We start from the raw sequence: 144,179 nt of genomic DNA on the forward strand, positions 1-144,179 counted from the left end.
GTCTGGGTTTAGGGTCATGACAAAAACGCCCCCTCCCGTCTTAAAAATTATTGAGCTCTCATCTCTTTCTGAACAAAAGAAAAATGGCAGCACTTCCTAAGCTCCAAGAACCAGCCTCCAATTTCTTAAAAATCAAAGAAATCTAATTCCAAGACAAAAAGAGAAATATGCACACCCCCTAAAGAAAAACAGTAATTAGGACCTTGTTTGCTAAAATTAATACTCCAACTACAATAGTAAACTGAACGACGCCGGAGATTTCACAAAAAGCAGAGAACTTTCCATTATTGGCTCAAGCGATGCTACACTCACTGTCTGCTCAATCGGATCTGGTTTTTCATAACTGCTTCTTCTTCTGATTTTCAATTTTGAAACTATGGAATCTAATGAGGTTTGATTGAGGTCGTTTTGGTTTCGAGCTTTCCGGCGCCGATTCGAGCTCTGGTCGGCTATCTCGGTTGAAACGTTTTTTGTTGCTCTCCATTTTCGGAGCTGAAACTTGATCTTATTGTATGCAGCAAAAAGGTTAGAATCCAATAACAAAGGTCTATTTTCATTTACATATGCTTTTGGTTAGTTTTCTGGAACGAAAATGTGACTTTCTCCAGTCACATTAGTAAGTGACGTGATTTGTGAATGTGCAATGCTTCCTCTTTTAGTTTTCTTGAATCAGTTCCATTATTGAAGATCTTGATTAGGAGGAGGTAATAATGAAAATTCTTGGGTAATTTGGTTTTACTACCCTATGAGTTCCTTTATTTATTTCTGTTGGGGAAATCTTTTCCTAATTCATTTTTGTATCCTATTAGAAAATGATGCGAAGTTTTTCTTTATTCTTGGTTGAAAACGATTCTTATTAAAGAATCTATGAAGATAAAATTGATCTTGTATTGTCTTCATCTGGAAACATTTCATGTTGAACGAAAACAATAAATGTGGATAGAATTTTAAATACGAATATTGATATTAATTGTCTTCCCATGGTAGTTATAAATAGTTTTCATAAGTCAGTAATTTAATTGGCCTTGTAAATAATCTTTAAGTAGGAATCTTATACACTTTACACAATCCTTACTCCATAAATTCATGGCTTTATGATAATCTTAAATCTTAGGAAGAATAAACGAACTATAAATATCGTAGTTGCTTTAGGCGCGATTAATAAATTATCGTGGTCATGGGTACGGTTCCTGTGGCATGGTCACGATAATAAACCCCAGATTCGAGTGTGCGTTTCACGTGACTCGATCTCACAATTTCGAATATTAATAAAAATAATCATGTCGCAAATCCCATTCGGGTGTGCATTTCATGTGACCCGACCTTAACTTCTAATAATAACAAAAAAAATATGTTGTAAACCGCGGGTGCATTTCATGTGACGCGATTCGCAATGTGTACAAAAACAGACGAGCGCGCACCATCGCGACTCGTTCAAATAAATTTTTATAAAACCTAAAAGTGGTTAAATAAATAAATAAATAAAAGCGGTTATAAAGTTAAAAATGCACAATAGGTTTAAAACATGTAATAAATCAGGTAATTAGGCCAATTATTAATAGTTGAGCGACCGTGCTAAAACCACGGAATCGGGAATGCCTAACATCTTCTCCCGGGTTAACAGAATTCCTTACCCCGTCTTATGTGTTCGCGGACCATAAATAAGAGTCAAATTTTTCTTGATTTGGGATTAAAAATAAACCGGTGACTTGGAACACCATAAAATTATCCCAAGTGGCAACTCTGAAATAAATAAATAATCTCATTTCGATTTATGTCACTTTAATTAGAAAAAACTCCCTTATATCCCTCTCGGATAAAAGAAGGTATGACAATGTGTGATTGACTTTGAGGGACAGTGGGACCAGTTATTGCCTTAGACCGAGTTTGCTTACAACAACAGTTATTAGTCCAGCATCGAGATGGCTCCATTTGAGGCCTTATATGGTCAATGATGTCGTTCTCTCATCGGGTGGTTTGATCCTGGTGAAGTTAAGTTATATGGTACTAATTTGGTAAAGGATGCCTTGGAAAAGGTAAAGTTAATTCAGGAATGACTACGCACAACACAGTCCAGACATAAGAGTTACGCAGATCAGAAGGCGCGTGATGTGTCATTTATGGTAAGCGAGAAGGTTCTCTTGAAACTATCGCCGATGAAAGGTATTATTTGATTCGGGAAGAAGGTCAAGTTGAGCCCCGGGTTTATAGGCTCATTTGAGGTGTTGAGGCGAGTTAGGGAGGTTGCTTATGAGCTTGCTCTACCTCCCAACCTATCAGGGTTTCATCCAATTTTTCAGCACTATTCAGCTAGATGAGAGCTTGGGTTATGAGGAGGAGCCAGTTGCCATTGTTGCTAGACAGGATCACTAGTTGAGATCCAAGAGGAATTCCATGGTAAAGGTCCAGTGGAGGGGCCAAACAGTCGAGGAGGTGACCTGGGAGTCCTAGGAGTACATGCGGAGCAAATATCCACACTTATTCAGCACTTCAGGTATGAATTTAAACCCGTTCGAGGACGAACGTTTGTTTAGGAGGTGGAAAATGTAACGACCCGATCGGTCACTTTTTTTCTAGAAACTCATTCCCCTAAATAAGACTTCTCGTACATGCTTTTACTGTTTTATGACTTACGGGGATGGTTAGTTCGGGATTTGGAAGAGTTTGGGTTGAAATCGGAATACTTTGTTCCTTAAGGTTGGCTTAAAAGGCCAAGTTTGACTTCGGTCAATATTTTGAGCAAACAACCTTGTAATCGGGATTTTACGATTTTAATAGGTTCGTATGATGACTTTGGACTTGGGCGTATGTTCGGATCGAGTTTTGGATGACCGGGAGCGTTTTGGCGCCTAATAGTGAAAGTTGGTTCTTGAAATTTTTTGAAGTTCTAAATTTGGTTTGGAGCGGGTTTTGGTGATATCAAGGTCCAAACGGAATTTCGAGACGTGTAATAGTTATGTAATATCATTTAAGACTTGCACGCAAAATTTGGTGTCATTCCGAGTAGTTTAAGTCCGTTTTGGTGCATTAAAAGTGAATTGAAGAATTTGAAGTTCAAAGTTTGATTCAATTTAGTTTTGGGGTATGATTCTTGGTTTCGTTGTTGATTTTTGCGTTTTAAGAGTTCGAGCAGGTCCGTATCATGTTTACAGACTTGTTGGTGCCTTTGGATGGGGTCCCGAGTGGCTCGAGTGAGTTTCGGACCCCTCGGAGCAAAGTATAAGAAACCAGAAAAACCTAGTTCCGGTTTCCTTCTTCGCGAACGCGAAGGGACCATTGCGTTCGCGTAGGAGGAATTGGGACTGGGGGGAAAGTGTGCTACGTGTTCGCGATAGCTAGTTCGCGTTCTACCTAATGTGAGTTTATTACATAGTTTATGGGTAGATTATAACATGTAAATTAGTGAGAAATCATGAGTTTAGAGGAAAATCTAGGTTTTGATAAAAATGAGATTTTACCACGAAAATGGTTGTGGAACTCAGTGAATATCATATATTTATGTTCCTAAGGTTATGGGTAGCAATTCCCTTCGAAAATTTTCGAAATTCGGGCACGTGGGCCCGGGGATGAATTTTAGGAATCTTGCATTTAGAGTTGGGTAATCACTTTAATAATTGGGTTATGAACTTTTAAACATATATTGATTAGTTTTTACACTATTTGAATAGTTTTGGATTGTTTGACACCGAATTGAGAATTGGGCATAATCTTGGACTAGAAAGTAGTCATTAAGACGAGGATCTGAGGCATGTGCATCTGGTTACCAGTCTGGTGCGCATATTTGATCCCCATCTCGAGACTTCATGGTGAGCTGCCTTCTGAGCCGTTCTACAGCAGCTGGAGTCTCTCTTATGCTTTATTTTCTGTCTATTTTCTTTCAGACAGTAGGCTAGCATTCTTTTGTATATTCTACTAGATTGTCCACATATTTATTACACCAAGTCTTGGCCCACACACTAGTAGGCTTATGATTTTGGATTTGTTTAGATGATTTCGATTTGTACTCACTTGCTTCCGTTTAATTATGTTACGTTTGCAAATTTCTAAATCTTTAACAAGTGAGGACATGTTATCCACTTAGTAATTTATTTAAATGGGAAACCACTAGTTTGATCAGTGTTGGCTTGCATGACAATGGTGTTTGGCGCCATCACGGCCTGTAATAGAAATTGGATCGTGGCATGTCCAGTCTCCCAGCAAAAGAACAATACAATTGATGATTTTTAATAATATAAAGTTGTCAGCAATGGTGGGAAGAGAAAAGATGGTGATTTTTGGCTTAGATAAGGGATTTTTATTTATTTTTTTAAAGGAAAGAGAAGAGGAAAGGGAAAAAAGGAAACGGTGTAATTGAACCCCTTAATTGAAGACACTAATAATAGGGTGAGAGTTTTTTAAGGAGCAATGTATACAATTTGTAAGAAAAACCTAGATACTTATTAAAAACTACAAAACATAGAGAACATAGGTAAATAAGTTTCTAATATAATATAGGTAGGTATAAATCTCTTTTCTATTTTATAGCAAAATAGGTATTTATTTTATAACCTACCATTGAGGCGTCAAATACGCCAGTTATGTTCTCTCTCTCTCTCTCTCTCTCTCTCTCTCTCTCTCTCTCTCTCTCTCTCTCTCTCAGCAAGATTATCAATCCTCTCTCTTCTCCCTAAAATATCTCCCTTTTCCATCAAGACAGTCGTCGTAGCAACCATTTTTGGTGGCGGTGGTGGACTTTCTTAAGAGAAAAGAATAGATTTGAAGTGAAGAGGGAGTTGTAACGACCCGATCGGTCGTTTTGAGCTTTAGCGCGTTCTTTGGCGGTTTGAGGCCATGAACAGCTTCATTTCAGGTATTATTACTTGTACGCATCGTCGGAATTGAATTTTGGTAAGTTTGGAGTTGATTTGCAAAGAGAATTCTCATTTTGGAAGCTTTTAGTTGAAAGAATGGACTAAGATTGAATTTTTGAGTAAACAAACTCGGAATCGGGATTCGAAGGTTCTAGTAGGTTCGTATGATGATTTCGGACTCGGGCGTATGTCCGGAATGGGTTTTGGAAGACCTGGGAACATTTCGGCGCCTATTATGGAAGTTAGCATTTTGGAAGAATCTCATAAGTTTGGGTTGAAATATGCTCATTTGATTCCTTAAGATTTTCTTAAAAGGCTAAATTTGACTTTGGTCAACATTTTTAGCAAACGAACCTGGATTCGTGTTTCGACGGCCTCGGAGGGTCCGTAGGAAAATATGGGACCTGGGTGTATGCCCGGAATCGAATTCCGAGGTCCCTGGCCCGAGTAATGAATTTTTATTAAAAATTGTTAAACTGAAATTCTAAGGATTTAATGAAAAGGAATAATGCTTGATCATGTTGGTATCGGTCCCGTATGTTGGTTCCGGAGCCCGATACAGGTCCAATATAATATTTTAGTCTTGTCTATGAAATTTGGTGAGAAACAGGACTGAGTTGACGTGATTCGAACGTCCGGTTATAAGGATAGGAATTTGAATGTTCTTAAGGATTTCATGCATTTTGGTGTTGAATCCGTGGTTTTAGGTGTTATTTTGGTGATTTGATCACTTGAGCAAGTTCGTACAATATTGTTGGACTGGTGTGAGTGTTCGGAATGGAGCTCTGAGGGCTCGGGTGAGTTTCGGGCATGGGTTGGGAGTAGAAAAGCACACTAGCTTTCTGGTGTTTTTGCTGCTGCTGCAGATCTCGCAATTGCAAGGATAACATCGCATTTGTGATGAGGCCGGCTAGGGGGCAGTGGTCGCATTTGCGACTTTTGCTTCACATTTGCGAACCCAGCAGGGTCCGCATTTGCGGCCCCTCTATCGCAATTTCGATCAAGGCAGAGGGAGGCCCAGTTCGCATTTGCGAACATATTGTCGCAATTGCGACTTTGCATTTGCGGACTTGGTGTCGCAAATGCGACATCAGAGGCCTGGGCACAGCTTTTAAAAACGGGACTTAGGCCATTTATTTCATTTCACTTCTACACTTGGGCTATTTGGGAGCTTTCAAAGAGAGGATTTCAACCTAGCATTGTGAGGTAAGTTATTCCTACTTAATGTGAGTTTAATACTTGGGTTATGGATAGATTAACACACTAAAATTAGTGAAAATCATGGATTTGAGTGAAAACCTAGAGTTTTGATAAAAGTTAGATTTAACCACGAAATTTGTTATGAAATAAATTAGAAGTCATATATTATTGATCCTTGGGTTATAAAGAACAACTTTCTTCGAAAAATTTCGGAATCCGGGCACGTGGGCCCGGAGTCGGATTTTAGGAAACTTGTGTTAAGGGTTGGGAAATTGCTTAAATAGCTAGAATACGATCTTGTGAGCTTGTATTGACTAGTTCCCACCTCATTTAACTAGTTGTGGATCGTTCGGCTCCGAATTGAGGGTTTGGGCTCGTTCTTGGTATTGGAAGTACACTTTGGAGCGAGGTGAGTCTCTTTTCTAACCGTGTAAGAAGGAATTGTCCCCATAGGTGAAATAATTAGTTATGTGCTCCTATTTGTGGGGGCTATGTATGCACGAGGTGACGAGAGTCCGTGCGTAGCTACTAATATGTGTAAGTCCGGGTAGTCTAGGACCCAAAAATATGCTATACTTGGAATATCTGTAACCTTATTGACAGTTGATTGCTTAAATCTTATCGAATTGGTAAATAAATTTCTAAAAAGAATTAAACTTCATTTTTCTAAATTGTTAAAAGAGAATTGGTTTTCTTTGGATAATTGTTTCTTGATGACTTCTTGATTGATTGTCTGTGCGTGTTTAAATTCTGGAACGGGCCAAAAGTCTCGGTAGATTAAATAGATGCATCTATGGTTCGTGCCGTTCAACCCTCTGGTAGTGCACAGTTGGAATATTGTTGGATCGGGTCGTACGACCTCGGCATGATTTGCACATGCTTGTATTACTTGCCTTGAAACTTATTGAAGTTGTTATTGTCTCTTCCCAGTTTGAGAATATTTGTCTAAACGATGAAAAATAAATTTTGAAATTTTCTATAAAAGAAAGAATTTCTTACTTGTTTCATTCTATTGAATTACAATCATGTTTATAAAAATCACCGATTTACTATATTATTGAGATAAAATTATTGGACCACTAGTAAGTGTCGAAGTCGACCTCTCGTCTCTACTTCTTCGAGATTAGACGGGATACTCATTGGGTACACGTTGTTTTTGTACTCATACTACACTTGCTGTGCGTTTTTGTTGCACAGGTTTATGAGTGGCATAGCGGCATGGTTGATACGGAGACTTAGGTGAGTTGCATTTATTGAGACGTCCGTAGCTAGCAGAGTCTCCTTCAGAGTATTGTACTGTATTTTCATTTCTATTTACTTGTATTTCGGACAGTTACTGTATTTTATTTCATTCCTAGTAAATGCTCATGCAGTTGTGACACCGGGTTCTGGGATGATTATGGGGTATCTTGTATTAACTTCTTAACATTTATATTTGATTTGAAGCGATTATCTTTTATTGGTAAAATTGAAGGAAAATCATAGTTTTCAAAATTACTAAAACGAGAATTTAATTAAGTATTTTTGGTTGGCTTGCCTGACAGCGGTGTCCGGCGCCATCAAGACCCTTAGTGGATTTTAGGTCGTGACAGGAGTAGACGAACAAATCTGGCCATGGCTACAGATTGAGCTTTTGGAAATCTAAAAGAGTCGCCGGAAGATTTGAGGGCAGGGTTTTGTTCGTCTCCATTTTTTGTGTTTTATAAAATGTATGCAGTATTTTGCTTGGCCGAAAAACGCCACCTTCGGCGAACTTTCGTCTCTTCTTTGCTATTGAGTCACATACAATGATATAAATACATTATATTATGTATAAATATACTCAAATACATTATATTTTTGTATAAATACATTATATTTTCGCATGTATTTATGTATTTTGATGTTTGTATTTTTTTAGTACAACCAAATATCACTATTTTTGTGATTTTTTGTTGTTTGAATATAGTTGAATTGAATACGGTGAATTGAATGCAATATATAATAGTGAATAATGAATATCGCTGAATTGAATACAATGTGTACAGTCAAATTGAATAGAATGGTATACACCCTATTTCTTAATTTTGTTGTTTGAATACAACTCAATTCAATATAGTGAAATTGAATACAATTCGATATTGCACTTTTCGTTATTAAACATATGTAATCACTATTTTTTAGGCAGATTACCTTACTGTATTTATAAATACATTCGCGCGAATATATTGAATACGGAATTAAACTGTTGTAATCCCTATTTTAGGTGGTTTACCTCACTGTGTTTTATATAAATATAGTCGCACGAATACATGGAATACAGAATTAAATAATTGTAATCCTTATTTTTAGGCGGATTACCTTACTGTATTTATAAGAATGTAGTTGCGCGAATACATGGAATACAACACAGTAGCAACGAAATTTTGTAGAATTAATTTTGTTGAGTTAAATTAGGAGTGATAGACGTTAATTGATCTTCTTTTCATTCTTAAACAACTGGACTCCCTATTTCTTCGATGAATTCCGCGACTGTATTGAATACAGTAGCGCGAATACAACGAGTACAGTCCGGTAACAACGAAAGATTAGCTATAGGAAGTAAATATGTACATGGTAGCTATATGAAGTTAATAGTCACTAAACTATGATGGTTTCTAAAAATTTCTCTAAAAATATAAGGAACTAAAAATAACAAGAAGAGTAGTCCAATTTCAAACTAATAATATTTTTTATGTGAATATAAATATTTTTTGTTCTTAAAATTTTAGTTGTTTCTTAATGTTTAGCTAATTAATATTGCATATATAGATTTAGATAAAAATGAAGATGATGTCTTTGTTTCACAAGAGAATTCAAATGTGCTTGACGAAGATGATTTATTGGTATATGCAATGAGCACCTTGAAAATATTTTTGAGTAGTTTATTTTGAGTATTGACTCTTTTAATGAATAAAATATTTTCCAGTTTTTTTGTGTTACTAAATTTTGCAAATCTTGATTAGTCTATTCTCTGATACCACTTGATAACAACACGATAGGGGATTCAAGAATTACTAAAGAAAAACAAGAAAATCAAGAAACGTGCGGAAGCTAAAAGAAAATAAAGAAACGAAAAAAGACGAAAAATTAAAGATAGATTGAATTCAAGAAAAGGTTTCTTGAATTCAAGAAGTTTATTCTTGAAATTGAATCCTAACAACAACAATTAGCTAACAAAAGAACTAATCGCCTTTGGTAGAGAATTAAAAACAAGAGATTGATTGTGAAACCCGACCCTTTAGAATAACAAGAACAACAATGAGCCTAAACTTATCACCCTTCTTGAATACCTAGAAGTGATCTAAGATTTCGAAAGAGTTTAATCTTACCACCTTAAGTTGAGTCTTGAAGGTTGAAGAATAAATCCAAGAGTAGCCACACACAAAAATTCACACTTTTAGTTAAATTTAAGTTTTAAAAAATATGAAATAGTGGGCTCAACCATGCAGAGCTGGATTGGACTGAACATTTTAAGGCTCGTCGAAATAATGGACCAGCCCAACCTAGCTCATCAAATGCCAAAGCCTGTGTGGGTTGGGCCAACCCATATTGACAGCATTATATTTATATCAACATTGATATTTGACCATGTTTTTTTTTTTGGAAGCTTTCACTTTCATGCGAAGACAATTAGCAATTAAGGTGCTATAAATTATAATAAAGATATTTGGGTTTGAGGTTATTAATACCCTCAAAAACTATGATGTAAACATTAATTAACCCACCAGATTGTTATGTCCTAACAAAGTTTATCAATCAAATGAAAAAATGGCATATATGAGCTACTTAGGTTGGGTTTTGGTCATTGTAGTAGCTTTTAGTTTAGGAATGCATACATAATGCTTTAGGTACGCTGAATTTTGTCCAAATAGTGTCGAATGTCGATTTATTATTTCTTATAATTGGTAATTGAAAAATCATAGTGTCGATTTACTATTACAATTCGATTTGTAAATGTATTTTTAACTCCGAGGCTGTGAGGTTACTTACTTTGTATTACTTTGCCAAAAACACTGGCATATTATATATGCATATATTATTTGTTAGACAAACTGCTTGAGTTGTTAATCATCACCTGATCTTACACTAGAAATTCCTCGCTGAGTGATTAAAAAGGTAAATTTGGTGTATAAGGTATCCCGTATTTACACACGGTATGGCAAAAGGATTGTATCCCAAGAGGTATGATGTAGACAGTCTACCCTAATGCAAATATTACTGATTACACATTTTGATAATCTGCTTCTACGGCTCCAATATTTGATAATATGGTAAAATAATGTAGCTAACTAGTTATCGCATATCTATTGGAAACTTATCATACTCTCATGGTAGTAAAAAAAAAAAAAAAAAAAATCCCTATTTTAAAGGATATTAATTCAGAGTCCAGCAACATATCTAAAAAGGGATCTGTTTATTTCTTTCTTTTTTTTCTCGCAACTATCGTTTTATTTCCTTAAAAGTTGAGTGTCCTATTCGAAGAAACATATCAAAGACTTTAAACTTCTAGTAAAAATCAATTTCCTCCTCCTGATTTTGTTTAAAACTCAAACATATTCTCCAGCTTTTAAGTTCCAATAATAGACAAAAAAAAAAACCCAACTTTTTCATACTTCTTTATCAAGTCCCCTATTTTTTTCTTATTCTCTACCAAAGACAAATTTTTGACGAACATTAGTCCCTTACCATTATATACAAACATAATAACTTCCGGCATTTATAATCTTTTTAATTATGCCTAAATCCCTATACTCTACGGGGAGAAAAATATAGGATTAGCTATGAAATTTATTCTAGTCTGTCACTAAATAGTCCATAGCTATCGTAATTTTGTGATAATTCATCACTAATCCGTCATTAAATAAAATTATTGATGGACTTTTAATGTTTAGTGACAGAATATGTCCCTTGTTAACTTTTAAAAAAATAGACTTTGCTATGAAATTTATGTTGTCGCTAAATAGTCCATAGCTAACATAATTTTGTAATAATTCATCGCTAATCCACCGTTAAATAGGATTAGCAATGAAGTTTTGCTATTTAGCGATAAAATTTGTCCGTTGTTAATTTTTTTTCATGAAATTTACGCTATTAGTATATCTCTAAATAGTCCATAGCAAACATAATTTTGCAATAATTCATCCCTATTCCGTCGTTAAATATAATTAGCGATGAATTTTTGCTATTAGTATATCTCTAAATAGTCCATAGCAAACATAATTTTGCAATAATTCATCCCTATTCCGTCGTTAAATATAATTACCAATAAATTTTTGCTATTTGGCGATAGAATTTGTCCTTCACATTTTTTTTTTTTGGGGTAGTGATAACTTATCTGTGGCCTTCCTCCAAATAAATTAATTGCTCTATACTTTTCTGAATTAATCTCATACCTATTAGGAATTTCCTTTAAAAGTCAACTTATAGAGGAAATTGCTTTATACTTTTCTGAATTAATCTCATACCTATTAGGAATTTCCTTTAAAAGTCAACTTATAGAGGAAATTGCTTTATACTTTTCTGAATTAATCTCATACCTATTAGGAATTTCTTTTAAAAGTCAACTTATAGAGGAAAAGGAATTTTACTCAATGAATAACTAATGCTCCTGAGAAATCTAACGTACATATCGTGACCTCTTTTTTTATGCTTATCATAATTTACTGTATTTTATCCAAATTAAAATCTTATTTCAAGACTCCATAAACTCAAAAACTCCTTCAACTTTATCCTTTTATCCAACAAACAAATCATATATCAATTCAAAAACACTTCAAATTTATTCTCACAAGTCTAACCAACTTCCACTCATAATGCTTATAAGTTATCCTTAGTAGAACAAAACCCCATAAATCAGCCCTTTATATTTACTCAAAGCTCCATTCGTTTAATTTTATCACTAGAAAATTAAATATGGCTGATTCAATGGTAAAAAACCCTAGTTTTGGACTATGCAATTTCACTTTGCAATTCCTACGTGGACGTTGGTTTATGATGTTTGCTTCATTCTTGATTATGGCTGGAGCAGGCGCGACGTATTTGTTTGGTGTATATTCTAAAGTTATAAAATCGACTCTTGGATATGATCAATCCACCCTTAATCTTCTTGGTACGTGTAAAGATTTGGGTGCTAATGTTGGTGTTCTTTCTGGACTTTTAGCCGAGGTAACGCCAACTTGGTTCGTTCTTTTAGTTGGATCAGTGCTGAATTTTGCTGGCTATTTTCTTATTTGGCTAGCCGTGACCAAAAAAATTGCAACACCAAAAGTATGGCAAATGTGTATTTATATATGTATTGGTGCTAATTCTCAGAATTTTGCTAATACAGGTTCACTTGTTACATGTGTTAAAAATTTCCCAGAGAGTAGAGGAATGATGTTAGGTTTAATGAAAGGTTTTGTAGGGTTAAGTGGTGCAATTTTCACACAACTTTATCTTGCTATTTACGGCAATGATTCTAAGTCTTTAATTCTTCTTATTGGTTGGCTTCCTGCTTTACTTTCCATTCTTTTCATCTTTAACATTAGGGAGATGAAAAGTTCTAGACATCCCAATGAAGTTAGAGTCTTTTACCAAAATCTTGTTATCTCAATTTCTTTGGCTTTGTTATTGATGGGATTAACAATTTCACAAAAATATCTTAAATTCTCCCACAATGCTTATGTTGCATGTGCCACTATTGTTTGTGTGGTACTTTTCTTGCCATGTATTATTGCAATAAGGGAGGAGTTTTATACTTGGAAATTGAAGAAAAAAGAAATAATGCAAACCCCTTGTAGGATTATTGTTGAAAACCCTCCTTTGCCAATGTCAGAAATTGTGGAGTTGGATAAAAAACAAGAAAAGAATGAAGTTGGATGCTTTAGTAATATTTGCAATAAGCCAAAAAGGGGTGAGGATTATACTATACTACAAGCCCTTTTGAGTGTGGACATGTTAATTCTATTTGTGGCTACATTTTGTGGGCTAGGGTGCAGTTTAACAGCAGTGGATAATTTGGGACAAATTGGTGAGTCCTTAGGTTATCCATCTCATACAATTAGCACATTTGTGTCCTTAGTGAGCATATGGAATTATTTCGGTAGGGTTTTCTCTGGGTTCGTCTCTGAAAAGCTTCTCTTGAAATGGAAAGTTCCACGCACACTGATGATGACTTTCGCTCTAATCTTACCAAGCATTGGTGACCTCCTCATCGCCTTCCCTTTTCCCGCTTCAGTTTATGTGGCATCGTTGCTAATCGGCTTCTCTTTTGGTATTCAATTGACGCTTCTTTTCATTATAATATCGGAGCTGTTTGGATTGAAGTATTATTCAACGTTATTCAATTGTGGACAATTGGCTAGTCCTATTGGATCATATGTGTTGAATGTGAAAATTGTGGGCAAACTTTATGATAAGGAGGCATTGAAGCAATTAGCAAGTAAAGGTATGACAAGATCCATGGTGAAAGAATTGGTTTGCATTGGAAACCAATGTTATAGGAATTCTTTTATCATACTTGCTTGTGTGAATGCATTTGGAGCTCTTGTTTCTTTGATTTTGGTATGGAGGACTAAGGATTACTACAACACTGATATTTACAAAAGATTTAGGGATGAAATGGAAGCAAATGAAGATGGTTGCTCATAAATGAGTATTTTTTTCAAAGTTGAAGGGTCTGTCTTGTGAAATTCAAGAATTAGTTATAGTTTGAAATTTACTCGAGAGAAACGTATTTATCATTTTAGTTTTTTTTTTTTTTTTTTTTTGGTTCTTTTGAAATACATTGGTTTAACTTGTTTTTGTTTGATTTCTAATGGTAGAATTGTGAAGATGTTTAATTCTACAATATCCAAGTTCTTGAATCCCACTGCCAAGGTTCATTTATATTTAATTTAGCATTCTTTAAATTTGTTTTTCTTACGTTCTCCTTTGCAATTTTATTACTACTATTTTTACGGATTTAACTTCTTTTTTTTAAAGTTCTTCCTAGACTTTAATTTGTACAAGTCATTTTATATTCTTTTGAAAAACACTTTTTCAAAACTTTTACATGGAATCAATACACAACCACGAGAATGCTACAATATTTGATATCTGATGTACCATTTTCTTCAATTGAGGGCCTATTACTATGGCAAAAAGAGGATATTTCAAATTACATTATTAGCTAAAAAGTTGTGCACATCGTAATATTTCTTGGGATAAATTTATTTTGGAAAAAACTGGTTTTGGAATTTCTTTTGTTTTTTCGTTTCTGGAAATTTATCACAATAGATGCTGTCTCTTTCACTTTCACAACATGACTCGTCAATATATTACTTAATTTTGAATGGTTCAATATTGAATCGATATAAAGATTCATTTACCAATGAAAGAACTCTTTTTTGTTTTTCCTCTCAGATGTATACATTTTATGCCTTTTACCTATCATCATCATTGCTTTTATCCTAATATCAGTAATTTGTCTAATTATTATCGATCAATCTATGAAAGGAAACTATTCAATACTGACAAATTTGCCAATACATTTCTAGGTGCCCCACCTAGGGGTGTAAACGGATATTCGAAAACCGACTAAACCGACCGAACTGTACCGCACCAAACTGATTTTTAGGTTTTCTTTTAAGAAACCGTTGGTTTTTATATAAATCTATAACCGCACCGATAATTAGGGTAGGTTTTTTATTTTATAAAAATAAACCGAAAAAATACCGAATCGTACCAAATAAATTTTACATGTGAAAAATATATTTATTTGGTAAGTTTAAAAATAATAATGCACTAAATTTTCTTTCGGCCTTGGAATTATGAAAACTATTACGAGCCAACAAGTAATTAAACTCAAAATACTAATTCCTAAAACCTATTATGCTACTTCTACTTAAACTAAGTTATTTCAAGTATCTTTATTAGCAAGACACAAAGTATTTTATCGATTATGAGTAGCAAACTACAATGTATTGAATATGTTTCCTTTCATATAATTTAGATTTATCTTTTTGAATATTTTATCTTCTATAGACTTTATTCTTGAGTCCCATATTGGTATATCTTTCAACTCGTATGATTTATATTTTCTTTGCCTTTGTTTGATTTCTTTTACGTTGTTGTAGAATAGTTGATGGATCTATATTCTAGCCATCTTTTTTTTTAATTCATCACCCTTTAAACAGTAACAATGTCTAGAGAATTTTGCTAAATCCTATAAAAACGTATGTTATTGCATTCTACTTCTACTAGTGAATTTTACATGATATTTAAAAAAATACCGAAAATTAACCGAACCGTACCGATATCGAAGAGAAACCGACATAATTGAGACGGTTTCGAAAAGTCTAATTTTGGTTATACATAATAGAATAACCGAAAAAATGGTATAGTACAAATTTTATGAAATAACCGTCCGAACCGAACCATTGACACCCCTATCCCCACCTCTTCGTTTCGAAGTACTCAGAAAAATGGACAAATAAGGAAAATTAAACAAAAATTTAAAGAAGTTCGAAAAAAGAAGAAGCTACTATTATTAAAGGTGGCCTTTTAATTTAATTTTTTTTATTCGATATTTGATATTTACTCTGAGTACAATTAATTTTGGTTTGCGTTGGAAAGTTTTTCTCTTTAAAAATAAAATAGTCTTTATTAAAGACGTTTTCATTCCCATAACTAGACCTGAGACCAAAATAAAGTGTGCTACTCGATTTAATCACTTATAGAAATATTATCATCTACAAATGTGTAGAACAATTAATTACTAACTAGTAAATATGTCCGCACTTCGCGCAGTTAAATTAACGACATGACAATTTTTCTAATATCGAAATATTAAAAGAGTTGTCGGTAAAAGACACTTAATTTTGTATCTCCATCTCCATTATTTTCTTAAAATTTCTAGTTAAAATGTTTATGTTAAATACTTCTATTTTTAAAATTTAAGAATTTAATAGATCTATATGCAAGTATTATTTAATTTTACTTTTCTTTACCTTTATAAAAAAGAAAAAGAAATAGTTCTAATTTTCGAAATATAAAAAAAAAATAGTTTATCATTTAATACTTCTCATTACCTTGACATTTTGAACTTTTTTTTCCTCCAATGACATTTTTGAATTTTCGTTCTCCTTTTTTGTCATTTTTCTTGTTGATAATATATCCTTTATTTTTTTAATATTTTTTCTATCGCTTTTCATTTTGATAATTTCATCCTACCTCTTTCCTTATACTATTTATTTTAATTTATTCCAACATTCTTTTTCGTTCCCACCTTTCCTCAACTTCTATTCATTTTTTTCACCACCAAAGGATGTGGTGCAGTGGATGGAACTGCTCCTCCCTTAACCAGAGGTCGCGGCGCGAATCCGAATATAGTCGGGCTCCAATACGGATACCGGACACCGGGTGAAAACCAAAAAAAAAATTCTATTCAATTTTTCACCTTGGTTACATTTACTATTACTTTTTTATTTTTATTTTTCTTTTACTTTATACCACTCAATTCATCCAATAAAATAAACAATCGATATCCTTCCTTAAATAATCTAAGTCAATTCTCCTTTCTCCTCTTACTAATTAAGTCAATTTCTCTCTTGATTAATTTTTTCGTATATTATATTTTGTACTATATAAAAAAAGTCAATAATCAATTTTTATATAAACTTAATTTTACCTCCCTCTCATTCTATCTCCCACACATCTCTGTATAAAGTAAAATAATGTTAAAAATAAAAGTTACACATTTAAATGCTTAACAAAATATAATATAATAAGTTGTAACCAGAATATACATTTTTTTCTTTCTTTTATTTTTTTGTTTCATTTCCTTTCTAATATTTCACGCTCTTCAATTCCTCCATAAAATCAGAAATCATTATCCTTCCTTAAATAACCAAATCAACAATCCCCTCTTACCAAACTTATGAAAAATTCTAAAAAAACAATACTCTCTTGATTATTCCTCCTACCATTCAGATATGCCTATTATATGTATAAAAATATTTCACTTAATATAATCATTCCTAATATCCAAAAACAGGACATTCTTACACCAATAAAAAGTATCACATATGAATCCACTACAATTACAAGCCTGCATCAGATCAAGAGTAACAAAATATGTATACATCGTTGATGGTATCGCCTTCATCAAGCTTATATTTGACTCCCCAAATATTGTCACTTGTAGCGACATATGTTCTTCTCTTTCTCATTCCTTAATTAACAGTCAACAGATTTAAAATGAAAAAACCTTATAGAGAAAAAAATCATTTTAAAGAGATAGCTTCAAATAAAAAGGAGAGAGTGAAGATGAATGATTAAAAATGAAGAGAAGAGAGTTATGTGATGAAGAAGATATTGCTTATTATTTATAGTAACCAAAAACAGGTAATCAATACAATATTAAGTTGGGTAATAGCAATACATTCTAACCTACATTCACCCATTATTCTACTATAATAAGCATTATGAGTATTATGATTAATTGCATATGTTACAACTTTAATTACAACCGTTTCACTTTTTTTCTTGGAAAGAAGAAAATATATATTTAATAGAAAAGCAAGAGGAAAAAGGCAAAAAATTGAGAAATGTTATAAAATCTTTAGTAAATGTGGATGTGCACTACTCCCACTACTTTCACCCATAATGTAAATAACCTCCTACTACTCTTCACCATTATGATTGTAACTCTCACACCTCATAACCCCTCTCGATGATCTTCCCCCATGATCTCAATTATTAATATCATGTTTAAGACAATCATTTTGTAACGTTCATATGTAATAGTATAAATAGAGGCATGAAATGTGAGATGGAACATACTTGAATACTTGATGAAATAAGAAAGTTATCTCTTCTTCTCTTATTCTACTTATATTCGTGTTTTATATTGTTATGTCACGACCCGAATTTTCCACCATCGGGAGTCGTGATGGCGCCTACTAGTGAAAGCTAGGCAAGCCAACAGTTTGAACAATTTATCTTTTTCTCATTTTTAATCCTTAACCAATAACAATTTATAACGGCGAACTTTAAACAAGTGGAAGAAATAACTAAAACCATTTAAATATTTCCAATATAAATTCTTAAGCAAAGACTACCCAGAATTGGTGTCACAATTTTACAGACGGTTTAGGAATACTACAGACAAGGTCCGAAAAATAAATACAACATTGTGTCTGAATTACATAAATGAAACGGGATGAAAGGATAGAGGGAGACGACAGGGCCTGCAGACGCCTGCAGGACTACCTTGGATCTCCGAATGGACTGAAGGCAGCAACCCAAATCTACGGTCTGTATGCTCCAGTACCGTGATCTGCACACAGTGCAGAGTGTAGTATCAGCACAACCGATCCCATATGCTGGTAAGTGCGTAGCCTAACCTCGGCGAAGTAGTGATCAGGCTAAGACCAGACTACCAAATAAACATGTGCAGTTAAATCATATACAGCGGAAAATAAAAGCAGGAATGTACAGTTAAGAATGGGAGGGGGAAACATACTGCGGGGGAAACATAAAATGATAATAGAAGGACAACAGGTAAATACAAGGAACATCATAACTCAATTATCAACAAGAATCAGAAATCAAACAAGTGCACAACATCACCTTTCGTGCTTTTACTCTCGTCCTCACCATAAGAATCAATATAATCTGCATGATATCACCCTTCGTGCTTTTACTCTCGTCCTCACCATAAAATTAATATAATCAGCACGGAATTGTACATCGTGCGGCATGGCATCACCATTCGTGCTTTTACACTCTTCCTCACAAAATCATACATGATATCACCCTTCGTGCTTTAACACTCTCTCACCAAAACAATGCACGGCATCACCCTTCGTGCTTTAATACTCTTCCTCACCCAAACAACAATCACAAGCAATAAGGGAAAGGAAATAAATAAAATCACAATAAAATTCCGGCAATGGAACAATATCAAAAGTACCAACATCCCGGCAAGGGAGATAGCATTAAAAGCAACATCCCGGTAAGGGAGACAATATAATAATCCTCTTCTCTTTTTCACATGTACTTCACAACTTGATCAAATGCTCTATAAGGTTCAACTGCTAATTATACCTCCACAATTCATTATACAACTTGAGTCAACGCTCTTCAATATTCAAATACCACTATTACTTCCACAAGCTTTGCTCAATAATAGAAATCATCACATAAGGCATGAACAATACAAACGGAGTCACATTAATCATAGTATAAGACTCACAAGCATGTTTGACACCAATGTATAGATACTCGTCACCATGCTTATATGTCGTACTCCACAAATAAAATATAGCAAATAGGACACAACTTCTAATCCCTCAAGCTAAGGTTAGATCAAACACTTACCTCGATACCACGAACACAATTCAAGTCTCAATTATCGCTTTACACCACCAATTCGCTCGTATCTAGCCATAAGTTACTTAACTATATCAATAAATGCTAAATGAATCAATTACAATGCATGAAAATAGGTTTTTTAAAATTTTCCCAAAAAGTCAAAAATCGCCCCCGGACCCACATGGTCAAAACCCGAGGTTCGAACCAAAACCCGATTACCCATTCCCTCATGAACCCAAATATATAATTTGTTTTTAAATCAGACCTCAAATCGAGGTCCAAATCCCCAAAATTTAAAAAACCTAGGTTCTACCCAAAATACCCAATTTCCCCCATGAAAACCTTTGATTTGAGTGGAAATTATGAGAAAAGATGTTAAAGATTAATAAAAACAAGTTAGAAATGACTTACAATCGATTTGGAATAGTACTTATCTTTGAAAAATGGCCCAAGAGTGTTTTGGTTTTGAAAGGGTTTGAAAAATGGTTGAAATTCATCTAAGTTATGATTTGCAGGTTGCAGGTGTCGCAATTACGACCAGATTCGCAATTGCGAACCCCTCAAATTGCTAACTTCGCAAATGCGAAGCTTTTGTCGCATTTGAGACCCTTCTTATTTCCGGTCACTTTCGCATTTGCGATGGACCATTCGCAAATGCGATGCCGCATTTGCAATAAAGAAATCGCATTTGCCACCAAGGCAGCCCAGGTCGGATATCTCATTTGCGATGATTTCTCGCATTTGTGAGCTTGCATTTGTGAAGCCTGCAGACCTGTAACATACCAGCTGAAAACTTGCAACTTCCTAAGTTCAATTCCACTCCGAGGCCTATCCAAAACTCACCCGAGCCCTCGGGGATCCAAACCAAACATGTACACTAACCCAAAACATCATACGGACTTGCTCGTGTAATCAAATCATGAAAATAACATGTAAAACTATGAATTAAATCTCAAAACTCATCATTTTCATCAAGAACACTTAAAGTTCATAACTCTCCAACCGGAGGTCCAAATCACGTCAAATAAATTCCATTTTTCACCAAATTTCACAGTTATCATTTAAATACTTTAACAAGTTTGTACCGGGCTCTGGAACCAAAATACGGGCCCGATACCAATGGTTTCAAACATTAATTCTTTTCTTTATTTCATAAATAATTCAACAAAATAATTTCTTTCAAAAATTAATTTCTAAGGCTTGGGACTTCCGAATTCATTTCCGGGCATAGGCCTAAGTCTCATATTTTACTGCGGACCTCCCGGGATCATCGGAACACAGATCCGGGTCCGTGTGATCAAAATATTGACCAAAGTCAACCATAATCAAATTTTAACTCTAGAAATTTCTATTTTTCATATTTTCACATAAAAGCTTTTTGTATATACGTCCGGACCATGCACGCAAATCGAGGTGAGGTAAAAAGGAGGTTTTAAGGCCTCAAAACACTGAATTTGTTTCTAAAACAAGTGATGACCTTTCGGATCATCACATCCTCCCCTCTAAAACAATCATTCGTCCTCGAACGGATATAAGAAGGAAGTACCTGAGTCGGAAAAAAGATAGGGATAACGGCTCCGCATATCGAACTCGGACTCCCAGGTCGATGCCTCAGCAGGATGTCCTCTCCACTGAACACGAGCAGAAGGGAAATTCTTCGATCTCAACTGATGAGCCCGTGGTCTAGAATAGCTACCGGCTCCTCCTCATAGGACAAGTCCTTGTCCAACTAGACAGTGCTGAAATCTAACACGTGGGATGGATCGCAGTGATACTTTCGAAACATGGACACATGAAACACTGGATGCACGGCTGATAAGCTCGGTGGCAACGCAAGTCTGTATGCCACCTCTCTCGCTCGCTCACGAATCTCAAACAGGCCAACGAATCTAGGGTTAAGCTTGCCCCTCTTCCCAAATTTCATCACGCCCTTCATAGGCGACACCCCAAGCAACACTCGCTCACCGACCATGAATGCCAAATCACGAACCTTACGGTCGGCATAACTCTTTTGCCTGGACTAAGCTGTACGAAGCCTATCCTGAATAATCCTGACCTTGTCCAAGGCATCCTGTACTAGATCCATACCCAACAACCGAGCCTCTCCCGACTCAAACCATCCAACCAGCGACCGACACCGCCTACCTTATAAAGCATCATAAGGAGCCATCTAGATACTCGACTGGTAGCTGTTGTTGTATGCAAACTCTGCTAAAGGCAAAAACTGATCCCACGAGCCTCCAAAATCAATGACACAAGCTCGGAGCATATCTTCCAAAATTAGAATAGTCTGCTCGAACTGCCCGTCCGTCTGAGGATGAAACGCTGTGCTCAACTCAACCCGTGTGCCTAACTCCCGCTGAACTGCTCTCCAGAAATGTGAGGTAAACTGCATACCTCGGTCCGAAATGATAGACATGGGCATACCATAAAGACGAACAATCTCTCGGATATAGATCTCAGTTAACCTCTCAGAAGAATAAGAGACTGCCACCGGAATGAAATGTGCTGACTTGGTCAGCCTATCAACAATAACCCACACTGCATCGAACTTCCTCTGAGTCCGTGGGAGTCCAACAACGAAGTCCATAGTGATACGCTCCCACTTTCACTCAGGAATCTCAATCTTCTGGAACAAACCACCAGGCCTCTGATGCTCGTACTTAACTTGCTGACAATTCAAACACTGAGCCACATATGCAACAATGTCCTTATTCATTCTCCTCCACCAATAATGCTGCCGCAAATTCTGATACATCTTAGCGGCGCCCGGGTGAATAGAGTACCGAGAACTATGGGCCTCCTCTAAAATCAACTCCCGGACTCCATCCACATTAGGCACACAGACTTGACCCTGCAGCCTCGAAACTCCATCATCTCCTAATGTAACTTGCTTGGAAACTCCGTGCTGCACCGTGTCCCTAAGGACACACAAATGAGGATCGTCATACTGCCGATCTCGGATACGCTCCAATAACAAACGAGTGACTGTGCAAGCTAACACACGGCTAGGCTCAGAAACATCCAACCTTATGAACTGATTGGCCAAAGCCTAAACATCCAAAGCAAGTGATCTCTCACCGACCAGAATATATGCAAGACTGCCCATACTGGCTGACTTCCTACTCAAAGCATCGATCACCACATTGGCCTTTCTCGGATGATATAAGATGGTGATATCATAGTCTTTCAACAGCTCCAACCACCTTTTCTGCCTCAAATTTAGCTCCTTTTGTTTGAACAAGTATTGCAAACTCTTGTGATCCATGAACACCTCACATGATATGCCATATAGATAATACCTCCAAATTTTCAATGCGTGAACAATGGCTGCTAACTCCAAATCATGAACTGGATAGTTCTTCTCTTGAATCTTTAACTACCGCAAATCATAAGCAATGACCTTTCCATCCTACATCAACACCACACCAAGTCCAATACGAGATGCATCACAATAAACTGTATATGGCCCCGAACCTATGGGCAAAACCAACACTGGCGCCGTAGTCAAAGTTGTCTTGAGCTTCTGAAAGCTCACCTCACACTCGTCCGACCACCTGAACTGGGCACCCTTCTTGGTTAACCTGGTCATCGGGGATGGAATAGATGAAAACTCCTCCACAAACCGACGATAATAGCCTGCCAAACCCAAGAAACTCCGGATCTTTGTAGCTGATGCTGGTCTAGGCCAGTTCTTGACTGCCTCTATCTTCTTTGGATCTACCTGAATACCCTCTGATGATACAACATGACCTAAGAATGCAACTGAACTCAACCAGAACTCACACTTCAAAAACTTCGCATACAACTGACTATCCCTCAAAGTCTAGAGGACCACTCTCAGATGTTGCTCATTCTCCTCCCGGGAATAGATCAAAATATCATCAATAAAGACTATCACAAATGAATCCAAGTAAGGCCTGAACACTCGGTTTATCAATTCCATAAAAGTTATTGGGGCATTTGTCAACCCGAATGACATCACCAAGAACTCATAATGCCCGTACCGAGTATTAAAAGCTATCTTATGGACATCAGATGCCCTAATCCTTAACTTATGGTAGCCAGATCTCAAGTCAATCTTCGAAAATACCTTGGCACCCTGAAACTGATCAAACAAATCATCAATCCTCATCAATGGATGCTTATTCTTGACTGTAACCTTGTTCAACTGCTGGTAATCTATACACATTCTCATCGATCCATCCTTTTTCTTAACAACCAACACCGGCGCACTCCAAGGCGAGACACTAGGTCTAATGAGACCTTTTTCAAGCAAGTCTTGCAACTGCTCCTTCAACTTTCAACTCAGGCGGGGCCATACGATATGGCGGGATAGAAATAGGCTGAGTGCCCGAAGCCAAATCAATGCAGAAGTCAATATCCTTATCGGGTGGCATACCCGGCAGGTCTGAAGGAAATACCTCAGAAAACTCATGAACAACAGGAACTGAATCAATAGAAGGAAGCTCGGCACTAGAATCACGAACATATGCCAAATAGGCCAAACACCCCTTCTCGACTATACGTTGAGCCTTCATATATGAGATAACACTATGAGTAGAATGATCAGGAGTCCCTCTCCACTCTAAACGAGGTAAACTCGGTAAGGCTAAGGTCATAGTCTTGGCATGACAGTCCAAGATAGCGTGGTAAGGTGTGATAACCAGTCCATTCCCAATATGACATCAAAATCAACCATGTCCAGAAGTAACAAATCTATACGAGTCTCAAAACCCCCAATCACAACTATACATGAATGATGGACATGATCTACCACAATAGAATCACCCACCGGGGTAGACACATATATAGGAGCACTCAAAAAATCACGAGGCATGACCAAATACAGTGCAAAATAGGATGACACGAGTATATAGATCTTGAATCAAATAAAACTGAAGCATCTCTACTACAAACCAGAATAGTACCTGTGATAACTGCATCGGAAGCCTCAGCCTTAGGCCTGGCTGGAAGAGCATAACATTGGGGCTGGGCTCCACCACTCTGAACTACATCTCTGGGACGACCTGCTGCTGACTGGCCTCCAACTCTAGCGGCCTGACCTCTACCTCTAACACCTCTACCTCCACCTTTAACACCTCTACCTCTACCTCTAGCTGGTTGAGAGGGCTGTGGAACACTCGGTGCCTGAACTATGGCACGGGAACCCTGATACTGAGAGCTGCTCGATGCTCGAGGGCAAAATCTAGCAATGTCCCATATCACCACAAGTATAACAAGCCATCGGCTGTTGAGACTGTTGACCTTGACGACCTGAATGACCACCCCAAAAACTCTAGAGCGGCGGTGCACTGATAGGAGCTGGTGGTACACTATAGGACTTCTGATCAGAATACTGCATATGAGAACCACGACCACCTGAAGCACCGTGAGAAACCTGAAGAGCTAACTGAAAAGTTCTAGGAGGATGGCCTCTACCATACGAATTCCTGCCTCTAGACGAGGCGCCACTGATTCTGCAAGAATGACGAGGCCTGTTGTCAGACCCCTGACCACCTCCCTGCGATAGAACCATCTCAACTCTCCTGGCCACATTGGCTGCCTCTTGAAAAAAAATCTCACTCCCCGTCTCCTTAGCCATCTGAAGTCGAATAGGCTGAATGAGCCCCTCAATGAATCTCCCCACTCTCTCTCTCTCTCATTGGGGTGTATAAGTAGAGCATGACGGGCCAAATCAATAAACTTGGTATCATACTGAGTAACAGTCATAGAACCCTATTGGAGACGCTCAAACTGCCTCTGATAGATCTCTCTCTGAGTGACAGGAAGAAACTTCTCCAGAAATAGCTGAGAAAAATGATCCCAAGTCAAAGCTAGTGACCCAACTAGTCTAGCCAAACAATAATCCCTCCTCCAAGTCTTGGCAGATCTAGATAAGCGAAAAGTAGCAAAGTCGACCACATTGGTCTCCATTATCCCCATGTTCCTGAGAACCTCATGACAACTGTTTAAATAATCATGGGGATCCTCAGAAGATGCACCACTAAAGGTGGTAGTAAAGAGCTTGGTGACTTGTCCAATCTCCACAAGGCATCGACAGACATAGCTGCTTCATCACCAGTCTGAGCTACCATACCCGGCTGCTCCAACTGGCTGAGTTGTTGGAGTTTGAAACTGTGGAGCCATCTGCTCCGGAGTGCAAGTAGCAGGAGTCTGGGTTCCTCTTCCAGCCTGAGAGACGGTTGGTGCTACAGGAAGCAAGCCCGCCCGGGTGACACTCTCCATAAGGCCCACTAGACAGACAGAGCATCCTGGAGTACTGGGGTAGCAATGAACCCCTCTAGGACCTGAGCTGGGCCCACCGGAACTGTTGGGTCGAAACCTCGTCATCAAACTCAACATGAGGCTCCACCACTGGTGCTACTACTCTGCCCCTACCTCGGCCTCTAGCACGGCCTCGGTCTCGCCCTTTGGCCCTCGTGGGAGCTGCTGCTGGGGGCTCGGGCTGCTGATCAGTGGATGAGGAAGCGTGTGTTCTCGCCATCTGCAAAAGAACAGAGTAGAAATTCAATTAGCAGTGAGAAGCCAAACCACACGACAGGAAAGAATAGATGTGAAGTTTTTTCCTAACTCTGTAGCCTCTGGGGGATAAATACAGACGTCTCCGTATCGATCCCTCAGACTCTACTAAGCTTGTCCGTGAATTGTGAGACCTATGTAACCTAGAGCTCTGATACCAACCTTGTAACGACCCGGATTTTCCACCCTCGGGAGTCGTGATGGCACCTACTAGTGAAAGCTAGGCAAGCCAACCGTTTGAACAATTTACCTTTTTCCCATTTTTAATCATTAATTAATTAGGAACCAACAATTTATAACAGCAGAATTTAAACAAGCGGAAGAAACAACTAAAACCATTTAAATATTTCCAATACAATTTCTTACACAAAGACTACCCAGAACTGGTGTCACAACTTCACAGACGGTCTAGGAATACTACAAACAATGTCCGAAAAATAAATACAACACTGTGTTTGAATTACATAAATGAAACATGATGAAAGGATAGGTGAGACGCCAGGGCCTGCGGATGCCTGCAGGACTACCTTGGATCTCCGAATGGACTGAAGGCAGCAACCCAAGCTACGGTCCGTATGCTCCAGTACCGGGATCTGCAGACAGTACAAAGTGTAGTATCAGCACAACCGATCCCATGTGCTGGTAAGTGCCTAGCCTAACCTCGGCGAAGTAGTGACGAATCTAGGACCATACTACCAAATAAACTTGTGCAGTTAAATCATATACATCGGAAAATAAAAGCAGGCGTGTACAGTTAAGAATGGGAGGGGAAACATACTGTGGGGAAACATCAAATGATAATAGAAGGATGGCAGGTAAATACAAGGAACACCATAACTCAATTATCAATAAGAATCAGAAATCAAACAAGTGCACAACATCGCCCTTCGTGCTTTTACTCTCATCCTCACCATAAGAATCAATATGATCTGTACGACATCACCCTTCATGCTTTTACTCTCGTCCTCACCATAAAATAAATATAATCAGCACGGAATTGTACATCATGTGGCACGGCATCACCCTTCTTGCTTTTACACTTTTTCTCATAAAATCATACACGACATCACCCTTCATGCTTTAACACTCTCTCATCAAAATAATGCATGGTATCACCCTTCGTGCTTTAACACTCTTCCTCACCCAAACAACAATCACAAGCAATAAGGGCAAGGAAATAAATAAAATCACAATAAAATTCCGGCAATGGAACAATAATTCAACAATCAAATCCCGGCAAGGTAACAATATCAAAAGCACCAACATCCCGGCAAGGGAGATAGCCTTAAAAGCAACAACATCCGGGAAAGAGAGACAATATAATAATCCTCTTCTCTTTTTTACATTTACTTCACAATTCACTTCACAACTTGAGCCAATGTTCTATAAGGTTCAATTGCCAAGTATACCTCCACAATTCATTATACAACTTGAGTCAACGCTCTTCAATATTCAAACACCACTATTACTTCCATAAGCTTTGCTTAACAATAGAAATCATCACATAAGGCATGAACAATACAAACGGAGTCACATCAATCATAGTATAAGACTCACGGGCATGCTTGACACCAATGTATAGATACTCGTCACCATGCCTATACGTCATACTCAACAAATAACATATAGAAAATAGGACACAACTCCTAATCCCTCAAGCTAAGGTTAGACCAAACACTTACCTCGATGCCACGAACACAATTCAAGTCTCAACTATCGCTTTACCTCTTGATTCCACCACCAATTCGCTCGTATCTAGCCACAAGTTACTTAACTATATCAATAAATGCTAAATGAATCAATTCCAATGCATGAAAATAGGTTTTTTAAAGTTTTTTCCAAAAAATCAAAAATTGCCCCCGGGCCCACATGGTCAAAACCCAAGGTTCGAACCAAAACCCAATTACCCATTCCCCCACAAACCCAAATATATAATTTATTTTGAAATCAGACCTCAAATCGAGGTCCAAATCCCCAAAATTTGAAAAATCTAGGTTCTACCCAAAACACCCAATTTCCCTCATGAAAACCTTTGATTTGAGTTGAAATCATGAGAAAAGATGTTAAAGATTAATAAAAACAAGTTAGAAATGACTTACAATTGATTTGGAAGAGTACTTGTCTTTGAAAAATCGCCCAAGAGTGTTTTGATTTTGAAAGGGTTTGAAAAATGGTTGAAATGCGTCTAAGTTATGATTTTGCAGGTTGCAGGTGTCGTAATTGCGACCTGGGTTCGCAATTGCAAACCCCTCAGACTACTAACTTCGCAAATGCGAAGCTTTTGTCGCATTTGCGACCCAGGTTATTTCCGGTCACCTTCGCATTTGCGAGGGACCATTCGCAAATGTGATGTCGCATTTGCGATAAAGAAGTTGCATTTGCGACCAAGGCAGCCCAGATCAGATATCGCATTTGCTATGATTTTTCGCATTTGCGAAGCCTGCTGACCTGTAACATACCAATTGAAAACCCGCAACTTCCTAAGTTCAATTCCACTCTGAGGCCTATCCAAAACTCACCCGAGCCCTCGGAGTTCCGAACCAAACATGTACACTAACCCCAAAATATCATATGGACTTTCTCGTGCAATCAAATTATGAAAATAAAATGCAAAACTATAAATTAAACTTCAAAACTCATTATTTTCATCAAGAACACTTAATGTTCATAACTCTCCAACCGGAGGTCCAAATCACGTCAAATAAACTCCATTTTTCACCAAATTTTACAGTTATCATTTAAATACTCTAACAAGTTTGTACCGGGCTCCGGAACCAAAATACGGACCCGATACCAATGGTTTCAGACATCAATTTTTTTCTTTATTTCATAAATAATTCAGCAAAATAATTTCTTTCAAAGATTGATTTCTAAGGCTTGGGACCTCGGAATTCATTTCCGGACATACGCCCAAATCTCATATTTTACTGCAGACCTCCTGGGATCGTCGGAACACAGATCTGGGTCCATTTGCTCAAAATATTGACCAAAGTCAACCATAATCAAATTTTAACTTTAGAAATTTCTATTTCTCATATTTTCACATAAAAGTTTTCCGGATATACGTCCGGACCATGCATGTAAATTGATGTGAAGTAAAAAGGAGGTTATAAGGCCTCAGAACACTGAATTTGTTTCTAAAATAAGTGATGACTTTTCGGGTCATCACATGTTACTTTGAGCTATTTTTATTAATATGTTATCAGCACGAAGTTGAGCTCTTTTCTCTGTTCAGGTATATTTGTTCATTTTGTTTTCTTCGTTGTATATTTTGATTTCATGATTAGTGTCTTTAATATGCAATTTTATAATTTCCCACATCTCTAGATATGTGTAAAAATAATAAATTCGATGTTTCTTTATTTTAAGTTATTTGTATGATTGTCATGTGAAAGTTGCTAATTTTCATGTTAATAGAATTAATTGAGAGAAGAATACTTATTTTACGTTATTCGACATTTGAAATTGTGTTAAAGTCAGAAGACATGTTTGTTCTAGTTAGCATTAAAGATATACGAATAATTTGAAGAAACAAATAGTATTCTTTTCTATAAAATTATCACTTTAGTGTATATAGATCACAAATTTGATATTATATCAATTTTTAAGATTCTTTACGCTATTATCCTAATAATTTCTTATTATTTATTATCTTTGATAGTTTTCACTATATCGAATTTATCAATGCTTGAGTTTGTGGCATTTGACATTTCTGAAAAGAATTACCTATCATGGGTTCTCGATGTTGAGATTCACTGAACTGCTAAAGGCCTTGGTAACACCATTACTCAGGGTAATGAGGCATCAAGCCAAGACAAAGAGAAGGCCATGATTTTCCTTCGTCATCATTTGGATGAAGGTTTGAAGGTTGAATATTTGACATTGAAAGATCCACTTGAATTGTGGACTAGCCTGAAGGAAAGGTATGATCACCTTAAGGCTACGGTATTGCCGAGGGCTCGATATGAGTGGATGCACTTACGGTTGCAAGATTTTAAGACCGTAAGTGAGTATAACTTTGTTGTATTTCGAATAACTTCCCAATTAAAATTATGAGGGGATGTTATGAATGATGAGGATTTGCTGGAAAAGACTATTACGACTTTTCATGCCTTAAATATGGTATTACAGCAGCAATATCGTGAGATGGGTTTTAAAAAGTATTCTGAATTGATCTTATGCCTTCTGGTGGCTGAGCAACATAATACCCTTTTGCTGAAAAATCATGAAGCCCGTCCCACAGGGTCAGCTCCACTTCATAAAGCGAATATGGCAGCTAGACGTGATAAGTATGGGAAAAAAACAAAATATAATCATGGCCATATGAATGCACGTGGTCATAACAATGATAAGAGACGATATAACAGACGTCATCGTGGTGGTCATGGCAAACGAGAGAATAATATGGGTTCTCAAAACAATCCTTCAAGAGGATAAAGAGGTAACTGCCACCGTTGTGGCATGAAAGGTCATTGGAAAATTGAATGTCGTGCACCTGAGCATTTTTTCAGGCTTTATCAAAACTCCATCAAAAGAAAGGCAAATAATGTTGGAGCATCTTCTGCTAATGCCCTAGTGGAGTCTCACTTAACCTTTAAAAATGATTTTGAGGCATGGCCTTCAAACAAAAATGATGACAATGCCGAGGCAAATCTTGCTTTAAATGATGATGATTTTCAACGCCTCGATGATCTTACTCATTTGGAAGTTGAATATTTCTTTGGAGATAAAAACTAAAGTTTGATCATTTTACCGGAGAATACAATTATGTTGTTATTTTTATTGTTTTTGTCTCGTCTAATGTTGATTTTATTTTTAAGTAGTACTTAAGTTGTCTTATGTTGTTGTTAGTGTTGTTAGTTTCTCATGATGTACTTTTATTTTTTTTATGAAGAAATTAAATTCTCCAGTCTTCAATTGGATCCAAGATGAGTAATGAAAATTTATGTCTTTTGGATAGTACTACAACTCATATAATATTAAGAGAAAAGAAATTTTTCTCTTATTTGGTTATTAAAAAGGCCTATGTTAATACAATATTCGGTAGTACAAAGTTGATTGAAGGCTCTGGAAGAGCGGCCTTATTACTACCTGGAGGAACGATATTAACTATTGATAATGCATTGTATTGTAGTAAGTCTCAAAGAAACTTGTTGAGTTTCAAAGCTATTCGCCAAAATGGCTATCATGTTGAGACATCAAACAAAGGAAAGGTTGAATACCTATTTATTACTACAATAAAAGGGAGTAAAAAATATGTGCACAAAAAATTACCCGCATTTTCTTCTGGGTTGTACCACACAAACATTGGTGTGGTTGAATCGCATGCCATAGTAAACAAAAGGTTTACTACTTCTAATAATTTTATCATTTGGCATGACCGGTTGGGCCATCCCGGTTCTAACATGATGCGCAGAATAATAAAGAATTCAAATGGGCATACATTGAAGAACAAAAAGATTCTTCAATTTAAGGAATTCTCTTGTGCTGCTTGTTCTCAAGGAAAATTGGTTATTAAACCATCAGCAGCTAAAGTTGGGATTGAATCCCCTGCATTTTTGGAACGTATAAAGGGTAATATATGTGGGCCTATACACCCTCCATGTGGATCATTCAAGTATTTTATGGTCTTGATAGACGCATATACAAGATGGTCACATGTGTGCTTATTGTCAACATAATATGGCATTTGCGAGATTGTTGACCCAAATAATAAGGTTAAGAGCACAATTTTTAGATTATGCAATTAAGACAATTTGTCGTGATAATGCTGGTGAATTTACATCTCAGGCCTTTACAGATTATTGTATGGCCACTAGAATAAAAGTTGAGCATCCGGTTGCTCATGTTCATACTCAAAATGGTGTAGCAGAATCATTGATTAAACGCCCCCAACTAATAGCTAGACCATTGCTAATGAGGATAAAACTTCCCCTTTCAGTGTGGGGACATGCTATTTTGCATGCAGCAGCACTTGTGCGCATAAGGCCAACCAGTTATCATAAAGTCTCCCCATTACAGTTGGCTTTTGGTCATGAACCAAATATTTCCCATCTAAGAATTTTTGGATGTGCGGTATATGTTCCAATTGCTCCACCAAAACGCATAAAGATGGGTCCCCAAAGAAGGTTGGGAGTATAAGTTGGTTATGAATCTCCTTCGATTATTAAATATTTGGAGCCTATGACAGGAGATTTGTTTACAGCCAGATTTGCTGATTGTCATTTTGATGAATCAGTTTTTTCCAACATTAGGGGGAGAAAATAAACATCTGAAAAAAGAGATGGATTGGAACGTATTATCTCTATCTCATTTGGATCCTCATACAAATCAATGTGAATAAGAAGTTCAAAAGATCATTTATATGCAAAATGTTGCAAATCAATTGTCAGATGCATTTACTAACCTTCCACGAGTTACTAAATTGCATATTCCAGCTGTAAATGCTCCAATTCGAGTTGATATCCCAGCTGGACAGTATGATGATGCAAATGAGTCTAGGCCACGCCTTAAACGTGGTAGACCAATTGGTTCCAAGGATAAGAATCCCCAAAAAAGGAAAGGAACAAATGATCAAGTTAATCATAATATAGAGGCAATTGCTCAAGAGGAGCATAAAGACAAAACAATTGATAAGACCTCACAGGAGGTTCTAGTATCAGTAAATGATGAAAATGAAGAGATCTCAATAAGTTATTTCTCTACGGAGAAAAGGTGGAACCGAAATAACGTTGTTGTTCACAACAATTTTGCATATAATATTGCAGTTAAAATAATGCAACAAGATGAGGATCTTGAGCCGAAATCTGTCGATGAATGTAGACAGAGAAATGATTGGCCAAAATAAAAAAACGCAATTTAAGCAGAATTGGCTTCACTCGAAAAACGTGAAGTTCTCGGACTAATAGTCCAAACTCCTGAAGGTGTCAAGCCAGTGGGGTACAAATGGGTTTTTGTGCAAAAATGAAATGAGAAAGGTGAAGTCGTAAGATATAAATCACGACTTGTGGCACAAGGGTTTTCGCAAAGGCTTGGCATTGATTATATGGAGACATATTCTCCTGTGGTAGATGCAATTACCTTCAGGTATTTAATAAATCTGCTAGTCCATGAAAAGCTTGATATACGGTTGATGGATGTTGTCACAGCCTACTTATATGGCTCACTGGACAATGAAATTTTTATGAAAATCCCTGAAGGATTTAAAGTTTCTGAAGCACATAAAAGTTCAAGAGAAACTTGTTCAATAAATCTTCAGAAATCCTTATACGGATTGAAGCAATCAGGAAGGATGTGGTACAATCGCCTTAGCGAGTATTTGCTAAACGAAGGGTACAAAAATGACCTTATTTGCCCTTGTGTCTTTATTAAGATGTCTAGATCTGAATTTGTCATCATAGTTGTGTATGTTGATGACTTGAATATTATTGGCACTTCTAAAAAGATTCCAAAAAATCTAGAATGTTTGAAGAAAGAATTTGAAATGAAAGATCTTGGTAAGATAAAATTTTGTCTTGGCCTACAAATTGAGCATGTACCAAATAGAATTTTTCTCCATCAATCAACATACACTGAAAAAGTTTTAAAGCGATTTTACATGGATAATGCACATCCATTGAGTACCCCAATGGTTGTGAGATCGATTGATATAAATAAAGATCCATTTCGGCCTCAAGAAAATGATGAAGAGATCGTTGGTGATGAAACTCCATATCTTAGTGCAATTGGAGCACTGATGTATCTTGTCAACAATACTCGACCAGATATTGCTTTTGTAGTAAGCTTATTAGCAAGATTCAGCTCCTTTCCAGCAAGAAGACATTGGAATGGTGCTAAGCATATATTTAGATATCTTCAGAGAACCATAGATATGGGATTGTTTTATTCTAATGAATTCAAGTCAGAAATGATTGGCTATGCTGATGCAGGTTATTTGTCTGATCTACATAAAGCCCGATCTCAAGTAGACTATTTTTTACATATGGAAGTACAGCTATATCATGGCGTTCAATGAAACAAACAATAGATGCCACATCTTCAAATTATGCTGAGATAATAGTCATTCATGAAGCTAGTCGGGAATGTGTTTGGTTGAGATCAATGACTTAGCATATTCAGAAAATGTCTGATTTTCTTATGAAAAAGGATAATCCACCAACACTATATGAAGACAATGCTGCTTGTATTGCTCAACTGAAAGAAGGATACATCAAAGGAGACAGAACAAGGCATATTTCACCAAAGTTCTTTTTCACGCATGATCTTCAATAAAATGGTGAAATTAATGTTCAACAGATTCCTTTATGCGAAAATTTGGCTGATCTGTTCGCTAAGGCTTTACCAACCTCAACATTTGAGAAGTTGAGACAGAAGATTGGAATGCGGCGTCTTCGAGAAATAAAGTGATATTTTCATGAGGGGGAGTAAGATACGCGCTGTACCCTTTTTCCCTTAACCTAGATTTTGCCCCACTGGGTTTTCCTGGTAAGGTTTTTAACGATGCAACAAATAAAGTGTATTACAGATATATGTACTCTTTTTCCTTCACTAAGATTTTTTCCCACTGAATTTTTTCTTAGTAAGGTTTTAACGAGGCATATTATCTATTTTTTGGACATCCAAGGGGGAGTGTTATAAAATCTTTAGTAAATGTGGATGTCCACTACTCCTACTACTTTTACCCATGATGTAAATAACCTCACACTATTCATCACCATTATGATTGTAACTCTCACACTTCCATAACCCCTCCCCATGATCTTCCCCCATGATCTCAATTGTTAATATCATGTTTAAGACAATCATTTTGTAACTTTCATATGTAATAGTATAAATAGAGGCATGAAATGTGAGATGGGACACACTTGAACACTTGATGATGAAATAAGAAAGTTATCTTTTCTTCTCTTATTCTGCTTATATTCTTATTTTATATTATTACTCAAGCTATTTTTCTTAATAAGAAAAAAGATAAACACTTTTCTTGGTTAAAAAGAGGTGTCAAGTCAACATTCTTTTTCCCTCTTTTACATAGAGAGAGATGGGAACAACAAAAGCTTTAGAAGCTAAAATTTTCTGGTAGGAGTCTATCTAAATACCTCACTTTCAAATTAAGGTTACTTATGAGCCTAGCTATCTCTTTAATTTAGGCTATTTAGCAGGCAAATTCTAATATTTTGACTAGATGGTAATATACAAGTAGGATTCTGCCAAATATGAGCAAAAAACAACTTTGGAGTGAAATTCAATATAAATTCATTAATTATCAAAAAGTAACTATACATATTCTGAAACTGTATATAAGTCTCGATTCTGATAGTTATAAGAATAATGTAAAAACACATAAATAAATGAAGAATTTTTTGACATATCATATAAATGAAATAAAGAGTCCGTTTGGATTAACTGATTGTAAATAATTGATAAGTTCGAAGTTCTGAAAAATATTTTTAAGTGCTGAAATCGATTTTCTAAATAAGCATTTACGTGTTTGGATAGACGTGCTGAAACTCATAACAAGCAGTTGATGTGTTTGGTAGAAAAGTGTTGATGAGATGTTCTTTTATTAAAATGATTAAAATATCCTTAAAAACTTTACAAAAAATTATAAATTAAAAAGTTTCTTTGTAAAGAAAAAGATGAACAATGAATATGGAATGAAAAGAAAGTTAGAAAATTTATTTTGGGAAAAATATTTTGTGAATTAGAAAAAATTATTATACTAGAGTAAAAAGTCTTTGTTAAACTAAAAGTGTTTATAAGCTAAAAAGTCATAAGTTGGGGGTGACCAACTTATAATTTATGGCTGATTTTAGCTTATAAGCACTTTGGGTATGGGGTATTTATCACTTTTAGCCCGTGCCAGAAATTTTTTACATCTGATAGCTGAAAAATATATAAAGATTGTATAATTTTTGTATATAACATATATGATGTATATATATATACAAAAATATATATAAATTTTATACATTTTCGGCTATTATTTTTACAGCGGCTATACAGTGTCATCTTTTCTTTGGGTATTCACCAAACACGTAAATAAACCAAAAGATGTTTATAAGCCAATTTGACTAGCTTGTAAGCTTGAGGGTGTTTGGATTGGCTTTTAAGCTGGTCAAAACAACTTTTAAGCTCTTTTAAGCTTTTTTCAGTGTTTGACAAAGTCAAAAGTGCTTAAAATAACTAAAAAATTGCTTAAAACAAGCCAACAGCAATAAGTTGGGCAATCTCAACTTATTGCTTTTTGGCTTAAAAGTTATTTATGTTGAAAAGCCACTTTTTTTAAGCCAATCCAAACAACAGTATAGTATTAAGATGAACATACCATTCTACATGTTAGCGTTTCATCCCCAAATATCTAATAACATGAACAACAACTAAATCTTAATAAATTGAAGATTCTTGCCCACAACATGTGTATAATAAAACTAAGCGGAGATCGATCTATGATGGGAGAAGAGGGGCTACTGAAATCCATTAAGATGAACATACCATTCTACATGTTAGCGTTTCATCCCCAAATATCTAATAACATGAAAACAACTAAATCTTAATAAATTGAAGATTCTTGCCCACAACATGTGTATAATAAAATTAAGCGGAGATCGATCTATGATGGAAGAAGAGGGGCTACTGGACTCCATTAACTCTGACAAAAATTCTAAATAAGTGTATAAATACTGAAAATGATCATATATTTTAGTTTGAACCCTTGAGATCAAAAGTTAGATGGGGCATTGATTAAGCAATTTGCTCATGTGTTCTCCATTAACTCTGACAAAAATTCTAAATAAGTGTATAAATATTGAAAATGATCATATATTTTAGTTGGAACCCTTGAGATCAAAAGTCGGATGGGGCATTGGTTAAGCAATTCGCTCATGTGTTCTCCACCGGCTTCAAATCCTGGGTAGCTTATGAAATTAGTTGGAAATATGAGAAGGAAGGGAATAATAACGCGACTTATAAATAGGGGTGTCGATGGATATTTAAAAACCGACTAAACCGACTGTACCATACCGCACCAATCCGATTTTCAGGCTTCTTTTAATAAAACCATAGGTTTTAATATAAATTTATAACCGTATCGATAATTAGGGTAGGTTTTTATTTTATAAAAATAAGTAAAAAAAATACCGAACCGTACCGAATAAATTTAGATGTGAAAAATATAGTTATATATTAAGTTTAAAAATAACACAACATTAAATTTTCATTGGGTTTGGAATTATGAAAATGGTTACATGCCAACAAGTAAACTCAAAATCCTAATTTCCAAACCTATTATGCTACTCCTATTGAAATTAAATTATTTCCAACATATTTACTAGCACGACACAAGGTATTCTAGCAATTATGAGTAGCAAACTACAATATATTGAATATGTTTCATTTCGTATGATTTAGATTTATCTTTTTGAATATTTAATCTTCTATATACTTTATTCTTGAGTCCGAGCCTAGTTCATATCTTTCTACTCGTGTATTTTTTTATATTTTCTTTGTCTTTGCTTAGTTTCTTTTACATTACTATATAATAGTTGATTGATCTATACTCTGATTATTTTTCATGTTTTCTTAATTCATCACCCTTTAAACAGTAAAAATGTCCAGAGAGTTTTGTGAAATCTTATAAAAGTAAGCATGTTATTGCATTCTACTTCTACTAGTGATTTTTACATGGCACTAAAAAAATAATCTGTCATGACCCGGATTTTCCACCCTCGAAAGTCATGATGGCGCCTACTAGTGAAAGCTAGACAAGCCAACCAACTGAACCAATTACCTTGTTTCCATTTTAATCCTTACAAGAAATTATGAGCAATAACTTAAAGACAGTGGAATTTATAACAAGCGGAAGAAAAGCAATAAAATTATCTGAATATACATCTAATACAACTATTTGAACAACTACTACCCAGAACTGGTGTCACAGCTTCACAGACTGTCTAGGAGTACTACAAATAAAGGTCTGAATGAATTAAATACAATACTATCTCTGGAAATACATGAAAGAAATAGGAATAGTAGATAGAAGGAGATGCCAAGGCCTGCGGATGCCTGTAGGACTATCTCGGGTCGCCTAGTGAACAAGGAACGACAATCTCACTGTGATCTGAAGTCTACAACACAGGGATCTGTACAAAAGAGTACAGAGTATAGTATCAGCACAACCGACCTCATGTGTTGGTAAGTGCCTAGCCTAACCTCGGCAAAGTAGTGACGAGGCTAGGACCAGACTACCAAATAAACTTGTGCAGTTAAATCATATACAACGTAAATAGAAGCAGATAATCACAATTAAAATAGGGCGGGGGAAACATGCTGCGGGGAGTAACAGATAACAACAGAATATCAAGAGGAATATACAGAAACCAAAATCCAATTACTAACAGGGATAAGGAAAACAAATGCAGAGTTCACTTTCGTTTCACATCTTGTTGCAGGCGTGCAACCTGATCCCATTTCATGTATCTCATTGCAGGCGTGTAACCCGATCCCATTTCATATATATCGTTGCATGCGTGCAACCCGCTCCCATTTCATATATTTCGTTGCAGGTGTGCAACCCGCTCCCATGTCACATATCTCGTTGCAGGCGTGCAACCCACTCTTATTTCATATATCTCGTTGCGGGCGTGCAACTCACTCCCATTTCATATATCTTGTTGCAGGCGTGCAACCCGCTCCCATTTCACATATCTCGTTGCAGGCGTACAACCCGCTCCCATTTTATATATCATGTTGCAGGCGTGCAACTCGCTCCCATTTCATATATTTCAGTGGCGGTGTGCCACCCGATCCCATTTAAAAATCAACAAAAATCACAAAAGAATCCCGACAAGGGAACAATTATATTTCAACAATATTCCGGCAAGGGAACAATAATATCAAGACAAATATCTCGGCAAGGGAACAATAATATGACAATAACATTCTGGCAAGAGAACAATAATGATAATAATATCCCGGCAAGGGAACAATAATGATAATAACATCCCGGCAAGGGAATAATAATGATAATAACATGTGAAGTGCAATAAACCACAACGGAGTCATAACAATTACAATACAAAACTCACGAGCATGCTTGACACCGACGTATAGATACTCGTCACCATGCCTATACGTCGTACTCCACAATTAACACGTAGCAAATAAGACACGACTCCTCATCCCTCAAGCTAAGGTTAGACCAAACACTTACCTCGATGCCCGAACACAATTCAAGCCTCCACTATTACTTTACCTCATGATTCCACCACCAATTCGCTCGTATCTAGCCACAAGTTACTTAATTACATCAATAAGTGCTAAATGAATCAATCCTAATGCATGAAAATGAGTTTTCTAAAGTGTTACCAAAAAGTCAAAAATTACCCCCGGGCCCACATAGTCAAAACCCGAGGTTCGAACTAAAATCTGATTACCCATTCCCCAACGAACCCAATTATATAATTTGTTTTGAAATCAGACCTCAAATCGAGGTCCAAATCCCCAATTTTTGAAAAGCCTAAGTTCTGCCCAAAACACCCAATTTTCCCCATGAAAATCATTGATTTTGAGTTGAAATCATGTGAAAAGATGTTAATGATTGAAGGAAACTAGTTAGACATCACTTACAATCGATTTGGAAGAGAAGTTGCCTTTGAAAAATCGCCCTAGAGAGTTTATGTTTTGAAAAGATATGAAAAATGGTTGAAAATGCGTCTAAGTTATGAACTTACAAGTCTCTGATGTCGCAACTGCGAACCCTTTAGGATTTCTGAGACTTTCGCATTTGCGAACAAGATGTCGCATTTGCGATACATGAATCGCATTTGCGGCTTCAGGCATTAAATGAAAACTTCGCATTTGCGAAGGGTATCTCGCAAATGCGAGATAAGGGCTGGCCTGGGCTGTTCGCATTTGCGAGCCAGGCTTCGTAAATGCGAAGCCTGTAGGCCTAGTCACACCAGCAAAAAAAACTGCAATTTTTCCAAGTCCAAAATCCACCCCATGGCCTATCCAAAACTCACCCGAACCCTCGGGGCTCCAAACCAAATATGCACACCAACCTAAAAACATCATACGGACTCGCTCGTGCATTCAAATCATTAAAATAACATCAACGACTATGAATTTAGCATCAAAATCATGAAATTTCTTTAGAACTTCATTTTTTTCAATTTTTCTCAAAACGATCCGATTCACGTCATTTCAAATCCGTTTCTTACCAAATTTCAAAGATTCGACTCAAATCACATATAAGACTTGTACCGGGCGCCAAAACCAAAATACGGGTCCAATACCATCGAGTTTTAAACTCATTTCATTTCCAAAACTCAAAAATAATTTCAGAAAATAATTTTCTTTAAAAATTTATTTCTCGAGCTTGGGACCTTGGAATTCGATTCTGGGCATACGCCCAAGTCCAATATTTTCCTACGAACTCTCTAGGACCGTCAAATCACGGGTCCGGATTCGTTTACCCAAAATGTTGACCAAAGTCAAATTAATTCATTTTAAAGTCAAAATTCATCATTGTTTTTACAGATTTTCACATAATGGCTTTCCGGCTACGCGGTCGGATTACGCACGCAAATTGAGGTGATGCTGAAAGAGGTTTTTAAGGCCTCGGAACATAGAATTTACTTTTAAAATAAGTGATGACCTCTTGGGTAATCACATCATCGAAAATTTACCAAACCGTACCGATACCGAAGAGAAACTGACATGATTAGGACGGTTTCAAAAAGTCTAACTTTGATTATACATAATAAATAACCCAAAAATAGCATGGTACAAAATTTGTAAAATAACCGGCCGAATCAAACCATTGACACCCTTACTTATAAAAGGGATTTTTTAATTCCTATACACTATATGAAACTTTATTACAAAAAATGTCCCTATTTTCAATATTACCCGACCTGAACACATTTTACCTACAGAATATATACAAATCGTTTAAAAAGGAATCCTTTCTGTTGTAACATTCCTTTTTTAGGAGCGAGAATTTGGGATAGTAAAGGATTCTACCGAAATTTTTTGAAACGCATTACTCGCCATTAATTAGGCCTGAAATTATTCTGTTTCTCCCACAATTTTGACACTCTGTTTTGCGAATACTCTATTTTTCACTGTATATTCTGGTTTCATAAGCAAAATCGAATCAATTATCTATAATTGTACTGAATCATGCGCAATAATATCGAAAATAGCTATTATTCTGAATCTTGATGCTCGTTAGCTGCTGTAAGCACGTGATTTTTGCCCTATGTGAGAATTACTCCCAAAAATTCAAAATAAAACAATTTTCCCTTGTGTGCAATTTTGAGAATTTTTGTGGCATTTTTGGATAATTATTTGTATTTATCCGTGCACGTTTATTTGTTAAATTAATAAAAAATACAAAAATATGTCGCATTTGCATTTAGGATTTAATTCTACAATTAGGAGCAATTAAGTTTGTTTTACAAAATGAAAAAATTATAAAAAAATAATGTACGTTGCATTTTTAGCATTTTATGTCCAAATTGTGTGATTTTATCGTAATTGTTATTTAATTGTGTGTTAATTGTTATTAAGAGTTAATTAGCACTTTTATAAATCAATTTAGTTCTATAGGTTGATTTAGGATTTTTAGAATTTTAGTTTTATTTTAAGAAAAATAAAAGAAGAAGAAGAAGCAATGGAAATAAAAAGAAAGTCGGATTGGGCCTTTTCTTCAATTTTAAACCACAAGCCCAAAACCAGATAACCCTTTAACCAAACCCCTACCGGGTCGACCCGTCCCGATCCGTCCCATAACCCCAAACAAACACCCCCACTTCTTCCATTTTCATTTTTCATTTTTTGAAAAAAACCTAAACTAAAAAACCTAAAACCACCCGCCCCCCTCTCCTCTTCATCTTTCCCAAACCACCCCCCTTCCCCCTCACGTCCAACAGCAACCATCACCATCCATGGCTGCCCTCCCCGTCGTCCCCACCAAGCTTCATTGTCGTCGAAACTAACAGCCCAGCGATGTGAGGCAGTCCGACGACCCCCCTCGTCGACCACAGTCCGTCGAGCTCCAGCCAGTCGCCATGGCTACTGCTTCTTCTGCTTCGTCTTCAACTCCAGCCATGGACGAACCACCATGAATGACCACGTCGACCTCCAGTCCAAAACGAGCTCCATCTCCAGCAACCATGGCCGTTGCTTCGTCTTCAACTGCCATCGCCGCCACCAGCAGCTCGTCGTCGACCAGCAACTCGTCCAAACAACCAACTTCATCTCCTTCGTCATTTCCTCCAGTCGCCGGAAAAACCAGCAACGACCACTCCACATGAGCGACCACCATCGCTTCTGCTACGTCCAACCATGAACGACCACCGTCGACTCCATCAGTTCTTCGACCACCCAACGTCCAGCTTCATCCGCGAACGACCACAAACCAGTGAACTCGATCGTCACTGCATCAAAAACAAAAATGGGTTGAAAACAGTGATGTTTGCTCAGGCGTGTCGAGGTTTCCATTCGAACCCAGACTTCAAACTAGTAGGTTTCCGTTCTCTTTTCTTTTAGTTTTCGTTCAGCGAATTCATCTTCCGCTCTTTTTCTTCTTTCTATGATTGTGTTTGTGTTCCGATGGGTTGGTTTGAATTCGAACCCAGATCTTTGTTTGTTTAGAGATAATTCATGTTCATTTTTGTTTGAAGTTCGTTAGTTTTTCATCAAGTGATTTAATGTCGTATGTTTATGTGTTGATCCTTAGTTTTTGATTTATTTTGAACCATTCATCTTTGTTATGATGTTGTTTGACTTAGTTTGAGTTCAATTGATGATTGAGTTTAGTGATTTGAATCTACTTGTTTATCCTATTAAGTTTGTTGATATGAATCTGACCATGATAAACTGAATTGGGAGTTAGTTTCATGTGTTTAATTTGTCAATTGTCAAGCTTGATTTGGTTATAGCTGTTGTAGTTTGATTAATTGATTAGGTGAATTGGTTATAGCTGATATGGTTTTGGTACAGATTGAAAGGGATGGGGGTAGAATGGTAATTTTAGTGGTTTCAGGGGGTAATATGGGAAATGAGTCTTAAAAATGATTAATTTGAGTGCTCCGTCCACTAGGCACTAATAATATTAAAATAATACGCAGTGGGGGACAAGACATATGGTAGTGGGCAATAATATATTTGTTTAATATAGTGGGGGACAAGACATGTAGTGGTGGGAACTAATATATTTGTTTAACATAGTGGGGGACAAAACATTAAGTAGTGGAATTCAAAAGGGGGATGATGAGAAGATGGTGGGATTAATTTAAGTGCTTCAAGTTTGGTTATAAAGAAGAAGAGGTTGACACAAGTTAAAGGAGGAATTTTCTGAACATTAAGAGAGAATTGAGGATTTTTCGGAAAAGAAAAAACATTCTGGAAATCTAAAGAGAGAGTAGTATACACCCGATATACACTCTGGATACACTGGATATACAGAGGGATTTTTGGAGAGAGTTTGGGGCGGATTTTTTTTCGGAGAGAGTCTAGACCGGATTTTTAACATTTAAAAGTTCAGTAATCTAAGAGTAAAAAGAGAGGCTGGTTATTTCTGAAATTTCACTGAGGTTTTAAGTGGATTTTTTTTTGAGTTTGTTATCCCTGGTCTGCATTGGTTTGTGTTGATACTGTTTCGTTGAGTGTGCTGGAATCGTGTTGATTTTCAAATCTGTCACTGGGTGTTCCGTTCGCTGTTTGTTGCTGGTTATTGTTGTTGTTGTGTTACATAATACTTTGCTGACCTTCCTCTTCTTGTATTGGCAATACCAGGTACACAACTGTAACTTTGGCATTTGTAAGCTGAAAACATGAAGTTTGAATATACGTGAAGAGTTGAAATTCTGCTTTGGTTTCAATATGACTTGTGTATTTAAATTCTTCAGTCGCTGATGATAGGTAGATCCCTGTTAGTATGTAGTAAGTGGACTGAAATGGAGTTGTATGAGAGATTTTTATTAAAACATGTTAGCATCTGGTAACTGATTCCTGTAGTTAAAAATGAGCTTGTTGGACTGTTAAATTAATCTGGACCGGGACTGTTTGGATCTTGGAATATGATTATGTAATAGTCGTATTAGTTTAGTTTTGTTTCATAGTATAATTTGTGAGATTAGAGGCCAGCTACAAGCTGAAACATGAAAGTGTTTTGGAATTCCTGAATTTCACTTGTATTAAATAAATTGAGCTGAAATTAGTAAGGTGGGTCTAAAATTGGTAAAGAGTAATTAGTTTCGTTTTTGATATTATTGTTCGTCAATTCAGTATTTCTATTTATAATTTCAATTTTTTTTGGTAATATTCACTTATAGAATAAGATACGAAATAATCTCCCTTTGTACAAGCTCGATTATTTCCCATTTGCATTTGTCTTAGACTAATAACTAATAAGTCACGTCCCTTTTTTAAGCATGTAATTAATTTGTAGAATTTCTTTTAGAGACAAACTTAATAAAAATGTAGTCACTTTAGGATTGTCCTTTTAAAAATAAATGAGAGAAGCCTCACCTAGCAAGACGCACAGATTGCGGGGCCCTCACAAATGTACGTATTAATTACTTAGAACTCGGGATCGGCCGCTTAGCGAACTTCGCGGCCTTTTCCCAAAACAACCGCGCGTTAGTCTCTTTAGGCGCGTACTTTTAATAATTTACTTTCTTAAACTCGGGTGCACATTTATGTGACCCAAATCCAAATCTCAACGGAGTCGAAATGTGTCGCTGATCACGGGTACATTGATTGTGACGTGGTTCGAGATGCATGTCCATGACGTTGCAAATTCCTTTTAAAAAATAACGAATGAGACGAGCCTCGCCGAATAAAAAATACAAAATTGCGGGGCCCTCAATAAATATTTGATTTAAAATACTTAGACTTAGGGACGGGCCGTTTAGCCAATTTCACGGCCTTTCCCAAAAGATAACAACGCGCAAATCACTTCCGGCACGCTTTAAATAATTTACTCTTTTAAACTCAGGTGCACATTTATGTGACCCAAATCCAAATCTCAACAGAGTTGAAATGTGCCAACAACCACGGGTGCATTGATGTGACGTGGTTCGAGATGTATTTTCACGATATTGTAATTCTCGATAAAAATAATAATAATGATAAAAGCGGTTAAAAGTTAAAATTTGCACACAGGTTCAACATGTATTAAATCAGATAATCAATCCGAATATGACAGTTGAGCGACCGTGCTAGAACCACGGAACTCGGGAATGCCTAACACCTTCTCCCGGGTTAACAGAATTCCTTATCCGGATTTCTGGTGCGCAGACTATTAAACAGAGTCATTCTTTTCCTCGATTAGGGATTCAACTGGTGACTTGGGACACCACAAATCTCCCAAGTGGCGACTCTGAATCTTTAAATAAAATCCCGTTTCGATTGTCCTTTAATTGGAAAAACTCTCTTCCGCGTCCCTTTGAGGCGACGCGGGCGAAAAAGGAGGTGTGACAGCTCTGGCGACTCTGCTGGGGATACGAACCCAGAATCTCTGGTTCAGGGTTCAGAATTCGAGCTTAGATGAATTGTTATATTTGGCTTTATTTATTGTTTGATCTTATTACATGTTTTGGCCTAAATGTGCAAAATGATACTTTTTTTACCGCTTTGATATTATTTGAACTGTACATATAATCTGTGTCGAAACCTTCTCTTCTCACCTCCGGGGATTTGCTTACTGGTTGAGACTCCCTATTCTGTTAGTGTCATACCCTGAAATAAAAGAAGCTCGGAAAGTTTCTAAGCCGGCTGGCCTTTTGGTTCCCGGAAAGGAGCTCCTTCCTCAACTCGAGTTGTCCGCTCGGGTACACTGTCTAGAACATATACCCAGGTTGAACCTAGAATAACTTGACTTCATGTCGGATCCCTAGTAGGAACGTTTATTTGCATCATGTTGCATTTGACTTAGGGGACTCAACACAGGGGTTGGGTCCGTCTAGAACAAGCAACTTGAAATGAAAAAAGACCATCTTGCTGCATCCTGTTTGTTTTGCACATTTATTTGCTTCAGATCTGCATGCTGACCGGCTTCTGAAATCGGGAATTTTTTGAAAAATTGTGAAAAAAAAAGAAAAAAAAAATAGCAGTGTAGGGAGATAACTACTTATTTTTAGAAAAATAAAACCAATGTCCAAGTAGTGTCAAAACCCTGCCGAGATTTTGAAAAAATGAAAAAAAAATATCTTTTTTAGTTTGATTTATTTGAAAAACAAAAGAAAGGAGTCTTGTTTACAAGTTTAGTTTATGTTGAGCGAACTACGCGGGTCTGATTCTCACCGGATGTGAGACACGTAGGCAAACCTCATCGGTTCCGGCCCCCAATTTTCAAAAAAAAAAATCAAAAAAAAAATTTCTGTTACTTCCTTCTATAGAATTATTTTTTTCTTTCTTTGAGACCCTAATTTTTAAAAATAAAAAAAATATTTTCTTTTAATTGCTTCTCAAAATCAAAAAAAAATAATACAAAAATATTTTCATTCTTCTTTCAAAAACGGGAAAAAAAATCCAAGATTCAAAAATACTTTCCTTTTCTTTAGAAGTACTTCTTTCCTAACTTCAGAATAAAAATCCATAAATGCAAAAATATTTTTTTTCTTTAGAAGTTTTTCTATCGAAATTCCAAAAAAAAATAATAAAAAAAAAAGTCGAAATTCAAAAAAAAAGGAAAAAAAAAATCTTTCTTCTTTAGAAGTCTTTCTTTGCAAGAATGCTGAAGAAAAATCAAAATCCACAAATATTCTCTTTATTCTTTATAAGTCTTTCTTTTGAAAAAAAAGTGAAAAAGAAAAGAAAATTTGAAATCCAGAAAAAACATAAATTTAGTTTATTTCCTTTATTCCTAATCTTCCCGAACTACGCAAGATTTGATTATGTTCCCACATGATACTTAGGCAACCCACATCAGGTTCGATCACCATTAAAAAGAAGTGAAAAAAAATGCAGAAATGAAAAATATTGATAATAATAAGGACCGACTGAGTCCATTCTAACATATTTTGAATTGTGAAGAAAGCTGAGGTGGTCGGTTTGTGGTAAGATGGAAACACAAGATCCAAGGAAAATGATAACTGACATCGAAGCTGTTACAAGTGCTCAAGAGACTCAGGGTCAGAGGGTTCAACAAGAATCTACTGTGCTGGAGAAAAATAGAATACTGAAATAGCAAATGACCGAAATGTGTCAAGCATAGGCCAGTGGTCAAGGACAGCCTCGTCATGAGTCATAATTTGCGACACAACAAGAGCAGTACCACTCTCCTGAGTACCACTTGTACTCGTTTGATCTTCCTGCAAAGATTGAGAAGCCTTCCCGAAAGATGGTACAAGAAGAAATGACCCAAAGAGTGAAAAGCTTAGAACAATGGTTGACAAACATGCAAGGGTCGGCAGGTCAAAAGAGTGTTGCCTTCAAAGATCTATGTATGTTCCCTAATGTCCACTTGCCGCCTGGTTTCAAGACTCCCAAATTTGAAAAGTACGATGGATATGGAGATCCCATAGCCCACCTGAAAAGGTATTGCAATCAACTGAGAGGTGCGGGAAGAAATGAAGAATTGTTGATGGCTTATTTTGTGGAAAGCCTTACGGGAGTAGCCTCCGAATGGTTTATGGATCAAGACACATCTCGCTGGTATGTCTGGGATGACATGGCACAAGCCTTTGTCAAACAGTTCCAATACAGCATCGACATTGCCCCAGACCGCATTTCCCTTTCAAACCTGAAGAAGAAACTAAGTGAAAGTTTCAGGGAATATGCCATTAAATGGAGAGAGCAAGTAGCTCGAGTTAAGCCACCCATGGATGACCACGAGCTAATAATTGTCTTCCTTCAAGCGCAAGAGCCAGATTACTTTCAAAACATGATGTCCGCAGTTGGCAAATCCTTCTCGGAAGCAATCAAAATGGGATAAATGATAGAGAATGGTCTTAAGACAGGCAAAATTATAAGTAAAGCAGTTTTTAAAGCCGCAACTCAGGCTGTCCGGGTTGAGTCTGATAATTTTAGCGACACAAATGAGAAGATTGAAGAAATCATGATGACATCAGGGTCGAGAAGAGGTCCCAGGAGAACATCTCGAAGGTATGAGCAACCTCCTCAAGTTTTCCATGACTCCCCTGAGCAGTAATATCCACCTCAGAACCCTCGATACTCTGTCGCTCCACCTCAATATGTTGCCCAGCTACCAAACACACCAGAAGGCGAGCACGAGCATCACGAAACCTCCAACGGCCTCCACAAAATATTCAGGTGCCCTATAACCCACATCCAAGCCAGAGGTATAAAGGGAAACAAAGGTTGAAAGATAATTTTACGCCAATAGGAGAGTCCTATGCAAGCTTGTTTGAGAAGTTAAAGTATCATGACATGATTGCACCTATTCCTCCAAATCATGTGGACCCCCGTGCAAGAAGCTTTGACCCTTCTAAAAGGTGTGAATACCATTCCAATGCTCAGGGGCACAATGTTGAAAGTTGTCGGGATTTGAAAAGAGAAATAGAAAGGATGATCCAGGAAAATCTGATTGTGATCCAAGATAGTGACACCCAGAGTATCGCGCAAAATCCTTTACCTGCACATCATGATGAACACTTTGTGGGAAAGATGCCTGGTGACATGGAGTTTGAGAATCCTCTCGGGAGCTTGCTGACTGAAGATAATAATGTTGAAATTGGAGAAGGCTCTGCTAATTCTGATGAGCAAATTTGTGGCTAAATGTCAAGTCTAGCAATTGAAAAGTCATTCCTTCCTCACTAGGAAGGAATCTTGGTAGCTTGTTTTGATATTTTTCTATTATCTGGGTTATTTCAGGGTCATGATCCAGATTTTATTTGTTTTATTGAGTCAAACCCTTCTATCCCTCCATTCTGTTTGTATGAGTCTTGTCTGTCTGTTCTGTTGCTATTTTCTTTAGCCGGGTTATTTTAGGGTTGTACTCGAATTTTAGGTTGCTTGTTTAGTTGTCAAACCCTTCCATCCTTATTCAATAAAATACAGTTTGTCCTTTTGTGTCATTCTATTTCTAGTTCTTTTCTCGTTAGTTCTAATGACATGACATGCATGCGGAAATTTTGGCCAGATCATAAGAATTGATTTAAACGTTGAAGTACTTTGGGACTAAGTTCGAGTAAAATTCACCTTCAAATCATTGTGAAGATCGGGGTTGAGGAAGAATCAATTGAAGTTTGTTGGAAAGTTTGACATTAAGGGATGGAAAGTGTCTTGTGACCACGACACACCAAGAAGACAGACATGTTCGTCAATGCTGGGATCGCGAAAAGATAGCATGATTGGCATTCTCGAGGCTAGGAGACCCTTTTTCCGCTACCCAAATACTTTATATCCTTTGCCACCCCTTTGAGCATGTGTTATTTTCTTTGACCACCCTCTTTTGGAATCAAGTTTAGAGTCGGAAAAAAAATGAAAAAAAAAAGAGAAAAAAAAGAGAAAATAAAAAAGATAAAAAGAGTCCATGTCCCAAGAGTACAAACTGGGGCGATTCTTAGAAAGTTCAAGAAAAAAAAGAAAAGGATTGTCTGCCTCCAAAAATAGAAGTTGGGGCAACTTGTTTTGAAAAAAGAAAAGAAAAGAAAGAATGATGAAAATTATAGTTAGGTCAGATGTTTGAACTACGTTCGACCTGATTCCTTAAAAAATAAGAATACGTAGGCAGCCTCACGATTCGGTCCAACCAAATAAGAATTTAGAAGAAAAGAAAAGAAAAAATAGAAAAATCCAAAAATCCCCAGCATCTGAAACTGGGGCAAAAATTTTATTTCACTTTTGAAAGAGTCGATTCCAAGAGTTGTAAGTCTACAACCCCTTATTTTGAGTCTAATTTGAGCCTTCATGTCGACCCTTCTTTCCAACCCTATCCAAAACCTTCCAAATAAAGACCTCCCGATATACCTTCAAGAATGCCAAGAGTAGCATGCAATGAGCAATGGTTGTCACGCAACATATAACACTGTTTGGATGTTTGCGCAAGAAAGTAAAAAAAAATAGAGAAGAAAAAAATGAGAGAGTCTTACTAGTGAAAACCCTCACAAACATTGTAAGACGACGGTAAGCAGAGATGAATAGATGAGAGAGACTTGTTGGTGAAAACCCCTCGGGCGCTCCTAGTTGAAAGTGAGTCGTGAAGCTGATGCAAAGGATTAGCACGGATAGGCCCAACTTCAAAGATCATAAGAATGGTAAAAGGGAAGATTGGATTAGTTTGATAGATCAGGACATTGAGTCTAAAATGCATGTCATGATTATTAAGGCTAGTTATTGGAAAAAAAATCTTCCTTCTGTCCATCCGACAGGGGCATTTCTTGTTAATATTTTTCTTTGCGTCATTGTGTCCTTCACCCTGAGTCAGTCCTTCTCAAAACAAGCAAGAAAAGATTTCAAAATCTGCTACCAGCTTTTCAGTTGTACAAAGTAAATTTGGCCAGCAAACTCAGTTGTTAATGTCAACATGCCTTGAGGATTCATACAAAGGCTCCCCCAAAAGACTCTTCTCAACCTGGTTGGCGCAAACAAAGATAACTTGTGATTCTCTCTAACAGACAAAGTGCTCAAATATCAGAAAAGAACATCTAAGAAAAGATCTTCAGTTGGGATAATGCTGATTGAGCCAGAAATACAAATGGTACCGGGTGTAAAACAGTCAGAGTTGGTGCAGAACAAAAGTTTCTTGAGACTGACTCAAGATGATCGAGCAAAATCAAGCTGCTCAAGACTCTAGGCCACAAACCGACCACCATTTTGAAAACTGACAAATTTTTCTTTGTTGAAACAGGAGCAAAGCAGGGCAAGGAAAATGGTTCAAAAAAAAAGAAAGAAAAGAAGAAAAGAGCCGACAAAGGGAAGTTTCTCAAAAATTTTGTCTTTATATTGTGCATAAAATCATGCCATTGATCTTCACATTTTTCCTCCTAGGATAAAAGTCTTAGCCTGATGAATCCTTCTCCTAAGATAGAAGACTTAGTCTGATGAATCTTTCTCCTAAGGTAGAAACATCCTGGTCTGATAAACTTTCTCCTAGGATCAAAATCTTAGTCTGATGAACTTTCTCCTAGGATCACAATCTTAGTCTGATGAATTTTCTCCTAGGATAAATGTCTTAGTCTGATGAACTTTCTCCTAGGATAGAAATCTTAGTCTGATGAATTTTCTCCTAGGATAAACGTCTTAGTCTGATGAACTTTCTCCTAGAATAGAAATCTTAGTTTGATGAATCTTTCTCCTAAGATAGAAAACCTAGTCTGATGAATTTTCTCCTAGGATAAACGTCTTAGTCGGATGAATCTTCTCCTAGGATCAAAATCTTAGTCTGATGAATTTTCTCATAGGATAAACGTCTTAGTCTGATGAACTTTCTCCTAGGATAGAAATCTTAGTCTGATGAATTTTTCTCCTAGGATAAACGTCTTAGTCTGATAAACTTTCTCCTAGGATAGAAATCTTAGTCTGATGAATTTTCTCCTAGGATAAACGTCTTAGTCTGATGAACTTTCTCCTAGAATAGAAATCTTAGTTTGATGAATCTTTCTCCTAAGATAGAAAACCTAGTCTGATGAATTTTCTCCTAGGATAAACGTCTTAGTCGGATGAATCTTCTCCTAGGATCAAAATCTTAGTCTGATGAATTTTCTCATAGGATAAACGTCTTAGTCTGATGAACTTTCTCCTAGGATAGAAATCTTAGTCTGATGAATTTTTCTCCTAGGATAAACGTCTTAGTCTGATGAATTTTCTCCTAGAATAGAAATCTTAGTCTGATGAATCTTTCTCCTAAGATAGAAAACCTAGTCTGACAAATTTTCTCCTAGGATAATTTGAAGAAAAAAAAAAGGAAGTTTGATTTTGAAAAAAAAGGGAGCCATTTTTTTAGTTTTCTTAAGATTATCAATGTTCAGTTTTCCTAAAATCAGGGGGCCCGCCTGAAGAACGGAATGGCGATTTATTTTTCGAAGTTGTTGTTGAGGTCAGGAGCCCCCCTAAAGAACGGAATGGCGATTTATTTTTCGAAGTTGTTGTTGAGGTCAGGATCCCCCCTGAAGAACGGAATGGCGATTTATTTTTCGAAGTTGTTGTTGAGGTCAGGAGCCCCCCCTGAAGAACGGAATGACGATTTATTTTTCGAAGTTGTTGTTGAGGTCAGGAGCCCCCCTGAAGAACGGAATGGCGATTTATTTTTCGAAGTTGTTGTTGAGGTCAGGAGCCCCGCCTGAAGAACAGAATGACGATTTATTTTTCGAAGTTGTTGTTGAGGTCAGGAGCCCCCCTGAAGAATGGAATGGCGATTTATTTTTCAAAGTTGTTGTTGAGGTTAGGAGCCCCCCTGAAGAACGGAATGACGATTTATTTTTCGAAGTTGTTGTTGATGTCAGGAGCCCCCCTGAAGAACAAAATGACGATTTATTTTTCGAAGTTGTTGTTGAGGTGAGGAGCCCCCCCTGAAGAACAGAATGGCGATTTATTTTTCGAAGTTGTTATTGAGGTTAGGAGGCCCCCCTGAAGAACAGAATGACGATTTATTTTTCGAAGTTGTTGTTGAAATCTCGCCCTCCTGAAGAACGGAATGGCGATTTATTTTTCGAAGTTGTTGTTGAAATCTCGCCCGCCTGAAGAACGGAATGGCGATTTATTTTTCGAAGTTGTTGTTAGGTCAGGAGCCCCCCTGAAGAATAGAATGACGATTTATTTTTCGAAATTGTTGTTGAGGTCAGGAGCCCCGCCTGAAGAACGGAATGGCGATTTATTTTTCGAAGTTGTTGTTGAGGTCAGGAGCCCCGCCTGAAGAACGGAATGGCGATTTATTTTTCGAAGTTGTTATTGAGGTCAGGATCCAAGTCTCGCCCGCCTGAAGAAAGGAATGGCGATTTATTTTTCGAAGTTGTTATTGAAATCTCGCCCGCCTGAAGAAAGGAATGACGATTTATTTTTTGAAGTTGTTGTTGAGGTCAGGAGCCCCCTCTGAAGAACAGAATGGCGATTTATTTTTCGAAGTTGTTGGTTGAGGTTGGGAGCCCGCCCATATAATAGAGGAATACATTTCAGTCTTTAAATTTCAAGTCTGGAAGTTGGGAGCCCGCCCATATAACAGAGGAATACATTTCAGTCTTTACATTTTAAGTTGAAGAAGTTGGGAGCCCGCCCATATAACAGAGGAATACATTTCAGTCTTTACATTTTAAGTTGAAGAAGTTAGGAGCCCGCCCATATAACAGAGGAATACATTTCAGTTTTTACATGTTAAGTTGAAGAAGTTGGGAGCCCGCCCATATAACAGAGGAATACATTTCAGTTTTTACATGTTAAGTTGAAGAAGTTGGGAGCCCGCCCATATAACAGAGGAATACATTTCAGTCTTCACATTTCAAGCCTGGAAGTTGGGAGCCCGCCCATATAACAGAGGAATACATTTCAGTTGTTAAATTTCAAGTTTTGAAGTTGGGAGCCCGCCCATATAACAGAGGAATACATGGAAGTTTGAAGTCAGTAAAGCAGAGGAATACAACCAAAATCCCCAGCGGGAAAACAACAAAAATCCCCAGCAGAGGAAGGAAGTTCAAGATTCGATGGAAAAATAATGCGAAGCTCACGAAAAGGAAATAAGCAGTCACCGAGACATCAAAGCAACAAGAGATACAAGAGCACGACTGAAGATCTAGATAAGATTTTGTAATTCATAGACTATAGTTTAGTCTAGCTTCTTGTTTTCTTTCAGCATGGTGTAATAAGGAGGTCGGCAAACAGTAACAACAACATGCAACAGCAGTAACATTGCAGTCTCATGGTAGGCCCAGCTACCAAAACTTTCCGAACTACATTAACCTTATTCCCTTCTAGCCAGGGATATGTAGGAAACCTTTGAAGCAAAGGTTCGGTTAAATCTTTTCAAAAATTGCTTCACACAGAGTACTCGGATGGGCAAAAATCGTTCGTATCTGCTCACTTTATCTTTGCACGAAAACTCTTCGTGTTTTCGGACAAAGAGGGGCAGTTGTAAGCACGTGATTTTTGGCTCTATGTGAGAATTACTCCCAAAAATTCAAAATAAAACAATTTTCCTTTGTGTGCAATTTTGAGAATTTTCGTGGCATTTTTGGATAATTATTTGTATTTGTCCGTGCACGTTTATTTGTTAAATTAATAAAAAATACAAAAATATGTCGCATTTGCATTTAGGATTTAATTCTACAATTAGGAGCAATTAAGTTTGTTTTACAAAATGAAAAAATTATAAAAAAATATTGTACGTTGCATTTTTAGCATTTTATGTCCAAATTGTGTGATTTTATAGTAATTGTTATTTAATTGTGTATTAATTGTTATTAAGAGTTAATTAACACTTTTATAAATCAATTTAGTTCTATAGGTTGATTTAGGATTTTTAGAATTTTAGTTTTATTTTAAGAAAAATAAAAGAAGAAGAAGAAGCAATGGAAATAAAAAGAAAGCCGGATTGGGCCTTTTCTTCAATTTTAAACCACAAGCCCAAAAACCAGATAACCCCTTAACCAAACCCCTACCGGGTCAACCCGACCCGGTCCGCCCCATAACCAAACGAGTTACCCCCCCTTCTTCCATTTTCATTTTTTATTTTTTGGAAAAAACCTAACCTAAAAAACCTAAAAAAACACTCGCCCCCCTCTCTTTTTCCTTCTCCAAGCAGCCCCTCAAGCTCCCATGGCTGCCCTCCTTCCCCCTCACCACGTCGCCTCAAACAACCCCACCGTCATCTCCAAGCTTCGTTGTCGTCGAAACTAACAGCCCAGCGACGTGAGGCAGTCCGACGACCCCCTTCGTCGACCACAGTCCGTCGAGCTCCAGCCAGTCGCCATGGCTGCTGCTTCTTCTGCTTCGTCTTCAACTTCAGCCATAGACGAACCACCATGAACGACCACGTCGACCTCCAGTCCAAAACGAGCTCCATCTCCAGCAACCATAGCCGCTGCTTCGTCTTCAACTGCCATCGCCGCCACCAACAGCTCGTCTTCGACCAGCAGCTCGTTGACCAGCAACTCGTCCAAACAACCAACTTCATCTCCTTCGTCATTTCCTCCAGTCGCCGGAAAAACCAGCAACGACCACTCCACATGAGCGACCACCATCGCTTCTGCTACGTCCAACCATGAACGACCACCATCGACTCCATCAGTTCTTCGACCACCCAACGTCTAGCTTCATCCGCGAACTACCACAAACCAGTGAACTCGATCGTCACTACATCAAAAACGAAAATGGGTTGAAAACAGTGATGTTTGTTCAGGCGTGTCGAGGTTTCCGTTCGAACCCGAACTTCAAACTAGTAGGTTTCCGTTCTCTTTTCTTTTAGTTTTCGTTCAGCGAATTCATTTTCCGCTCCTTTTCTTCTTTCTATGATTGTGTTTGTGTTCCGGTGGGTTGGTTTGAATTCGAACCCAGATCTTTGTTTGTTTAGAGATAATTCATGTTCATTTTTGTTTGAAGTTCGTTAGTTTTTCATCAAGTGATTTAATGTCGTATGTTTATGTGCTGGTCCTTAGTTTTTGATTTAGTTTGAACCATTCATCTTTGTTATGATGTTGTTTGACTTAGTTTGAGTTCAACTGATGATTGAGTTTAGTGATTTGAATCTACTTGTTTATCCTATTAAGTTTGTTGATATGAATCTAACCATGATAAACTGAATTGGGAGTTAGTTTCATGTGTTTAATTTGTCAATTGTTAGGCTTGATTTGGTTATAGATGTTGTAGTTTGATTAATTGATTAGGTGAATTGGTTATAACTGATATGGTTTTGGTACAGATTGAAAGGGATGGGGGTAGAATGGTAATTTCAGTGGTTTCAAGTGTAATATGGGAAATGAGTCTTAAAAAATGATTAATTTGAGTGCTCCGTCTACTAGGCATTAATAATATTAAAATAATACGTAGTGGGGGACAAAACATATGGTAGTGGGCAATAATGCATTGTTTAATATAATGGGGGACAAGACATGTGGTGGTGGGAACTAATATATTTGTTTAATATAGTGGGGGACAAAACATTAAGTAGTGGGATTCAAAAGGGGGATGGGGAGAAGATTGTGGGATTAATTTAAGTGCTTCAAGTTTGGATATAAAGAAGAAGAGGTTGACACAATTTAAAGGGGGAATTTTCTGAACATTAAGAGAGAATTGGGGATTTTTCGGAACAAAAAAACATTCTGGAAATCTAAAGAGAGAGTAGTATACACCCGATATACACTCTGGATACACTGGATATACAGAGGGATTTTTGGAGAGAGTTTGGGGCGGATTTTTTTTCGGAGAGAGTCTAGACCGGATTTTTAACATTTAAAAGTTCAGTAATCTGAGAGTAAAAAGAGAGGCTGGTTATTTCTGAGATTTCACTGAGGTTTTAAGTGGATTTATTTTTGAGTTTGTTATCCCTGGTCTGCATTGGTTTGTGTTGATACTGTTTCGTTGAGTGTGTTGGAATCGTGTTGGTTTTCAAATCTGTCACTGGGTGTTCCGTTCGTTGTTTGTTGCTGGTTATTGTTGTTGTTGCTATGTTACATAATACTTTGCTGACCTTCCTCTTCTTGTATTGGCAATACCAGGTACACAACTGTAACTTTGGCATTTGTAAGCTGAAAACATGAAGTTTGAATATACGTGAAGAGTTGAAATTCTGCTTTGGTTTCAATATGACTTGTGTATTTAAATTCTTCAGTCGTTGATGATAGGTAGATCCCTGTTAGTATGTAGTAAGTGGACTGAAATGGAGTTGTATGAGAGATTTTTTTTAAAACATGTTAGCATCTGGTAACTGATTCCTGTAGTTAAAAATGAGCTTGTTGGACTGTTAAATTAATTTGGACCGGGACTGTTTGGATCTTGGAATATGATTATGTAATAGTCGTATTAATTTAGTTTCGTTTCGTAGCATAATTTGTGAGATTAGAGGCCAGTTGCAAGCTGAAACAGGAAAGTGTTTTGGAATTCCTGAATTTCACTTGTATTAAATAAATTGAGCTGAAATTAGTAAGGTGGGTCTAAAATTGGTAAAGAGTAATTAGTTTCGTTTTTGATATTATTGTTCGTCAATTCAGTATTTCTATTTATAATTTCAATTTTTTTGGTAATATTCACTTATAGAATAAGATACGAAATAATCTCCCTTTGTACAAGCTCGATTATTTCTCATTTGCATTTGTCTTAGACTAATAACTAATAAGTCACGTCCCTTTTTTAAGCATGTAATTAATTTGTAGATTTTCTTTTAGAGACAAACTTAATAAAAATGTAGTCACTTTAGGATTGTCCTTTTAAAAATAAATAAGAGGAGCCTCACCTAGCAAGACACACAGATTGCGGGGCCCTCACAAATGTACGTATTAATTACTTAGAACTCGGGATCGGCCGCTTAGCGAACTTCGCGGCCTTTTCCCAAAACAACCGCGTGTTAGTCTCTTTAGGCGCGTACTTTTAATAATTTACTTTCTTAAACTCGGGTGCACATTTATGTGACTCAAATCCAAATCTCAATGGAGTCGAAATGTGTCGCTGATCACGGGTACATTGATTGTGACGTGGTTCGAGATGCATGTCCATGACGTTGCAAATTCCTTTTAAAAAATAACGAATGAGACGAGCCTCGCCGAATAAAAAATACAAAATTGCGGGGCCCTCAATAAATATTTGTTTTAAAATACTTAGACTTAGGGACGGGCCGTTTAGCCAATTTCACGGCCTTCCCCAAAAGATAACAACGCGCAAATCACTTCCGGCGCGCTTTAAATAATTTACTCTTTTAAACTCGGGTGCACATTTATGTGACCAAAATCCAAATCTCAACAGAGTTGAAATGTGCCAACAACCACGAGTGCATTGATGTGACGTGGTTCGAGATGTATTTTCACGATGTTGCAATTCTCGATAAAAATAATAATAATGATAAAAGCGGTTAAAAGTTAAAATTTGCACATAGGTTCAACATGTATTAAATCAGATAATCAAGCCGAATATGACAGTTGAGCAACCATGCTAGAACCACGGAACTCGGGAATGCCTAACACCTTCTCCGGGATTAACAGAATTCCTTATCCGGATTTCTGGTGCGCAGACTATTTAACAGAGTCATTCTTTTCCTCGATTTGGGATTCAACCGGTGACTTGGGACACCACAAATCTCCCAAGTGGCGACTCTGAATCTTTAAATAAAATCCTGTTTCGATTGTCCTTTAATTGGAAAAACTCCCTTCCGCGTCCCTTTAAGGCGGCGCGGGCGAAAAAGGAGGTGTGACAGTGATAGCTTTGGGAGATACAGGGATTTTTATGTTGACGGGATTGTAATCAAGGAAGATGTAACTTATAGCCAATTGATTTCTACAATCGCAGAGCATAAAATGATTGATACAACAGAAAAAATAGTCGAAATCAAGTACATTGTCAACGAAAATTATCCGCTAATGGAAATTAGGAACGATATGGGAGTTCTAGTCTACATGAAGATGAAAAAGGAAAACAGGAGCATAGGAATGTATCCGCTATGTATAACAGTGCGGGATTTTGATTTGGAATGCAGTATGTCTATTTCGAACGAAATTGCAGGTTTGATCTGTTATTCCAATGGTGAAATTTGTTTTTTTCTCATGCGTGCTACAATGTTTCTACAATATTTCTACAAAAAAAACTACATAACAAGTGTAAATCAAAATATGTATTGAATTTCATTTGTTCTACAAATTTTTTACAATATTTCTAAATAAAAACTACATAATATGTGTATATCAATTGTTATGAATATGTAAGTCCTGGATTTTATTAGTCTATAATTTTTCTACAAAATATCTATAATATATTTCATAACGGTATTTAGCTTTACTTGATTGCACGTTCATCTGGAACACGGAAGTTGATTGATATGCCAACATCTTATGAGATAGTGGAATATGAAAGTATAATCATAACAGAAAATACACCAATTGTTATTGAAGTAAGCCAGGTATACAAAGACAAGAAAATAATTGCTAGTGCAATGAAGCACTGTTCTATCATGAACAAGTTCTAATTTAGGGTGAAAAGGTCTAGTGCTAGAAGGTATGAACAATTCAATGGTCAAAGATCATGTCTTTGTTTATTTTGTAGTTTATTTTATTTTTGTAGATACTTTGTAGTTTTTTTGTATACAAATTATTAAATATAGTATTTTCATTGTTTAAATTGTTTTTGTTCTATAGCTAGTGCCTGGTATGTGTTGGGGAAGATTGTACATGGCACTTCAAGTCCACCAGCATAAATGATTCAGTAATATTCAAGGTTCGAAAATTCAACCGCTTGCACACATGCTCTTTGATGGACAATACCTACATACAACACAAACCTACTTCTATGGTAGTGGGTAGCATGGTTATACCAAAATATGATGATCCTAAGACATTTTACACACCAAAAGACATTCAAACTGATATGTTGTCTGTACACGGCGTGAACTTAACATACACTCAAGCTTGAAGAGCAAAGGAAAAGGCTTTGGAATTTTTGAGAGGTTATCCTGATGACTCCTACAGTTGTTTGCCTAGTTATTTGTATATTATGGAGAAGACTTATCTGGGGCCTGTAGTTAAATCGAAGAAGATCGACAATAACTGTTTCTTGTATGCATTTGTCGTGATGAGTACATCAATCAGTGGTTGGAAATATTGTAAGCCAGTTGTAGTAATTGATGGGACCTTCTTGAAGTCAGCATACAGAGGAATAATGTTAACAGCTAGCACAATGGATGCAACAGGTATTGTAGATATATTATAGAAAATTTGTTGTTTGTATGTATTTTCCTTTATCTACAGTTTTATTATGGAAATTGAATTCCTTTTTGCCACATATAATAGGTAGCATATTACCACTAGCATATGTTGTTGTTGATTCAGAAAATGTGGCATCATGGAAGTGGTTTTTTGAGTAAGTCAAACATGCATATGGTGAAAGACCAAATATGTGTGTTGTTTATGATCGGAATGAGAGTATCTTGAAGGCAACTTCTATTATTTATACCGGCATGCCACATTATTCTTGCATGTGGAATATTTGGACAAATATAAGGTCAAAGTTCAAGAAAAGTCATCTAAAGTTAAGCGAATTGTACTTTGTCATGGCACGATCATACACGCTTGATGAATTTACTGAAAGAATGTCAAAGATTGAAGAGATCTACATGCATGTTAAATCATACTTATACGATATTGGCTATCACAAATGGTTTCAAGTACATGCTACGGTTAACAGAACTTGGACTATGACATCAAACATTGCAGAGTCATTGAATGTGATAACAAAAGATGCAAGAAAGCTGCCGATTGTAGAACTATTAAAGTACATGAGGACTCTTCTTGAACGATGGACTAATGAAAAGTTATTGAAAGCAAAGGGTACATTCATATACCTTGGGTTTAAATTCAACAAAGAGTTGGATGACAACAGAACATTGTCTCAAAAGCTTAAAGTAAGCTATATCCAATAACATCTGATCAATTATTGCATCAAATTAAAATATGAACAGATATTGTAGATAAATTGTTGTATAATTGTAGATATTTTGTATATGTTGCTGATAATTTGTTGTGTGTTTGTAATGTAATTGTAGGTGAGGGCTTCAACAGATTACATTTATACAGAACTAGATGGTGTGATGCACTATATTGTTTGTCTTGAAAACAAGAGATGTAGTTGTGGACAATTCCAGCTTGATGAACTGTGACGACCCGACCCGTCGTCTCACGAGTTACCGCTTTGTTTTCTCTATTTCTGCTTCTTATTGCTTTGTCTATCGGTTCTATATGTGATCGGGTTTGTTGGCTCGGGTTCAGAAAGGATTTGGTAAGGTTTCAGACACTTAGTCTCTTTTGAGGAAGCTTAATTTAGAAAAGTCAACTGGAAGTTGACTCGTGCGTTAAAGGGCTCGGATGTGAGTTCTGGTGGTTTGGATAGCTTCGGGAGGTGTTTTGGGACTTAGGAGCGTGATCGAAATGTGTTTTGGAGGTTCGGTGTAGATTTAGGCTTGAATTGGCAAAATTAGATTTTTGGCGTTTTCCGGTTGATAGGTGAGATTTTGATATAGGGGTCAGAATGGAATTTCGAGAGTTGTGGTAGTTTCATTGTGTCATTTGGGATATGTGTGCAAAATTTTAGGTCATTCGGACATAGTTTGGTAGGGTTTTGATCAAAAGCGGAATTCAGAAGATTTTTGGAAACTTAGGCTTGAATCCGATGTGTTTTGGTTGATTCGATGTTGTTTGAGGTGTTTAAGGTTGGTATAAGTTTGAATAAGGTTATGGGGTATGTTTGTGTTTTTGGTTGAGGTCCCGGGGGCCACGGGGCGATTACGGATGGTTGACAGAGAAGTTTGGAATTTTGGTGAAGCTGCAGATTTGCTGCTTCTGTTGTTCCGCACCTGCGGATTGGGGACCGCAGGTGTGACGCTGCATATGCGGACGATTGGTCGCACAAGCGGAGATAGACTGGAAAGGCCGTGACCGCAGAAGCAGTTGGTGAACCGCACCTGCGATGGTGCAGGTGCGACGGGTGCATCGCAGATGCGATATTGGTAACTTAAGTGAAAACTGCAGAAGCGGTTCGTTGACCGCAAATACAGTACCGCATAAGCGGGAATTGAGACGCAGATGGAAAATCCCCGGGCCAGAACATATAAATTTTTTCTTCGCGATTTTTGAGTTATTCCACCATTTCTAAGTCGGCTTGAGAGCTTTTTGGACGATTTTGAAGAAGGATTTCAAGAGAACTTCATTGAGATAAGGATTTTGGACCTAAAACTCGTTTATATGGTATTATTTCATGGATTAGGCTTGTAATTAATTGAATTTAAGAGTTAAAATTGGGGAAACTAGAGCTTGGTATTGGAGACCTAGACTTGAGAATTTGAGGGACCATTTGTGGTCGGATTTTGGTACTTTTGATATGTATGAACTCGTGGGGAGATAAGGAACCTATTGATGTGAATTTTATCATATTCCGAGACGTGGGCCCGGGGGTCAAGTTTTGCTAATTTCGGATTTTAAGTTGTAAATTAATTATTTTTGCTTGGGCTTCGTTCCCTTAGCATATTTTGACACCGTGATTCTAATTTTGGATAAATTCGACGCAAGTGGAGGCCAATTCGAGGGACAAAGGCGTTGCGGGCTAGAGATTTGACCAGATTGAGGTTAGTAATGATTTTAAATGATGTTTTGAGGGTATGAAACCCCAGATTGCACATCATTGTGCTATATTGAGGTGACACACACGCTAGATGACGAGTGTGAGGTCGTGCACTATTGGGGATTGTGACTTAGTCCATCCCGAATGACTATTTTATCACGTATTTGACTGCTGAATGCCATATTTGGGCTTCGTGCAAACTATTTGAACCCTTAGGGGATTTTTATTGATATTTCCTCACTGTTTGACTTTATACTTGAACTCAGTTATACTATATTCTACTATTTTCATAACTCAACCATGTTTACTCTGTTTTAACACTTATATGATATTTTAAATAATATTCTGGACTGAGCATCATGTTTTACTATTGCCCGAGTGGCTTGTGAAATTCTGACTGAGTAAGGGAGAGGGCCTATGTTGTGAGGAAACACTGATTATGATTATGAGGCCGAGGGCCTGAGATTTGTACGCCACGAGGTGGCTTGTTGATATGTAGTCGAGGGCCTAGTGATGATGCCATGAGATGACTTGATATTGCGCTTGGGCCGAAAAGGGCCCTTCCAGGAGTCTGCATACCCCCAGTGAGCGTGGGTACCTATTGTGATGTGAGATAAAGCCCAGGGGGCTGGTAATGTTGACATTGTGCCCGAGGGGCAATCCTTTATGTGCTTATCTGTCTTATTTGTCTTCCATTTACCTGCTTAATTGTTAAAAAGGTGTTTCATGAATTTTGAACTGAATTAAAAAGACTTTATACATTATCACTACTTCACTGTTTTTACTGGCTCTTTACTATTTCCGTATAGCCTATACCGTGCCTTACGTGATTTCTTGCTTTCAATTTTTATTTATGATTATTACTCACTGAGTTCGAGTACTCACTTTACTCCCTGCACCCCATGTGCAAATTGAGGCGTTGTTGATCCTGCTAGCGAGGGTTGAGAGCTCCCGGCAGATTTCGGAGTTCACGAGGTAGCTGCTTGGCATCCACAGTCCCGTGCTTCTCCCCTTTTATCTCATTTCTTCTTTTTCTCAGTTATTATGTAATAGCTTGGTAGACATTTCAGACTTGTAGTGTATCGATAGATGCTCATGACTAGTGACACCCCGGTATCGGGCTGTGTTGGGTTTTATTTCCGCAAACTGTAATGTTTACTGCTTACTCTTGGGTTATTTACTATATTTTAGACTTAATTCTTATTGTTTAACTACTTCAAACTAAAATGGGAAAGTGTCAACTAGCCTTGTCTTCATGAGAGGCACATCACGACCGGGTCCGGGTTTAGGGTCGTGACAAGTTGGTATCAAAGCCTAGGTTACATAGGTCTCACGATTTATGAGCAGGTTTAGTAGAGTCTCGTGGATTGGTACGGAGATGTCTATATTTATCCTCGAGGGGCTGCAGAACCGTTAGGAAAAACTTCATATTCTTGAAATTCTTGTCGTGCGAATTGGATGATCCGAGTACTAAACTTCGGTTATTCTATTCTCTCACAGATGGTGAAGACACGCGCTACCGGTCAGGATGGACGATCACTAGTACCACCAACTATGGCCACTAGAGGCCAATGACGCGATCGTGGTCGCGGTAGGGGCAGAGGTGTGGCCCGCACAGCAGCTAAGGCATCACCTGCAGATCCACCAGCCGCCCCCGTTCAGGATCAGGTCCCAGTTGTGGACGTTCCAGCAGCACCAACTGTGCCCATTGTGATTCCAGGTCTTTAGGAGGCCTTGGCTCAGATTCTATCAATTTGCACTGGCCTAGCTCAAGCGGTTTCAGTCACTACAACTGCAACTACTTCTCAGGCTGGGGGAGGCAATCAGACTCCCGCTGCTCGCACACCTGAGCAGGTCATGCAGGGACTTCAAACGTCGAGGGCACATCCAGCCCAACCGGTTGCAGCCGCTCAAGATTATGTAGTTCCTGCCATGCCAGAGGATAAGCAATGTAGGTTGGAGAGATTTGGTAGACTTTAGCCTCCAACCTTCAGTGGTGCAAAGGACGAGGATGCCAAGGGTTTCATGGATAAGTGTCAGATGATGCTTTATACAGCAGATATTTTGGAGACCAGCGGGGTTGCTTTCACTACTTATCAGTTTTCTGGAGTTGCCTTCACTTGGTGGGAGACTTTTGAGAGGCGTAGGCCTGTTGGTGCAGCACCCCTTACCTGGCAGCAGTTCTCTGTTCTCTTTCTGGAGAAGTATGTGCTACAGTCTCGCAGAATGAAGCTGCGCAGGCAGTTTGAGTGGTTGCGTCAGGGAGAGATGACTGTGACGCAGTATGAGATGAGGTTCTCCGAGGTAGCTCATCATGTTATTTGGTTGGTTCTGACAGATAGAGAGAGGATTATGAGGTTTGTTGATGGCCTCACTTATCAGCTTCGTATTCTCATGACCATGTAGAGGGTTATTGGTGCTACCTTTGATGAGGTTGTAGACATTGCTCGGGAGATTGAGTCTGCTCGTTGCTAGGAGCGAGAGGAGAGGGAGGCCAAAAGGCCTCGAGGTTCTGGTAGTTATAGTGGTGCTCCTTCGAGAGGTCAGTTTCAGCATGTCAAAGGCCGTCCCTTCAGGCATACTCAGTCAGCTCGCCCAGGTTATCGTGGGGCATCATCGAGTCATGGTTCTCATAGTTCTCCTCAGGGCCAGTCATCACTTAGTACCCTTCTAGCTCAGAGTTCGTCCTGTGCTCCATCAGTTCAGGGCTCTTCTATGCCAGGTGCATCTGCTAGTCATTCCGGTACGAGGGGTTCCCATTCAGTCCCCTTCTCTAGCACTTGGGAGTTGTTATGAGTATGGAGAGATGGGTCACATGTGGAGGCAATGTCCTCATCGTCTTGCGAGTTCATCTCAGTAGAGGAGTCAACCATCAGCTTCAGCGCCAGTTACTTCACCACCACCCGCCCAGCCAGCTAGGGGTAGAGGTCAGTCAGCTAGGGATCGTCCTAGAGGGAGAGGCCGATCAGGTGGCGGTCAGACCCATTTCCATGCACTTCCAACTAGACTCGATGTTATTGCTTCCGATGTTGTTATTACATGTATTGTTTTAGTCTGCCACAGAGATGCCTCTATATTATTTGATCCTGGTTCCACCTTTTCTTATGTGTCATCATACTTTGCTCGCTATTTGGGTACGCCCTGTGAGTCTCTTATTTCATCTGTTCATGTATCTACCCCGATAGGTGATGTTGTTATTATAGACCGTGTGTACCAGTCATGTGTGGTGACTACTGGGGCTCTGGAAACCCGACTGGATCTTTTATTATTGTGTATAGTGGATTTCAATGTCAATTTGGGCATGGATTGGTTATCTCTGTGTCATGCTATTCTAGACTGTCATGCTAAGACAATCATAATTGCTATACCGGGTGTGCCACGGATTGAGTGAAGGTTTGACTGATTATGTTCCCAGTAGGGTAATCTCGTTCTTGAAGGCCCAACATATGATTGGGAAGGGTTGTCTTTCATATCTAGCCTTTGTGAGGGATGTCAGTGCAGAGACTCCCAATATTAATTCTGTTCCAGTTGTGAGGGATTTTCTCGATGTGTTTCCTGCAGACCTGTCAGGCATGCCACCAGACAAGGATATTGACTTTGATATTGACTTGGTGTTAGGCACTCAACCTATTTCTATTCCGCCGTATCGTATGGCACCAGCGGAGTTGAAAGAGTTAAAGGAGCAGCTTCAGGAACTCCTTAATAAGGGGTTCATTCGGCCTAGTGTGTCACCTTGGGGTGCGCCAGTTCTATTTGTGAAGAAGAAAGATGGCACTATAAGGACGTGCATTTATTATAGGTAATTGAACAAAGTAACAGTTAAGAACAAGTATCATTTGCCTCGCATTGATGTTTTATTCGACTAGCTTCAGGGAGCGAGAGTGTTCTCCAAGATTGATCTCTGTTCAGGTTACCACCAGTTGAAGATCGGGGACTCGGGTATCCTAAAGACAGCTTTCAGGACCCGATATGGTCATTATGAGTTCTTGATGATGTCTTTTGGGCTGACCAATACCTCAGCAACGTTCATGCATTTGATGAACAACGTGTTCCGGCCTTATCTCGACTCGTTTGTCATAGTCTTCATTGATGATATTCTGGTGTATTCGAGTAGTCAAGAGGAGCACGCGGAGCATTTGAGAGTTTTGTTGCAGAGATTGAGGGAGGAGAAACTTTATGCAAAATTCTCCAAGTGTGAGTTTTGGCTCAGTTTAGTGGCTTTCTTGGGGCACGTGGTGTCCAACGAGGGTATTCAAGTTGATCAGAAGAAGATAGAGGCGGTTCAAAGTTGGCCCAGACCGTCCTCAACCACAGAGATTCGCAGCTTTCTTGGTTTGGCGGGGTTATTATCGTCGGTTTGTTCAGGTATTCTCGTCTATCGCATCGCCCTTGATCAAGTTGAATCAGTAGGGTGTTTCATTTGTATGATCGGATGAGTGTGAGGAGAGCTTTCAGAAGCTCAAGACGACTTTGACCACGACTCCAGTGTTGATTTTGCCATCAGCTTCAGGTTCATATACCGTGTATTGTGATACTTCGAGAGTTGGTATCGGGTGTGTATTGATGCATGAGGGTAGAGTTATCGCTTATGCTTCTCATCAGTTGAAGCCCCATGAGAAGAACTACCCCGTTCATGATTTGGAGTTGGCTGCCATAGTTCACGCTTTGAAGATTTGGAGGCACTACTTGTATGGTGTGTCTTGTGAGGTGTTTACTGATCATCATAGTCTCCAAAACTTGTTCAAGCAGAAGGATCTTAATTTGAGGCAGCGAAGGTGGTTAGAGTTGCTAAAGGATTATGATATCACTATATTGTACCATCCGGGAAAGGCCAATATGGTGGCCGATGCTTTGAGCCGAAAGACGGTGAGTGTGGGGAGTCTGGCATATATTCCAGTTGGGGAGAGATCTTTTGCAGTTGATGTTCAGTCCTTAGCCAATCGGTTCGTGAGGTTAGATATTTCGGAGCCCAATCGAGTATTGGCTTGTGTGGTTTCTCAGTCTTCCTTATATGATCGCATCAGAGAGCGCTAATATGATAATCCGCATTTGCTTATCCTTAAGGACAGAGTTCAGCAAGATGATGCCAGATATGTGACTATTGGTGATGATGGGGTGTTGAGGATGCATGACCGGGTATATGTACCCAATGTAGATGGGCTTCGGGAGTTGATTCTGGAGAAAGCCCATAGCTCGCGGTATTCCATTCATCCAGGTGCTGCAAAGATGTATCAGGATTTGATGCAACATTATTGGTGGAGAAGAATGAAGAAGGACATTGTGGGATTTGTAGCTCGGTGTCTTAATTGTCAGCAAGTGAAATATGAGCATCAAAGACCGGGTGGCTTGCTTCAGCAAATGAATATTCCAGAGTGGAAGTGGGAGCGGATCACCATGGACTTTGTAGTTGGGCTCCCACGGACTTTGAGGAAGTTCGATGCTATTTGGGTGATTGTGGATCGATTGACCAAGCATGCGCACTTCATTCCTGTATGTACTACCTATTCTTCAGAGCGGTTGGCAGAGATCTATATCCGAGAGATTATTCATTTGCATGGTGTCCCAGTTTTATGAAGTTTGAACTGAATTAAAATGACTTTACACATTATCATTGCTTCACTGTTTTTACTAGCTTTTTATTATTTTCGTATAGCTTATACTGTGCGTTACGTGATTTCTTGCTTTCAGTCTTTATTTATGATTATTACTCACTGAGTTGGAGTACTCATTTTACTCCCTGCACCCCGTATGAAGATTCAGGCGTTGCTGATCCTGCCAGCGAGGGTTGAGAGCTCCCAGCAGATTTTGGCGTTCACGAGGTAGCTGCTTGGTGTCCGTAGTCCCGTGATTCTCCCCTTTATCTCATTTCTTTTTCTTTCTCAGTTATTCTGTAATAGTTTGGTAGACATTTCAGACTTGTAGTGTATCGATAGACGCTCATGACTAGTAATACCCCGGTATCAGGCTGTGTTGGATTTTATTTCTGCAAACTGTAATGTTCATTGCTTACTCTTGGATTATTTACTACGTTTTAGACTTAATTCTTATTATTTAATTGCTTAAAACTGAAATGGGAAAGTGTCAGCTGGTCTTGTCTTCACGATAGGCGCCATCACGACTGGGTCCGAATTTAGGGTCGTGACGTGAACTTCCTTGTCCACATGTTTTGGCTGCTTTAAGGCACATGGATGGGTCTTATGAACAATATTGTTCCCCTTATTACACGAGGGAGAGCCTCTTGCATACTTATGAAATACCAGTAGACCCGCTGTCTGATGAAAGCAAATGGAATGTGCCACAACATATAGCTGAAGAAGTTGTAAATCCACCTACTAGGAAAAGACATCCATGAAGATCTCAAAAACAAATATACAAAATACATGATGAAGTAAAGGCAAAGAAGTACAAGGTTTCATGTGGCAACTATGGAATAGAAGGGCATAACAAAAGATATTGCAAGAATGCTCCCAAGAAGAAATAAAATTTGATATAGTCAACAAATTTTTTGATAAAAATAGTTGAAGTATTCAGGAGAATTATAGTTGAGGTGTAATTGTGTTGATATATTGAGTAAAGACTGTTTCCTATAATGAAATGATTTCAACTCTTAATGTAGTTGGTTTGAATTTATTTTGTTTAATTACTGAGTGCATTGAGTTCATACTTTCATAACTTGATTGGATTATGAATGATTTATATCAATACCACAAAATTACTTAATTATCTATATCACAAATCATTAGTGAACAAATAATTCTTACAAGTTATCTACAAAATAACTACATATTCTAGCGTTTGCCAGATTAAATACATAATAATTAAGTTCTAAAGGAGTTTTATGCTAACATTGATGAGTTATGAAACTTGCTCATAAGTAACAATTTGTCTACAACCTTTCTACAAAATCAACTGCAACTAAACAAATTAACTACATTTTCCTTGCAGAAAATGGCAACAAATTCATCTTCTTCCCTACTTGTGTTATCTCGTTCATAACTGGTAAAAATAAATAATAAAAACAAAGGGTAACAACAAAAAATAAAAGTAGTAGAATAAAATACTAACAATTTTGAACCAAAAAAGGATCTCCATAGTGTTTTTGATTTCAAGTAGTAATTTCACGGACAAAAAATAACAAAACTAAAGGTAAAACAATTGTAGCACAAATCTGCAACAAATATATTTTAACTAACTTGTTCTAAGGTAACATATTGTCTACAACTTTACTACAAACCCACTACACCTACATATTTTAACTATAAATTTACTACAGAATAGGGAAACTAATTCTTCTTCTTCTTCCGAAGTTTTGTTCTCTCATTTGCAGCTGGTGGACCTTTTCTTCTTGCTAATCTGCCAGTCACCTCACTCTCACTAATTGCACCAATATCTCGCTTTTTCCTAGCATAATCCCAAAGTAGAGCTCCATAGCGTCCACGATGTTGATCAATACTAGAAAGGTCTTCCTTTGAAATCGATAGCTCTCCAATGTTGACATATTCAGCAAATGCAATAACGTATACACCACAATCACTGCAAAATAGAATTAGGGGAAAGAGATTTAGCATTCATCGATTGAATAAAATCTGTTAAATAAATTGAAGAAAAAAACAACTTTTTCATACAGTGAACCCTCTTTTTGTTGGGGTATCTCACCGACCAACCACTGAATGTCAAGAGGGTCAGTAACACCTTTTTCAATGTATGCCTTTGTGTTCTTGTAGTTTATGTCTGGGTGCTTGCCATAGAATCTAGTGGATGACAAGTATAGGGGAGTCATTATTGCAAATTTGGTGACAACAGATTCAACAATGATGTGACTGTGTAAAGAGACCATAGAATCATAAACATATAGAGCCCTTTCGGGAATGCCAAAAACAACCAACAACCAATGAAATTTTTCCATAATATTTATGGGCATAATCACAAAATCAACTTGATCCCATGCAATATTTGCAAGTAGCCTGTACCCCAATATGTATTCTGCTATGACGTCCTGGGATTTGACAACAACTAGCTTCTTATCGTCAGGAGCATTAATGCATTTTTCATAAATTTGTTCAATTCTAATCTTGAAAATACAGTCAATAGTTGTAAAATTAGTTTTGTTCACAGGACCATACTTTCCTCTTTTCCACGAATAGTATAAAATAACATCAATGTGTTGCAAAGGAAAAAAAGACAGAGTTCATTATTTGTTAATGCTTAAAACAAATGAACTATAATATTTAAATAGAAAAACCACAATATCATCCAATCATCTCATTCTGCCAGGGTATGTGCTTACAGTGTTATGTGGACTTGTCCGAGATGTGCTAAAATGTAAAACTACTCTTTTTTATCAACTTTCTTCACTCCAAGATTATACCACGACTTTAGCTGGTTATATTTTATAGAATTAGTCTCTTTCCTCCTATTTAAACACATAGCAATTACAATTAATATGTAGATTGAAGTGGATATCAAAAAAGGGAATGCACTCAGAAACATGAACAAATTGTATAAACTAACCTCCTTGAAGATTTATCGGTACCAAGGTATAACCAGTTGTTGAATTCATCCAACAACTCAGGATCAACATTTTAACCTATAATCCCAGTAAACGGATGCTTGATTTGAAAAATTGGAGGCCCAACAGAAGTGTTGCCACCAGAATTGAAAATAGGGAGAAAGAGTGATCGGGCATGGTTTCCCGGCTGCCTTGTTCTTCCTTGATGCACAGGGGTTGTTTCATCTTGGTTAAGCTCGCCGAACTTAACAATCTGGGAGAAGTTCTCTGGCAACTCAAAATCATCAAGTGTTACTTCCCTTTTATCACATCTAGATTCGTCTGAATCACCTACATTAACGTACTCGGCTGGTTCACCTCTTTCTTCACAACAATTATCTCTTTCTTTTATAACATTCTCATCTTCAACGGGAGATTGAATTTTTTCCCTTCTCCTCATTCTTCTATGTTTCTTCTTCACGACAATCATCTTCTTCCTTTTTAACATTCTCTTCTTCAATGGGAGATTGAATTTTTTTACCCTTCTCCTCATTCTTCTGTTCTCCTTGAATGATTATTGTGTCTTCATGTATTGTAGAGTCTGCAGGCGTAGCTTCCTTCACTGTTATAGTAAGTATGTTTAACTTAATCATTTTGTAGGAAATTTTTACTAAACATTAACATTTCAGAATCCAATATCTACATTAAATGTAGTAATTTTGTTGAAATGATATTATGCATATGATAACAACTAAGTTTATAATGTTGATGCGATGATAACATGTACTAACTCAAACCTACATTCTTTTCATCAATTGCCGCTTCAAAATGAGAATCTAAAGCAACACGTACAGGAGCACTCTCATTAATTTTCATGTCATTCACATGTCCCGTATCTAAGAAACCCATTTGAATTATAATGCACATTAGTTGATATATTTTTAGGTAATACATAGGTACATTGTAGACATCTACATAGATATGTAAATCTGTGTAGATATACTGTAGGCATAACGTAGATATGTCTACACATATTGTAGATATATTGTATATAATGTAGATATGTTGTACATACTTTTTTTTACTGCTGCTGGCATGTGCTGGTATATCACTACTGCACGGAAAAAATGTTGATTGTTCTTTCTTTTGATTGCTCAGCAATTTTTGTAGAACTCCCAGCAAACTGCATGCTTTAAATTTGTTAGGATATATATATTATGGACGATAATATAAACTTAGAGGTGATATAAATTGTTCTGTTAAATGAATAAATTTCAAATATTACCGTGGCATCAATGTTATCCTTTTGACTGTTTATCGCCTGCAAAACAGCCTTGATTGAGTCATTGAGTAGTAGTCGAAAGCTACCTAGTTCTTCAAAAATATCTGTCTTGAAAGATCCAAGATCTAAAGCAACCTACATATTAAAATATAAAGAGTTAACGAAAATATTGACTTAACATACAGTAAAGAAACATCCAAGATTCTATATATATATATTACCTTGTCAACATCTTTTCTTAATTTTTTAATTTCTGTTAGAATATCTATCTTGTCCTCTATTCCAATTGAGTTTGTGTGTCATGATGGAGATGCATCATCTTTCGGAGCCTCGGACTTGGTTTCAACTTCGTCAAGTATTATTCAACTTTATCAGCCAAAAACATTCTAGAAAACTCTTCGGGTGCTTCAACTATATTGGTGAACTAAGTGAAAAAAGGAAATTAGTTTGACTTAGACATAATATGTAGAAAAGATGTAGATAAATTGTATAAAATGGTCTGCTCATAAGTAAAAATCATTTACCTTGATCCATGCTGGATTGATCATTCCATCTTTAATTGCAGATAACCATATCTTATCCTTATTAGCTGACCGGATAAGTATGCGAGGGATAGAATTGGCAACCCTTGTAGCTATATCAGTGTTGACGGTAGAGCAATATTCATACAACCATATTTGCATAGCTAGTACACATCCTCAAATGAGATAAGAATGAACAGAAGGATTGAGCTTGTGCCTAAAAGACTGAAGCAACTGTTTGTAAGAATCAATACCCCATGAGTAGTTCGTATACTGTCCCGAGTTCACCAAATAACACCTAAAATGGTCTACCAACACTACATTGTCTCTGTCTGAAGGACAGAGGAAGAATTCTATGAGATATAGAATACACAACTTGACTGCATCATCATAGTTCAACCAACTTTTGGTGGTTACAATTTGTTTTAAGTATGACTTCTCAACTTTTCCCATGTTTGGAAAATAGCTTCTCATTATTTTACTATCATATGTAGGTGTGTAACCAAAATTTCTCACTTCCGTAAAACATTTTAGTCCAGTTATCAACGCAAACTCTCGCAAACCAAAATTCAACCTCTGACCCTTTATTTTAGCTGAAAAATAGTCAGAACCAGATGCATTCAATTCATACTTCATCAGAAGATGAATTGTTTGATTTTGCATGCATATTCTGGGCAATGAAAGCAAATAACCAAAACATGTCTTCTTGAAAAGCTTCAAACCATTTGCAGACAATAAATCCTTGATTTGGCCAGGAATACTGGGGTCGGATAATGTTTGAAACCTAACGACCCCATAATCAACATTATGAGGTGCAAAAAAAGGTCTATTTTGTAGCAAAAGGAAAAATTCCTTATTCAAACAAGGCTCAAACCTAAAAAACAAATATCTACATTTTTAATACAATATTCCTATATAACTGCATAACTAAGTCAAAAACAGATAACAACATAACTACACTATTATTACAAAATTTCTACAATCTTTAAACAATATAAAAAAAAGGTAAACATTTATATAAAAATATATTTACAATCATGAATTATAAATCTACAACAAATCTACGTAATGTAGACAAAATTTCTACAAACTACAAAATCAAACATTATATAGTTTCATAAGAATGAGAACAATTTTTTTTAGCTTTTACCAAAATTTATTTTTGAAACTAATAAATTCGTACCTTCATCACTAACTGTTGGGGAAAAATTCTAGTAGATTTTTGAACTTTCTTCTTTTTTGAAGCTTTTACATTAGGAGACACTCTAACTTTTTTTGCAACTTTAATGCCAACTTTTTCTTCGACGAAATCATCATCGAAATCAATCTCTTTGCCTTTCCTTTTCGCAGATTTGACAGGTATGGAAGATTCACCAGCATCAATATCGTGCTTTTGCTTTGTTCGAGCTTCTGTCCTAGCTTCACGGGAGGAAAGGTGAGCTGATTTTGAAGCCTTTTGGGGTGAATTTGCTGAGAAAACACCCAAATCAAATGAAGAAATATCTTCTCCTTTGTCTTTTGTAGGGCTGCTCTTTGAAGATATCTTCTTCTTCATTGAAAATCAAGGTAATGAGATATGTTAACGGAGGTAGGGATTTTGAATAAGAGTAAGAATTTTATTTGGTTTTGTGAAGAAGAGATGAAAAATGGGTTAATGGAGTATTTTGAGAATTTTGAAGCGAAAATCGTGGGTGAAGATATGTGGGTAGGGGAGTGGGGATGTGGAGAGATAAACGTGGGGGAGTGAGAATATACGGTACAATTATTTTAGGACAGTAATTAATACCATTAAATCTCTTAAAATGTACATTTTTTGTAATTGGGCATATAAAATATAATTATAATAAAACTTGAGTAAGGAAGATAATATAGTCTCATATAGTGTATAGAAATGTAAAAATTCCCTTATCAATTGCTAAATGTGATTTTTAAGTCGGTCTTGCTAGATGCGACTTATAAATCGCATTTGAGCTAATAAAGATTCTGCAACTTCGTATTATTTTTTGTGTAAAATAATGAAAAACGAAAACACAATTAAATGAATACTAAAATAAATCGAATCGACACCGTTCAATTATTATTGTACACACGTGGCTTACATCTAATAGCGTACTAGGAAGTACTGAAAATAAAAAGCCATTTCACCACTCACACTTCTCACACACTCTGTTGATTGCTGCTGTAGAATCAAAAAGAGATGGGTAGAAAATCGTCCTTACCGAAGGGTAAAGATAAAGTCATCGACGGCAACGTCTCGTCGGCCGGAAAAAGAAAGCGCGACGGTTACGATGAGGATAAAACCGGTGACCGGAAAAGGAAGGGTGTACTTCAGTTCGTTGACGACGCTGCTTACGAGGTCGACGACGACTTCGATTTCACCGACGACTCCGATTTCTTCGACGAAGGTATAATGCGTTACAGCTGTCACTGAATTAATTTCTTTTTTATTTTGTTTTAGCTGAAAGCTACTGAGAAAATTAGGGATTTTTGGTATACTCGGTTTGGTTAATTAGCTATAATGTTCTGCATTATCGTAGATTTTTTGGCTACCTTTGTATGTTTAAACTTTAAATTTAGGAAATTGACTGAGAAATTAGGGATTTTTTGGTAAATTTGGTTTGTTTAATAGGCTATATTGGCCTGCATTGTCGTAGATTTTATGATTACTTATTTGCATTTTTGAGTTTTTTTTTAATAAATAGACAGCATTTACTTAATTCCTTTTGTTTAGAAAAATGAGTTGGAATTAGGGATTTTTGGTCAATTTGTTTGTGTAATAGCCTATGCCGGTATACATTTTTTGGAGATTTGTTCTTTTATTTCTTTGCTCTGCATGGTTGAGGTTTATATACACTTTTTTAAAGAACTGAGGTTTTTGAAGCTAAAAAATCGTTCTAAAATTGCAGCTATATTGGTGTAATATTTTCTGTTCCGTCTGTGTGAGCTTGCTCGCATTGGTGGTCCCGAGCCCGGAATAAAGGAGGAGGGCTTTGGTAGGCTGACAGCTATAATGAGGATTCATATAGTCGACTCCAACTTGTTTGGGTCTGAGGCATAGTAGTCCTTGGTTATTTTTCTTTGGTTTTCCAATTGGCTTAGTGTAGGAGGTTTTTTGTTTAAAACTTTTTGGTTTTGTTTACCTAATGGCAAGTGAACAAACTTTGCTGCACCTCAATAGAATACCTTTACCAATTAAAAGAAGAAGAAGAAGAAGAAGAAGAAAAACAAGAAAAAGAAAAAGAAGCAAGTGAACAAAGAAAGAAAAAAAAACATATGTAGGGTTTCATTATCCAAACTTAGGAAGTTATTTGTTTTGTTGTTGTTGTCACTTGTCTATTGTAAATTTGGGTTTTAAAAACTGAAGTTAAGCAAGACCATAGTCTACTATGATTCTGGTTTTGTTTTCCATTTTAATTTGCGTTTTTGATTGTAAGTCATTTTATGTTTCTCAGTTTCTGGTATATAGATGGTATGCGACATACCGGGTAAAACTATGCCTGGACGAATCTACGTATTTCTTACATTCCTTCAAAATGCTTGGTCTAAGGCATGGTGGATTAGCTGATTTCCTTTGATTGAACTCTTCTGTAAATATTACATGTATAGCAGGGGAATAGGATTGTGTTTTAAACAACAGCTCCTCAGTACACTTCTACGTTCATATTGTTTTCACCCTTCCATTCTAAGAGAAATTCTGAACTTCTTTATCTGCATTTTCTCGTGAGAATAGCTTGCTGCTAGCTTTATTTTTTTGCAATTTTCTCTGTGTACGTGCTTCTTGTTTGTCGCCTCTCTAAACTCATTGTCCATTTAGAATTATACGAAGGTCTATGCTGCCAATACTTTTTACTTTTTATCATTAGCTCCGCAAAAGCATGTCCACTTCAACTCTACTTGATCAAAAAGAAATAAATAACATCTACTTGAATCTTTTTGGTAAATAATTTTTATTTATTACCAAGTGACTATTTGTACAAAAAACTTCAAAAGAAAAAACTGGAAGTTGGATCACTGTCTGGATCACTGTCCCAACTTTCAGCTGCAGAACCTCATAACTGGTAAACAACTGAAGCGAAGAATACAACTTTTCTAAGGACAAAAGTCCAAATATTCCTTTCTTCTTACTAATTTGATCTTTAGACTTGCCCTGCAGAAACATTTACTTGAATTTTGGTATCACAATAACAGCATTGCCTAAAGTTGCAAATGAAGGAATTATAAGCCAACCATCTACTTAAACAAACTACAAGAAGTTTATCTTATCAAAAGAAAACCAACTACAAGCAGTTTAATCCTTATAAATAGAAAATAAAAATATATTTAGCTCAGGTGCGTTGGTTATTTTTTTGGTAGGTACACTATGCCAGAGTTATTTTGAATTTGGTTTATCTAATCATTGTTGTGCTCCTGCTATACAGATTTTCTTGAGGAATTTAGAAGTAATGTTGAAATCAAGAATGAGCCTGTGAGAACACCCCAACCCCCGGTGATCAAAGAGGAGGAATTGGATGGAGAAGAGCTGGAGAAGATGTTAAGGGAGCGTTACAGGCCAGGTTCTAGCTTTGTTACCTATGCAGAAGATAGTGATGAGAAGAAGAGACTATTTGAGCAGGACACACTTGTGCCTTCTCTCAAGGATCCAACTATATGGAAAGTTAAATGCACGGTACTCTAATCGACGGCAAATTGAAAAGTCACTGATGCATATATATCAGATTGTTGTCATTTAATTCTTTTTCACTGTCTTTCTAGTTATATGGCTTATGTTTTCTTTTTGTATTTGCTTTGTGCTATAGGTTGGAAGAGAAAGGCACTCAACTTTCTGTCTTATGCAGAAGTACATAGACTTGCTTGCTCTAGGAACAAAGCTGCAGATAATTTCCGCTTTTTCACTTGATCATGTAAAGGGATATATTTATATTGAGGCTGACAAACAATCTGATGTCTACGAGGTACTACTTCCTTTTTTTATTTTATTTTATCATGGCATTCTTGTGTCTTGAATTGGCCTTGGTGCTTCTGTGGAAGTCTGAGCATTCGTTAGTGACGTTCTTTTCTTGATGAAAGCATTCTTTAATGACATTTTACACTCTCTAAGCCGAGCTCCTTGGTATAGGCGTGTAAAGGCCTTTGTAGTATATATTCAAGTAGAGTGGCACCTGTTCCAAAGAATGAAGTTTCTCATTTGATTGCTGTGCGGAGCAAGTCTTCTGGGATTTCTGAGGGTATGTGGGCACGTGTCAAAAGTGGAATATACAAGGGCGATCTGGCGCAGGTACTTTTTATTCCATCAGCTAGCTGCTATTTAAATCTCTCTTATCATACATGTAAATGCAATATGAATTTTCTGCTGGTTAATGCTGCTTACTAACCTCTCTTTATTTGTCTGAGAAATTAAACAACAATAACAAAGCACCTTCTTTTTAGAGCTTGCTAACTGTTTCATCATGGTCATGTAGGTTGTGGCAGTGAATGATTCACGGAAGAAAGTGACGGTGAAGCTGATTCCAAGAATAGACTTACAAGCCATTGCCGACAAATTTGTAACAATTTATACTCGATTTCATAAATGTTTTATGTTTTAGTTAATGTGAATTACTCAGATATGAAGCATAACACCGTACTCCCGGCTTCTTCACCTCCCCATCATGAAAAAGAAAAAAAAGAAAGAACAGAAAGCTGTGTTAGGGAGGGAGGGAGGGACAATGCTATTTTAACCTCAAATTCCTTAGAGTAATGCACATTTGTTTGGAGTTGTTAGAGCCCATTTGGGTTGGCTTAAAAAAAGTGGCTTTTCAGCATATTAAATAGCTTTTAAGCCAAAAAGCAAAAAGTTGGGGTTGTGCAGCTTATTGCTTTTGGCTATTTTTAAGCAGTTTTTAACTTATTTTAAGCACTTTATAGCTTTGCTGATTTGATTAAAAGCTAAAAAGTGCTTAAAAGCTGATTTGATCAGCTTAAAAGCCAATCCAAACGTCCTGTGCATTCGTACTTATTGGAGGTTGTGATTTGAGTATTTCCTGCACTGCACGTCGTAGGTCCTTTTAGTTTTTTTGTATGGTATTACAATTTTAGACTGAAGCACTGTACTTCCTCTTCTCTTTGTTTTGAATGTTTGCTCCTATGCTCTATTGGGACTTCTGCTTGATATTGACTAAGCACTTGAAGTATTTAGCTAATTATGCACTTAGCAATCCAGGTTTAACATCTCATTAATATATTTTCATTTTTAATTTAGGCTTATATATCTTCTGCAGTCAGCTGCAGTAATGCTGGTTATCATCTTCGCCAATTAAAAAAATTGCTGCTTATCATCCTCAATACAATTATAATTATGACTAGTCTTCTTAAAATACATTTTTTCAGAGGCTATAAATTTCCTCTTTGCAAGAGTTCAACCTCTTATCTTAGAATGGTTAACGAGAGAATGCAAAAATGCAGGGATATTATAGGGTTGGTATCACATTCAGGGAATTGTTATAATTCCATCTTCACGATTTTTTTTTTTTTTTGGGGGTGGGGGCTTCAATTCCTAATGTTTAGTCACGGTTTAAGTTGATCCTAAAACAACTCTATAATTAAGTATTTATAGACTTCTAGTGATACGTACATTCATTACATGACCATTCGCATGTTGATGTTTCCATACCTAGTCATTTTTTACTTTCAACTTGCTCAGATAGCTGAGTTTTTAAAATGTTTTATAGGGTGGAGGAGTTGCTGCAAAGAAGGGAGTTATCGCAGCACCAAGACTAATTAGCTCTACAGAGCTTGAGTAATATGCATTCTCCATTTGTTACGATTAATATAATAGGTTGCAAGTACGTGACAATTTTTCCTTAATTAAACTGCAGAGACTTTCGGCCCCTCATACAATACCGGAAGGATCGGGATACAAACCTAATGTTTGAAATTCTCGACGGAAAGATGCTGAAGGATGGTTATTTATACAAAAAAGTGGGCACTGATTCATTGAGCTATTGGGGTGTAATGCCTACTGAAGCTGAACTCCTGAAGTTTGAACCTTCCAAAAGTGATGGACCCCAGGATGTAGAGTGGCTTACCCAGTTATACGGTGACCGGAAGAAAAAGAGAATCATAAATGATTTCAAGGTTGGTCAGAAAGGAGGTGAGAAAGGAGAGGGTTCTTCAAGCTCTAGCATGGAAAACAATTTTGAAGTAGATGATCTTGTATTTTTTGGGTAGGTTTGTCTCTTACTGTTTATCAATTTGGAATCTGCACCCTGTACTCTGTCATTTTTGTTTAATCTTTTTTCTATGCTATTACAGTAGGAATGATTTTGGCATTATTATTGGCAAGGAGAAAGATGATAGCTTTAAGGTATATGCAAGTCTATTAGCTTTATTTTTCTTTGGGTGAATGATGTCTTATTTAAAGCGATTATTTTTCAGATCATGAAAGATGGTTCAGAGAGACCTGTGGTAGTGAGCATTCAACTGCGTGAGTTGAAGCGTGCATCTTTTGATAGGAAGCTATTCACCGTGAAAGATCAGCTAACCAATACCATCTCAGTTGGTGATATGGTTAGAGTTTTGGATGGTCCCTTGAAGGTTTGACTGTTATTCATCTTTTATTTTTTCTTTGTTTGATCATGATAGTATCCGCGTCAGCTTGTACGTACCTTGACTAATCCACCGATGACTTGCTATTTCCTTCCACTGCCCATCAAAGGTTAGGTAGATATGAATAATTCACTAGTGTTTCTGCTGGCATTTGAAACCTTGGTTCCCAAGGTTTTTACTCCAGCTGTTTGACCGCTAGGTCACCCCTTGGAACGTTTGACTGTTATTCATGGAAGCAGTAACATCTTTTTATCTGTTAATTAGTCTTCTGAAATGATGTAATGTAGGGTTAATAAATGCAGGATAGACAAGGAATTGTTAAGCAGATCTATAAAGGAGTCGTCTTTCTATATGACCAAAGTGAGCAGGATAATAGTGGTTATCTCTGTGTCAAAGGTCAGATGTGTGAAAAAATTACACGCAGTGATGGTATATCGAATGAGAAGGTTTGTACATTTTGGGGCATATTAGAACTAATCGTATTCTTATGATACCCATATTTGTTCCGCTAATATTTTTGTGCTTATTCTATTTAATCAGGGTAGTGAGCCTGGTCCCTCAGGTTTTGCAGATTTCTCATCATCCCCTAAATCCCCTCTTTCGCCTGAGAAATCTTGGAGAGCGAAGGATGATAACTGCAGCTGTATGTTTTTTATTAATCTGCTCTTAATTCCCCTCTTTCTATTTGACGTCTCGAATCAAGGCACTGCTCCCAATTCAAATATTTATTCCTTTAGCTTCTGGTTCTTTTTCCTCAAACAGTCAAGCGCGATGATAAAGATGGAATGTTTTCTGTTGGTCAGTCTCTAAGAATCCGAGTGGGGCCTTTGAAGGGATATCTTTGTCGTGTAGTAGCCATTCGACGTTCTGATGTTACAGTAAAGCTTGATTCCCGGCAAAAAATTCTTACAGGTTTGTACATTTCCTTGCATCGTCTTTTAATGTTATATGGGAAATTGTCACTAAACAATCTGTCATTGTAGTTAAATCTGAACACCTGGCGGAAGTTCATGGAAAGAGTTCTGTCGCGTCTCTTGGGTACAATTTCTTTGCCTGAATAAATAGAAGGAGAATCGTTCAATTACTTTTTTTTCACTTTGATTTCTTTTAATTTTCTCTTTACTTTCAACAATAGGGTCGATGCTGATTCTGCAAAACCTTTTGACCTGCTTGGAACACAGGATGGTTCTCAAGGTAGGAAGTATTTTGCTCCTTCTCTTGGATGAGTAAAAGTAATTTTATTCCAGAGTAACAACACAAAATAGGTGCAGCTACATACAAAACAAAAGCTCTAGTGACTGTGGAATTCAAGTAAAGAGTTGACATCATACATATGCCATCTTTCACCAAAAGCGAAAAGATATAATCATGAGTTTCTAAGTTTATGTATACAGTTAACTAAGCCTTCAAAGCATCTTCTGTTCCCTTCCACCCAACTGGTCTAAAATGCATGCACGGATGGTCATTTATGTCTTCCACTTCTCTTGCAATCTTCTTCCATTTCTGCAACATAGTAGTTCCTCGACTGTCTTTGGCATTGCCCTCTTTTGATTGTATAAGCTGAGAAACATGCACCACAACTTTCTGGCCGCATGGCAGTGTATAAAGAGGTGATTCACTTCTTCCTCATTTTCTCACACGTGGAGCTTCTGCTGCACAACACCATTCCGGTCCTTTGTAATTTTGATTCTGTCAAACATGCTCATGTGCAGTTATCCAACAAAAATTGCCACCTTAACTGATGCTTTGCTCTTCCAGATTATTTACCAAGGCCACTGCATAACAGTATTCTGCCTGTTGCACAAATTTCTATATCCAGACTTGACGGTGTATTTCGATCCCTTTGATATTCTCATTACTCATTTCACTGCATCTTCTTCCTCTAGAGATATTCTGGCCCCTTCTATTTTCCCAGCAGATTGGTGAATTTCCCTATTCCCAATCTTCACAGTTTCTCCTAAAAGATAATTCCCATCCTCCTTGTGATGTTGTGCCGCTGTTGCTTTAGTATTTACTGCCAAATTATATTGGGGGATATCTTCTGCCAAATTTTTATCCTCATGCCATTACCCATTGTGAAGTGTCTGTTTGTTTTTAATAATCATCTCAGATGTTTCAAATGCGCTTCCACAAGCCCACTCCATGAGCCTTGTCCTTCTACATGTTTCCCTATGTGAAATTTATTACTTACTGCTGTGGAACTTACCCTTCTACATGGATGTATCTGATTGCAGAGCCTTCTTTTGTTTTTTTAATATGTATTTTTGCGTTTTAGTTTTCGTTTTATATTGGTTGTCTCTCTTGTTATTTAATGTCAATTTTTCTGTAGATCCGTACTTCTCCTTTCATAAGTATAGAGTCTGTACTTTTATCCTTTTTCGTTCTTCACTTCGTTGGAACTACTCTTCTTTAAAAGGCAGTACTATCCACAGCACAATTAATTGATTAATGTCGAGTAGTGCAGTTGATGAGATTCAGCCTAACTAACAAATTTATCAAGGTTTAAGGTTGTGACTTATCGTTCTACTTCTTTTATCTTTTTGTTAGATTGGATGGTTCAGGGGGCCACAGAAACTGAGGGTAACACCGAGAATGCAGGAGCATCATCCTCTGCTGAAAGGTTAAAAATCATTGCTAATATTATTGTTCGTTTTCCTGTTCTTACATCTTGAAGTAGTATCTATGTAGAAAGGTATTTCTATTTCTTGCTTTTTTAAAAGTTGATTCATGCACCTGTTAATTACTGTACGGCAAAGTGTCTAAATATGGGGATGCTTGCATCTGCTTTCCATACTTAAAAAGTTAAAACAAAAAAAAGGAGCCAAAATAATGCCTATCTAAAGTGTTAAATTGTCTACTTATTTTCTTGGTATAGTAAAAGAGTTATCAAGAAAAGATCTAGTTCAAAACTTAAAAATCGTTGCTAATATTTACTGCTTTGTTTTCCTGGAAGGTTCGAAGTTGCTACTAGTATTTACCTTTTGTTTTCCTGTTCATACGTCTCTAAGTAGTATCTATGTAGAATGGTATATCCATTTCTTGCTTCTGTAGATGTTGATTCATGCATCTGTTATTTCATCTCTAAGATTGAAATGTGTGCATCTGCGTTCCATACTTGTATAAAAGAAAGAAGCTAAAATCATGTGTGTTATTTGGGAAGGGATTAGTTGCCGCTTATTTTTCTTGTTATGCTAAAAGTATTGTTATGAAGAGTTTAATTCAAATCTTCACTAGTAAATCTTCCCTTATCAAAAAAAAAAAAAAATTCAAATCTTCACTAGTTCTGTCCTATGAATTTCTTTTTTTTTTTTTTTTTTTTGATGAAGTAAGGGTGATTCATTAATAGGCATCAAGAAGATGCAAAAGGTAGATAACTAGCTCCGGTACAGAAATCTATGCTAAGAAAGGGAGCTAATGAAATCCACAAGGTGATCTTCACTAGTTGCAGGGGAAAGATAAATCCAGCTAAATAGATTAACTAAGGAAATAGTTTGAGGGAGTACATGCCACTTGTCTTTCCAGAATTTAACATGATCTCCTTTCCCAACCTAAAAGGTTATGTTTTGAAAGAACTCATCCCAGTGCTTGCTGATATTCTTCCATAGGCCAACGCCATAAGGAGTATTTATTTTCTTTGTATGCCAGTGATTATGTTACCCATACTTAGCATCTATGAAACAAGGAGGTGGTGTTTTCTCTATCATCTTAAAAGTTTTAAAAACTCATATTTATCAGCTCACGTACTTTAGAAACATATTCACTGGACAGGTTATGAAAAGCTTGATAGGTTGCAGGTTTTTTTGCTTTTGGGGGGGTTGAGGTTACGAAGGAATGGGGGAAGACAGAGAAGAGTAACGAAAAAAATAGGCATACGAGGCACTAGCATGAGTGAAGGCGCTAATATCAAAAGGATAAAACTAACAATTACTTGGATATCCAAACTCACACTATTAGTATCAAACTTGATTCTGCCTCCTTCAACATCGTATGAGATTTGTGCTTAAGACTGTATGTCTTCTGCTCCATTATCTCCATTTGGCTTCTTAAGAAAAGCTCTAATTCATGCTGTTTTACATATTATGCAACTACTCTTCAGACTTCCACTCGACATTTCCGCGGTATGAATTTTGTGATTTATTGTTGCTTATAAGGAGCTACAGATTTTACTTCTTTTGATTTTGTTTGGCGCTGAAAAGATGGGTGTTTTTTTCCCTACCATTGTTTTTGAAAATCGTTGATACTCAATATGACCTGATATGGGTAAAATTTATGTGCAGGAGTTCTTGGCCTGCTGTTGCTGGCTCGGGGCAAGATGATGGCTGGACAAAACCTGATGGTTGGGCAAAAGGTACTTCTACTGCTGGCGCTACTAGTGCTGTGTCTGACGGCTGGGGCAAAAAGGTTGAATCACATCAAGAGAGCACCGAGAAGGTTATGGATGATCCCTGGGGATCTGTGCAAAAACAAGAGAAAAATGATGACTCGGGCAAAACCTCATGGAGCAAGCAGGATGCTGGATCTTCTTGGGGTAAGCAATCTGATGCAGATCCAGAGACTGACTGGAAAAAGCGAGATGGTGGAGCGAACAAGACAGATAGAAAAACCTCTTGGAGCCAGCAGGATGCTGGAAGTGATGGTGGATCCTCTTGGGGTGCGCAAGTGGGAGTATCTTCTTGGGGTAAGCAAGCTGATGCAAATGCAGAGACTGGCTGGAAAAAGCAAGATGGTGTATCAAATAAGACGGATAGCAAAACCTCGTGGAGCCAGCAGGGTGCTGGTTCTTCTTGGAAGAAAAGTGATGGTGAAGGTGGATCCTCTTGGACTAAACAATCTGATGCCTCTGCAGAGACTGACTGGAAAAAGAAAAATGATGGATCTGGCTGGAAAAAGCCAGATAGCAATGCTTCGTGGAGCCAGCAAGATGCTGGGTTTTCTTCGAAGAAGAGTGAAGGTGAAGGTGGATCTTGGAGTAAGCAATCTGATGCAAAGGCAGAGAATGACTGGAAAAAGCAAGATGGTGGATCTAGTAGCTGGGGTGGTGGTACGGACCTAGAGGGGAGCTGGGGAAAGCCAAGACAATTTGATGGAGGTCGTGGATCAGGTGGCAGGAGAGGACGAGGTGGTTGGCGAGGGGGTCGAGATCAAAGTGGTAGAGGAAGATCTTTTAATCAAGGACAGTCTAGTAGCTGGACTACTGAAGGTGAAGGCAATAATAATTCTAGTAATGTAGAATTTAAGGGGAACCAGTCTAGTTGGAATAGTTCACAGGAACTTGGTTGGGGAAAAGTTAATGATGACACCAGTATTGCTGGTAATCAATCATCTGATTTCCAGAGTGGTGGTGGTTGGAATGCCTCCAAACCATCAAATGAAGGATGGTCTTCTGGTTGGAATAAGAATTCAGTCTCAAAGGAGGTAGGAGGTTCTAGTGGAAACCAGTCTGATTGGGACAAAAAATCTGGTGAATCTGGGAGCAAGGAGTCAGCTGGTTGGGACAACAAGATCACTCAGAAAGAGTCAGCAGGAAACTCCTCTGCATGGAATAGCAAATCTGCAGTCGAACAAGATGCCAATGGGAAAAATCAAAATGATCCATGGAGTGGTAAAAGAACTTCAGATGGAGGTTCATCTACAGGATGGGGTCAAAGTAATTTGTGGAAGAGCGGAAAGGATGATGCCGTTGGAAATCAAGATTCCTGGAGCAGCAAAAGTAACTGGAATTCTGGTAGTGGTTTTGGTGGTAACGACCAGCAATCTGATTCTTATGGTGACCGGGGAAGAGGTGGTAGTTGGAGGGGAGGCCGTGGTGGATCAGATAGAGGTGGATACGGAGGTAGGGGTGGTTCAGATCGCGGTGGCTTTGGAGGAAGGGGAGGTTTTCGAGGTAGAGGGGACAGGGGAGGTTTTAGAGGTAGAGGATCGGATGGGGGAGGATTTCGTGGTAGAGGGCGTGGAAGGATGGATGAAAGTGGTGAATGGCAGAATAGAACTAATTCGCAGGAAGATAAACCCTATGGTTGGAGCAAAGAGTCAGGCAGTGATGCTGAGGGATGGAAGTCTAACAAGGGCAGTTGGAGTCAAGGTAACAATGACAGAGGGAGCTGGAAGACTGCTGATAGTAGAGGCAATGCTAATGATGGTGGATGGAAGAAAGGATTCGACTCCGAAAAGAATGGGAGTGGAACTGGTACTAGTGCCACCAGTTGGAATACTCCAGGAAATAGTTGGAAAACTTCTACTGCTACTACGGGAGGTACATCTTCAGGGTGGGGTCAGCAGACAACTTCTAGTGAAAAGGAGGATCAGAATGGCATGGGAACAAGTTGGAATCAGGGAACTGCTTCAGGAAATGCGAGCACAGCTTGGACTGCAAACAAATCAAAAGAAACAAGTGACGGACCGAGTGATGTGTGGGGTAAAGCAACCAATGATGGACCAGGTGATGCGCGGGGTAAAGCAACCAGCTCTTGGGGCAAAGGAAACAGTTCTGGCAGCCAGGGAGGGGGTCAGCAGACAACTGTTAGTGGAAAGGAGGATCAGAATGGCATGGGAACAAGCTGGAACCAGGGAGCTGCTTCAGGAAATGCTACCACAGCTTGGACTGCAAACAAATCCAATACTGAGGATGTGAACAAATCAAAAGAAACAAGTGATGGACCGAGTGATGCGTGGGGTAAAGTAACCAGTTCTTGGGGCAAAGGAAAGAGTTCTGGCAGCCAGGGAAGCTGGTGACATCTTTGAACAGTAATTATTTGTACTTAAACTTACTGATTTTATATCCTGCTCATTTAGGTTTTTATACTCAAAACTGTCCTGCATGATGCACAGATTCTACTTGCAAATATTTGAGATGATAGTCTCAACTTTTTACTTTAAAGATAAACTATTTGAAACATCAGAATGTGCAGTGTTGTCAAAGGCGCGCTTAAGCCCTGAAGCGAGGCTCAAAACACGTTGAGTGCTTCGCCTCGCTTTGTAAGCGCTTTAGTGTCACATCAAAGCTCTAACACATACTTTTCCTTGCCATCCTGAAAAGGCGACCTTAAACAATTGATATTTCATTTTATCATGATTTTTTTTTCAATTTCTTTATCCATATATTTGTTATTCATGCTTATAATGATTAGTCTTGGACTACTATGCATATTTTTACTTTTTTTCCCATTGCGCCTTTTTTCATTAAAGCTCACGCTTTATTGCTTTGCGCTTAAAGCCCTAACGGTAGTTTTTTTGCGCTTTTCGCCTTTGATAACACTGAGAATGTGTCACTATACAATGCTTAATATACATGCCCTGTCGATATTATTATGTTAATATATTTTGTTTCGGCCGAATACATACGCGTCCGCTTAAACTTTGTCTGAATCTTTCACTTAGACACCTATACTAAAGCTTGTACCTATTGAACACTCGATGCTAGTTGAAAATGTGTCAATTAGACACAAGTTGCGGGTGTGGCCACTTGCATGTACCATGCCACTTAAGAGAGAGTGAAGATACATAATTTCTTAATTTTTATTTTTCGTATTCTTTCTCCTTCTAGGTTGCATCAATTTGAGTTATTTTTTGAATTGCTTGCCTTTTAGTTTTCGATGGGGTTGAAGGAGTGGTGCAGTGGAGTGATTCTGAAGGTGGAGGTTTTGTATTCAATAAATATGGATTTATGGGTTTACTTTTTTTTTTTTTGGGGGGGGGGGGAGGGGGTATGGTGCATCCATGATTAAGGAAGGTCAGGAAGATAAAAATCAAAAGAAGGTAGAAAAAACGAAAGACGAATGCTTTGTGTCTGGAGGTCTGGTTTGAATGGTGGAAAAGAGAGGATGTTGAAGAAATCAAAGTGGAAATACTGGGTTTGTTGAAGAAACGAAGAATTTTGCTTTGCCTGTCTTTATTTTGTTTATTGAGTACCACTTCATCAGCGATTGAGCTGTACGCACTTGGTCTTTTGTCAGGTTGTTTCGTAAGAGTTCAATTGACATAATTTGAGCATGGTTCAAGTATTCAGTAGGTTATGGGCTTAGTTTATGTGTCTAAATGAAAAAAATGACCAAGTTTAAGGGGCTATATGCAGCCTTTTGTTTGTCTTTCCTTTATTTATCTTGTTTTGTCTTACTTTTTCTGTTCTATTATAAGTAGCATATTTAGTCTACTTGTGGTTCTAAAAACTTTCAGTTGCATTGCCAGTTTGCTGCGCCCTTTTCCATCAGCCTTATTATTGTACATGCTACTTATTTTGTTTTTTCTTTATGCAGGTTATTTTGCTATGGAGGGTTGACCGGGTTATTCATGTAAATGATCTGGTTTTTGGCTTGTAAAAAGAACAAAGGATGGACTTGGTGTTTGGGGAAAGCATGAATGGGACTTTAGATGCTAGTAGATGTATTATAAGCAATAGACTTGAATCGCAGAATATCAACTTCTGAATGTTGGATGTTTGGTAATCTCTAACTTAATTTTCCTTTTAGTGCAAACCAAGGAGTAAACATAAGTGAATTAATTTAAGTAGTATAACCTGGGTTTGTGCATGGTGTTTCAACAGGTGGTGTTTGGTCTAGTACTTGTCTCTTCTAGTTGTTTTATTTACTTTTGTTTGATTACTTATTTTGGGGAACGCTATGAGGAAAGTGATCTTAGTAAGTGCATAAATGCTTAGTGCCTAGTCTGTAGAGAGCTAAATTTACAATCTTTCAGCTTACATTGCCCTTTTACATTGCTTAATGGGCGTGTTCACTGCGTCTATAAACATGTTGATGTGAAGTGGACCTGAAAGAAGCAACTTTCAATTACATTGGTTCTTTGGCGATAGCGGTTTACATTTTTACGGACATAAAAAGATTCGTTAAAAATATTGGACATAATGTAAGCGTATTAGCCTAGTTAATTTTTAATTCCGTGTTGCTGTTATTTTTTTATATGGGTATTTTGCTTTATTACGTTCTATTAAGTATATGCACAATCAGAGATCTCAAAATTTGAACACTTGACCTTGTATTCTCAAGCTTTAGGGTACAACTAACTGTACGTAGGAAGCTATTCGTGAAGAAGTACACACTTGAATATAAATAGCTTGCTATTGGAAGGAGGAGAAGACATGGAAGTAGAACATTTTTACCACATATAGTGTATTTCTGAGTATGTGATGGTTGCATAGTAAAAAAAATGGAGGATTTGGACGTTGTGTTGGAGGGAGCTAGTTGTTGCAAAGGGAAGTGGCACCTCTTGTATATTGGCTCTTAATTATGGAGAAACAATTGAATGGAGATAAATATCAATGACGAACAATAACAATGAAGACAACAAAATTGAGGGGAATTAGTTACTAATAATGAGTTTTTAATTTTTTTTCATCCCCAATAATATTAGATATTGCATTACTTTTTTATCTTACTTTTATTGAGGAGATTTTATATTTTTCAGCCATTTTAATTAACCGGAGATTAATTAGGTGCATGTTACCAATGACAAGGTCCTTAATTATTGAAATGTAACAAGCTGTTAATGCCGTTGAAAGGAGTTACAAAGCTTCAACTCAATCTTTTCCCCTATAGTAAGATTAGTTATAATTCTCTCTTCCTTGTTGCTTTCTCCTATTTATACAAAATACAATATCGTTACACAATCAGAGGATTGGTTCTCTACTTCTCTTCGACAGCTAAACCAACTTCCTGATAATTCATGAAGGGAGCGACAAATAAAATGTTATTTTCCCTTATTACTTTGAAATCTTGAATTATTAAGCGAAAAGGATATCTAGAATTTCCTCAAATCACTCTTACACTTAGATTATGTCAATTCTGTTTTAGTAGTGGGGACATCCACATTTTAGTGATGCAATTATGAGACCGGCAGGGTAGCTCGGTGTACAAAGTATTTTGTATTCACGCAAGATTTGCAGAAGAATCTCATGCCAAGGGGTATATGATGTAGACAATCTAACCCAATGCAAGCATTAGTGGCTGCTTCCACGGCTCGAAAAGACAACTTTACTATTAATTCAAGACTCCCGAGAACAAAGAACATATCTTATCAAAGTGTTTGTTGAATTGAAAAAGACTAAAAAGTCACGTAGGCTCTGAAATTGATGTATGATCCGAAAAAGGAACCATGGCCAACCATACCCAATCTTTCTAAAATTTAATACAATTTCCTCACTTTAATTCATCATCATCTAACCCAAAAAGTCAAGAAAATCCTGTGGCCGCCAATTCCAAGTCATATTCAAAAACCCCGCAACAAGGAAAAAAGAAAAAAACTGAAAATACAATGCTGACACATGAGTTAACAACTCATAAATTCCCCCTAGACATTCCTATCAATTGATTATGTACAAACAGCCAACCAGTGTCGTGGTGGAGGATAAGTACTCTTTAATCTTTAACTAAAGATTTCAAGTTCGAATTTTCAATAGGAAGCCGTCTTTGTTAATACCGATTTACCTCTAACATGGAACTTCTCGATACAAATTCTAGTTTAGTTGTACTTAATGCAGCTATCGAACAATGGATGGTGAATTAAATAAAATTACATACAAAAAAAAATTGGAACCCTTGTGATTGATCTTTACCAAATTGCAAAATTTCTTTTTGACTTTTGATTCTTTCTTGAATAATATAGGAATATTCTTTACTAAAAATGCTATAGTAAGTGTAATAATTGTAATGATAATTGCCCACAATGGTTGGTGGTAATGTACAAAACTAAAATAATTAAATGAGACAATAAAATAGTAGTGGTTGTAGATGGTGATAATTTTGCGCCGCTCCCAAATATCATTCCATAGAAGTCACTATCGCCGCCGCCAGTGGACCCGGCACCGCCGCTCCCGCTAGCTCCGGTGGTGGTCCCACCTCCATATGATATGCTAATACTATTATCCCTGTTTATTTACAATAATGCAAAATATTCAGAGGCGCTTACAACTATAAATAATAAAACTCAATAGTTTTTACGGGGAGCATAAATATACACGTGCAAAAATTATTAAAATTTTGTTAAATATTAAGGTCTGAAACCATAAGTTTCAAATGACAATATATTATTAAGACCTTTAAGTGTATCTGAAATGCAATTTTTCATTTTAGACTTATCATTAAATGTAGGAAAACGTTTGTTATATTTCAGATCTTTTGACCTTAAATACATCTGAAGTATAATTTTTTCACTTAAGACTTATTGGCTTTAAGTGCATGAAACCATTGGTTGCACTTCAGACATATTTGACATTAAGTGTATCTGAAGTGCAATTATTTTACTTTAGACTATTTTTTTCAACTTCAAACCTGATAAGTCTGTAGTTGATTATAAAGTGGTAGACTTATAATTTTTTTTTGTAAAATAGGTATAGTTTTAATTGTGACTCCAAAACCGAGTATAGATGTAAAAACCCCAATATCAATTGTACATCTTGACTAACAACATCGAGCTTGAGCTTTTGAGCAACTAGGCCGTATGGGCCCTACCTTTATCTTAACGGAAAGTGGTCCAAGCCCAGTTAATATCACAAATGGGGCCCAAAATCTTTAAGAAAAGTCTTTTGGGCCCCACGTTTTTCATGGGCTGGAAAGCATGAATCATAGAATCTAACTTCTCAGCTCATACGCTCCTATAAAACACCTCACATGACCTGATACTGATCTTCCCTCTTTTTCCCTGCCCTACATTTTTTATTAATTACATAAATTAGACTATAATATAAATAAAATAAAAAGATTCTAGCCGCGTCAAACTTAGTTACAAAGTTGTTCACCGTCAAGGATTCATGACAAATACTTGTTCAAAGTTATGAATTTTGATTTTATTACTGTTCTAGTTATTTGGTCCGCAATAAAATATTTTACATATTTAATAGATTTTTTAATACAAATACTTTAAAATCAACATCATCAAAATTAAGTTGGAAAATCGCCTAATTTCCCTCTAAAATGCAAATAGGCAATGGTCACCAAAGGAGTTGAGCTATATATCTTTTTTTGGTTTTCTATTCGATATTTAATACCTATATTGGGGTGCCGATTGAATTCAAATTCGCACGAGAAATTTCACATTATGTGATTAAGCATTTTTTAAAATAGCCAACTCATATTCGGTACTCAAACCTGAAAATTAAAAATAAAAAAATATTTACCATTCTACTGCAACCCTTACTATCGAACTATAGAACTCTATACACAAAGGCCAAAGTATTATTTAAATCTATGAGAAGTGGGAATAAGACAACTCAAGAGTACAAGGCTCTATGTATGTATAAATTAGATTCTCAATGGCCGCTTTATTTTTTAATATAGTCATAGCTTTGTACTTATTCTGCCCTTTTCTAAAAATTATATACTTTTTTTATACTCTTTAATAAATCTACTCTTCTTTCTATTCTTTGGGCAGTGAAAAGAACAAAGAGAAGCAAGTGGATGCAATAGAGAAATTAAAAAGCAGAAAATGTTTAAAAACGAGAATTTTTTTCTAAAAATAGCTTCACTACTGCTTTTTTTTTTCCTTTCAAACTTGCTTTGTTTTTTTCTTTGAGCCGATGGTTTATCAGAAATAACTTTTCTATTTCAAGTAAGGTAAGGCAACGTCTGCATACATACTACCTTCTTTATACTCCACTTGTGAGATTACACTGAATATATTATCCTGATTGTTGTAACTAAGATTTCATTGGTTGATAATTTGAAATAATTAATATATTATACTTAATTATATAATACTTAATGCTAGTTGACGATATAAAATAATATTTATATTTAAATTATGAAATGGGGAGTACCTCGGGCCACCAAAAACACCGGCGTTGAGGGTGAGTTGATCAATAAGAACGGCGGATTTGGGCTCCACGCTCGAGGCCTTCGCGTATTGGTTGCTCAGCCCTTCACCTGATGGCACGAAAAATGCTCCATTTACCATTACGTCCCCATCAGTTCTCCAGTTCCAGTCACTCCACTCTCCCTCGTCTGTGTCCACGCGCTTTGTCACCTGTTCCCACACAAACAGCTTCTCGTTTTGACTATTTTGAAGATATCAATATGTCATTTCAAGCAAACATCATTATGACTAAGTTTGCATTTTCAAGCATTTATTTAAAATAACTTTAAAAAGCCCAATCACAGCCAAAATCAATAACGAAAGCGATTTTCCTTAGAGCTTTTTTTTCTTTCTTTATTGTGTTGGATATTAGCTTATCATAATCTTTCTTTATTACTCGGAATTGTAATTGATAAGGTTCGAAATGGAGCCTTGGAGCAACGATAAACTTATCTCTATGTGACCTATATATTACGGGTTCAAGTCGTGGAAACATCCATTAATGCTTGCATTAGGGTAGGATGTCTACATCACACTCCGGACCCTGCGTGAACGTGGAATGCCTTGTGCACCGGGCAGGAAAATTGTATTTTTTTAAAAAAAATAGTATTTCAAATTAAGTTGAATAATGATATTTGAAATTACATTTGGGCATGTATTTCACTTAAAAAAATATTACAATTTTGTGAGCGGGAAAACAAAAAATTTCAACAAAAATTTCTGAAAATTTTGGGGTTTTAATCAAATTTACATTGTAAAATTTCCAGAAAAGACCAAGCACTAAACCGAAAATCAGTGTTCTCAAAAGGCCTTTTCAAGTACAGAAAAAGAATACCAAAAATACTTTAATTTAGTGGTGGCGCGTTTCACCACGCGCAACCACCGCATTTTATCTGAACTAAAAAAAAATGTGGGACATGGTCTAAAAAGTTCACAAGGATTTTCCCAAACATCATTAAGCCAATGATTTTCTTCTTTTTCACTAGAGAAAAATAACAAAAAAGTATCCAAAATCAGAAAGAAAATAGAATAGATTTATAAAAACTAAATTAAAATTACCTCCTTTGCATTTGGATCCACTGGCGCCATATAACGATTGCCCTGACTATTAATAGTAGGATTAGCACTTCCTCCAATTGCATACATTTGCCACTCTGTAAAATCATTGTTCACTACATGTATATATCCTCTTCTACACCTTGGCATTCTCTGTACTAATCCCACTCCAAAATGATTGAATGCTATTGTCACCTATTTTTCCATAAAATTACACATTAAACCTCAAAAAATTTCAATATCATCAACAAAAAGCTCTTAAAAATGAGGAAAATTAGTCAAAAAAAAAATCTACTATACAAAATATCTTAGTTTTATCATCCGTTATACTTTCGTCTCATCCATATCTGTCGTTAGCAAATCGTCTTAACCCTAATGGAACTTCACCAGGCATCCTAACTGTAGTATAGCATATGCTGAAATTTGGTAGGTCAAGGACAAATATGAGATGGGTTCGAGACAAATATGAGACATGTTACTGCTATGGCTCATGCGGCCAATAGACTTTTGTAGTCCGATCCTTCCCCAGACCCCGTGAATCGCGGGAACTTAATGCACCAAGCTGCCCTTTTAAGGACAAATATGAGATAATTTACTAACGAAAAAGATATGAATAATCTCAAAGTATAACGAGGAATAAAATTAAGATATTTCATACTATAATAGGTAAATTTCAAACCTTTTTCAATAAAAGAAATACATCTAACCTGCATTCCGGAGTCAGGCAAATATCTATCATCATGTCCCAAGAGCATAACTTCATCATGGTGAGTGAAATAGTTGTTAGATATAGTAATCGCAGTGGACCCCATGATAGCATCAATTAAGCCGTCGGTACAATGCGACAATGCACAATGATCAATCCATATATTTCGCGATCCAAATATAGAAATTCCATCACCGTCCGATCTTCCTCTATGTCCAACGTGAGTCGGGGTCGAACGTATATTAGTATTTCCCGAAGGACGACAATTGTAAATATGCACATTGTGTATAATAACATTACTAATATATTGTAACGTTATACATCCATTTCCTGTAATGTGTACTTTTGCACCACGACCGTCGATTGTTTTATAACTATTTACGATGAGTTCATGTTTTAATTTAATAAACATGTCGGCTGAGAAAATTATCCAGAGCGGTTCGTCTTGGATTACGGCATGCCGGAGAGTCCCCGGCGTTGGATTTACGGTGTCTCTATCTGAAGAATCAGTGACGACGTAAATCTTACCGTTTCTTCCTCCGATTGCGCCCTGGCCGAAGCCTATGGCGCAATCTGCTAAACGTTGACGATTGCTGGCCCAGTTTGGATCGCAGCGCCAGCAATCGTCTATTGGGTTCCCTGTTTGACATTGTGCATTTATGGTAGTGTCTAACAGTTGTCTTCTTGATATGGACTCATTCACCCTACTGTAACAAAGCAACAATAAAAACAATTAAACTTCATCTCAAACAAGTTGTGATTGGCCTATAAATCCAAGTAAAAAGTACTTGAAGTTCTTATAAAAGTATACGATGTAAAGTAAATGTGCTAACATGACTAAATCATACTCCATCATAACAAGAAAAAAGAAAAAAAATGTATGAATAATGCAGGGGGTGGAAACAAAAGTAAGTTAAAGTTTTAAGTATTTTGAGCTGTAAAATTAGAAAAAATCGGAGCTTTATTGGAAAAATTAATATTTTCTTGATTGATTTTGGCAAAAGCAGAATGTGTACACAAAAAGTACTTAACTCAAGAAAGGTTCAAAAGTTTAATATGAGCAAAACCCAGATGGGTTTTGTTGATTTTCTAAGTAAAACAGAGAAACCCAGATGAATAAATGAATTAATGAGCTAAACCAGATGGGGTTTTCTTTTAAAAAGAATTAACCCAAATACCGTACACCCAACCGCTTAAACCAAAAATAGCCGGTAGAAGTATAATATACTCTATGCATTATTTGTGTATTATATTTGTATAATTGTGTATCATCAATGTATAATGTATGTAGACAAAAAAAACAATGAATATGACCTGCTATTTGCGTAAAGATCCGCAAGATGTAAGAATGGGAAAACCCCAGATGAGGAATTTGAGTATTAATGCTATGAATAAAGTTAGTATTGAAATGTGAGTAATACCTTTGTAGTTCTTGAACCACAGCTTCAGGGTAAGGGTGTTGATAGGGGAGGGTGAGATTAAGGGAATTTGTAATTAGTGGGAAGAATGAGATTAAGAAACAGAATAAGAGAATGCAAATAGCAGAAAGCATCTTTAAAAGTGTAATAAAAATGGTTGAATGAATTAATATTCCTTGTAGTTGTAGTAATTGGTCTGTTTCTTCTGTAAAAGGAACTCTCTCAAAGGAGGGAAGAGATTTCTTGTTCTTGAAAATTTTGGAAAAAATGTAATGTTCCTTATATATATAATAAGTAGAAATAGTAACAAGAATTGATATACTATTGAATTGATTAATCAAGAAAATAAAAAAGAATATTGGATTGGCTTTAATATTAGGGTTTTGGACTTAGGTTTATAGTATGTTTTTGTTTGAAGAAGAAGGAAGAGATTTTTTGGGTAATAGTGGCTATGATGTTGAAATAAGCCAAAACTCAATTCCCACATAAGAGAATTATGAGTTTGAGAGGAAAGGAAAGAGGCTCTTGTTGTTTTTTTTCTCTCCTTTTGCAGCCTCCTTGAGCCACTCACACAATTGGCTTGTTTTGTAATTATTCTAATATAAGATCCAAGTCTGAATATATATATTAAATTGAGAAAAAAATTTGAGATTTTTTTTTTCAAGAAGAAAGTGGCTTATCCAAAATGTATCAGCAGCTTCTTGTGGGGTTTGGACTTTGGGATTGTGGGAAAAGGAATAGGGGAGGTGGGATTTGGCTACTTTAGGGGCTGGAGATTCTTTTCTGAAAAGGAGAAAGATCAAGATTAAGGAGTGTGATGAGATGAATGAAATATTTTCACTTTTAGTTAGAAGTTTATAGTTCAGGTTTTAAGAAGAAAAAAATCAAATAAGAAGTGCTACTTTTTTACGGATCGTTTGGTTTGAGACAAGTTATGCTGATATTAGTTATTCTGCTATTATTTTTTATAGACTGTTTAGGGCAATCCGATGCACTAAGTTCCCGCTATGCGCAGAGTCTGGGGAAAGGCCGGACCACAAAGGTCTATTGTATGCAGCCTTAGCTTGCATTTCTGCAAGAGGCTGTTTCCATAGCTCGAACCCGTGACCTCCTGATCACGTGGCAGCAACTTTACCAGCTACGCCAAGACTCTTGTTTATATGTAATATTAATTCTCGGATTGTCAATTTTACCATTTTATCCTGAAATTACCATTTCACCTTCTGACAGTATTAGTTATCCTGATATAATTTTTAATCTTGAGATAACTTATCCCGGAATTAGTAACAAAACAAGAAATAATGTGATACTAAAATTTTATCTCGTGATGATTTTTATTTATCCATCATACCAAACGAACCCTTAGTGAGTCATATGCTATGCTATTCTGAATTAGCAATGCTATTGAGTTTTGAATATAAAATGGATAGGTTAAAAAGAGGGGAAAAAAAGATGTTGGCTGTGGTATGATACTCTGCATAATCTTTTAATTTCTGGATCTGGAGAAGGGGTAGAACCTTTTCTGCTACACTTTTCACTTAATCGTTAAAAAGGTTGTCATTTGTGAAGGTTAAGATTTGTACTAAACTAAATTAACTATATAGCCTTTTGAAGGCCATAATTGCAATAATAAGATGGTAGATCTCTAGCCATTTTCATTTCGTTTATCATTACACCAAATTAATAAATAATAAAAAGGTGATTATTAATTTTGTTTTATTCTTTTCTTTCGTTTTAGACTTAGAAATAGGCTAGTGTTTCTTGAAGTAATAGTGACAGAAAAAAGACACTATATAGCCGCGGTAAAAATAAATAGCCGAAAATAAAATTAATATATATTTTATATATATATACATTCTATATGTTATATATAAAAATTATATAAATTTAATATACTTTTTCGGCTATCGAATATAAATAGTTTATGGCGATGACTAAAAGCGATAGTACTCCATAAAGTTTGGGAAAGTTGGAATCCGTTTTGTTAATTATATACATCAAATTGTAAATTTCAAGTTGTTATTATTATATAGAACTACCTATAATCAGGGTCGGATCTAACTTGAAAGATGGCGCTTCAAATGAATCCCCTTTTTTTAACAAATTTTATTTTGGAAGCAAATATTAATTTTTTTTAGTTATATATAAATTGTTGAATTCTTTAACATAAGGGAAAGTTCCAGTAAAACAGTAAAGAAGTTTAAGAAATCGCTTTAGGTCAAAAGCTCAAAATGTGTAATATTTTATATGTTTTTATTGCTCTGCCACTGCCTGCAATTATTTTTTAATTGACGAAATATAAATAATTCCTCAATTTAGACTGGAACCTAAGATTTCATATCAATTGAGACTATAATAAAACATCAACTATCATAGGACTAATTGACTAAAAGGATTCCCTCTACTCGGACTTGAATAAAGACCTTTTATCAGGCTACTATACACGACCTTATGGCATACTCTACAACAACAACCACACCAAGTATAATCCCACGAGTGAGATCTGAGGAGGGTAGGATGTATGCAGTCTTAGCTCTATCCCGAAAAGGCAGAGACTGTTTTTGATAGACCATCGGCTAAAGAAGGTGAAAGAAGCCCTGATAGCAAGTAATAGCAAGACAAATAATTAGAAAACTAAATCGAAGATAGCAAACAGAAAATATGAAAGGGGTACCGATAACAAGTAATAGCAAGATAATATATTTAGAAAACTAAATCCAAGGCAGCAAACGAGAATATGAACGAAGTACTGCTAGCAAACTATGGAATTAACGATGTCAAGTAATAATGGAACAAGACATGCGAATATGGCAATCGTACTAGCACTAATACTATCCAATTAGAGAAGACAAAGGAAAACACACGATTACCTACTAACCTTCTACCCTAATCTTCAACCTCCACACCCTTCTATCTAGGGTCATGTCCTCGTCAGCTCAAGCTGCGCCATGTCCCGCCTGATCACCTCTCCCCAAGACTTCTTTGGCCTACCTCTATCCCTTCTTTCACCTCCCAAGGTCAACCTCTCACATCTCCTGACTGGGGCATCTGTGCTTCTCCTCTTAACATGCCCGAACCATCTCAACCTTGTCTCCACAGGGGCCACTCCCATCTTGTCCCGAATAACTTCATTCCTAATTCTATCCAACCTAGTATGCCCATATATTCATGGGCGTACGCAGAAGTTTTTGTAAGCAGTGTCGAAATTTATAAAAGAACTGGAATATAACTTTGATTATCATACTTTTAGACAAGAAATAGCCTTAGTCTATTGATTTTGTTGAGTTTTAAGTTACAAAAGGTCCTGAGTTCAATTTTACTTCATCACAATTTTTAACTACAAAGGCTCTCTCAAATATTTGCAAAAGAAAAATGTCCTAGTTAAGGTTTGAACCTTTGACCTCTTAGAGAGAAAATCAAGCACATTATCAACACACCAAGATACAATTTATGTCATGTGGTGTCATTGTTTCCTACTTATCCGTTTTCGTACAATATTAATACATATCTTTAGTAAAATTTTCGACGAAGCGGTGTCATGTGACACCGCTTTGGCAAGCATAAATCCGCACCTGCACACATCCATCTCAACATATTTATTTCTGCTACTTTCATCTGCTGGCATGGGAAGTTTTTGACTGGCCAACACTCTGCCCCATATAACATAGTCGGTCTAACCACTACCTTGTAGAACTTACCCTTAAGTCTCAACGGCACATTCTTATCACACAAGACACTGAAAGCGAGCCTCCACTTCATCCACCCTTCTCCGATACAGTGTGTGACATCCTCATCTATCTCCCCATCCTTCTGAATTATAGATCACAAATACTTGAAACTCTCTCTCTTGGGAATGACTTGCATATCGAGTCTCACATCCCCGTCCGCTTCCTGGGTAACACCGCTGAACTTGCGCTCCCTGTATTCTGTCTTGGTCCTGCTCAACTTGAAACCCTTGGACTCTAGAGTATGTCTCCATCCCTCCAACCTCTTATTAATACCACCTCGCGTCTCATCAATTAGGACTATGTCATCCACAAATAACAAGCACCAATGAACCTCCCCTTGAATGTGACGTGTCAAAGAATCCATCGATAGGGAAAACAAAAACGGGCTAAGTGTTGATCCCTGATGCAACCCCATCTCAACCAAAAAGTAGTCAGAGTCTCCTCCTGCTGTCCTAACCCGTGTCTTAGCTCGATCATACATGTCCTGCATCACTCTAATATATGTTACATGCACTCCTCTAGACTCCAAACATCTCCATAGAACCTCTATCGGGACTTTGTCATAGACTTTCTCCACGTCAATGAACACCATATGCAAATCCTTCTTCACCGCCCTATACTGCTCCACCAATCTCCTCACAATGTGAAGGGCCTCAGTAGTCGACCGTCCTGACATGAAACCAAACTGATTCTCGGAAATGGACACACACCTCCCCAACCTCCATTCAATCACCCTCTCTCACACTTTCATTATATGGCTTAACAACTTGATATCCCTATAATTGTTGCAATTTTGGGCATCTCCCTTGTTCTTGTACAACGGGATCATCATACTCCGCCTCCACTCTTCGGACATCTTCTTCGTCCTAAAAATGACATTAAACAACCTAGCAAGCCATTCCAAACCCTACTCCCATGCTCTTCGAGAATTCCACCAGGATCTCGTCCGGCCCAGTCGCTCTACCCCTACTCATCCTGCACATAGCCCCTGCAACCTCCCCCGCTCGTATGTGTCTACAATACCCAAAATCTCGCTGCCGCTCCGAGTAATCCAACTCCCCTAGCACAATGTCCTTATCTCCCTCTTCATTCAAGAGTTTATGGAAGTAAGACTGTCATCTCTGCCTAATCTGTACCCCCTCTGTTAAAATTCTTCCCTCCTCATCTTTTATGCATTTCATTTAGTCCAGATACCGGGCCTTCCATTCCCTCACCTTGGCTAGCCTGTACAACTTTTTGTCCCCCCTTTATCCCCAATTTCTTTGTATAAACGACTAAACGCCATGGTCTTAGCCGCAGTAACTGCCAACTTCACCTCCTTCCTAGCCTTCTTATACCCCTCCATGTTCGCACTCTTCTGCCCCTCATCTATACTTTCTACTAGCTTCAAATATGTCGCTTTCTTGGCTTCCACTTTCCCTTGAACCTCTTCATTCCACCACCAGTCCCCTTTATGGCCACCAGAAAACTCCTTTGTGACCCCTAACACCTCTCTCGTCGCTTCTCTAATATAATTTGCTGTCATAGACCACATATAACTCGCGTCTCCGCTACTCCTCCAGGCCCCCATAGCCAACAACTTCTCCCCCAATTCCTGCGCCTTGTCCTTAGTCAATGCACCCCACCTGACCCTAGGTATACCAGACATAGCCCTCTTCTTCCTCGTTCACCTGATCTCTAACTAGATAATATATATGGAGCATGTTTATAATATAAAAAAAAATTCAAAATACTTATCCGTACTTGATGATTAACCACGTTATAGTGGTGGTTGACGTTGCTAGCTATGGTGGTTATGCAGTATTAGCTAATTTTGATGGCGAGTGGTGATGATAGTGGAATGAAAAAATATCACTTTCACATAAATCTTCATGAATAACGTATTGATTGTTTTAAGACTATATAGAATTTAAATAAATAGACCGAAGCAAAACAAATAAATGGTTGTAAATAAAAATAACTAAATATATTTCAGAGGCTGAAATTTGAAAAATTAGAATTCAAGTTCCCATCCCATCAAGTGAAAACAACCTGCCTTGGTAGCTAGCTAGTAACATGTTTTTTAGAAAATAACTTAGGCCGACAGAGTTGAAAAAAAGATCCTAAAGCTATGACGCTTTTACCTTTTATAGAAAAATTGTTAAAATGAACCACGGAAAACATAAATAATGATTCAAAATTTTGCATTAATTTGCCAACCACCACCACAATTATAAATGTTTGCATTGTCGACTAGGCAAAGCATGTCAAGTTCCAAAACCAAGCAAACATCATGGAATTAAAGATCTTTGCATGCTAAAGTCTTATGATTGATTAAATTACAACTATATGATGTGATTGAATTAGAATTATAAAATACTTAATTAAAAAAGTTTATTCCTGAAAATATATGAGAAAATGACACTGTATAACCGCTCTTAAAATAATAGCCGAAAGACATATAATTTTTGTATATTTTTTTGTATATATATACATTTTGTATGTTACATACAAAAATTATACACTTTTTTTTGCTATCGAATATAAATAATTTCTGATGCGGGCTAAAAGTGATAATACCCCGAAAATATGTATCCCCAAAATCTCTCCCCGTCCTTCCATCTCTTTTTATCCATTATTTCACAGAAAAATAGATAGCAAAATGCCCATGAATTATTTAGCTCAAGTATATAAAGTTTTTTCTGTTTTTCTTTCATGTATAAACAAAATGCTATTTGGATAGGATTTCCTATGTCAATTTTTCTCAAGATTAGTAGTTGAAATGAATGAGGTAGATACAATTTCAAATTGCAAAAATCAGTCAATAATACGTGAGGGAATATAATATATAATTCATCCCACCAATCTCATTATTGAGCTAAAATATAATAGAAGTGGTTATTATGTTAATTATCATAAAGAATTGCATTTCATTTATTTAGCCCTTCCAAATTGTTCTCAATCACATTATATTTAGATTCTGGACATCAAGCAAAATTCAAAAAGCATCAAGTTGCATAAACCCTAAATAATGCTAGGTTAATAGTTGGTTGCTAGATGAGGAAAGCACACCAAAAAAAGGAAAGTATTCTATGGAAAATAAGTTAAGTTGTATAATTAATTTGAAAAGATGCTACCAGCGAAAAAAGATATAAATTTTTTGTGCGCGCGTGTGTGTGAGAAACCATATTTCTATATATAGCATTATGACAATGAATATTGAGCATAATGAACATTACATCATGAAAGAAACATATAATAATAATTAATGAAGCCAGTTTATTTTTTATCAAAAACAATAAAAAGAAAAAGGGAGAAGAACAATTAGGGGAAACAGATAAAAAGATTGTAAATGAAGTTCAAATAATGCGAATGAAATACTACTATATAATTGCTAGATTTCGGGAGCGAGGTAATAGGAAAATGAATCCATTAATTGTGAATGGACTTTAGGCTAGTGGTATATATAATTGCAATTTATTGCATTTTGAAACTTAGGCTAACACGTACAAAGATACTTTCTCCAGTCCTTTAAGTAATTTTTTAGACTTTTTTTATGATATAAAATATTTAATTTTTTCATATATCAAGAAGGAATTAACTTCTTTTTTCTAAAGTTACTTTTGGAATAAAGAATCTAGAAATAGTTTGTTATATTTCCAACGAGCAAATTAAAGTTATATGATCAATTTTATTGTTAATTAATATTAAAACTTGAATTCCTTAATATGTGTGAAAAAACACCAAAAAATTACTTAAAATAGACGAGAAGAAGTATCTAAAAACAATATTGAGAAGAAAATAGAATGCAAAGGAAGTACTCTTCGTGGCGTAGTCTAATGATGCTTGCTTCAAAAATAGGTTAAGAAATATTAAATATATTTTATAGGTAAGGGAAATATTGCAACCATAAAAAAGAACTTTTTTATTTGGTCAAAAAGACATCATCGTCATAGATTGAAACAAGAATGTAAGAGGACAACATCAAAGATGAGTCAGCATTTGTGTGATTCTCCACCGCCCTATTTTTTGGTTCTATATATTGGAGTTATTACAATTATAAAGTAGAAAATGATTTCATAACTCACTTTTTCTTTTCTTTTTCTTTTTTAGTTTATCACCTGGTTCAGTATTCCTATTAGGGTCAGATTAAAATCGATTTCGCATAATTAATGGGGTAAAATTAATTTATAATAAATGGTCGAATGGTAGCATGACACATGGAACTGAAACTAGACAAAAGGCAAGCCAAGTAGCAAGTAGTACCGGATATAACAATTGCAAACGACATTGGGTAAATCCCGAAGGGAGCGTAGTTAACGGGAACATATCGAGTATTTCCCATCATATAGCATTCAATGAGATTATTCTCTAACATTAAATGAGCAACTGTTACAGAGAATATTTGCATTCATGACCTGCCGTTACATGTTCTTTGCGCTCGGAGCCATGGTTGTCATCTTCTTCAATTTCAACTGCTAAGTCTCATTTTTTATCTTATTTTGTTTATCATTTTTGGATCAAATCAGTTCGCTTGTTAAAAAACCATGTAACAAATTTAACTGTATTGTTTTACGGGTAAACAGTTTGGCGCCACCGCGGTGCTTAGACAATTGCGTAATTGCTTTGATCCTTATGTTTATTACTATCGTATTTGATTTTTTTTCTTAGCAAGAAATCAGAAATGGCAGCTAATGATGTCAACATTATACACAACGTTGAGGGACGCAAAGATGTGCCTCAACATGAAGACTCAATCAGTGACACTTATAACGAAGGGGACGAAACAACCCCAGTTTGTGAAGGGCATAACTTGGCATGTGCGGGAGCCAACTCCCGATGACACGGAGGAGGAACATGTCGTGGAAACATTGAAAATCTTGAGAGAATAGCAGAAAGCAATCACCTCTCAAGGCAGGATCGAGTAATGATGGAGTTGAAACAAACATTGTTAGGCGCTTCCAATAATGCAAACGGAAGGGGCCTGTTTCCTCCCAGCGTTCCAACATATCAAACGCCTCAAAAAGTTGATAATAACACCCCAAGGGGTGAGGTAGGCTTCGACGATGCCAGAGGGACTGGTACCGGATTTGGAAATGACCCCTTCAATACCGAGATTGGGATTTATGAGAGAAATGAATGAATGAATGGATCAAAATTCAAATGAGTTACATGCTCGGATGGATCAGATTCCGGGCGCACCACCAATACTAAAAGGCCCAGATTCAAAAGGTAACACACAATTGCTGTTTAAACCGCACGCAACACCAGAGTTGATTCCGAAGAGGTTCAAGATACTGGACATACCAAAATACGATGGTACTTCAGATTCGCAGTAGCACATCACAAGCTACACCACGACTGTGACAAGGAATGATTTGGCTCAACATGAGATCGAATCGGTCTTACTGAAGAAATTTGGCGAAACCCTCACAAAGGGGGTCCTGACATGGTATTCACTCTTACCTGAGCATTCAATTGACTCTTTGATATGCTTGCAGATTCATTCATTAAGGCCCATGCCGGGGCAAAGAAGGTCAAAGTTAGGAAGGCGGACATATTCAGTGTTGTGCACGGTGAGTCTGAATTGCTACGACAATTCGTTCTCCGGTTCCAGAAAGAGAGGATGTTGCTACCGGATGTACCAGATGAGTGGGCAGCAGAGGAGTTCATAAAGGGTTTGAATCCACGGAGCTCCGACACCTCCCGAAAGTTGAAAGAAAGCCTATTTGAATTCCAAGCAACCACATGGGCAGATTTCCATAACCGTTACGAGTTAGAATAAGAATAGAAGATGATTAGCTCGGGTTCCCGACATCAAGCAAGGTACGGGATCGAGACAAGAACCAAGACAAGTTTAAAAGGGACTTCGATGCGAATAAGAGATATTTTAAAGGTAGTTTCCTGCCATTTGAGAGAACCAAGGGACGTAGAAGCAAAGGGTTTCGGTCCTCGAATAGGTTTGCTCTAGATAGAAGGACCGTCAGTGGCCGAAACAGTAGGTCATTACAAGAAAAAGAGGTACCAAGGGCCCGAGACTCCACATATCCCAGATTATCAGATTACAACTTCAACATCAGCTTAGTGGAGTTGGTATCGGTGGTGTGTGATATCAAAGAATCACGATTCCCGAAGCCAATCAGATCTGATCCCAGCCAGAGGGATCCCAACTTGTGGTGTGAATATCATGGTACTCAAGGCCATAGAATTGGGGACTGCCGACATCTACGTAGAGAGGTGGCTACATTGTTGAAGAATGGCCATCTCAGGGAGTTTTTAAGTGATTGAGACAAGAACAACTACGACCGAAGTGGGGACAATACAGAGCCTTTGAAGACGGCAGGAGGCTCCCCTCGGTTGATTATCAACATGATTTTCGGAAGGAATGAAATCAAAGGTCTAAAATTCTCGGCCAAGAAAACAAAGATATTGGCGACTCACAACAAGTGACTCCGGAATTCGCGGAAGATGATATCACCTTCACAGAGGAAGATGTTGACGTACTTCTGTTTCCACATAATGATGCTCTGGTAATCTTCTCTTAATATTTTAAATTTCTAATTAAGCGTGTTTTAGTTGACCCAGGAAGCTTAACCAACATCATCTAATGGAGAGTGCTGGAGCAAGCAAAGCTGACCAGAAGCATCATTCCAGTGACAAAAACTCTTAGCTTGATTCAACTTGACAAGTGTGGCAACCCGAGGAGAGATCTTGCTGCCACGAAAGCCAAAGGGGCTAACTAAGACCACCTTATTCGAAGTGGTAGGTGGCGACATGGGCTATACTGTAATCCTTGGGAGGCCATGGATACACGAGATAAAGGTTGTGCCCTCACATATCATCAGTTGTTGAAATTCCCAACCCCGGAAGGAATCAAGTAAATAAGAAGAGATCAACCGGCTGCAATGGAAATGAACGCGCTAACTATTTCCAGCAGCGAGTGAAAGGATGCCACCCAATAGCAATCATAGGAACCGATGCCTTCTTTCTTTCTGAACGAAGATGATAAAAGCGAGGAGTCATCAGAATCTTATTAGGTTCAAAGATATTCCAGGTACCAAAAGAGATGGATGCGACCAAGTCGACCATAGAGGAACTTGAGCAAGTGCACTTATTCGAAGATTTCTTGGAGAGGAAGTTCCATATTTGGACAGGAGATATTCTAAAGGTATTTTCATGCCATTTGAGAGAACCAAAGGACATTGAAGCAAAGCGTTTTGGTCCTCGAATAGATTCTCTCTGGATAGAAGAACTGTCTGTGGCCGAAACAACAGGTCATTACAAGAAAAAGAGGTACCAAGGGCCCGAGACTCCACATATCCCAAATTACCAGATTACAACTTCAACATCAGCTTAGTGGAGTTAGTATCGGTGATGCGTGATATCAAAGAATTATGATTCTCGAAGCCAATCAGATCTGATCCTAGCCAGAGGGATCCCAACTTGTGGTGTAAATATTATGGTACTCAAGGCCATAAAATTGGGGACTGCCGGCATCTACGTGGAGAGGTGGCTACATTGTTGAAGAATGGCCATCTTAGGGAGTTTTTAAGTGATTGATCCAAGAACAACTACGACCGAAGCGGGGACAATAAAAAGCCTTTGAAGACGACTGTGAGTACGTGATTTTTGCTTCTAAAAAATTACTCCAAAAAGAAATAAAAAATAAAACAAATTTCATCTGTGTACAATTGTGAGAATTTGCATGACGTTTGGTAATTATTTTGTCCGCAAATATTTACCCTTGCTGTGATTAATTAAAAAATACGAAAATACATGTTGCACGCACGTTCAAGATTTCAGTGTACGTCTTGGAATTAATTGAGTCACGTTTTATGGAAAGAAAGAAAGTTACAAAATATACGGTTTTGTTGCGTTTTGTTAGTCATGTGTGCCGTTATGTAATTTTGTGCTAAACTAATTAAATGTTTAACCTTGTGTGACAATTGTTGTTAAAGTTTAACAATGTTACGATAATTTTGGTTTTACACATTATTTTAGAATTTTTTGTTGATTATTAATTAAAAGAAGAAAAGAAAAAGAGTTGGAAAAACAAAAAAACTCGGATTGGGCCCAAAAAAATCAGGCCCAAAGCCAATACATAGACCCAGTCCAAATGCCTTTGTGCCCGGACACTGGGACGACGTCGTTTTGCCCCTTTTAATCGGAGCCGTTGGTTTAAATCAATCCAACGGCCAAGATCTCATCTCCCTTACCCATGCCTTGAACCCGACCCGTTGCCTGGATTCGAACCAACCCCCCCACTTAACCAAACGACACCGTATGGATGAGCCCCCTAATCCTGGCCATCGATCCTGATTGATCCAGCGGCCAGGATTAAACCACCCACCCCATATATAAACTCAAACCCTTACCCCACGCCCCCATCCGAACACCCCCCTTCATCGTCCCAAAACCCAAACCCAAACTCAGACCTCCCAAACCCTAGCCGCCCTAAGCTTCCTTCGCCTGAAACCCGGCGGCATCTATGCCGCCGGTCACCCCTCTAACACCATAGCACCTCATTCACTCCCTGAACCCAAATCTGTTATCCCCTTTCCTCGAATCATCTCCCTTTATCTCGAATCTTGATTTGAAGATTCAAGCAAAACCCCGATCTACACCAACCCACCCCAGATTCACACCAGCCATTACCCTAGCCCTGCTCATGACCAAACCAAGCTTGGTTTGGTCCGAATCTACCCACAAATCCCCAAACCCCAAATCTGACTGTTCGAACCCTAGAACACAAGAATTTTTGGAGTCTGACCAGATTAAACGGACAGTTGGGGTCTAATAGACTTTAATCGAAGTGTTCTCGGTTGAGAACACCTTGATTAAGGTCTATTCGACCTCAAATGAGCAAATCCAGTTCGGGCTTGGGTCGTCTGTGTTTGAGTTTCCAGAGTGAATTCCTTTTCTCTCTTCTGTTTTGTTTAAATGTTGTTTAGGTTTGTCAGCATGTTTGTTTGGTTTATTTGGTATTTCTAATATTTTCTCCAATTTGTTCTCCATCTTCATAAGACCTTTTATTCGGTCGATTGTTATTTTGTTTATAGTTGAATACGTATAGTGATATACATATTTCAATTTGATTAATATCGTCGAATCGATAATGCCTGTAGTTTCCCTGTGTCGTGCAAAATTGTCAAAGACAGTTGATGCCCTATTCGTGTTGTTTGTTTAGTCGATTGTTTGTTCTATGTTATAATTAGTGTAGTCGATTAGATAAACGTCGTCGATTAGTTTATAAAACTGAATGTTCAAATATTCTGATTCATATAGCTTCGTATGACTGATCGAATCATTGACGTTAGCTGTTTGTCTAACATTATCTGGGAATGGATTGTAGCTACACTATAATAGCTAGAACTCAGTTTGGGGCAGCTTGAATTCGAACTTGCAGAAGTTCAAAATGTCCTACTGCTGCAGTGGGGTAATACAGTAACAATTAGGAGCTAACAGGGGTAGTTTGGGGTGTGAAAAGAGCAGAAATGAGTAGTTTAAGATGGGCTGACAATAGGGTACTAAAATAACTTTAAACTAATACAATAGTGGGGAACCAAACTTGGTAGCCTGCGGGTAATTAAAAGTTATAGGCTGCCCATGCCTTTGGGCAGAAAGCACATGCTAAGGGGCTGTCAGGAGGATGGACATTGGGCATTTTTTTAGTTTTAAAGAGTTATGGGCAGAATGTGAGGGCTGGGGTAAATAAGGCAGTAGGGCTGGCATGTATTTAGCCTATAAATAGGTTCATTTGAGGGAAGAAAGGGGGTTAGACATCAAAGGATAAAAAAGAAAAAGGTTACACATCAGAGTTGAAGGGGGGGGGGGAATCAGAAATTAAGGGCTGGACAATTTTAAGTGTTGAGAGTTAAAAGAGTCCTGGAGTTCTGAACATAACAAGCAGAAATCACTGTGTTTCTGCACCTGCTTTCTTTCTCTATTTGGTCTGGTTTGGCTGGGCACACTGCTGGGTTTCAGTTTAGATCTCCTGGTTTCTTACTTGCTAAAAACTGTTTCAGTTGAGTGTCTTGGTTCTCTGTTTGGATTGAAAGTCCACTGGTTGTTGCTGTTGGGTTTTCTGAAATTTCAGCTGGGTTTTCACTTAAGTTGCTGCTGAGTTTTGGTCTATTATTGGGCTATCCCCGTTGTTGCTGTTGCTGCGTTGTTGCATACTGCCCCACTGATCATTCCTCTTTTTCTTTTGCTTTCCTATACCAGGTACACGACTGATACACTATCAATGTAAGCTAAAATTTGAAGCTTGAATACAAAGAAAATTGGAAGAGTTGAAGTTATTCTGAATCAGCTTAGAAATGTACTGAAAAATAGTTTGTCAGAATGATAATTTACTTTCCCTAATAGAACTATGTAGTTAGCTGTGATATAATTGAACTTTTATTCATGTCATTTAGTTGGAAAATCTTGTGTGTTGCTTATAATTGAAAGTGATTAATGTTGTAGCAGCCGTGTTCTATTAGTGCCTTATTGTTTTGTCAAGAAGCATGTTAGGTACCCAATAGTTCCTGCTTTAAACAAATGGCCTGTTTTAAGTTGGTAGGAATATGACTTGATTAAGGCAAATAGTACGTTTCATTTCAGTTCCCCCCATTGTTTATAAATGTCAAACATATATCAAACACATTGAATAGGCCCAATTAGAATAAGGGTGGCCCAGGCCGAGTTTAATTTTATGCACATTAGGCCTGGGCCCGTAATATCTAAACAACTGCCCAAACACGCGTTCATGTTCGGATTTGGCAAATCATATTAGAAACCCGGCTATAACTAACTTGTGAGCATGTAAATAAAGTTGAACCGCTCTTTTTCTTTCATTGTTAAAAATAAACCCAATAGAAAACCTTAGCCACTTCTAGGATTGCCCTTTTAATAATAAGAATGAGATGAGCCTCGACAAATAAAAATGCAAAAATTGCGGGGCCCTCAGTAAATATTTGTTTTAAAATTGCTTAGATTCCGGGACGGGCTGTTTAGCAAGTTTCACGGCCCTACTCAAAATAATGATACGTTAGTCGCTTTAAGCGCGTATTTAATAAATTACATTCTTAAACTCGGGTGCACATTTATGTGACCCAAATCCAAATCTCAGCGGAGTCGAAATGCGTATTTAATCACGGGTACATTGACTGTAACGTGACTCGAGATGTATTTTCACAACGTTGCAAATTCGCCCAATAATAATAATAATAATAATAAATAATAACGAACGAGACGAGCCTCGATAAACGAGAATACCCAAAGTGCAGGGCCCTCAACGGATAGTTGTTTCGGGTACTTAGATTCCGGGACGGGCCGTTTAGCAAATTTCACGGCTCTACCCAAAAATAATGACATGTTAGTCGCTTTAGCGTGTATTTAATAATGTTATCTTCTTAAACTAGGGTGCACATTTATGTGACCCAAATCTCAATCTCAACAGAGTTGAAATATGCCAACAACCACGGGTGCATTGAATGTGACGTGGTTCGAAATGTGTTTCCACGATGTTGCAATTCTTGATAAAAAATAACAGTAAATGTTAAAAGCGGTTAAAAGTTAAAATTCGCACATAGGTTCAACATGTATAAAATCAGATAATTAAGCCGAATATGGCAGTTGAGCGACCGTGCTAGAACCACGGAACTCGGGAATGCCTAACACCTTCTCCCGGGTTAACAGAATTCCTTATCCGGATTTCTGGTTCGCAGACTGTAATACAGAGTCATTCTTTTCCTCGATTCGGGATTAAATTGGTGACTTGGGACATCCTAAATCTCCCAAGTGGCGACTCTGAAATAAACAAATAAATCCCGTTTCGATTGTCCTTTAATTGGAAAAACTCTTTCGCCCCTCGCGGGGGGTGGAAAAAGCAGGTGTGACAACGGCAGAAGGCTCCCCTCGTTTGATTATCAATATGATTTTCGGAAGGAATGAAATCAAAGGTATAACCTTCTCGGCCAAGAAAACAAAGATATTGGCGACTCACAACAAGTGACTCCGGAATTCGCGGAAGATGATATCACCTTCACAGAGGAAGATGTTGACGTACTTCTGCTTTCACATAATGATGCTCTGGTAATCTCTCTTAATATTTTAAATTTCTAATTAAGCGTGTTTTAGTTGACCCAGGAAGCTTAACCAACATCATCTAATGGAGAGTGCTGGAGCAAGCAAAGCTGACCAAAAGCATCATTCCAGTGACAAAACTCTTAGCTTGATTCAACTTGACAAGTGTGGCAACCCGAGGGGAGATCCTGCTGCCCACGAAAGCCAAAGGGGCTAACTAATACCACCTTATTCGAAGTGGTAGATGGCGACATGGGCTATACTATAATCCTTGGGAGGCCGTGGATACACGAGATGAAGGTTGTGCCCTCACATATCATCAGTTATTGAAATTCCCAACCCCGAAGGAATCAAGCAAATAAGAAGAGATCAACCGGCTGCAATGGAAATGAATGCGCTAACTGTTTCCAGCAACGACTGAAAGGATGCCACCCAATATCAATCACAAGAACTGATGCCTTCTTTCTTTCTGAACGAAGATGATAAAAGCGAGGAGTCATCAGAATCTTATCAGGTTCAAAGATATTTCAGGTACCAAAAGAGATGGATGCGGCTAAGTCGACCGTAGAGGAACTTGAGCAAGTGCACTTATTCGAAGAGTTCTTGGAGAGGAAGTTCCATATGGGGACAGGACTAAACCCCGACCTTAGGTTAGGATTTATAAATTTTCTTAAAGCTAATGTGTGAGCACGTGATTTTTGCCCTATATATGAATAATTCCCAAAAATTCCAACAAAATAATTTTTCTTTATTTTTACAATTTTTGTGCATTTCGGTGTCATTTCCTTGATAATTGTCGTATTTTATTTGCGCATGTTAATTTATATAAAATACAAAAATATGCATTTTGCATTTAGGTTTTAGTTTTATATTTTAGTATCAATTAAGGGTTAATTTGTTTAGAACAAAACATGAAAAATCACAAAATTAGTTCGCTTTTGCATTTTAATGATTTTTATTGTGAATTTATCATGAAATAGTTTTTAAACAATTTTAGGAATTAATTAGTCTTTGTTTTGAAATAATTAGGATTTCATGTTAGTTTTACATCTTTATAAAATTAGAAAAAATTATAAAAAATTTAAAAATGAGAAAAAGGAAATAAAAGAGAAAAGAAAATAAGAGTAGAATAGGTGGTCTTAAAAAGACCCAAAATCTGGGCCAATTCCGTTCTTAAACCCCCCCACCCCCAGCCCTAAACGGATCCCAACCCAAAATCAATACCCATTCCAACCCCAGCCCAAATCACCCTTCCTTGCCCATGACCCGACCCGTCCATATACCTACGGAAATACAATCAGTCAGTCAAACCCACAGACCCCTAATCCCAAAACCCACCCCTCCGTGACTGTTCTTCTTCTTTGAAGAACACGCGAGTCAGGCCTCAAATCCGTCCCAATAAATCGTCAAAATTCACGCGAGTGAGCATCAAGGCCTAACCCACGCGTCCCTCTACCTATCCTCTTGCTGTTGCTAACGGATTTTCTGATGCCAAGATTCATTTCTGTTCACTCGCTCGATTTTGAGAGGAGGCACGTGATTGGAAGGTCCTAGAGACGATTCGTTGGAAGAATATGAGGCATTGGATTGATTTCGTTCAATCCGAGCCCCACATTCATCAGGGATTCGTTTCATAAAAGGACTTAATCCGATTTTTGAAGAGGGAGAATTTTTTTTTTTGAGCAAAAACTGAGGGTTAAAAAATAATGGTCTTTCTTCTTCTTCTGGATTGAATTTGAGGAAAATGAACTGAGGTCTACTAACTGTTCATGAGCTTCGATTTCGTCAACTCTGTTTCTATGATTGCTCTGCTGCTTCGCCATTGAACCTCGACGGGATTTGGAATCAAAAGGGTGTATTGTCGAGTATATAGTTATTAAAAGGAGGTTAAAATTTCAGCTGTTGTCACTCCCAATTCCAAAGGCCGGATTCGTTTGTATTGGAATCCAAATGAAATTAATCAAAGCTTCGCGCAATTAGGTTCAATATCTTTCTCTTTTCTTATGTCAGTTTGGATATTCATTGAAAATACGATAAGAGCCATGGAAATCCATTTATAGAAGTAATTTTTGACTAATTCCATTAGAGGTTGAATTTGAGGTTAGCTTTCAGTTTCAGTTCGCGTTTGGAAATGCTATTTGACATGTCGTTTGTTGTTCGAATCTTACACTCATTGTTCTGTTCTGCTCTACCTCATGTATACTCATATGGTTCCTTGCTTGGTTATCTGACTCTCTAGTACGAATGTTTCCGGTTATCTGTTCAGGGTCGTATGCCTGCTCATCGATACCTAAATCGTTCTGTTCTTTTCTTCTAAACGAGCATAGCATGTTGTGTTTGTATTTTGCCGTTATCAAAGTTTAAATCACATGATCCTAGGGAGGTTGAAATGGCTGCTATGTTAAGATCACGCTTAGTGTTTCACCTCTGCTCCAATATGTTTGTTAGGAGTCTGATTAGTGTCTTCGTTTATGAGATTTGAGACCATTCGTGAGTCTATCAGTTGGTTAACCAAATCTGTTCTTGAAAGTGAGACCTGTTTGGTTTTTGATAATTCATGGCTGGAATTTAACTTGTTGCATGACCGTTAAATGAATGGCAAGTCGATAATCTGCTCATTTGTGCTTTTCATGACTATGCTGGTTTGGTTCCGTCAAGTTCGAGTTTGAAATAGCTTTTCCTGTGTTGCTTCTCTGATCTGCTTGGAATAGCTTTCTCCACGCGTTTGTTGCTGAAATCTGACCATCTCTATGGTGAGGCAGTGGCGAATTTGCAGGTTTTAAGTGTCCTCCCTGTTTTGTTACTGCTGTAATAATCTTGCTCTTTCGAGCTGCTGAAGAAGGCAATTTCAGCAGTAGATTGAGCTGATGACGCGCAGTATTTTGGTTATTTGTTTGAACTGTGAGTCTGCTGAAAATCTGCTTTGTTTTGCACTAATTGAGCAGCAAGTTTGTGCAGTTTGAGTGCAAATTCTGCATTGTTAGCCTTGTTAAGGAATCTGTCTTGGCTTTTGGTTTATCTGCATTTCAGGATCCATTTTTGTTCTTGTAGTAGCAGGATTGCATACTCTTTTCTCTCAGTTATCTGATCCTCTGGTCTGACTATTGAGTTGTAAACCTCCAGCTTGATTTATCAACATAGGGGTTCATTTCTAACCTTTGTTTTGAGTTGATATTGGTTATTATCCTGTCCGAGCTTAAATGTTATGTATGTTGCATATATCTACCCTCAGTCCTTTATTGTGCCACATAACTTGTCAATTGAGATGATCTTGGATCAGATAATACTGAATCTCACATTTGAAGAGCAGCTAGCTGTGTACTCTAAACTTGGGCAGCCTTCTCATAGGCGCTGATGCTATTAGTATAATCCCATGAACTCGAAGCTGAAAACGTGCAAATTAATTAGGACTTTTAGACTTCGGGATGAGCCGTTTAGCGAATTTCGCGGCTTTCCTTAAAGATAACAACGCGTTAGACCCTTTAGGAGCGTTTTTAATAAAATTACTTTCTTAAACTCGGGTGCGCATTGATGCGACCCAAGTCCAAATCTCAATGGAGTTGGAATGTGTCAATAACCACAGGTGCATTGATGTGACGTGGTTCGAGACACATTTTCACGATGTTGCAACTCTCGTTAAAAATAATGATAAAAGCGGTTTATAAATAAAAAGCACATAGGCTAGCATGTATCAAAATCAGATAAAATTAAATACAACAGTTAAGCGACCGTGCTAGAACCACGGAACTCGGGATGCCTAACACCTTCTCCCGGGTTAACAGAACTCCTTACTCGGATTTCTGGTTCGCGGACTGTTAACAGAGTCATATGTTTCCTCGGTTCGGGATACAACCGGTGACTTGGGACACCATTAATCTCTCAAGTGGCGACTCTGAAATTTTAATAACCAAATCCCGTTCTGATTGTCCTTTAATGGGAAAAACTCCTTTACGCCCTTGCGGGGTGTAGGTGAAAAAGGAGGTGTGACAGCTCTGGCGACTCTGGTGGGGATCGAACCCAGAATCTCTGGTTCAGGGTTCAGAATTCGAGCTTAGATAAATTGTTGTATTTAATTGTATCTGATTTTCCTACATGTTTTATGCTGAAGGTGCTAAATGTTACCGCTTTGATATTATCTGAACTGTATATAAACTGTGCCGACACCCTTCTCTCTTCACCTCCGGGGATGTGCTTACTGGTTGAGACTCCCTATTCTGTTAGTGTCATACCTTGAAATAAGAAAGAGGCCGGACAAGTTACGAAGCCGGATGACCTTTTGGTTCCCGGTAAGTTGCCCCCTCCTCGACTCGAGTTGTCCGCTCGGGTACACAGTCTAGAACACTGACCCAGGTTTTGAACATAAAATAACGTGACTTCATGCCGGATCCCTAGTAGGAACGCTTATTTGCATCACGTTGCATTTGACTTAGGGGACTCAACACAGGGGTTGGGTCCGTCTAGGACTAGCAATCTGAAATGAAAAGACCATCCTGATGCATCCTACTTGCTCTGTACATATATTTGTTTCGAACCTGCATGTTGACCGGTTTCTGAATCTCCGGAATGTTGAAAAATCGAAAAATAGAGAAAAGAGGAAAAAAAGAAATATCAGTTAGGGAGTTAATTGATTATTTTAGAAATAAAAATCAATGACCAATTACTGGCGAAACTCTGCCGAAATTTTGAGAAAAAAAAAAGGAAAATGTTTTATTTTGTTTTACTAAAAAAAAAAGCAAAGAAAAAATAGAAAAAAAAGAGTCTTTTATTTTTGGAAAGTTGGTTGTTGAAAAAGAAAAGTTTTTGTTTTAGTTTGAAAAACATAAGTTGTTTCATTATTTGTTGAAAAAGGAAAGGAAAAAAGAGTCTTTTATTTTTAGTTTGGAAAATAGGTTGTCTTATTGTCTGTGGAAAATGAAAAAAGAAAAAGAGTCTGTTATTTTTAGCTTGGAAAAATAGGCTGTTTTATTTGTTGAAAAGAAAAAGGAAAAAAGAGAGTCTTGTTTCTAAAAATAGTTTTTATTCGCTTATGAAATGCCAAAAATAAAAATGGAAAGGAGTCATGTTTTAAAATAGTTCGGTTAATTTGCCCGAACTACGCATGGTTTGATTCTCACAGGGCGTGAGATACGTAGGCAACCCTCATCGGGTCCAACCTCCCCTTTGCAAAAATAACCAAAAAATATCAAAATTTTAATTTTTGTCACAAATAAACCAGGTGATGCCGTTTTTGTCAAAAATAGCCAAATGTTCGCAAACGGGACGCCGGAAGGCTGACTTTGCATAAACAGCCACCTTTGGTCGTATTTTGATTTTTGACCCTCACAGCCTTAAAATCTTCGCCCCCGAGGCGCAGGAAGGCCGTGTTTGCAATACCGGGTCATTTATTTTAATTTGGAAAAAACAAGAAAAAGAGTCAGTGGTCAAATGAATACCGTTCAGATTTTGGGTCAAAATTGGCATATAGGGGAAGGAATATGTCATTTTAGGGTTTGTATTTCTTTTGATTAGAGTATATGGGTCGTTTGATTTTCGAGTCTGTATTTCATCGTTAAGTTGGTCAGTTTTGTCGTTATTATAAAAATGGAAAATTCCAAAAAAAAAATATTTTTTATTGTCATTTACCTTTTATTTGCAAGAACTACGCACGGTCTGATTCATGCGGGGTCATGATACGTAGGCAATCCCTATAAGATTCGACCGCAACCAAAAACAAAATGAAAAGTGAAAATAGAAAAGAAGAATTGAAAAAAATGGGAAAAGATGTTGTGAATAATGAGGACCGACCCAATCCATTCTAACATGTTTTGTTTTGAATTGTGAAGAAAGTTGAGGTGGTCGGTTGTGGTAAGCTGGAAACAAGAGATCCAAGGAAAATGATAACTGACATCGAAGCTGTTACGAGTGCTTAAGAGACTCAGGGTCAGAGGGTTCAACAAGGGTCTACTGTGGTTGAGGAAAATAGAACACTGAAACAACAAATGACCAAAATGCGTCAAGTCTGGGCCAACGGCCAAGGACAGCCTTGTCACGAGTCACGATTTGCTATACAGCAAGAACATTACCACTCTTCCTAGTACCACTCGTACTCATTTGAGCTTCCTGTAAACATCGAGAATCCTGCCCGAAAGAGAGTACAGGAAGAAATCTCAAAGAGTGAAAAGATTAGAACAACGGTTGAAAAACACGCAAGCAATGGCAGGTCAAAAGAGTGTTGCCTTCAGAGATCTATGCATGTTCCCCGATGTCCACTTGCCGCCTGGCTTCAAGATCCCCAAATTTGAAAAGTACAATGAACATGGAGACCCCATAGCCCACCTGAAAAGGTTTTGCAACCAATTGAGAGGTGTGGGAAGAAATGAGGAATTGCTTATAGTTTATTTTGGGGAAAGCCTCACGGGAGTAGCATCTGAATGGTTTTTGGATCAAGACACATCTTGATGGTACGTCTGGGATGACATGCCACGGGCCTTTGTCAAACAATTTCAATACAACATCGACATCGCCCCAGACCGCATTTCCCTTTCTAACCTAAAAAAAAATCAACTGAAAGTTTCAGGGAATATGCCATCAAATGGAGAGAGCAGGCAGCTAGAGCTAAGCCACCCATGGATGACCATGAGTTAATCACTGTCTTTCTACAGGCTCAAGAGCCAGATTATTTTCAATACATGACATCCGCAGTGGGTAAATCCTTCCCGGAAGCAATCAAAATGGGAAAAATGGTGGAGAACGGTCTTAAGATAGGCAGAATTATAAGTCAAACAGCTCTCAAAGCTGAAACTCAAGCTGTCCAAATTGAATCTGGTAACACGAATGAGAGGGATGAAGAAATCATGGTGATATCAGGGTTGAGAAGAGGTCCTAGGAGAATATCTCGAAGGTATGTGCAGCCTCATCAGGTTTTTCATGACCCCCCTAAGCATTACTATCCACCTCCGAACCCCCCATACTCTGTTGATCCATCCCAGTATGTTGCCCAGCCACCAAATCACCCAAGAAAGCGAGCACGAGTATCACAAAATCTCCACTAGCCTCCGGAAAATTTTCAATTACCTTGTAACCCACATCCAAGCCAGGGGTATAGAAGGGAACAAAAGTTGAAAGATAGTTTTACACCAATAGGAGAGTCCTATGCAAGCTTATTTGAGAAGTTAAAACAACATGACATGATTGCACCCATTCCTCCAAATCAGGTGGACCGACATGCGAGAAGGTTTGACTTATCTAAAAGGTGTGAATACCACTCCAATGCTCTGGGGCACAATGTGGAAAATTGTGGGGATTTGAAAAGAGAAATAGAAAGGATGATCCAGGAAAATTTGATTCAAGACAGTGGCACCCAGAATATCACGCTGCATCCCTTACATGAGGAGGCACACTTGGTGAGGATGATGCCCGGTGACATGGGGTTTGAGAATACTCTTGGGAACTTGTTGACTGAAGTTGAAAATATTGAAGCAGATAGTGGTCATGGCAATATGGATGCGAATCTTAGTGGCTAAGTTGCCGTGCTTGTAATTGGAAAGATGCTACATTCCTAAGTCAGCTGGGGAGGAGCTTTGGTGGTCCATTTGGCTGTCATTTCTGTTGTCCGGATTATTTGTAGGGTTGTAATCCGGATATTGTCTTATGTTCAAACCCTCCTATCCTTTCATTTTTGTCTAGCTTGTTTAGTCGTAGTGGTTTGTCTAGGGTTGTCTAGGTTTGTTTCAGTTCATTCTAGGGTTGCAATCCAGTTTGTTCTGTTTTGTCTTGTTATTCGAACTGTTTCATCGTTTGTCTAATGCAAATTCCGATCTGTTGTTACTCCCAATCATTTTCTTTGTTTAGTTCTTTTCTATCTTTTTGTTTTGCCTTTTGTCGGTTCTAGTGACATGACATGCACGCATAATTCTCAGTCTGATTTTCAAAAGTTGCGAAGCAATAAGACCATTTTGAAAACGATAAGGACACTTGAGGAAATGAGAATAGATTGGGACATTTTGAGATTGTTTGACGCCCGAACCATGTGAAACTGGGGCAAGTAAAACATAAAAATCCCCGTAAAAGCAAGTTGGCCAAATTGACAGGGGGCTGGTTGTGGTAATAAGAGTAAGAGTGTTGTCGAATGGCACATTATATCTGACAGATGTAGAAGAAAAATGTGTGGAAATGACCGTCAATTCTGATGCGGTCAAGAGATGATGTGTATGGGTTCTTTATTCTGATTGTACTTGTTTGTATTTGGCATATTTTGAAGTTTGAAATGACGAAGGCGTTTTGTTTTGCTATCTAAACACTTTACCCTTTTGTCACCCTCTTTGAGCCTTTTGGTTTTCTTTCATACCCCTCTTTCGGAATCAACAGCACAATCAAAGAAACGTAAGTGCCGGAGATAAGCAAATGGAAAAAAAAGGAAGGAAAGGAAAAGAAGAAGGAAAAGGAAGGAGATAAAAGGAGAAAGAAAGAAAGAAAGGAAAAGAAAGAAAAGAAAAGAAAAAAAGAAGAAAGAAAAGAAAGAAAAAGAAAAGTGAAGAAAAGAAAGGAAAAAGCAAAAAAAAAAAAACATAATAGAAAGAAAAGAAGAGAAAGAAAATCACAACAACGTAGTCTCTGTGACGTGAACTACGTTTGACTTGATCCCGAAAGGGTACGTAGGCAGCCTCTCTGAGGTTCAGTCATACCAAAACAAAAATCCAAAAGTCCCCAAGCAAGAAACTGGGGCAGAAATTGTGGTTGTTGTGTGAAGTTGGATTCCGAAAGTTGTAATTTTAACCCATTTCGAAATTGTTTTGAGCCTCTTATACCCTTTCTTTCTAACCCATCCAACAGCCTACATTATAGTCCAAAGAAAGACCTTCTGATCAGTCTTTGAGAAATGCCAAGTCAAGCAGGTAAGGTAATTCATGTCAGGGGCAATACTCCAGTCCAAACAAGGAAAATGAAAATGAGAGAATCTTATTGATAAAAATCCTCATGGGTATCGCAAGGTGATGAAAGCTGAGAGAAATAAAAAAATGAGAGAGTCTTATTGGTGAAAACCTTCACGGGAACCTTGAGGCGATAGTAAGTTGAGAGAAAAAATGAAATGAGAGAGGTTTGATGGTGAAAACCCTTTGGGGCACTACAAGCCGAATAAGGAATGCGAATCAAATTGGATAAGTGGAGCAATGAATCCCAGTTTCACGGCAAAAAGGAACAAGAGATGAACATCAGATTTGCTTAACAGAATAGGTCGCAGGTGCATGTCAAGGTCATTAGAGTCGGTATCCACATCCAATAGGTTTCTACTGTGTAGTTTTCTTGTTAGGAATCATCTCTTTCTATTGTCCTTTACTCTGTTCCTTTTGTTTTGTTTATTTCCCCTTTCTGAGTCTTTTGGTCGTAACAAGTGAGGAATGACTTCAAAATTGGCCACCAGCTTTCCAATTGCACAAAATGGGGTCACAAGTCAGAAAATATAACAAGAGCACTGAGCTAGTAATAATCCACATAGTTTGGGATCTTTATGAAACACAAAGTTTGGTAGATGTCGGTTCAGGAATAATGCAACAGATAGAGGGTATTGGGATTGAACAGGGAAAAAGGGTATTTCAGTAACACAGATGACGGGGAAAGTGGTTAATCAGTAAACATGCAAGACCTTCAAGAAGAATTAGTTGTCACAGGAAACATATGGGGTCAGATAAGAAGACTAGAAGTAATAATTGAGAGATAGTCGTCAAGAAGGGCGGAAGTTATCAGCCAAGTTTCAAAGATGGTCGGACAACGCAAAGCATGGAAAGGAGAAAAGGAAAGCCATCCCAGCGGGAGTACCACAACCAACCACCGTACTTTTAAACTGACAGAATTTTCTTTGATTTGAAACAGGGGCATGGAAATGTTATTGATGGCAGAAAGATATGCTACAGGAGGATTATCAAACTGGGGAAGAAAATCTTCTGTCGTGTTGAAAATTTTCTTGAAGTCGGGTACCCATCTGAAGAACATGAAGGTCAATACAAGTGTTTTTAAAAAGAGAAAAAGAGAGGGAAATAGTTTTCAGGAAAGAAATACCAGTTCTAAGAAAAGTAATTTTTGGAGGAATGAAACACTAATTTTTAGGGAAGTGGTTTTTTTTTAAGGAGGACAACACCGGTTTTTAGGGAAGCAGTTCTGAAGGAAGATAATTCAAGTTAGCGGGTAGGTAAAACAAATTTCGAAGGAAAATGGATAAAGAGAAATCTTAGTCTGATGAATTTTTCACCTAAGATAAAGAAATCTTAGTCTGTTAAATCTTTCACCTAAGATAAAGAAATCGTAGTCTGTAGAATTTTTCACCTAAGATAAAAATCTTAGTCTGTTGAATTTTTCACCTAAGACAAATGCAAAAGTTGGAAAAACGAAAGGAAGGCATAATTTGGAAAAAATAAATGCAAAAGTTGAAAAAATGAAAGGAAGGCATAATTTGGAAAAAATAAAGGCAGAAGTTGGAAAAGAAGGGAGGCATAATTTAAAAAAGGGGAGGGCAAAAGTCGAAAAAAAAAGGGAGAGAAAGGAAGACATAATTTGGGAACAAGAAAGGAAGGCGGAATTTGAAAAGAAAGGAAGTTGGACTTTGGAAAATTAAGAAAGTCGGGATCACGCAAAAATGGACCTAGTTTGATGAATTATCTCCTAGAGTCACAATCTTAGTCTGTTGAATCTTTCTCCTAAGATGAAAATCTTAGTCTGATGAATTTTTTCACCTAAGGTAAGGATAAAAATCTTAGTTTGTTGAATCTTTCTCCTAAGATGAAAATCTTAGTCTGATGAATTTTTCACCTAAGATAAAGACAAAAATCTTAGTCTGTTGAATCTTTCTCCTAAGATGAAAATCTTAGTCTGATGAATTTTTCACCTAAGATAAAGATAAATCTTAGTCCGTCGAATCTTTCACCTAAGATGAGAATCTTAGTCTGATGAATTTTTCACCTAAGATAAAGTTTAAATTTTAAGATACATTGCAGTCTTTAAATTTTTAAAAAGTTGCATTTCAGTCTTATCACAATTCAAGTTTTAGTTCTTATTAGTATGTGGTAACAAACACCCAGTTTCCAAATTGGGGCAGAAAGTTTTCTTTGTTTTGTCTATTTTTGTGAAGTCAGGAACCCGCCTGGATAATAGAGGAATACATTCGATTTCCAATTCAGCAATCAGGAGCCCGCCTGAAGAACAGAGGTGATATAATTCAAATTTTAGTTTTCAATCGATTTTTTTGTCTTTTTGAAGTCAGGAGCCCGCCTGAAGAACAGAGACATACAATTCAAGTTTCGGAAGTCAGGAGCCCGCTTGTATAATAGAGGAGCCCGCCTGGATAACAGAGGAATACATTCAGTTCAAGTTCAGTAGTCAGGAGCCCGCCTGAATAACAGAGGCGATACATTCAATTTCAAATTCAGAAATCAGGAGTCCGCCTGAAGAACGGAGACATACAGTTTAAATTTTAAAAGTCAGGAGTCCGCCTGGAGAATAGAGACATTCAATTTCAAATTCAGAAATCAGGAGTCCGCCTGGAGAATAGAGACATACCATTCAAATTTTAAGCAATCAGGAGCCTGCCTGAAGAACGGAGGTGATACAATTCAAGTTTTTAGCTTCCCATCAATCTCTTTGTTTATTTTGAAGTCAGGAACCCGCCTGAAGAACAGAGGTCCAGAATTCAAAATTCAGAAGTCAGGAGTCCGCCTGGAGAACAGAGACATACAATCAGGAGCCCGCCTGAAGAACAGAGGTGATACAATTCGAATTTTTGTTTTTCAATCAAATCTCTTTGTCTAATTTGAAAGCAGGAGTCCGCCTGGAGAATAGGGACATACAGGTTATATTTTAAAAGTCAGGAGTCCGCCTGGAGAACAGAGACACGTATTTTGAATTTTAGCAATCAGGCGCCCACCTGGAGAATGGAGGTGTTAAGTTTTTAAGTAGTCAAAGTCAGGTGTCCGCCTGAAGAATGAAGGTGTTAAATTTTTAAGTAGTCAAAGTCAGCAGCCCGACTGGATAACAGAGAAATACATTAGAGTTCAAGATTACTCAAGTTCAGCAGTTTGGAGAGAGGGAATAACATCTCAGTTAACCAGTTGAAATAGCAACATGGAATTTTAGCGAGAAAACACAAGACAATGAGGCAACAAGGCAACACAAGACAACAAGGCAACAAGGAAGTACAAGAGCAAATTTGAAGAATCTAGATAGGACTTTTGTAATTCATAGTTCATAGCTTAGTCTAACTTCTTTTATCTTTACACGGTGTAATAAGGGAAGTCAGCAAGCAGCAGCAACAGCAATCGCAGATATGTAGGCAACCTCTGAAGCAGGATGCGGTCAAACTTTTCAAAAATGCTTCACAACGGAATATTTGAACGGGCAAAAATCGCTCGTATTTGCTCACTTATCTTTGCCCGAAAACCTTTCGTGTTTTCGAGCAAAGAGGGGAAGTTGTGAGCACGTGATTTTTGCCCTATATATGAATAATTCCCAAAAATTCCAACAAAATAATTTTTCTTTATTTTTACAATTTTTGTGCATTTCGGTGTCATTTCCTTGATAATTGTCGCATTTTATTTGCGCATGTTAATTTATATAAAATACAAAAATATGCATTTTGCATTTAGGTTTTAGTTTTATATTTTAGTATCAATTAAGGGTTAATTTGTTTAGAACAAAACATGAAAAATCACAAAATTAGTTCACTTTTGCATATTAATGATTTTTATTGTGAATTTGTCATGAAATAGTTTTTAAACAATTTTAGGAATTAATTAGTCTTTGTTTTGAAATAATTAGGATTTCATGTTAGTTTTACATCTTTATAAAAATTAGAAAAAATTAGAAAAAATTTAAAATTGAGAAAAAGGAAATAAAAGAGAAAAGAAAATAAGAGTAGAATAGGTGGTCTTAAAAAGACCCAAAATCTGGGCCAATTCCGTTCTTAAACCCCCCCAGCCCCAAATGGATCCCAGCCCAAAATCAATACCCATTCCAACCCCAGCCCAATCACCCCTCCTTGCCCATGACCCGACCCGTCCATATACCCACGGAAATACAATCAGTCAGTCAAACCCACGGACCCCTAATCCCAAAACCCACCCCTCCGTGACTGTTCTTCTTCTTTGAAGAACACGCGAGTCAGGCCTCAATTCCGTCCCAATAAATCGTCAAAATTCACGCGAGTGAGCATCAAGGCCTAACCCACGCGTCCCTCTACCTATCCTCTTGCTGTTGCTAACGGATTTTCTGATGCCAAGATTCGTTTCTGTTCACTCGCTCGATTTTGAGAGGAGGCACGCGATTGGAAGGTCCTAGAGACGATTCGTTGGATGAATGTGAGGCATTGGATTGATTTCGTTCAATCCGAGCCCCACATTCATCAGGGATTCGTTTCATAAAAGGACTTAATCCGATTTGTGAAGAGGGAGAATTTTTTTTTTGATCAAAAACTGAGGGTTAAAAAACAATGGTCTTTCTTCTTCTTCTGGATTGAATTTGAGGAAAATGAACTGAGGTCTACTAACTGTTCATGAGATTCGATTTCATCGACTCTGTTTCTATGATTGCTCTGCTGCTTCTCCATTGAACCTCGACGGGATTTGGAATCAAAAGGGTGTATTGTCGAGTATATAGTTATTAAAAGGAGGTTAAAATTTCAGCTGTTGTCACTCCCAATTCCAAGGCCGGATTCGTTTGTATTGGAATTCAAACGAAATTAATCAAAGCTTCACGCAATTAGGTGCAATCTCTTTCTCTTTTCTTATGTCAGTTTGGATATTGACTGAAAATACGATAAGATCCATGGAAATCCATTTATAGAAGTAATTTTTGACTAATTCCATTAGAGGTTGAATTTGAGGTTAGCTTTCAGTTTCCGTTCGCGTTTGGAAATGCTATTTGACATGTCGTTTGTTGTTCGAATCTTACACTCATTATTCTGTTCTGCTCTGCCTAATGTATATTCATATGGTTCCTCGCTTGGTTATCTGACTCTCTAGTACGAATGTTTCTGGTTATCTGTTCAGGGTCGTATGCTTGCTCATCGATACCTAAATCGTTCTGTTCTTTTCTTCTAAACGAGCATAGCATGTTGTGTTTGGATTTTACCGTTATCAAAGTTTAAATCACATGATCCTAGGGAGGTTGAAATGGCTGCTATGTTAAGATCACGCTTAGTGTTTCACCTCTGCTCCAATATGTTTGTTAGGTGTCTGATTAGTGTCTTCGTTTATGAGATTTGAGACCATTCGTGTGTCTATCAATTGGTTAACCAAATCTGTTCTTGAAAGTGAGACCTGTTTGGTTTTTGATAATTCACGGCTGGAATTTAACTTGTTGCATGACCGTTAAATGAATGGCAAGTCGATAATCTGCTCATTTGTGCTTTTCATGACTATGTTGGTTTGGTTCCGTCAAGTTCGAGTTTGAAATAGCTTTTCCTGTGTTGCTTCTCTGATCTGCTTGGAATAGCTTTCTCCACGCGTTTGTTGCTGAAATCTGACCATCTCTATGGTGAGGCAGTAGCGAATTTGAAGGTTTTAAGTGTCCTCCCTGTTTTGTTACTGCTGTAATAATCTTGCTCTTTCGAGCTGCTGAAGAAGGCAATTTCAGCAGTAGATTGAGCTGATGACGCGCAGTATTTTGGTTATTTGTTTGAACTGTGAGTTTGCTGAAAATCTGCTTTGTTTTGCACTAATTGAGCAGCAAGTTTGTGCAGTTTGAGTGCAAATTCTGCATTGTTAGCCTTGTTAAGGAATCCGTCTTGGCTTTTGGTTTATCTGCATTTTAGGATCCATTTTTGTTCTTGTAGTAGCAGGATTGCATACTCTTTTCTCTAAGTTATCTGATCCTCTGGTCTGACTATTGAGTTGTAAACCTCCAGCTTGATTTATCAACATAGGGATTCATTTCTAACCTTTGTTTTGAGTTGATATTGGTTACTATCCTGTCCGAGCTTAAATGTTATGTATGTTGCATATATCTACCCTCAGTCCTTTATTGTGCCACATAACTTGTCAATTGAGATGATCTTGGATCAGATAATACTGAATCTCACATTTGAAGAGCAGCTAGCTGTGTACTCTAAACTTGGGCAGCCTTCTCATAGGCGCTGAGGCTATTAGTATAATCCCATGAACTCGAAGCTGAAAACGTGCAAATTAATTAGGACTTTTAGACTTCGGGATGGGCCGTTTAGCGAATTTCGCGGCTTTCCTTAAAGATAACAACGCGTTAGACCCTTTAGGAGCGTTTTTAATAAAATTACTTTCTTAAACTCGGGTGCGCATTGATGCGACCCAAGTCCAAATCTCAACGAAGTTGGAATGTGTCAATAACCACGGGTGCATTGATGTGACGTGGTTCGAGACACATTTTCACGACGTTGCAACTCTTGTTAAAAATAATGATAAAAGCGGTTTATAAATAAAAGGCACATAGGCTAGCATGTATCAAAATAAGATAAAATTAAATACAACAGTTAAGCGACCGTGCTAGAACCATGGAACTCGGGAATGCCTAACACCTTCTCCCGGGTTAACAGAACTCCTTACTCGGATTTCTGGTTCGCGGGCTGTTAACAGAGTCATATGTTTCCTCGGTTCGGGATACAACCGGTGACTTGGGACACCATTAATCTCTCAAGTGGCGACTCTGAAATTTTAATAACCAAATCCCGTTCCGATTGTCCTTTAATTGGAAAAACTCCTTTACGCCCTTGCGGGGTGTAGGTGAAAAAGGAGGTGTGACATAATGTTGGCCATTTTGCATGGTCACACTCAGATAAGACAGGTATCCCATTAGAGGTGGTCGTGCACAAGCTAAGCATGTATCCAAACTTTCCATCGATAAGGCAAAAGAAATGCCCGATAACAGATGTCAGAAACATGTTTGTTAAAGAAGAGGTAACCCAATTACACAATGTTGGTTCTACACGGGAGGTAAATATCTAGAATGGTTAGCCAATATAGTTGTAGTTCCAAATATGAACAACAAGTTTAGAATATGTGTAGATTATAAAGGTTTAATTAAGGCATGCCCTAAGGACTCCTTTTCATTCCCAAACATTGATCAAATGATTGATGCTATGGACGTATATGAGTTGATAAGTTTTGTTGATGCTTACTCCGGGTAAGATCAAATAAAAATGAACCCGAAGGATTAGGAAAAAACTTCTTTCATAACGAACTTTGGCATATATTGTTATAATGTGATGCCATTTGGTCTTAAGAACATCGGAGCCACTTATCAGAGGCTTGTTAATAAAATATTTAAAAATCAGATAGGCAAAACAATGGAGGTATACATTGATGGCATGTTAGTCAAGTCTTTAGATGCAGACGATCATTTGAAACACCTCCAAGAAACCTTCGATATCTTGAGGAAGCATAACATGAAACTTAACCTAGAAAAATGTGTGTTCGGGTTGGTTCCAGAAAATTCTTGGGGTTCCTGGTATCGTAAAAAGGGATCGAGTTAAATCCCCACAAAATCAAAGCTATCGAGGACATTTCAGACCAATTAACAAATGTAAAAGAGATACAGAGGTTGACCAAAAGATTGGCGACTTTGAGTAGATTCATCTCAAGATCCTCTAAAAAGTGCCATCACTTCTTTTTACTTCTGAAAAAGAAGAACAATTTCGAATGGACTCTAGAATGCCAACATGCCTTGAAAGACCTAAAAAGGTACCTATCAAGCCCCCCATTACTGTCAAAATCGGGGGAAGTTGAGCAGTTGCTAATATATCTAGTAGTCTCAGAAATAGCGGTAAGTGTCATTTTAGTTCGAGAGGAAGAAGGTATGCAATTTCCTATTTATTATGCTAGTAAAATATTATCGGGAGAGTAGACTTGCTATCGGGAGAGTAGACTCGAAAATGACATCAGGAGTTTGGACCTTATTTACGGACGGAGCTTCAATGTAAAAGTGTTCGGTCTTAGGGTAGTTCTAGCCACACTTTCGGGAGAAACCTTGAGGCATGCCATGAAGATTGTTCCATTAACTAAAAATTAAGCTGAGTATGAGGCATTGATTTCAGGACTTAAACTGACCCGGGGACTTGGCTCCGAGGTCATCGAGATAAAATGTGATTCCCAACTGGTAGTAAACTAAGTGTATGGGATTTTTGACACGAAAGAAGAATGCATGCAACAATATGTAAACAAGGTTCAAGAATTACTTGCACAATTCAGGGTTTGGTCGATCATACATATTCCGAGAGAAAAGAATATGGAAGCAGATACATTGGCTAACTTGGGGGCATCTATGGAGATGAAAGGATCTGACTATGGTACTGTCATTCAACTTCTACATTCGGTATTAGATGTGGATTGTTACTGTGAATTCAATTCAACCAACCTATTATGGGACTAGAGGAATGGGTTCGTCGAATATCTTCGGCATGGAAAATTACCTGAAGACCCGAAGGCGTCGCAGGAACTACAAATCAAAATGAATCGTTATTGCCTCGTGGATGGGCAATTATATAGAAGGTATTACCTACGTCCGTTGGCCCGATGTCAAGGGGGCCTCAGAGGCGGATTACATGATGAGAAAAGTCCACGAAGGAATTTGCGGGAACCATTCCAGTGCAGATTTATTAGTTCTAAAGATGGTTAGGGCAGGATACCATTGGCCCTGGATGGAGTAGGACGCAAAGGTATTCGTTCAGAAGTGCGGTAAATGTCAATGCCACACACAATTAGTGCACTAACCAACAGAACTCTTGCATTCATTGTTGCCCCATGGACATTTATGAAATGAGGAATGGACATAGTCGATCCTCAACTACCGGGCCTTATGAAGGTAAGATTTATTTTAGTTGTACTTGTAACTAACTACTTTACCAAATAGGTTGAAGCAGGTCCTTACTAAAAGATTGGTGAGCGCGAAGTGGTCGACTTCATATGAGACCACATATCTCCCAATTTGGAAGGCCGAAGGAGATTGCGTACGACAACAGACCATAGTTCATAGGCTCAAAAGTCACAAATTTTTTGGAAGATTTGAATATCAAGAGGAACAAATCCTCACTGTACCATCCAAGTGCTAACAGACAAGCGGAATCAACCAATAAGGTGATTATCCAAAATCTTAAAAAAAAGTTAGAAGCTGCTAAAGGAAACTGGCCTGAAGAGTCACCCGGGTGAGCTATGGGCATACCGGACAACAGCAAAATCGAGAACGGAAGAAACACATTTCTCTCTCATATATAGTGTGGAAGCTCTGATACCGGTGGAAGTAAGGGAGACAGCTTTAAGGCCTTCTTGAACAAACAAAGAAGCAAACAATAAAGCGGTGCTGGTGAGGTTGGACAACTAGACGAACACAGGGACTTGGCATTTGTGAGGATGGCCGCTCAAAAGCAAAGAATGAAAAGATATTATAATTGGATGGCCAATCTCCGCTACTTCAAAGTAGGAGACTGGGTTTTGAGAAAGATGACTTAGAGCACTCAGGAAGTCAACGTCAGGAAGCTGGTTCAAACATGGGAAGGTCATTACTGTGTTTTAGCCATCACCGGTAAAGGGTCGTACGAGTTAGAGAATCAAGACGGAGTCAAGTTACTGGGCAATTGGAAAGTGACTTACATTAAAAGGTATTATTGTTGATTGATGGTGCCAATACTAAAAGTATGTGCTGCACTCTTTTTTCTTTTGATCAGTTTTTATCCCAATCAGATTTTTCTGGAAAGGTTTTTAATGAGGAAACTACGGAAAGTATACTATGAAGGAAGCGTCATCGGCGAAAGGAAAAGACCTTTAAATAGCAAGGCACTAAAATTTTCAAATCGTTGGCAAACGATTATATGGACGGTTAAATAATCTTTGGTTCAATGGCAAGTTTTGGCTTCTATCACTACAAAAGGATTATTCAACCATTCACAAGTCGTTTCCATGGGTAAAGCAAGACTTTCAGTGTTCGAATTCGCGTGTTTCACATTCGAACACTGGGGGAGGGAATTATATTTGATACGGCACCAGGAGTGCCACAAAAATCGGGACTGCGAGAATCGGGATTAATGCTTCATTAGGACCGGGGATTGCATGATCAGTCCCATAGAAATAAGTTGTACAAAATAGCCATATGTATTGGTAATTTTTACTTTAACAAATGAATGTTTATGTACTTTTAAAGATAGAAGGAATAAAATAAAGTTCCTTATATTTTAATCTTATCTCTTGTCCAAGTGATGAGTTAATTTTATCATTTGAGAGTTAACAAAAACTTCAAATACTTGTTTCGAAATGAACAGAAGACATCTCTTCAAGAGCATCGTAAACATAAGAGGGCCCCCTCTTATGAAACCCTCATAGTAAAGGTTTTGTTTGGGAAGAATTCATGTCCGGAATAAAAAGCTTTCAAATGAAAATATACCCGTAAGCTTGAACCAATTTAAAGCAAAATAAATGTATTTTGCACAATACATAAGCAAAAAACTATTTATTTATCAAAGTGCCAAACTCGGTAAAACGTTTGTCATAATAAAAAAGTACAATAAATAAATAAATAAATAAATAAATAGAAACTAAGCATCATTGCCACAGGAGCCCCAAGGGAATGAGGGATCTGCATTTCCCCCGGTAGAGAAAGACGGATCAGCTGTCTGTTCGGGGGTCTTCATCTTCTTCTTTATCAATCTCCCTTAGGTCCCCGAATATTCAGAGCCACTACTCGAAGAGTTAGTTGCAGCGAGCCGAGCGGGAAGGCGTTCACGAGCAGGCAACTCTGTTCTCGGGCTTGGGCAATATATATGTATTAGCAATGCCCACGTTGGCCATTTTCAAGGTTTTCCTCCTCATATGATATTTAGCATAAGTTTTCTAAAAAATGAGGGAATCCTCTTTGTCCTGGAGCTTTGCTTCGAGCCTATCAATTTCGGCCTGAAGGCTGTCTCTTCCGGATCTCAGGGCACTAAGGCGAGAAACGATCTCAACATTTATAGTTTAGTGAATCCGGTTCTGATCCATGGCCTTCTTAAGCCTCTCCTCCATCCCGGCTCTCTTCTCCTCGGCAACATTGGTCTCCTCAGTTTTAGAGCTTAAGCTTGCCTTCAAATTATTTATTTGCTCATCGAAAGTAGAGTTTTGCCTTAGCCTCTTGAAGTTTCTCGTGTAATTGAGTGGCATCTTGGCTGTGAGCCATTTTATCTTGCTCACGATGCTGCAACCGGGTCTCAAGCTCCGCTATCTCAACAGTTTTTGCCTCCAACACCGGGAGATGCGCAACAAGTTGGTTCTTTTTGGCCAACACTTGATTCCGCTCGGAAGCGAGTCCTTTCTTATCTAGGATCAATCTCTGCAGGCCTTAGGAAGCGAGAAGGTTAGCCTGTAATAAAAAAGGAGTATCAAAGTTAGGATTTCCATTGCAGCAAGTAAATGGAAAAGAAGTTATAAGAAAACAAATATTGTACCGCGACCGCATTGTGCATGACATTGTTTAACAAGCTTCTCCCGAAAGGGAGCACATTTTTTTTTCCAATATCTCTTCGAAGCCAATGGCTTCAGATAGTTCACAAGCTAGACCGGCTTGTACAAAAGATGGCACTCCTTCAAAATCGAAAGAGTAGCATTTCTCATCCTTCGAGGATCTAGGGAAGGGGTGAATAATTGTGCCCCAAATTCCTATGGTCGGGAGATTGAGGAGGAGAAGGACCCCCTTCTCGATCATCTGTTATAGATGGAGGAGATGCAGTTGGCGATGGAAGTGAAGGGGCAACTGGTGTTGAGGGGCGTAAAGTTGTTGATGTGGAGGATGAGAAGTAGCTGCGGCAGGGGTAGTGCTGATTGTTATTTGCTCGGTGGTCAATGGCAGAAGGCGCCTAGGGTCCGAACTCCTTGGATCGGAGATAATAATGAGATATGGAAAGCATCGACATTATCCACCAGGTCCATCACGCCCCAAAGTGCTTGGGTTTCTCTTGCGGACGAGTCTTGAAGCTCTCCCGACTGAGCATTTGTTGAGCTGATGAAGATATATTTCTCCTTTGAAGGGAAGCCACTTCATCACTCATTTCCCCGTCATCCACACAACCACTATGACCAGATCAGTCGTTATTTTCTTATTTTGAGTCCCGTCCGAGGAAGAAAGTCGCTTTTTTGGTTGCTTGTTCTCGGGTTGGGGACTTCGAGAGGAGGCACCATAACCGGAAACAGATCTACGGGCACTGTTTCAAGCAAGGACATTTTGCAGAACCCTCTTGGCCTCTTCGGGGTCAACTAAAATGTCAACGTCGTGGTAGGTGACAAAGCCTTGCAGAAGTCCAGAATCAACAAAAAAAATGGAGTTAACAAACTTTTTATAATGTTACCTATGTTCGTACAAAGATAAAGGGGAGAAAGTTTCGGTTTACCAAGATTTTTGGTCTTTCATCCATATTTGAGGGCCTTCTCCTTCCACCGATAAAATTTTGGTGTTATGATTTCTAGAATTTTCTAAACCCACTGGTCTAGACATTGAACTCGTGGTGGCTCCCGTCGGGTAGCTGGAACAAAAGAAACAAGAAGATCAGCAACAATGGAAAATAATCTTTTCACGAAAGAAGGAAATGAATAAATGGAGAACTTACGAAAGTGTTTCCACGACTCAGGAAAAGACGGAGTTGTGGCCGGGATGATGTCCCTGGTAGCGATGATGATGAATCGCGTCATCACCCGCGGTCATTGTCATCACCCACGATGGTGAGAAGAGCGTGGTGGTCGTATTTGCTGAAGTTTATTACTCCCCTCCCCTCCTGGGAAAATTTTAGGAGAGTAAAGATTCACCATGTGTGCAAGGGTTAGGGTTTCTCCGATCTCCGTGCACAATTGGCGAAGGAAAGTCACTGTTCGTCATACCGATATGCCTACTTGTGCTAGGAAAACGTGGTACCGTTAAAAAACTACAAAATAATGGGGTCAACCCCTTCATGCGACCCTAGGGAGAATGGACCTAAGGTAAAAGGATACATATAATCCGTTCTATCATATCCGGGGCAAGGATTTCAAGATTAGTGCAGTTTTAGTCCTCCTTCATAGTGAGGATACTAGAAGGACGAATGGAGGAGGGATACATACGAAAAGCCCAAGCCCGCGAAGACGCGGAAGGGGCTTTCTCTTGGAAGTCAAGAGTAGTACTTAGATGTTTTGGTATGATGGTGCTTACGATGGGAGGTTCAGAATCGACATCAGTTTCTTTGTCCTTGTTTTACTTTGGACCTCCACCGAAAAGAAACAAGAGTTTTCGAGGAGTAAAATAAAAGAAGCCATGGTAATAAAGGGTCAGTAAAGCTTTTTTCTAAGAGGGTTGGAGAAGATGGAAAATTTTCTAAGTGGATGCAGAGTGAATTTGCAGAGGAGAAGAAAGACTTATTATAATTTTGTAAGTAAAGAAGTGAAATAATGAGTAGAAGGGAAGTTATAGATGACAAAAATTGTGGTCACAATTACCTCGAAAACCAACAAAAATATTTGCTGAATCGTGGAGCAACACGTGTTTGGAGTATTAAATGTGAGAAAACTTGCGTCCTTTCAAACATTAGAAACTATTCAGGAACTTTCCCGCCAAGAAAGGGATCTTCACCAACTTCCTGGTGACACATGGAACCGAAGATAGAAAAAATGCAAGTCAAATAGCAACCAGTACCGGATACAATAATTGCAAATGACATCGGGTAAATCTCGAAGGGAGCGTAGTCAGCGAGACCAGATCGAGTATTTGTCATCGGATAACATTCAATAAGAGAATATTCTCTAACATTAAATAAGCAACAGTTAACAAGAATATTTGCATTCATAGCATGCCGTTACATATTCATCAATGACGCTTTTATTATTATTTAAGAGGAGCTTAATTTTAGGGTCTTGCTTCCCTAGATAAAGTTATAAATAGTACGCTCAATAGCCATTGTAAGATACAAAGTTCTTTTCAAACATATGCTACATTTTATTTTCGCTCTCAGTTAAACAACTTTACTTATTCTTTATCATCTTTTGTCCTCGGAGACATCGCGCTCGGAGTCAAGCTTGTCATCTTTTTTCAATTCAATTGCTAAGTGTCATTTTTAATCTTATTTTTTTATTATTTTTGGATCAAATCAGTTCACTTGTCTATAAACCACGTAACTAATTTAACTGTACCGTTTTACAGGTAAACAATAAAAAAGTTCATATTAAAGTATAAAGCTCTCCTTAACAGAAGCGGCTCTATACCGAGGACTCAAATCCAAAACCTTTCATTTTTTTCTTATTTTGTTTCTGAAGTGTACTAATCGACAGATATATAGTTTATCCATGAACTAATTATATAACATGTGTTATTATTGGATCAATGTGAAAATTGAATTGTCATAAAAGAGATTCTGAGATAATTAACATGGTGATCAAAATTTATCCGCATGCAAAAATATGAAAGAAACCTCCATGCATGGAAAAAATCCAAAGGACAAGTACTTTTCGTGAATTGCATGAAATGGTTAGAATTTTGGTGAAAAGAAAAGGAAAAGTATAATTTTGCTTCCCATTGCTTTCAAAATCAAACAACTTGATTACTTTTTTATTATCTTCTTATTTATATGCTCGACAGTGGCTTGACTTTTCTGCTTCCTTTTTCTTTTCTTTTCTCTTTTCTTTTGTATATTTCGCAAACAGTGTAGCTTGAGTTATTTTATTTATTTGTTCGATTAATTAATTTGTATTCGTGTCACTTAAGATTTAGCAAATGGGAAAGCATTTTTTTTATTAGAAAAAAAATTATTTTCAAAATTTAAATTTGAGATCTCTAATTAAGTCGATGAGATCTTACCCATTCCACTACAATAATCCTTGACGATGAATTATCGTTTTGCTTTTGGAGTGGTTTCACTCGGTGATTAAGACACCCTCTTACAAGGTGTATCATCCAACACCATGCACTTTGTTAACAAAAATCATAACTATATTTTTAAATAAATACTCCTTTTCAATTCCATTTTACACGGCATATGTTTCTTGCTTAGCCCATTTAAGAAAATAATTTATTTTATATTTAAAAATTATTTATCTTTAAAAATTTTATGTTACACGTAATTGTGTATTTTATAGCCATATAAATTTCATAACATATTTAAGGTTATAAGTTCCGAAAGTCTTTTTCTTCTTCTTCTTGAACTCTATGCTTAGTTAAACGAATTAGCAAAATAAATACATTTAAGAAAATAATATCCATATATATAATAGATCGACACAACTTGAATAATATAAAATAAATATCAATTTGAGACTAGAAGTAAAAGTGTAAAACCTTAGAACTACTACAACACTATCAAACTTACATACAATTTTGTCAATCGCTATGATTAACCGACACAACTTACATAAAATCTTGCGTACAATACTAATTTTGCTCACAAACAGGCTAAAGATTTATCTATCTCTATGGGATTAAATCTTGAGTTATTGCGAAGTTATTAATAGCGTCTTTTTCTCCTCCTTTTTATCTTTATTCTGACTCTTTTTTAATTTCCACTCTATTCTAAATCCCAGTTGCTTTTTTTTTAAAGAGCTTTTACATTGCTTTTACTTTGTAAAACCACCATTTTTGTTGTTTTAAAGCCAATTAGGGGTATGGGAAGCAAATTCCTGTTTAAAGACAAACATGTATTCATGTTACCACATGACTAAAGGCTAAAGTAAAATGTTGCTGTTTTTGCAGCTTTTTACATAAAGGAAATATTCAAAGAAAATGCTTTGTAAATCTTAAAAAGTTTATATTCTGTGTCAATATGTATCCTCAAAAAAACAACTGTTATGTCGAATTAAAGTTGAAATGTTTTTGCTGCATGCTAAGGTAAAATGTGCATGTGCTTAATAAAGTGAAGCCTCTCTAACTTTTAGGATTATTTGGTTACCAAAATAACAAAATTATTCTAGTATAAATTCAGTAATATTTTACGCTACGTTTGATTTCTTTTTATCTGTGTAAATTTTGATGGACAAAGTTATCCAATATTTTTATTGGTGGGAAGTCGTAAGTATCGTGTTTAATTAGCCTAGATGTGTAGAAATTGGTCCCAATATCACGATTATTAAAAAAATAATTATTGACGACAAAAGTCTCAAACAACATATTCCATTCTACTTTTTTTATACACTATTTTTATATATCCATTTTTTTGCGGTGCAATATACATATTCTATATATATCAATTCTTTAAAAACCGGCCGAAGTATGGTAGGGCTATTATTTAAACTATGGTTCTGCCTGACCAAAAAAAAAAATTATATTAGTACGTAATACAGTAAAACAATCTGCACATGCAGTGCATGAAACTATAGTATATTATAGGAGTATTTGTTTTTCATTAAAATCTCAGCTTTTGCAGAATATAATAGGGGCCCTTTTTGTCATTGAGTTCATTGTAGGTCTAGGTTTGCAAATGGTCCAGGGCAATCCTTTTTTGTCTGCCTAATTCTTTAGTTTGATTTAATTTAATTTATACTCTGTTTTTGCATTTAGGAACGGGCAGGCTTTTTTTCTCTTTTTAAAATTTTCACTCGTTTTTATCTATTGGGGTTGACAGCCGGGTTGGGGCGAATAAGGATTAACATGGGAGAATGACATTGTATAGACACTCTCAAGGGAGGGGGGTATTAAGAGTATCAGTTGTATTTATATGTATAGTCATATTCACAGTTAGTCAAAAATTGAGTAGACTAGTAAGGGTACTCTTGTAATTAGCTAATGGTAGTTGTTATTATGTTTTCCTTGCACATGTATATATAGGACATACGATAAAGAATGAAATCAGATTTCTTTTCCCAAAATATCATTCTTCTAGAAGTCTCCAATATTCTCTCTTCTTCTCTCGTTTGAGCTCAACTGCCACAACAATGGCAACTTGAGATTACATTTGATCTCTCAATTTTAACATGGTATCAAAGTCCAGGCTCACATATAGCTCAATTCTCGTTCAGGTTTATCATTTTCGTCATCAATTTCTGCTCGATTAGCAATCACAAGTCGAGAATCGTGAAACCCTAATTTTCACCCACACTTCACAGTTTGTGAATTATCTCATCCTATATCATGGCGGTAGATGGTGATACTTCTAATTCAACTGATTCACCTAACGTAAACAAGGATACGTTAGATTCAACCAATCCTCTGTACATGCATCCTTCAGAAAGTGTCGGGTCGACACTGGTGCCGGTAGTATTTGATGGAACTGGCTATAGATCTTGGAGAAGAGGCATCCTCAGAGCTCTCTTAGTGAAGAATAAGGTTGGCTTCATCAATGGAAAGTGTAAGAAGCCAGATTGCGGTCATCCGACATTTGAACAGTGGGAGAGATGTGACGATATGGTAACATTGTGGATTCTCAACTCACTTTCAAAGGATCTAGCAGATAGCTTGCAATATGTAGTCGATGCAAAGGAATTATGGCTTGAACTGAAGGATAGGTACGATCAGACGAATGGAACAAAATTGTATCAGCTTGAAAGGGAAATCGATTACCTAAGTGAGGGAACCCTAGACATTACAGGATATTATACGAAAATGAAGAAGCTTTGGGAAGAGTTAAACACTTTAAGTGCACATGCTCAATGTAAATACCAATGTATTTGTGGTGCCAAGGCAAGTATGTAGAAGGCAGAACAAGACAGGAGGCTAATTAGGTTTTTAATGGGATTGAACGAGGTTTATACAGTTGTGAGAGGGAGTATTTTGATGATGAATCTGTTGCGCGGTATTGCACAAGCTCTTTCTATCCTAATCTAAGAAGAAAAGCAAAGGGAAGTTAGGCCAAACAATCATCTGATGATAGAGTCTGCTTCAATGAATGTCAATGGTCCTGCAAATCCAGGTTTTAGGACTAGCTATGCTCAACAGAGAAATAATATAGGGAACAACTCATATAAAGGCAATTATCCATCAAATAGGTCATGCCTATTTTGTGATTACTGCAAGAATCAAGGGCACACTAAAGACAAATGCTACAAATTGCACGGATTCCCCCAGGATTTTAAATTCACTAAAGGGAAAAATGTGGCATCTGCTGCAAATGTGCATGGAGGAACAGAAGAGATGATTTCAGGAGGACACAATGAAATAAATGCTGGAAATCAAAGTGTGGGGATTCAAAACATGATAAAGGAGCAGTACAATCAGCTACTGCATTTATTAGAAAACTTCCATGGTGGACACGGAATTGAAGTCTCAAACAACATTACTAATGGAGCAGCAACTTTGCAAGTATACTGACTTGCTCTACTCATAAGGAAATCATTGGTAATCTTTCATGTAACTATTTCAAATCATATGCTGAATATTGGATTCTGGATTCCGGAGCTACAAATCATATGTCCTATAACAAAGCCCTATTAACCAACATTAGAATTTTACCTTATCCTTTCCTAGTAACCTTGCCAAATGGATACAAAGTTAGAGTGTTAGAAATTGGTGATGTAATCCTTAGTCCCAAACTGACTTTACATAAAGTGTTGTTTGTTCCTAGCTTTAGGTTCAATTTGATCTCAGTTCATTGTCAAACATTATATCTTAAGTCGATCGTTCAATTTTCTGATTCATCCTGCATTTTACAGGTCCCTTCAATGAAGAGGCCTCTGGAGATTGGTAGAGCAAGGAATGGTATGTACTTCCTCTGCTCAAGATGCCAGTTCCTTGGTTCTGCTACTATCTATACTCCTCTCATTTCAAATTCTTGTTCTATTTCTACTAGCAATTCAAACAATGCACAATCACACACATCACTCACTGTAAATAATGACTATTCAGAAACATGTCATGCTGATTCCCTTTCATCATCATCTGTAAATGTTCAATCTTCAAGCAATAAGAAAGGCTCTTGTATATCTTCTTGTTAGATTAGGCCATGTACCTTTTTGTGAAAATGAGGGGAATATCCTCCATACCTGTAAACTTTGCACCCAAACAACCATTTTTGTGTTCAATTTGCCCTATGGCCAGACAAACAAGATTGACATTCCCTCAGAAAACTACTTCTTCCACAAATGTTTTTGACCTCTTACACATAGATCTCTGGGGGCCATACCACACAGTGACCTATGATAATTACAAATATTTTCTTACAATAGTTGATGACTTTAGTAGGTCCACATGGACATATCTTCTAAGCTGTAAAAGAAACACTCTTCAAGTACTAAGAAATTTTGTATGCATGATAGAAAACCACTTCAGTTCTTCCATTAAGTCCATTAGGTCTGATAATGGACTGGAATTTGTCAATAATGAAACCGCATCATTCTTCAATTCCAAAGGCATTATACACCAGAAAACTTGTCCATACACACCTCAACAGAATGGTGTGGTGGAAAGAAAACACAGATATTTGTTAGAAACTGCAAGAGCCCTATTATATCAATCCAAATTGCCCATTAAATATTGGGGTGAATGCATCATCACAACCACATACTTGATTAACAGATTACCCTACAATCCTAAATAACAAATCACCCTTTGAAATGTTTTACAAGAAGATACCCAAGTATTCACACCTTAAAAGCTTTGGATGCTTATGTTATCCCACTGTTCTCAAAACTCACAAAGACAAATTTGAACCTAGAACTGAGCCCCAGTCTTTGTAGGATACCCTTTTGACACAAAAGTGTATAAGGTACTAAACTTAGCCACTAAAAGAATACACATTTCCAGGGATGTACAATTCAATGAGCATGTTTTTCCTTTTATAGTGTCTTCTGATCACACTTCTTTTCCTTGTGTCTTGCCATCCTTTCACTCTGGTTATACATGTGTGGGTCACAAAAATGATGATTTGAGTGACAGTCAGTCACCAAATGGGACTCCACCAAGTTCTGTCACCAACACTTTTTCACCAAATGATCAAAATGTTAACTCCTCACCTATTGATACAAATTCTTCTGAAACTTCACCCAGTTTTCAGACACTTCAGATCATCATTCCAACAATACTCTAAACACCAGTAATGATACAAGACCATCCAGAACAGTCAAAACACCAAGTTACCTAAATGAATGTGTACTCTCTTCCAAATCTAAAGAACAATACCTCACACACAGTCTTACTAAATTTTACCCCTTCAAACCTTCAACACATCTGTTTTACTGCCTTAAACAATAATAGTCAGCATATGATGAGAAGCATTTCATATGATTCTGAACCAACTTCTTATGAGGAAGCAGCCTTAAACCCTGCATGGCAAGCTGCCATGACACAAGAGTTTGAGGCTTTATATGCTAACCATACATGGGATCAAGTGACATTGCCTGCAAGTAAGAAAGATATAGGATGCAAATGGTTGTATAAAATCAAACACAAAGCAGATGGGACTGTTGAAAAATTTAAAGCAAGACTTGTAGCGAAAGGATACACATAACAAGCAGGAATAGACTACAATGAAACATTCTCTCCAGTTGTCAAGATGACAACTGTTAGGACCTTGATTAGTATAGCAGTTAAAAGAGGCTGGGATTTATTTCAATTGGATGTAAACAACGCATTATTACATGGAGGCCTACATGAAGAGGTGTATATGGAGGTACCACAAGGACTGCAGATTGGTGTTCCTGGCTTGGTTTGCAAGTTGAACAAGTCCTTATATGGACTAAAACAGACAAACAGATAATGGTATGACAAGCTAACCACAACATTATGCACCAGGGGTTTTAGACATTCAGAAAATAATTACTCTTTGTTCTATAAAAAGAATGGGTTTTCAATTGTATTTGTAGCTATCTATGTTGATGATGTGATTCTTACCGGCACAGATGTAGAAGAAATTAAGGCACTAAAGGCTTTTCTCCATGATCAGTTTAAAATCAAGGATCTGGGGAAATTGCACTACTTTTTGGGACTGGAAGTGTTCTACAAAAACAATGCGGGCTCTCATTTCACAAAGGAAGTTCACTGCAGATTTGTTAAGAGAATATGACAGTCAATAAACCACAGTCTCTTCTCCTCTAGATTGTACTCTCAAGTTGAAGGCAAAAGAGGGAACATTACTAGCAGATCCTACTTACTATAGAAAATTAGTTGGGAAGCTTAATTTCTTTACCAATACAAAGTTAGATATTGCCTATAGTGTATAACACTTAAGCCAGTTCATGCAAATACCTAGAGAGCCACACCTCAAGGCTGCTTTCCATGTCTTGAGGTATCTTAAGAATGATCCATCCTAGGGCATTTTCCTCTCCAACGATCCAGATTGCACTGTAAAAGCCTATTGTGATTCAGACTGGGCTGCATGCCCTAATTCTAGACGATCAGTGAGTGGATATCTTGTCTTACTAGGTGATAGTCCCATTAGCTAGAAGTCCAAGAAGCAGGAAACAAACTCCCTCTCCTCTGCAGAAGCAGAATACAGATCAATTAGGAAGGTGGTTGGAGAATTAGTCTGGCTCAAACGATTGCTAGAAGAATTGACAGTACCTTGCCTACATCCTATACCAGTCTTTTGTGATAGTCAGACTGCAATACATATGGCAAGAAACCCAGTGTTTAATGAACGTACCAAGCATATAGAGGTAGATTGTCATTTTGTCCGCGACAAGTTATACGATGGCCTCATCACCTTGCATCACATCTCCACAGATGTTCAGCTAGCAGACATTCTTATCAAGGCCTTGACAGGCATCAAGCATACATCTGTTCTCAGCAAGTTGGCAGTGAGTTCCTCACCTCCAACTTGACGGGGGAGGGGGGTATTAAGAGTATCAGTTGTATTTATATGTATAGTCATATTCACAGTTAGTCAAAAATTGAGTAGACTAGTAAGGGTACTCTTGTAATTAGCTAATGGTAGTTGTTATTATGTTTTTCTTGCACATGTATATATAGGACATACGATAAAAAATGAAATCAGATTTTTCCCCCCCAAAATATCATTCTTCTAGAAGTCTCCACTGTTCTCTATTCTTCTCTCGTTTGAGCTCAACTGCCACAACAATGGCAGCTTGAGAGTACATTTGATCTCTCAATTTTAATATTATATTATATACAAAAAAATATATATACAATTTTATATACTTTACGATTATCGGATATAAATAGTTTCGGCCGCAAGTTAAAAGTAATTTTTGCCCGATTAATATTAATTTGTAATTTCCTGATATCAATATGAGGTGTTTATCATATACAATGCATTAGCTAGTTTTATTTAGTCAACGATAAAATATATAGAACTGCTCTACTTTTAATTCGAGATCTCTGTTTCAAGTCCTAAAAGTGAAAAGAAAATTATAATAGAAAGCACATTCCCTTTTAATGCGTCTCACGCAACTCAAATTCGAATTAGTTGGGAATAGAGAGAAGAATCATGGTATTTACTTGCGGGTATTAGCAAAAGCGTTACGTATATCTGGTGGAGATCATATTTACTCAGGTACCATAGTAGGTAAACTTGAAGGTGAAAGAGACATAACTTTGGGCTTTGTTGATTTCTTGCATGATAATTTTGTTGAACAAGATTGAATCCGTTGGGTCTTCCAATATCAATAGGTTGATTGTTTCGCTCTTGTATCTATCCAAAGGAAAAAAAAATCATTGTAAATATGGAACACTGAGTGAGAAACCATTTTTTTTTTACATTCAATTAACTCACATATATTCACAAGAGTGGTTGAATGAAACAGTAGGTATAATAATTCATATTTTTAGGTATGTTATTTTTAATTACCAGCAATACATGATTGGGAACTCTCGTCATAGAGAATCTTGGAGGAAATGTATTATTTCATTGTAACCAATTAAATGATTAAGACATTATAACAGAATGGTATTAGGCAATTTTCATTAACTAAATTTTATATAATTTACTTTTGTGTCTTCCACCAAATTGGTTCGTATCACACTAAACAAATGAAGGTTGCATTTATAAAGAATCAAACACTTGAAAATTTCAAAAGCATCCAATGTTCGTAGAAAAATTATAAAATGTGTGAAACTCTAGCAGATTTGAGCAAATATGCTTATTGATATTTATTTTTAAAAACAAGAAGAAGAAAAAACAATTGGATGTTGTTATTTTCCAATTGACTTGGCTTTTGTTTGTACAATTAGGAACAATAAACTTTCTAAGGTGGATTCTCTGTCCAAACTGAAAAGTTCAATATTGAAAAATTAAGGGATATTGTTCTTGTTTAAACGGTTTTTGTAATTTTAAATAGCTGAGAAATTTTCATTAATTAAAATCTTTTAAAAGTACATGATATAAAAAGAAGAAATTACACCGAATAAACTTTTTTAGAAGAGAAATTTTCATAAAGCACTATCTTTTAGTGGTAATTAGCTATCTATAGATACCATTTGCTATATTACGGATTGTAGATACGTTTTCTGTTGTTATAAAATGTATTGGATGTATTTAAGCTACTGTATTCATGAATAAAAATAGGCGTGAATCAGGGAAGTTCAGCTAATCAGTTG

At 37.3% G+C, this 144,179-nt stretch overlaps 5 protein-coding genes across 7 annotated transcripts; 3 read left to right on the plus strand and 2 right to left on the minus strand.

Moving 5' to 3' along the window:
- The first annotated feature begins 11,878 nt into the window (after nucleotides 1-11,878).
- LOC107792878 (protein NUCLEAR FUSION DEFECTIVE 4-like) lies at nucleotides 11,879-13,748 on the plus strand. Its single transcript, XM_016615126.2, has one exon. It carries the CDS (start codon nucleotides 11,985-11,987, stop codon nucleotides 13,698-13,700), a length of 1,716 nt encoding a protein of 571 aa, XP_016470612.1. The 5' UTR covers nucleotides 11,879-11,984; the 3' UTR covers nucleotides 13,701-13,748.
- A 46,351-nt stretch (nucleotides 13,749-60,099) lies between these two features.
- LOC142165739 (uncharacterized) lies at nucleotides 60,100-60,705 on the plus strand. Its single transcript, XM_075224106.1, has 2 exons — nucleotides 60,100-60,450; nucleotides 60,592-60,705. The coding sequence occupies exons 1-2, from the start codon at nucleotides 60,100-60,102 to the stop codon at nucleotides 60,703-60,705; spliced, it is 465 nt and encodes a 154-aa protein (XP_075080207.1).
- A 13,903-nt stretch (nucleotides 60,706-74,608) lies between these two features.
- LOC107778095 (uncharacterized) lies at nucleotides 74,609-88,573 on the plus strand. 2 transcript variants are annotated; one of them, XM_075224817.1, is made up of 17 exons: nucleotides 74,609-74,858; nucleotides 76,872-77,119; nucleotides 77,250-77,405; nucleotides 77,570-77,728; nucleotides 77,913-77,996; nucleotides 79,161-79,228; nucleotides 79,308-79,655; nucleotides 79,744-79,795; nucleotides 79,867-80,025; nucleotides 80,340-80,483; nucleotides 80,578-80,680; nucleotides 80,800-80,949; nucleotides 81,021-81,075; nucleotides 81,173-81,231; nucleotides 82,585-82,657; nucleotides 84,315-86,791; nucleotides 88,290-88,508. In XM_075224817.1, exons 1-16 carry the CDS (start codon nucleotides 74,651-74,653, stop codon nucleotides 86,767-86,769), a joined length of 4,521 nt encoding a protein of 1,506 aa, XP_075080918.1. In that variant the 5' UTR covers nucleotides 74,609-74,650; the 3' UTR covers nucleotides 86,770-86,791; nucleotides 88,290-88,508. The 2 variants fall into 2 exon arrangements, with proteins under 2 accessions (XP_075080918.1, XP_016453775.2); XM_016598289.2 differs by having other exon boundaries at nucleotides 74,610-74,858; nucleotides 84,315-86,781; nucleotides 88,290-88,573.
- Nucleotides 88,574-90,590: 2,017 nt separating this feature from the next.
- Nucleotides 90,591-96,793, minus strand: LOC107778084 (putative pectate lyase 13). Of its 2 annotated transcripts, none has more exons than XM_016598278.2 (5): nucleotides 96,019-96,793; nucleotides 94,599-95,301; nucleotides 93,895-94,086; nucleotides 92,801-93,006; nucleotides 90,591-90,913 (listed from the first exon to the last, which is right to left on the minus strand). In XM_016598278.2, the coding sequence occupies exons 1-5, from the start codon at nucleotides 96,147-96,149 to the stop codon at nucleotides 90,673-90,675; spliced, it is 1,473 nt and encodes a 490-aa protein (XP_016453764.2). In that variant the 5' UTR covers nucleotides 96,150-96,793; the 3' UTR covers nucleotides 90,591-90,672. The 2 variants fall into 2 exon arrangements, with proteins under 2 accessions (XP_016453764.2, XP_016453759.2); XM_016598273.2 differs by having other exon boundaries at nucleotides 94,599-95,304; nucleotides 96,019-96,788.
- A 4,169-nt stretch (nucleotides 96,794-100,962) lies between these two features.
- LOC142165740 (uncharacterized) lies at nucleotides 100,963-101,391 on the minus strand. Its single transcript, XM_075224107.1, has one exon. It carries the CDS (start codon nucleotides 101,389-101,391, stop codon nucleotides 100,963-100,965), a length of 429 nt encoding a protein of 142 aa, XP_075080208.1.
- Between the last annotated feature and the right edge of the window lie 42,788 nt (nucleotides 101,392-144,179).

Source organism: Nicotiana tabacum, chromosome 11 (genome assembly GCF_000715075.1).
Source record: "Nicotiana tabacum cultivar K326 chromosome 11, ASM71507v2, whole genome shotgun sequence".
Lineage (NCBI taxonomy): Eukaryota > Viridiplantae > Streptophyta > Magnoliopsida > Solanales > Solanaceae > Nicotiana > Nicotiana tabacum.

Coding starts and splice junctions, on each gene's coding strand:
- LOC107778084 (XM_016598273.2), bottom strand. CDS start 96,149: ATGCTTTCTGCTATTTGCATTCTCTTATTCTGTTTCTTAATCTCATTC. Junction 95,305..96,018: donor GTGGTTCAAGAACTACAAAG/GTATTACTCACA, acceptor GCTTTGTTACAG/TAGGGTGAATGAGTCCATAT. Junction 93,007..93,894: donor TGGATCCAAATGCAAAGGAG/GTAATTTTAATT, acceptor GTGTGGGAACAG/GTGACAAAGCGCGTGGACAC.
- LOC107792878 (XM_016615126.2), top strand. CDS start 11,985: ATGGCTGATTCAATGGTAAAAAACCCTAGTTTTGGACTATGCAATTTC.
- LOC142165739 (XM_075224106.1), top strand. CDS start 60,100: ATGGCACGATCATACACGCTTGATGAATTTACTGAAAGAATGTCAAAG. Junction 60,451..60,591: donor CATTGTCTCAAAAGCTTAAA/GTAAGCTATATC, acceptor ATGTAATTGTAG/GTGAGGGCTTCAACAGATTA.
- LOC142165740 (XM_075224107.1), bottom strand. CDS start 101,391: ATGTCTGGTATACCTAGGGTCAGGTGGGGTGCATTGACTAAGGACAAG.
- LOC107778095 (XM_075224817.1), top strand. CDS start 74,651: ATGGGTAGAAAATCGTCCTTACCGAAGGGTAAAGATAAAGTCATCGAC. Junction 80,484..80,577: donor ATGGTATATCGAATGAGAAG/GTTTGTACATTT, acceptor CTATTTAATCAG/GGTAGTGAGCCTGGTCCCTC. Junction 80,950..81,020: donor CCGGCAAAAAATTCTTACAG/GTTTGTACATTT, acceptor CTGTCATTGTAG/TTAAATCTGAACACCTGGCG.